The sequence below is a fragment of the Hordeum vulgare genome, chromosome 4H (genome assembly GCF_904849725.1).
Source record: "Hordeum vulgare subsp. vulgare chromosome 4H, MorexV3_pseudomolecules_assembly, whole genome shotgun sequence".
Taxonomy (NCBI): Eukaryota; Viridiplantae; Streptophyta; class Magnoliopsida; order Poales; family Poaceae; genus Hordeum; species Hordeum vulgare.
Genome location: NC_058521.1, coordinates 493,790,093 through 493,934,271, shown reverse-complemented (window position 1 = coordinate 493,934,271; position 144,179 = coordinate 493,790,093).

Below are 144,179 nucleotides of genomic sequence, written 5' to 3'. Positions count from 1 at the left end.
CTTCCTCCATTCCTAATTATAAATCTTTTTAAATTTTCGAATATAAATAACATATGGATCAAAATGTCTATATGCATCCGTACATAGTGCATAAAAGACATATATTTAGTGATCAAAATGTCCATATGAGCAGGGAATTTTTGGTGTACGATTATTCGTGCGTTGCACGTGCATGCTTACTAGTAACCTTAAAAAAACTAATACTCTTTTGATCACAGAAATATGACCACCGTTAATTTTCCTAATTTTATGGCTAACTTTCTTTGTAACCTAATTGAGGAAATTTGGTATGTACTAGTACTATCTAGTTCGGATATTTGATGGTTGTCACTAAATTTTCATGAATTGTGGTTGTGCCACTAACGCCTGCGAAGATATTTGCCAAATGCTTTTGCATGCCATCTCCGCAAGTTGCCATTAGGTCAACCCCTTGTTGGCGTCCCCTTAGACTTGTTTCCTTCTCTATGAGACCCGCCACTTTGTCATGTCATTAGTAAGGAAGAGAATGCTTGTTTGACCCTCCGGGACCCGACCCATCACTTTGTTATGTCATCAGCAAACAACGATTATAGTAGATTTAATGGTTGGTGGGCCATAGAGAAAAGGCTAGAAAAAAATGTTGCCCTCGTCACCATCCGGTCCATTCCATTCCATCACGATACTCAAGGTGACGCTAGGGTTTTCACCGTGAGATCTTCCCTACCACCATAAGTGACAACGACAAGTGCCTTCAATGTACGCCGCCATCCAGCAAAAACAAGGGTTTTCACCCTAAGCTCTTCCCTGCCACCGACCTAACTCAAATGACCATACAACATGAGGCATCACGATACTCCAAGACGATGCAATCAAGAAGGAAATCATGTGCATGTATTATCGTTGTGGGATCCAGCAATGAATGTTGGATCGGGGATTTCTTCTTGGAGCTAAAAACTCTACCATAATTCCACTTAACCAATGTAGGACAAAATATGTACGGGCAAGCTTGCCAATTTCCACAAAATAGCATTGGAATGTTGGAACTATGCCCTAGAGGCAATAATAATTAGTTATTATTATATTTCCTTGTTCATGATAATCGTTTATTATCCATGCTATAATTGTATTGATTGGAAACACAATACTTGTGTGGATACATAGACAAAACACTGTCCCTAGTAAGCCTCTAGTTGACTAGCTCGTTGATCAAAGATGGTCAAGGTTTCCTGGCCATAGGCAAGTGTTGTTACTTGATAACGGGATCACATCATTAGGAGAATCATGTGATGGACTAGACCCAAACTAATAGATGTAGCATGTTGATTGTGTCATTTTGTTGCTACTGTTTTCTACGTGTCAAGTATTTGTTCCTATGACCATGATATCATATAACTCACTGACACCGGAGGAATGCTTTGTGTGTATCAAACGTCGCAACGTAACTAGGTGACTATAAAGATGCTCTACACGTATCTCCGAAGGTTTTCGTTGAGTTAGTATGGATCAAGACTGGGATTTGTCACTCTGTATGACGGAGAGGTATCTCGGGGCCCACTAGGTAATACAACATCACACACAAGCCTTGCAAGCAATGTGACTTAGTGTAAGTTGCGGGATCTTGTATTACAGAACGAGTAAAGAGACTTGCCGGTAAACGACCACGGCAGCCCGACCACATACCTCCACGGTTTTTCCTCTAGATCGCGTTTCTGCGGAGCTCGGGCGGAGCCCTACTGAGATTAGACCACCACCAACCTCTGGAGCGCCGCCATGCTGCCGGAGAACTCATCTACCTCTCCGTCTCTCTTGCTGGATCAAGAAGGCCGAGATCATCGTCGAGCTGTACGTGTGCTGAACGAGGAGGTGCCGTTCGTTCGGCGCTAGATCGGAGCGGATCGTGGGACGGATCGCGGGACGGTTCGCGGGGTGGATCGAGGGACGTGAGGGCGTTCCACTACATCAACCGCGTTCACTAACGCTTCTGCTGTGTGATCTACAAGGGTACGTAGATCGGAAATCCCCTCTCGTAGATGGACATCACCATGATAGGTCTTCGTGCGCGTAGGAAATTTTTTGTTTCCCATGCGACGTTCCTCAACATGGAATGGTGGTGGTTCAAGAAGACACATGTGGTATAGCCTTCGTTATGATAATGAGTTTATGTATGAGATGGTTATATGTTGTAATGTTAAGTTGCATGCGTGTCATGACATGATGGTTGGCGCCAAAAGATTGCCACGTTAATGTAAAATTCGTAGAGATAGCCTACATGTTACAGGTCATGGTGGCATTTGTACACGGAGGACCCTGACATGGAGAAAGGTGTACTAGGCGCGCGATGAGGAGCTATAATTTCATGCCACGATGGGTTTTTTGAATTTGGTGCAACGGGAACATTTTTCGAAACGGTCGCCATGTCAACGTTTTCTGAAATTGCCGCCGCGACATGGTTTTTGAAACGGCTATCATGGCAACGAAATATTTGTCGTCGCGACAACGCTTCAACTGAAGATTGAACATGATCATGAAGACTTCCCGAGCGTCCAGGGCTATATCATATCATGCTTTTATGAATTGCCTAAGCTGGTTTTCCCTTTATTGCTTGCACCCTTTGATTGTGCAGTAGTCAATTATAGGGTGATCTATCACAGTAAATATCAAATTAAATGATGCTCTTCCTAGTTTTGCAATCGGCTATAGCGTGTGGCCTTTTGGAGAACTACATGCTACCATGAGTACACACGAGAAGTGAAGTATAAGGCGGTTGAGGTAGCACCTCAGAGGAAACACTCGGTTGTCTTGAAGTTCTAGCAGAAAAGTTCTAAGCTCAAAGCACAAAGCACCGAAAGATGAACAAGAGTCATATGGTGATATATATGGTCGGCAATAGATTGCCTGCCAGTTGAAATTCACATCATATGAAATGCTACCATCCATGGGTGTGAATAAGATAGGGATCACGAATCACTTAAAATCAATTATGAGAGATATTCGTTTGAGTGGGAGCATAGACATGAATTAAATTAGTTTAATCACTAGTGCAACTTGATTATGAACAATATTTGAATAGTTTGCATTATGGTTGTAGAATAAAGGCTCACGGTTGCACTTTTGCTATTGGAATTGATTCACTGTTATTTATGTGGTTCAATCTTTATGACTGGTAAACATAATGAGAGGATTGTCCTCTAAAGAGATGACGAGACTTACATCTTTCGATCCAAAAGGCTAGAATTGCACTACGATTTTCTTGCTTCCGATGAGAAAACACGAACTTATATTTGGGATAGTAATGTGATATTCTTGGAACTGGAAATAGTTTTCAGAAACAAACAAAGGTTGAAAGATATGTGATATCTAAAGAAGTGTTTTGTTTACAAGATCTAGTGAAGCGCTCAGCTACGTTTAAGACTGAAATGTGTAAGATCCGGAAGAACGCCGGTCTTAAGTTGACGGTGAGAACTTAAAGAGAAAGACGAAACCCGAAGGGTGTAATAAGACTTACATGCCTAGGGAAGTTTAGGGCTCACAACACTCTTAAATTTAGACGCTTCTGTTGTGAGTAGGAGAAATATTAGAAGTAAAACTATAAGAAGTACAAGGCACAAAGAAAAGAAGACTAGGATGCCTAGCTCAAATATGAGTGTCACAGAAGTTATAATATGAAGTTATTCAAGTGTAGTTCTTGAGAATTACGATCAAGTTGTTGATCATAAATTCTTCTATGTTGTGGTTAAAAGTTGATCACAAGTATATTGACTAGCTTGCATATTTTTGCAAAATCGTTCCAAGAAACTACAACGGCCTAAATGACTATCATATAATGAGGTTAAAATATCTGATGGAAACTTTGTAAAAGCTAAAGGACTTCCCATCCTCTTATTATCTCTTTGTTTATTGTTATAACTCATTTTAGAGTTGTGTACACTCTAGCTCATTGCATAGAAGTTGCAAGGTAGTTGTTCATGAGAGAACAATATGTGTTCGATGTTATGAACAAATGACATACTCTTATTGTGAATAGGATGTATGTTATGAATATTGATGATAAAATCGAACATCCATAACACTGACTCTAAATGTTGTAAGACTAAAACAATACCATATATGCGTGGCACTACATTTAGTCACATAAGAAAAACTAGCATGGAGGAATTCCATAGTGATGGATTTCGAAGTCATCTGATTATGAATCATCTGACACTTGCAACTATTGTCCAAATGGTGAAATAAACTAAAATACCGCTCACGAGCCATAAAGAGTGAGCAACAAAATAATTAGAACATGCATATTGATGTGTGTAGTCCAATGAGTGTTGTTGCAACGAGTGGATTTATCTACTCCAAAGTTGACTGAAGTAGATATTTATATTTACTTAGACATAAATCTGGATCTTTTGAAATGTTTCGAAAGGTTTTTCCAGAATGAAATAAAACTGATTGTACCAAAAATTATCTTTCTATAATTGGATTGCACAAAGAAATATTTGAGTTACAAGTTTAGCGAATGTCTGATAAGTTATGAAAAGAATTTTATAGCTTGAACTTTGGAGAACATCACTAATAGTAGAATATTTTGTGTAAATGTAATCAAACTATGTGTGACATGGTGAGATCAAAGTTGACATTAATCAATTATCAAATATACTTTTTAATGTGATGCTTTACAGACTATGGCTTTTACACTGAAAAGGAGCGACATCAAATATGTTGGAACAACACCATATAAGATATGGAATGGCATGAGTACTAGTGTGTTAGTTGTCCCAAATTGTTGGGTATTACTCTAGAACTATGCCGAAGATATTTTTTTGCCACAGAGTGCAGTAAGTTTTGAAGAAAAAAATCTGCAAAATAGTGAGTGGGAGGACAATGCAATTCGAGGAATATTGAAAGCACAATTGCTCCCTAATGTGATTTTGGTAATTAATAACAACATATGTAGCATTGAACTAATGATCTTATCCAAGTATATTTTAGAAAAGTTCAAAGATGCATTGGCCAAAGGATTGTGAGGAGAAACCCCTTGATGCAAGGAAAGGAAAAGGATTGGCTCAAGCTTCAAGCAAGATGACTCTACATTTTGCATTTGTGAGAAATCACTTTTGAGTCCATAGGAAAGCTAATACTATTAAAAGGGTTGAAGTATTATGATGAATTGGTTGCTCAAGTGCTTAGAGATAGCCACAAAAAATACTCGACATTTCTCCAGAAAATATCTCTGTCCAAAGCTTTCATAACAAAATCGGTGCCACCAAGTTTTCCCACTCAGCCCTATCGATTTTCCACGGGACAGATCCTTTGGAAAACCCTAATCTCTCGGTAACACCAACTTTCATATCGGTGCCACCGAAAGCATGTGACCAATTTTTGTTGAGCAGATTTCAAGAATCGGAGTTTTCAAGTTTGAAATCGGTCTCATCGAGATTTGGAAACTACCCTAGGTCATCGTATCGGTACCATCGAGATTTATATATCGATCTCACCGAGAATTCAAAAGTTGCCACATTTAGTGCAACTCGGTACCACCGAGATTCATTTCGGTGTCATCGAGTTAGGCAATAATGTTGTAACGGTTGGATTTTGGGGGATGGCTATATATACCCCTCCACCTCCTCTCATTTACAGAGGAAGCACTCAGAACACACACACACACACACACTTGCGAGATCCATTTTTCTAAGAGAGAGCCACCTACTCATGTGTTAAGATCAAGAGATTCCAACCCAACCATTTGAAACTTGATCTCTAGCCTCGCCAAGTTGCTTTCCACAAAATCAATCTCTCCTACCCATGCCAAACCTATGAGAGAGTTATTGAGTGTTGAGGAGACTATCTTTTGAAGCACAAGAGCAAGGAGTTCATCGTTCTACCACATCTATTACCTTTTGGAGGGTGGTGCCTCCTAGATTGGTTAGGTGTCGCTTGGGAACCTCGTACTTCATGTTGTGGAGTTGAACCAAGAAGTTTGTAAGGGCAAGGAGATCGCCTACTTCGTGAAGATCTATTGTGAGTGAGGCTAGTCCTCTGTGTACGTAAGCCATGGTGGAATAGACAAGGCCGCTTCTTCATGGACCCCTTGTGGGTGGAACCCTCCATGGACTCTCGTAGCCGTTACCCTCAGTGGGTTGAAGTCTCCACTAACATGGACGTACGATAACATCACCTATCGGAACCACGCCAAAAATCGCCGTGTGAATCTTTGCGTTTGACTTCCTTCCCTACCCTCTACATTACATTTGCATGTCTTTACTTTCCGCTGCTATACTCTTAGATATGCGTGTGCAGGGTGAACTTGACTAGTCATAATTGCTAAAACTGGCCCATAATTAAAATTGGGAAAAGGCTAAGTTTTTATTTGGTCAAGTAGTCTAATCACCCCCCTCTAGACATACTTCAGATCCTACAACTGGTATCAAAGCTTTGGTCTCTATTGCATTGGTTTCACAACCTTGGAGAGTATGGCGTCTATTGAGGGAAATTACCACTGTAGATGTCCATATTTTGATGGTATAAACTTTGTTAGTTGGAAGCATAAGATAAAAATGCATATTCTTGGTCATAATCCTGCCGTTTGGGCTGTTGTTCGTGTTGGTGTGGAAGGTGTTTCCTTTGGAGAAGGAAGAGAACCGGATCACGATGCGGCAACAGAAGAATTAAAGATGTTGCAATACAATGCACAAGCCCGCGACATTCTATTCGACTGCCCGTGCCCCGAAGAATTCAACAGAATCAGCCACCTTGAGAATGCAAAAGAAATATGGGATACTTTGGTTGATATGCATGAAGGTATTGAATGTGTCAGGGAATCTAAGTTGAATGTGCTACAACATCAGCTTGATAAGTTCAAGATGAAGGACGGTGAAGGAGTCGCTGAGATGTACTCTAGGCTATCTCTCATGACAAATGAGACTGTGTAAGAGCATCTAGTGCCCCTTAGTGATTTTGGTTGATTGAAGATTTATAGGTTAAGAGATTGATATGTTTGTGAGTTTACACATGCTCTATATCGACCCCTAAAAATGTATGTCTTCGGGTGAAGACTTTGATCATTCCTTGAAGACTTTGATAGCGAAGAAATTGCTATTCCGCATGAAGACAATGAAGATAAGGAATTTGGTGTATCCCGAAGAAAATGCTCTGAAGACTTTGAAGCTTGAAGATTTACTCTTTCGGTTTCGTTTTCTTCTTTCTTGAGTCATAGGAACACCTTACTGTTAAAGGGGGTCGAGGTAACACTAAGGAAAGATTTCCTCATGATGCTCAATTCAAACCTACACATACCAAATCCTTCAAGTGAGAAACATGAGAGACATGAGGACTTTCACAGTTGAAAGTTCCGACCGTTGCCACGCCGCGCGCCACATGTCCCCAATCCTATCCACCCAACGATCATATCATTGGGGGGCAATAATGTCATATCATGTCGGGATGCTTCGAGGCTATAAATAGCCGCCCCCACAACCACTAGCTGGTTGGCTGCTCTGAGAGAAACTCACACTTGTCATTTAGAGCAACCCAATCCTCGAGGACCTTGAGCGAAAATCATCAAGTGAGGAAAAACTCCAAACACCCAAAACAAAACCGAAAACCCCAAAGTGATTGAGCATGAGTGAAGAGATTGTTCCTCTGTGGAACCGATGCTTGTTACCTTTGAGGACTGTGCATCCTCCAGACGGTTAGGCATCATGGTCTAGAGCATCCAGCAGTGAATTGTGGATCCCGGGTGACCGAGTTTGTGAGGGTTTTGAAGTCTGCCTTGAAGACTTACCACGAGTGTTGGGTGAGGACTGTGTGTCCTTAGCTCAAGGAGACTACGGTAGGGACTGTGTGTCCTCAGACTGCGTGTCCTTTGGTTTGAATACCAAGCCGCTCCAAACTAGACGTACAACTATCATAATAGTTGGAACTGTGTCATCAAACCTTTATCTTCATTGAGCCATGGGTTATATTTCTTCAACTCCTTCATTTCCTCAATTACATGTTGATGACTTTGTTCTGTACTATTTGAAGAATTTGACTGAAGACTTTCTCTGAATTACTCACATCAAATTCTTCACCTGATTTATTCATCACCTACTTATCATCTTTATGTGACGTGTGCAAACCGAATACTTCAACTCACACTGAGGACTTAGCTATAGTCACTTTTGCATATCTATTTAAGTATTATCTCCGATGCACTCAGTTCATGACTGAAGACTTTCCCCACTAGGAATTTCCTCAGTGATGAATTTGTAAAAATCGCCTTTTCACCCCCCTCTAGTCGATATAACGCACTTTGAATTGGTATCAGAGCAAGGTACTCCCTTGTTCTGTTTGATTTTGGTTTAAGTGCGTGGAGTTTTAGTTATGTTGACCGCAGGTATGATCAAGGTTACTGCGGGTTTACCAACCTTTGAAGGAAATGATTTACCCTACAAGAAAAACAAGATGCGCATGCACGTTGAAGCAATTGACAATGATCTATGGTATATTGTGGAAAATGGTGTTCCCTCTGTCACTTCAACTATCACTACCGCTGATGTGAAGAGATTCAAGCAACTCGACTCTCAAGCGAAGAATACATTGTGTAGCCATATGAGGAAAGGTCAGTATGGCACAGTGAGTGATTTGCCTCTGCGAAGCTTATCTCGGAAAGGTTGTCCAAGGTCAAGAGGGAGTCTCCACACAGCGTGACTCTCGAGTTGATGTTCTTCGCAATCTCTTCAACTGCTTCAAGAGACTTGATAATGAAAGCTGCCAAGATACCTTTGATCGCCTCACTGACATCTCCAATGAGCTTCAGGCTCTTAGAGCCAGAGACATCAGTGATCATGAAGTTGTGAAGAAACTGCTACGATCTCTTGATCCATCATTTGACACACTGGTACTGATGCTTCAAGAACGAAGAGACTACAAGATGCTTGATCTTGCTAATATACTTGAGATTCTCAATACTCATGAATTCCAACAAGAAGAGAAGAGAGATATTTATGGACCAAGCTATTCAAGACCTCATGCGTTGAAGGCAAAGGCTATTTTCCCATCTAAAGAAGAAGACTCTGAGTGTAGTCTTGGTGATCCTGAAGAAGTTGGTCAGGAACTTGCTATGCTTGTGAGTAAATTCCAGAAGTTCTCAAGGTGTGGCCAGTTCGGAATGTCTCCAAGAAGAGATATGAGGAAATCAAAATCTTCACCTGAGGACTACAAGAAAAGAACCTGCCATAAATGCTAGAAATTTGGACACTACATTGCTGATTGTCCTTGTTGGGTGAAGGAATCAAGGAAGAAGAATTACAAGGCTGACAGTTCGGATGACTCGAAGAAAAAGAAGAAATCTTCAAAGTCCTCATCCTCAAAGTCCTCATCGCAAAAGAAGACCAGCTTCATAAAGGCTCGGGCACTCATTGGCAAGGAAACTGATTCCAAAGAAGAATATGAGGAATGTGATGAACAAGAAGGTTCTGAACTGGAGTCAGAGTTTGGTGTGGCAAGTCTAGCTCTTGCTACCACATTCATCAACAAGTCCATCTTTAATCTTGAAGAAAATGACAACATCAACAACACTGATGACTATGATGATGACTTTGCTCCCACCTATTGCTTCATGGCAAATGGTTCAAAGGTACCAAGCCACAGATCCTCTTATGATTCTACTGAATGTGAACCTGATGATTATCAAAAACCCAATTACTATAAACTTGGTAACATTGCCACTAAGAAACAAACTACTATTGAAAAGGTTTAGAAACTGCTAAACAAAAGCGATGACTTGTTGAGCGATGAAATGAATCGTACTGAAATCCTCACTGAAGATGTTGAAAGTCTTCAGTCTAGATTTGATAGTCTTCAAGAACGTTATGGTACACTCTTGGATGATCATGAGAAGCTTTCCTATGAATTTCTTCAAAGGAAGCTAGATCTTGATAAGATGAAAATGTCCCATGATGATCTTCGAATGAAAAATGATTCATTGCTTGCTCAACAGATCAATAGCGCTCAGGAAGAATTCATTCCACCATGTCTAAAATGCATCGAACGTGAAACTGCTAATTCTTCACCTGAAATCTCAAATGCTTCTATCGCTACAAATTCTTCAACTGTTTCTGTGGTAACAAATTCCTCACCCGAGTAAACCACAAATGTCACCGACAAAAATGCAAGGCTGAAGGAATTGTATGTGGCAGGCATATACAAAAGCCTCAAAGGGCATTAAACCCTTTACGATGTGCTAAAAAAGCAGATTCTGAACACGAACCCGAGGAAAGAGGGTATTGCCTTTGAAAGGAAACTGAATGTTGATGGGTCATACTGGAAACCTGAGCAGTATCCCAAAACCTCATGGGTTGCTGGAAAAGGACCTCTTCTTGATCGATCTACTCTAACAGGCTTTGCATGTGAAATGTCTTATTCCTCTGATGAGTCATTTGACTCTAACTGAAAACTTTTCAAAAATCAAGCTGGTGAAGTATTTGATAGATATGTTGGAACTAACTGCAGAAATGGACCACCCGTGAAGAAAATCTGGGTCCCCAAAAGCAGCTTGGAAAGTTTTCACGTGAATGTCCTCATGACACCACCAGTGAAGAATACGAACCTCAGATCAAATTCCTCAGATGGACCAAAGTCTTCACAAGGATCAAATTCCTCGAATGAACTATGCTCGTACTCGCACTAATACTTCTGATATGCAGGGAAATTACAAGGGACATGAATATGTCCATTATTCCTCAAATTAGTATGTACACAAGTCCTCAAATCATTTATGTCACTACTGAAATTCATAAATTTGTTGTCTGCCAAAGCACACGGCAAAGGGTGCAACCACGAACGGCAAAGGCTTTGCCGTCGGTCAGCAGACGGCAAAGTAGACGGTAAAAAAAATCCGGTGAAGAGGTTCTTTGCCGTCAGCTTTCCCAAAGCGGACGACAAAGAATCTTTGCCATGAGTAGGCTGACGGCAAATTAGCTGGGACGGCAAAGGGTGCAACGTCCCCGTTAAGTGTTAACGGCAGGCCGTCTGCCTTTGTCGTCTGCCTCCCCTCCTTTGCCGTGCATGGGCAGACGACAAAGAGGGGAGAGAGAGGGGGCAGATTCCCCCCTCTGCCGTCTGCCTCCCCCTTTGCCATGTGGGGGCAGACGGCAAAGAGGGGAGAGAGAGGGGCAGATTCCCCCCCTTTGTCGTCTTCCTCCCCCCTTTGCCATGCGGGGGCAGACGGCAAAGAGAGGAGAGAGGGGGGGGGGGCAGATTCCCCCCTTTGCCGTCTGCCTCCCCCCTTTCCCATGTGGGGGCAGACGGCAAAGAGGGGAACCAGCCCCTTATTTATTTATTTTTTGTTATATCCAGCATTTTTAACAATAATCAGGATATATATATATATATATATATATATATATTTGACATAAATAAATTTTTTTCCGTACTCATAACCATATTAAAATAACCTCTTATATCCAGCTATCAAGTTGCATCCACGTGCATACAAAGTTTCATATATTACACCAGTTTCATCCACGTGCATACAAAGTTTCATATATTCATATACTACAATAGTTTCAATACAACCCATGTTACAAGAAATCACCTTCAAGCATTCCATCAATATTTGCCAAGCTTCCCGTGAAGTGAAGGTAATCTGCAAAATGACAAATAAGAAAGTTAGAAGAATAATAGTAGATGAAGTAGTGTATATATAGGTTATTTCGGAGAGAAATTAGCTAAGTATAGACCATTTAGGAGCTAACTAAGCTAATTATGTCATTTAGGTGGAACCCTAGCTAACTATAGGTCGTTTCAGAGCTAACTTGGGTAAAATAGGTCATTCCGGAGCAAACTATGCTTATTAAGCCATTTTTGATCTAGCTAGGCTAATTATAGGTCATTTAATACCTAAGTTAGGGGGAATAGGTCATGTTGCATCTACGTAAGCCTTATTATGTCATTTGGAGGATAATTAGCTAAGTATAGGTCATTTTTTATTAAATAGACCGAGGCTCGTGAACCGGAGACCGTGTAGCCTCCACCTCAGACGAATCCACCCTAGAAGTCCTGTGCTCAGGTGAATCAGCTTGGGGTGGTGGCGGAGACCGTGTAGCCCTACCTCTCCTACGGCCACGTGTACCTTTAGTACAACATAAGTACCAACATGAGTAATAAAATGTATATAACATGAGTAATAAAATGCATACAACATGAGTAATAAAATGCATACAACATGAGTACAACATAAATACCAACATGAATACAACGTGTACCTTTAGTGCCTCTCGGCTTCGCGGGGGGTCGACCTCCTCTCACGGGGGCCGCTCCTTGGAAAGTAGAGAGCAACACTCTCCGAAGAGGCGAGGCAGGAACGGAAGTACCCATCCCATCACCCGCCGACGAAGAAGCAGCCGCGGAGTGCTTTCGACCCTTTCCCACCATCTTTCAACACCTGTCATGACAAAGAGTAAATGAAATTAGTACAACATAAATACAAACAGGAGTAATAAAATGTATATAATTTAAGTGTATCATCATCATAAATACTAACATGACTAATAAAAATTGAATACCTAACATGAACTCAAAATTTATATATAGTATAATGGTTGAATACCTGACATGAGCTAATAACAATCGTCCTCGTCTATATATGCTTCGGGGTCAATAAATGCATCATGATCATCACTATCATCAATAAATGCATCATCATCATCACTATCACGAAGAACATGTGGAAGGCCACCATTATGTAATCGGTCAAGAAGTGACAGGTCATCCGCAGCAGTAACCTCTTCTTCTTCCAGCTCTTCCTGTTCGGGCTCAGGGGTTAAGACGGATTCACTGTCGCTGTCTACTTCAACATTCTGGGGTGAAGTAGAGCGGTTCTTGAAATGTTTCTTGGACAAACGTGTTTCTTGGAAGAATTCTCCTTCATATGTGTCTGGGTTAATGTGAGGTTCGTAATCCTCTTCATTGAGGGTCGGTGGTCTAAAATGTGGTGGCACTTCATAAACGACATCCCAACCTTTGAGATTTGGATCAGTTTGGCAGGCCCACGGTAGATAGAAAACTTGTGTCGCCTGTTGAGCCGTAATATAGACATAGGGAACATCTAAGTGGGTGTTTTGGTTGATTTCGACTAGTCCTATATGTTCATGAGTCCTTCTAGTCTCCCTCGGCTCAAACCAATAACATTTGAAGACTACGACGGTCGGTGGGTTTTCACCATAGAATAGAAGTTCATAAATTGCTTCAACTCTTCCATAATACTCGGTGTCTCCTTCGCCGATAGCAGAGACAGAACAATTTGTAGTCTTTAGGTCGGGCATAGATAGCTCTTTGCCAAAGGTACGAAAGTGATACCCGTTGATGTTGTATTTGTCAAATGAACGAACCTTATAGTCAAAACCATTAGCGACTTGTCTCAACTCGGCATCCATAGACTCTGCATCAGCCTACAAGTTTAATACGAAAGAATGGATGCATTAACATTAAATCAGACCAATAAATCAAATGGCCCCTTAATGGTAATAAATTACCCTTTGTTTGAACCAAGAGATGAAACCGGGATAGTCGCCTCCATGCTTTGCGAGAAGCTCATACTCTTCGACGGAATCCTTTTCGATGACCGCTCCATCCGAGAATTCGGCGACGTATCGACTATATCAAATATCCGGGAATAAGAGTAGTTCAAAGCAATTAGAAGTTGCGGAACAATAAATTACCGAGAACTTACTCGATGTAGGGCCGCACTTCTGTTAGGTTGGTGAAGATATACAATGAAATGGTCCGCCATTCTTCGACATCCAACGATTTCCCTTTCGAAGCACCGGATGGTGCGAGCTTACCTTTGAATAGGCTGAGGTTGGATCGAACTTTTTCTCGAGCGCCATCACTGTACCGAGGCTTCGGGTTATGCAAATGATGATTTTTGGCTTCGTAGTGTGCTGTCACGAAGTTTGCCGCCTCCTCAGTAATGAATGCCTCGGCCATCGATGCTTCAATTCTACGTTTATTTTTACACTTAGCTCGAAGCGTCTTCTGCATCCTCTCAGTTGAGTAGCACCATCGATTTTGAACGGGCCCCCCATTCTTGCCTCGGTCGAGAGATGCAAAATCAAATGTTGCATTGGATTAAAGAAGCCCGGTGGAAAGATATTTTCTAATTTGCAGATCAACTCCGGCGCCAACTCTTCCATTTCATCTAGCACGCCAGGCGATAGTTCTTTCGCACAAAGAGAACGGAAGAAATAGCTCAGCTCTGCGAGTACTAGCCATTCATCCTCAGGGATAAAGCCATGCAACATCACCGGCATTACCCGCTCAATCCATATGTGCCAATCATGACTCTTGAGCCCAAATATTTTCAATTTCTCAAGACTCGCTCCCCTCTTTAGATTCGCAGCATACCCATCGGGGAACATCAACCGTATTTTCACCCACAATAGCATTTCCCTCATAGCTGGCCTTTCAAGATTGAACCATGCCTTTGGCTTCGCTATGCTTTGCTTTCCTTTCCGTTGTCGCAAGTTTTGCAACGGTCTATCACATAGAGCCTCCAGGTCGATTCTAGCCTTAGGATTATCTTTTGAATTCCCCTCTATGCCGAACAATGTACCAAAAATGGCCTGCGCAATATACTTTTCAGTGTGCATCACGTCAATGTTGTGTGGGCAAAGGAGGTCTTTGAAGTAAGGGAGATCCCATAAGCATGACTTGTGAGTCCAGGCGTGTTCCGTATTATACCCTTTGAAGTATCCTGGACGCAAAGGATCAGGCTCGAGAGCGTTTAACTGATCAAGGGTTTGTTGGCCTGTCAACGCAGCTGGTGCAGTGTTTTTGACAACTCTACCTTTGATGAAATTCTTCTTGTCTTTTCTGAACTTATGGTCAGGATCCAGGAATTGTCTATGCATGTCGAAGCAAGAATACTTGCGACCAGCTTGCAACCAACGGAACTGAAGAGCTGCCTTGCATGTGGTGCACGAGAACCTTCCATGCACACACCGGCCAGCGAATAGCGCAAACGCCGGATAATCATGCGTCGAGTACATGTACCACACATGCATTTTGAATTTTTTTTTCGTAGCCGCGTCGTAGGTCTTGATCCCATTATCCCAGGCTTCTTGCAACTCATCCTTAAGCGGCTGCATGTACACATTCATATTCTTCCCCGGATAGTTGGGCCCTGGAATTATCAACGTCAGGAATATGTTCTTTCTTTTCATAATCTCTCCGGGTGGCAAATTTAGTGGAATGACAAATACAGGCCAACAACTGTATTGTGCTGCCGTCATACCATACACATTGAACCCATCCGTGCTGATGGCAACTCTAGGTTGCCTTGGATCTTCCGATTTATCCTTATGTAATGCATCGAAGTGCCTCCACGCAAAACCATCTGAAGTGTGTACCAGCATCTTGTTCCCATCCGCATCTAGTTCGGTTCTTTTGCCCAATTTGTGCCATGTCATCTGTCTGGCCGTCTCTTCGTCCATGAAAAGACGTTGAAGTCTTGGTACGATTGGCAGATATCGAAGAACACTAATGGGGATTTTGGTCTGATTCTTCTCACCCATGCCGTTGTCTACCACAATATACGTGGAAGAATTGCAAATGGGGCAATAGTTCAAGGCCGCATACTCAAGCCTAAATAAGGCACATCCATTCTCACAGGTATGTATCTTCTCATAGGGCATCTTAAGTACACAGAGGATTTTCTCTGACTGGTACAGGTTTGCAGGCAGTACATGTCCTTTGGGTAGAAAGCGTCCAAATATCATCATCATCACGTCGTAGCATTCTCTGCCTAGGTTGAATTGAGCCTTCAGAGCCATTACTTGTGCGATGGCATCGAGCTGAAAAAGCTCAGTCTGCTCGTGGAGAGGACGTTTTGAAGACTCCAGCATTTCATAGAAGGCCTTTGCAGATTCCTCCATCTCATCGTCCGAATCACGAGCATCATCAAAGTCTTGCACCATGTCTTCAATCCCGGTACCATGCTCGTCGGTGCGACGACGAATCACCTCAGCTCTGGCACGTTGGTCAGACTCACCATGAAAAGTCCACACCATATAATTAGGCGTAAAACCCCACTTCTGCAGGTGTTTACCCATTTCAAACTCTGTCTGCTTTTTCCAGTTGTCGCAGTTGGGACAGGGGCACCATGTTTTATGCTGGCGATTTGCAAATGCGGCTCTCACAAACCCCCTGCTTTTTGTTAACCATTCACGGGTCATGTCTTTCTGACTAGGGTGACCAGTGTACATCCAAGCATGATCACTCATGTTGCCTAGCTTCCTATGGGGGCACAAGAAATAAATATATAATTCATCATCTATATTCATGTGCTAATCAAGTTTGTCAGTTTTATTACGTCCATGCAACCTACGCGCTAATAGGTAAAGATAGGTCCTAATCCCACCCGAGTATGTGTAGACTGGGTTCGTTTTCCCATGCTCTTCTCCAGATGCGATGCAGAATTTTGGCAGCACCTCCCCGCTGTTCTCCTGATACACGTCTCGGCAATAAGCAGAGAGGATGTGTACCCGGAGAACAACAGGGGAGGCACTGACGAAATTCCGCATCGGATCCGGAGCACAGCATACGGGAAAACAAACCCAATCTACACATACTCGGGCTGTCCATGGATAATGTTGGACAATTCGAAAGGATGGCGGTTATAAATATGCAAAGAAATGCATATTTATAGATGTCGCCCTTTCGAACGGGAGACGCATACTGGTCACGCATACTAATGATTGAAGAAACCTATAGCTAGCAAGTTTCATCGGCACGAAGACCGGGACAGAGCAAATTAAGGGGGTAGGAGGAGAAGTCATTTGTGCTCACCAACAAACGCAAGGGCGGAGCTCGTCCAACGCACGTGGAGGTCGTCGAACAACTGCACATTGAAATTCACCCGATCAACACAAATATGATGTTTTTATAATTAACATACTCGGAAAATATGTGACCTAACTCATAATTTACAAAATTATGACCCCGTCGGCGTAGTGGCGGCGATGGTCGGTGGTGTCGGGTGTCGGTGGCGTCGATGGTCGGTGGTGTCGGGTGTCGGTGGCGTCGGCGGTCGGGGGTTAGTTGTGTCCGTGGTCGGGGGTTAGTGTTGTCGGGGGTCGAGGATCACTGGCGTCGGGGGTTGGGGTCTCTTTGGTCAACAAGAGGCCGAAGAGGTGTCGGGGGTCGGGGGTTGGGGTTCAATGGTGTCGGGGGTCGGGTGCAGGGGGCCGGGGGTCGAGGGTAAGGGGCGTCGGGGGTCGGGGGTCGAGGGTCAGTGGCGTCGGGAGTCGAGGGTCAGTGGCGTCGGGCGTCGGGGGTAGAGGGTCGAGGTTCAGTGGCTTCTGTAGTCGAGGGTCAATGGCCTCGGGCATCGGGGGTCGGGGGTTAGTGGAGTCGGGGGTCGGGAGTCGGGGGTCGAGGGTCAGTGGCGTCGGGCGTCGGGGGTCGGGAGTCGGGTCTCAATGGCGTCGGAGGTCGGGGGTCGAGGGTCGGGGGTTGGTGGTGTCGGGCGTCGGGGGTCGTGGGCCGGGGGTCGGGGGTCGGGGTCCTTTTCTTTCTTCTTCTCCTCTCTCTTCTTCTTCTTCTTCTTCTTCTTCTTCTTGATCATCATATTATTATTATTCTTCTTCTTCTTTCTCCTCCTCCTCCTCCTCTTCTTCTTCTTTCTTTTATCTTTCTCCTCCTCTCCTCTTTCTTCTTCTTCTTCTTCTTCTTCCTCTTCTTCTTCTTCTCCTTTCTTTTATCTTTCTCTTCCTCTCCTCTTTCTTCTTCTTCTTCTTCTTCTTCTTCTTCTTCTTCTTTCTTCTTCTAGTTTATTATTCTCTTATTTTCTTCTAAGTTTGACTAGATAAAGCATGTAGAGTAGGAGCATACCCTTCAAATGCAAATCTATAATTTCTTTTTGGGGCCCATATCCTTCTTCATCTATCATTTCTTTTTCTATCTATTTTTTTTCTATCTATTTTTTTCTTTTCTATCTACTTTTTCTACTTAATAAACTAACTATCTAATTTAACATAAACAAAGAAGAAGAAAAAACTAACTATCCAATTTAACAGAAAAAACACAAAATAAACTAACTATGTAAATTAACTATCTTATTTGAAAGAAAAAACAAGAAATAAAGCGAAAAAGAAAAAAAACCTTACCTGCGTAGGGGCAGTGGGAGGCCGGGGCGGAGGACAGTGGGAGGAGGGGAGGGCGAGCTCCGGCCCTGGGCGGCGGGGAGGAGGTGCGGGGGGAGGAGGGGAGGGCGACCTCCGGCCGCACGACGGTGGTGGGCCGGAGCGGCTCCGGTGGTGGCGGCGGCGACACTTGGGTGGGCGAGTTCCGGCGAGGGGAGGAGTTGCGTGGGGAGGAGGGGAGGGCGAGCTCCGGCGAGGGGAGGAGGGGAGGGCGAGCTCCGGCGAGGGGAGGAGTTGCGCGGGGAGGAGGGGCGGGCGGCGGCGCTGGAGTGGGCAGTGCGCGGGGAGGGGGTTGTGCGCTGGAGTGGGCCGTTAGGGGAGCGGGGGGTGGGGGCTGGGTGCCGTTAGGGGGAGCTCCTTTGCCGTGTGCTAAGGCCAGGAGGCAGACGACAAAGGGGTGGGTGGGGTGCGGCGGGAGTTGGCCGCCCCTTTGCCGTCCGCGTGATCTTTGCTGTCAGCCTTTATGGCCTTTGCCATGCGTCAGCAGACGGCAAAGGCAAGGCAGACGGCAAAATAAGACCTTTGCCATCGGCAACCTCTTTGTCGTCCGCTTTGTACCAACTGACGTCAAAGAGCATCTTTGCCATGAGTCAGCAGACGGCAAAGGCAAGGTAGACGGCAAATTTATCAATTCCAGTAGTGTGTGCCTATTCATTTGAGTACTCTAACCCCCCTCTTGTTAAACGAAGTACATTAGCTCCAATGCCTCAACTCTCATATGGTGCTTGCAGGATGATTAACTCTTTACCACCCCTTCAGATGTGGGTGATGAAGAAATCGAACTAATCACTTCTGCAGGCCAGGTCTCCAAATGAAAGTCAACATCTCAAGAATTTGATGGAGACCTGAGGAACTTGCTTGATAGGATGCATCAAACCCTTTGCGATGTTCTCAAAAAGCAGATTCTGAACAGAAACCCTAGGAAAGAGGGTATTGCCTTTGATAGGAAATTGAATGTTGATGGGTCATACTGGAAACCTGAGCAATATCCCAAAACCTCATGGGTTGCTAAAAAAGGACCTCTTGTTGATCCATCTACTCTATCACGCTTTGCATGTGAAACTTCATACTCCTCTGATGAGTCACTTGACTCAAACTATAAACCGTTCAAAAACCAGAATGGTGAAGTATTTGCTAGATACTTTCGAACTAACTGCAGGAATGGACCACCCTTGAGGAAAATATGGGTTCCCAAAAGCAGCTTCGAAAGTCTTCACGTGAATGTCCTCATGACACCACGAGTGAAGAACAAGAACCCCACATCAAATTCCTCAAGTGGACCAAAGTCTTCACGAGGATCAAATTCCTCATATGGTCAAAACTATGCTCCTACTCACACTAATGCTTCTGATATGCAAGGAGACTACAAAGGACATGAATATGTGAACTACTGATACGTCCCAAATGTATCTATAATTTTTGTTTGTTCCATGCTATTTTGGGTGACATTGTTATATGTTTTGCCACACTTTTATAGCTTTTTACACATATTTGGACTAACCTACTAACTCAGTGCACCCAGTGCCAGTTTCTGTCTACTGATGTCTTTTAATTGCAGGGACTTTATGTTGGGGAACGTCGCATGGGAAACAAAAAATTTCCTACGCGCACGAAGACCTATCATGGTCATGTCCATCTACGAGAGGGGATTTCCGATCTACGTACCCTTGTAGATCGCACAGCAGAAGCGTTAGTGAACGCGGTTGATGTAGTGGAACGTCCTCACGTCCCTCGATCCGCCCCGCGAACCGTCCCACGAACCGTCCCGCGATCCGTCCCATGATCTAGTGCCGAACGGACGGCACCTCCGCGTTCAGCACACGTACAGCTCGACGATGATCTCGGCCTTCTTGATCCAGCAAGAGAGACGGAGAGGTAGATGAGTTCTCCGACAGCGTGATGGCGCTCCGGAGGTTGGTGATGATCTAATATCGGCAGGGCTCCACCCGAGCTCCGCAAAGACGCGATCTAGAGGTAAAACCGTGGAGGTATGTGGTCGGGCTGCCTTGAAAAAGTTGTCTCAAATCAGCCCTAATTGCTCCATATATATAGGAGGAGGGAGGGGAGGCTTGCCTTGAGGCTCAAGGAGCCCCAAGGGCTGCGCCACCAAGGGGAGGAGGAGTCCTCCTCCAATCCTAGTCCAACTAGGATTGGAAGGTGGAGTCCTTCTCTCTTTTCCCACCTTTCCTTTTTTTTCTTTCTCTTCTTTTGGTTTTTCTTTCTCTTGCGCAAGACAGCCTTGGCTGACCCCACCTACTTGGTGCGCCACCCCAAGGTCCTTGGGCCCTCCAGGGTGGGTGGTCCCCCCTCCTGGTGAAGATCCGGAACCCATTCGTCATTACTGGTAATGCCCGAAAACCTTCCAGTAACCAAATGAAGTCATCCTATATATCAATCTTCGTTCCCGGACCATTCCGGAAACCCTCGTGACGTCCGTGATCTCATCCGGGACTCCGAACAACATTCGGTAACCAACCATATAACTCAAATACGCATAAAACAACGTCGAACCTTAAGTGTGCAGACCCTGCGGGTTCGAGAACTATGTAGACATGACCCGAGCGACTCCTCGGTCAATATCCAATAGCGGGACCTGGATGCCCATATTGGATCCTACATATTCTACGAAGATCTTATCGTTTGAACCTCAGTGCCAAGGATTCATATAATCCCGTATGTCATTCCCTTTGTCCTTCGGTATATTACTTGCCCGAGATTCGATCGTCAGTATCCGCATACCTATTTCAATCTCGTTTACCGGCAAGTCTCTTTACTCGTTCCGTAATACAAGATCCCGCAACTTACACTAAGTCACATTGCTTGCAAGGCTTGTGTGTGATGTTGTATTACCGAGTGGGCCCCGAGATACCTCTCCATCACACGGAGTGACCAATCCCAGTCTCGATCCATACTAACTCAACGAACACCTTCGGAGATACCTGTAGAGCATCTTTATAGTCACCCAGTTACGTTGCGATGTTTGATACACACAAAGCATTCCTCCGGTGTCAGTGAGTTATATGATCTCATGGTCATAGGAACAAATACTTGACACACAGAAAACAGTAGCAACAAAATGACACGATCAACATGCTACGTCTTATTAGTTTAGGTCCAGTCCATCACATGATTCTCCTAATGATGTGATCCCGTTATCAAGTGACAACACTTTCCTATGGTCAGGAAACCTTGACCATCTTTGATCAACGAGCTAGTCAACTAGAGGCTTACTAGGGACAGTGTTTTGTCTATGTATCCACACATGCACTGTGCTTCCAATCAATACAATTATAGCATGGATAATAAACGATTATCATGAACAAAGAAATATAATAATAACTAATTTATTATTGCCTCTAGGGCATATTTCCAACACTTTACCCCAGTTTACAGAGCCCCAAAAATTCCAAGAAAAATATATAAAAATCAGCGTGACAGAAGCTTCACGAAGCACCAAGGTGGGACAGAGGGGAGCCATGCCTCACCCAGGCGGCCATCTGGCGTGGGCCCCCTCCTGGCCCTCCTTTGGCCTATATTAACCCCTCGGGCGGAAAACCCTAAGGATATATCCAGAATCGCGAATTTCACCACCGTTCCGCCGTCGTAGCACTTCCGAGATCGGGAGCGCCAGAAGACCTCTTCCCGACACCCTACCAGAGGGAGGATTGACCCTCGGGAGCTTCTCCACCACCATGGACGCTTGCCGGACGTGCCGTGAGTAGTCCTCCTTGGACCATGAGTCCATGACCAGTAGCTATGTGATGTGTTCTCTCCAATCTTGTGCTTCAATGCTTAGCCCTTGTGAGCTGCCCTTCATGATCAAGGCATCTATGTAATTTACCTGCTCTTGCTATGCTTAGTTTGCTGGGATCCGATGGATTATGAGTTACGTTCAGATTGTGATGAGTTATATATTTGGTTCTCCTTTTATATTATGTTCTTGAGACATTCATGCATGTTCTCCGTTGCTTTTTATTGCTTTGGCCAAGTAGTAGATTGTAACTCCAGGAGGGCGCGTTATGCATGATTGTGGGTTCATGCCCCCTGATGTCTACCTTGAGTGACAGAAACATGAGACTAGGGGATGTGATGTTGCCACCAGGGAGAAAACAACGGTGCTTGTGACCACGGTTGCAAGGATTGTTTACCTTACACAAAGTTCGTTAATGTAGTTGTCCGTTGCTTTGGGTTTACACTTTGGATGGGGCTAGCAACTTAATACCAGCTAGATGTTCTGGATAGATATCTCAAGGTGGATGATTAGAGAGTAGATGCTGATGGATAAACGATCTACTTGTCTTGGCGTACTGCCCATTACTTTTGGGCCTCTAACTTTCTTGTAGCATGATTAGCATTGCGGTGCGTTTATAATTCTGTCAATTGCCCAACTGTAATTTGTTTACCCATTATAGTTGTTTATCGTCTTTTGGGAGAGAGACATCACTAGTGAACATCATGTGACTCTGGTCCATATTTCCACCATTGTTTACACCTCCACAATTTACTGTTTTTATTACCTTTTCCGTTGCAATCACTATCGCTATTCCCATTTGTGTTTGGATCCTTTGCGAACTACAAGGCCGGAGAGATTGACAACCTCTATGAACTCGTTGGGAGAAAAGTTATTCGTTGTGTGCGCAGGTCCATGTCTTGTGCTAGCGCCAGAGCAGCGGACACCTACTTGTTGTTCCTGAGAGTCCTCCTGGTTCGATAAACCTTATAGTCCTCGTGTAAGGGAAATCAGCTGCTGACTGATAACTCCATTTTGCATCATGCTTTCATGTTGATATTTATTGCTTTTTGGGCTGTTATTTCACTTCACGGTACAATAGTTATGCCTTTTCTCTCTTATTTTGCAAGGTTTACATGAAGAGGGACAATACCGACAGCTGGAATTCTGGCCTGAAAAAGAAGCAAGTTTGAGATGCCTATTCTGCGCAACTCCAAAGGCCAAGAAAATCAACATGGAATTTTTTGGGAATATATAAAAAATACTGGGCGGAAGAAGTACCAGAGGGGCGCCACCTGGAGGCCACAAGCCTGCCAGGCCCGGCCTACCCCCCTGGCCGGGGCAGGAGGGCTTCTGGGCCCCCTGTTGCCCCTCCGGCGCTCATCTTTGGCTATATGAAGGGTTTCATCCGGAAAAAAATCAGGAGGGAGCTTTTTCGTGGATTTCCGCCGCCACGAGGCGGAACTTGAGCAGAACCAATCTAGAGCTCCGATAGGACGATCATGTCGGGGAAACTTCCCTCCCGGAGGGGGAAATCGTCGCCATCGTCATCACCAACACTCCTATCATCGGAGGGGATTTGTCACCATCAACATCTTCATTAGCACCATATCATCTCCAAACCCTAGTTCATCACTTGTAACCAATCTCCGTCTCACGACTCCGATTGGTACTTGTAAGGTTGCTAGTAGTGTTAATTACTCCTTGTAGCTGATATTAGTTGGATTATTTGGTGGAAGAGTTTATTTTCAGATCCTTGATGATACTCATTACCTCTCTGGTCATGAATATGATTATGCTTTGTGAGTAGTTACTTTTGTTCCTGAGGACATGGGATAAGTCATGCTAATAGTAGTCATGTGAATTTGGTACTCATTCTTTATTTTGATGTGTTGTATGTTGTTTTTCCTCTAGTGGTGTTATGTGAACGTCGACTACATAACACTTCACCATTATTTGGGCCTAGAGGAAGGCATTGGGAAGTAGTAAGTAGATGATGGGTTGCTAGAGTGACAAAAGCTTAAACCCTAGTTTATGCGTTGCTTCGTAAGGGGCTGATTTTGATCCACTAGTTTAATGCTATGGTTAGACTTTGTCTTAATTCTTCTTTCGTAGTTGCGGATGCTTTACCAAGTAAGGGCTGTACCCAAGCGCCGGTCCACCCACATATCAATCTATCAAAGTAACGAACGCGAATCATATGAACATGATGAAAACTAGCATGACAGAAATTCCCTTGTGTCCTCGGGAGCGTTTTTCCTCTTATAAGACTTTGTCCAGGCTTGTCCCTTGCTACAAAAGGGATTGGGCCACTTTTCTGCACCGTTTCTACTTTTTTTACTTGTTTCTTGCTATGAATCATCTCACCATACAATCACTTGTTACCGATAATTTCAGTGCTTGCAGATATTACCTTGATGAAAACCACTTGTCAGATCCTTCTGCTCCTCGTTGGGTTCAACACTCTTACTTACCGAAAGGACTACGATTGATCCCCTATACTTGTGGGTCATCAAGACTCTTTTCTGGCGCCATTGCCGGGGAGTGAAGCGCCTTTGGTAAGTGGAACTTGGTAAGGAAACATTCATATAGTGTGCTGAAATTTATTGTCACTTGTCACTATGGATACTAATCCTTTGAGGGGCTTGTTCGGGGTATCTTCACCTCGAATGGAAGCACGAAGAGTTGCTCCTCAACCTGCTGCACCTACTGAAAATATTTTCTTTGAATTTCCTTCGGGTATGCTTGAGAAGCTGCTGGCTAATCCTTTTACATGAGATGGAACATCACATCCACACTTGCATCTAATCTATGTAGATGAAGTTTGTGGTTTATTTAAGCTTGCAGGTTTGCCCGAGGATGAGGTCAAGAAGAAGGTCTTTCCTTTATCTTTGAAGGATAAGGTGTTGACATGGTATAGGCTATGTGATGATACTGGATCATGGGACTACAATCGGTTGAAATTGGAATTTCATCAAAAGTTTTATCCTATGCATTTAGTACATTGTGATCGGAATTATATTTATAATTTTTGGCCTCGTGACAGAGAAAGCATCGATCAAGCTTGGGGGAGGCTTAAATCAATATTATACTCTTGCCCCAACCATGAGCTCTTGAGAGAAATTATCATTCAGAACTTCTATGCTCGGCTTTCTCATGATGATCGCACCATGCTTGACACTTCTTGTGTCGGTTCTTTTATGAAGAGAGATATTGACTTCAAATGGAATTTATTGTCGAGAATTAAACGCAACTCTGAAGACTGGGAGCTTGAAGAAGCTAAGGAGTCAGGTATGAATTTCCAGTTTGATTGCGTTAAATCCTTTGCTGAAACAAATACTTTTTGTGACTTTAGCGCTAAGTATGGACTTGACTCTGAGATAGTAGCTTCATTGTGTGAATCATTTGCTGCTCATGTTGATCTCCCCAAAGAGAAGTGGTTTAAATATCATCCCCCTTTAGAAGTCAATGTAGTTAAACCCAATCCAGTTGAAGAGAGAGCCATTGCCTATAGTGATCCTATTGTTCCCAGTGCTTACATTGAGAAACCACCTTTCCCTGTTAGGATAAAGGATCATTATAAAGCTTCAATTGTGATACGTAGAGGCTACATTAGAACACCTACACCCCCTGAGCAAATTAGAGTTGAACCTAGCATTGCTATAATCAAAGATCTTCTGTCCGACGATGTTGAGGGACATAATATTCACTTCTGTGGAGATGCTGCTAGAATTGCTAAACCTCACGCTAGAGACAAACATAGGCATGTTTTCGGCACGCCTGTTGTTTCTGTTAAGATAGGAGATCATTGTTATCATGGTTTATGTGACATGGGTGCTAGTGTTAGTGCAATACCTCAATCCTTATATGATGAAATTAAAGACGAGATTGCACCTGTTGAGATAGAACCTATTGTTGTCACTATTCAGCTTGCCAATAGAGATACTATCAGCCGTGTGGGAATTGTTAGGGATATTGAAGTCTTGTGTGGTAAAACAAAGTATCCTGCTGATTTCCTCATTGTTGCGACCACCCAAGATAGCTTTTGTCCCATCATATTTGGCAGACCTTTTCTCAATACCGTCAATGCTCACATTGATTGTGAGAAGCAAACCGTCATTGTTGGCTTTGAAGGTGTGTGACATGAGTTCAATTTCTCCAAGTTTGATAGACAACCTCATGAAAAACAGTTGCCTAGTAAGGATGAAACTATTGCCTTAGCTTCTATTGCCGTGCCTCCTACTGATCCCTTAGAGCAATACTTGCTTGAGGATGAAAATGATATGCATATGGATGAAATGAATGAGATAGATAGAGCTGTCTTAGAACAATATCCTATCCTTAAGAATAACTTGCCTGTTGAACTACTTGGGGATCCACCCCCACCAAAGGGTGATCCTATGTTCGAGCTTAAACAGTTGCCTGATACTCTTAAGTATGCTTATCTTGATGAAAAAGAGATATATCATGTTATTATTAGTGCTAGGCTCTCAGAGCATGAAGAAAAGAAGTTACTAAAAACTCTCAGGAAGCACCGTGCTGCTATTGGATATACTCTTGATGATCTTAAGGGCATTAGTCCCACTCTATGCCAGCACAAAATCAAAACCGATCCAGATTCCAAACTAGTTGCTGATCATCAAAGGAGATTAAATCCTAAGATGAAAGAAGTAGTGAGAAAAGAAATACTAAAGCTTCTAGAAGCAGGTATTATCTATCCTGTTGCTCACAGCGATTGGGTGAGTCCGGTGCATTGCGTTCCTAAGAAGGGAGGCATTACCGTTGTCCCTAATGATAAGGATGAATTGATCCCGCAGAGGATTATTACTGGTTTTAGGATGGTGATCGATTTTAGGAAATTGAATAAAGCCACTAGGAAAGATCATTACCCTTTGCCTTTTATCGACCAAATGCTAGAAAGACTATCTAAACACACACACTTCTGCTTTCTAGACGGTTATTCTGGTTTCTCCCAAATACCAGTTGCACAATTTGATCAGGAGAAAACCACTTTCACCTGCCCTTTTGGTACCTTTGCTTATGGACGTATGCCTTTTGGCTTATGTAATGCACCTGCCACCTTTCAAAGATGTATGATGGCTATATTCTCTGACTTTTGTGAAAAGATTGTTGAGGTTTTCATGGATGACTTTTTCATTTATGGGTCTTCTTTTGATGATTGCCTCAACAACCTTGATCGAGTCTTGCAGAGATGTAAAGACACCAACCTTGTCTTGAATTGGGAGAAGTGCCACTTTATGGTTAATGAAGGCATCATCTTAGGACATAAAATTTCCGAAAGAGGTATTGAAGTCGATAAGGCTTAGGATGATGCAATCGAGAAAATGCCATACCCCCCAGATATCAAAGGTATAAGAAGTTTCCTTGGTCATGCTGGTTTCTATAGAAGGTTCATTAAAGAGTTCTCTAAGATTTCTAGGCTCTTACCAATCTCCTGGAAAAGTATATTCCTTTTGTTTTTGACGATGATTGTGAGGAAGCCTTCAAAATACTTAAGAGGGCTTTGATAATGCACCTATTGTTCAACCACCTGATTGTAACTTACCCTTTGAAATCATGTGTGACGCTAGTGATTACGCTGTTGGTGCTGTTCTAGGGAAAAGAGTTGATAAGAAGTTGAATGTTATTCACTACACTAGTAAAACTCTAGACAGTGCCCAAAGAAACTATGCTACTACGGAAAAGGAATTTTTAGCAGTCGTGTTTGCATGTGAAAAGTTCAGGTCTTACATAGTTGATTCCAAAGTCACTATTCACACTGATCATGCTGCTATTAAGTACCTCATGGAGAAGAAGGACGCTAAACCTAGACTTATCAGATGGGTTCTCTTGCTACAAGAATTTGATTTGCACGTTGTCGACAGGAAGGGTGCTGATAACCCCGTAGCAGATAACTTGTCTAGGTTGGAGAACGTTCTTGATAACCCACAACCTATTGATGATAGCTTTCCTGATGAGCAATTGAATGTCGTCAATGCTTCACGTAGTGCACCGTGGTATGCTGATTATGCAAACTATATCGTTGCCAAATATATACCACCTAGTTTCACATATCAGCAAAAGAAGAAATTCTTCTTTGACTCGAGACATTACTTTTGGGATGATCCTCACCTTTATAAGGAAGGAGTAGATGGTGTTATTAGACGTTGTGTACCTGAACATGAACAGGGACAGATCCTACAGAAGTGTCACTCCGAGGCCTACGGAGGACACCATGCAGGAGATAGAACTGCACACAAGGTATTTCAATCAGGTTTCTATTGGCCCACTCTCTTCAAGGATGCCCGTAAGTCTGTCTTGTATTGTGAAGAATGTCAAAGAATAGGTAATATTAGCAAACATCAGGAAATGCCTATGAACTATTCACTGGTCATTGAACCATTTGATGTGTGGGGCTCTGATTATATGGGACCTTTTCCAAAATCCAACGGGTATACTCATATCCTAGTTGCTGTTGATTATGTCACTCAGTGGGTAGAAGCTATCCCCAATAGTAGTGCTGATCACAACACCTCTATCAGGATGCTTAAGGAAGTTATGTTCCCTAGATTTGGAGTCCCTAGATATCTAATGACCAATGGTGGTTCACATTTCATTCATGGTGCTTTCCGTAAAACACTTGCTAAGTATGATGTCAAGCATAGAATTGCGTCTCCCCATCACCCTCAGTCCGGTGGTCAAGTAGAGCTAAGCAATAGAGAGATTAAACTGATTCTGCAAAAGACTGTCAACATGTCTAGAAAGAATTGGTCTAAGAAGGTCGATGATGCACTGTGGGCTTATAGAACTTCCTATAAGAATTCCATGGGCATGTCTCCGTACAAAATGGTGTACGGTAAAGCATGTCATTTACCTCTTTAGCTAGAGCATAAAGCTTATTGGGCAATCAAAGAGCTAAACTTTGATTTCAAACGTGCCGGTGAGAAGAGGTTATTTGACATTAGCTCGCTTGATGAATGGAAAACTCAGGCATATGAAAATGCCAAGTTGTTCAAAGAAAAGGTTAAGAGGTGGCATGACAAGAGGATACAAAAGCATGAGTTCAATGTAGGTGATTATGTCTTCCTATACAATTCTCGTTTAAGATTTTTTGCAGGCAAGCTTCTCTCTAAATGGGAAGGTCCCTATATTGTTGAGGAAGTATATCGTTCTGGTACTATCAAGATCAACAACACGAAAGGTAATTGTCCGAGAGTGGTAAACGAGCAGAGAATCAAGCATTATATCTCAGGTACTTCCATAAACGTTGAGAGCAACATTATCAATACCATAACTTCGGAGGAGTATAGAAGGGATATTTATCAGCGTGTTTCAGACTCCTAAAACGAGGAGGTATGTGATTCGGTAAGTAAACAGACTCCAAAACTTTTCCCGTAGCAATTTTCCTCCGTTTTGGGATATTTGAAAAAATAGAAAAATTTAAAGCAGTTCGGAAAGTGCCCGAGGAGGCGACAAGCCTCCTAGGCCCGGCCTACCCCCCTGGCCGGGGCTGGGGGGCTTGTGGCCACCTCGTGCCCCTCCCGGACTCCGTTTTCGTGCGGAGTACTCCTTCTGGTCTAGAAAAAATCAATATATATTCTCCCGAAAGGTCTGACCCTCGTATCACGCAAATTCCCTGTGTTTTCGTTTCGAGCTTTTTTCTGCCGCAGATCTAGGCCAAGATGTCTTCTCAGGATTCAGAGGGCGAGAGTTATGTGGCTGATTACCTCGCTAACTCCAAGGTCTATGGGGACTTGGATCCTTATGGCTGGACCACTGATGAGGAAGAAGATTATGATCCCAAGGGAAAGGAACAAACAAGTTCCGATGAAGAGGAGGCTCCTCTACCTCAACCTGGACACACGCATGTGGACTTCAAGAAGTCGAGCCTCCCTGATTCAAGGAAGAAACCTAAGACTTTTCTTATCCCTTCTCGTTTCTTGCAGGAGAGTAACCAGGAATTATGCCAAAGGGTGTTGAAGCTTTAAGAGGAAAATGACAATCTGAGGGAGCAGAATTTTATGCTCAAGTGGAAATTAAACAAGCTCAAGACCTCTTCGACAACTCCACCACCATCACCTCCAAAGGAAGACAACTGAGCATGGGTATGGGCAATCCCCTTGGCTTGTGCCAAGCTTGGGGGAGTTGCCCCGGTATCGTATCACCATCATATCTTTTGCTTTTACCTTTGTTTGAGTTAGTTCCTTTTCAGTTTTCTCTTTATCTAGTAGAATAAAAGTCTTAGTGTTTTAGTCTTGATTTTTTTCTTTCTGTCACCCCCCCGGATGTATTCGAGCTCGTGAGCCAGATAATAAAGAGTGTCTTAGTTGAAGGGCTTTGCCTCTTGCGATGATCAAAAGATCGAGAAAGAACAAAAACATGAAAGATCATATAGTGATCTTATGCGAAGTTATGGCTTCACATATAAAAAGGATGATGATTGAAACTTGTTGAGGGTATACATAGGTAGACTTGGTCATTGTTGCAATTAATAGGAAGTGATAAAGAAGGAGAGGTTCACATATAAATATATCATCCTTGACAACATCTATGATTGTGAACACTCGCTAAACTATTACATACCTAGAAGTAGATGTTGGACAAGGAAGACAACATAATGAATTGTATTTGTTGATTTCGAACAATGTTATATGATTAGAGATCCCTTAGCATGTGACGATTGCTTCCACCTCATATCAGCCAAAACTCCCGCACCAAGTAGAGATACTACTTGTGCATCCATAAACCTTCAACCTAGTTTTGCCATGAGAGTCCACCATACCTACCTATGGATTGAATAAGATCCCTCAAGTAAGTTGTCATCGGTGCAAGCAATAAAACTTGCTCTCTAATATGTATGATTTATTAGTGTGTGGAAAATAAGCTTTGTACGAACCTGTGATGAGGAAGAAGTAAAAGCAACAGACTGCATAATAAAGTTCTTTATCACAGGAGGCAATATAAAGTGACGTTCCTCCGCACTAAGAGGACACGCATCCAAACCTCAAAAGAGCATGCCAACCTCTTCTTCCCTCTGCGAAGGGCCTATCTTGTACCTTTACTTTTTTCCTTTGAAAGAGTCATGGTGATCTTCACCAATTCCTTGTTTCGCCTTTATCTTGGCTAACGTCACATGCTAGGGAAAGATCTATATTCATATGTCAACTTGGAGGTAAGTATTCATGAATTATTATTATTGACATTACTCTTGAGGTAAGCATTTGGGAGGCAAAACTATAAGCCCCTATCTTTCTCTGTGTCCAGCTAAAACTTTGATCTCATGAGTACCACATGAGTAGTAGCAATTGTAGAGAATAAAAAGATGATTGAGTATGTGGATTTGCTTTACAAGCTCTTATTTGACTCTTTTTGATGTTGTGATAAATTGCAATTGCTTCCATGACTAAAGGCTATCGGTTGTTACTTCTCGGTAAGGTTCTTAATTCATGCTTTACTTTGTGAAGAATTTAACACTTTAGGATGAGAGATTATATGTTGGTATTGCTGTTCTAATCTTGGTCATGATGACTGCATGTTCGTATCTTGTTTTGTCGACACCTCTCTCCCTAAACATGTGGTCATGTTTATTGAGCTAGGCTTTCGCTTGAGGACAAGCGAGGTCTAAGATTGGGGGAGTTGATACTTCCATTTTGCATCATGCTTTCATGTTGATATGTATTGCTTTTTGGGCTGTTATTTCACTTCACGGTACAATACTTATGCCTTTTGCCTCTTATTTTACAAGGTTTATATGAAGAGGGAGAATACCGACAACTAGAATTCTGGCGTGAAAAAGGAGCAAGTTTAAGATGCCTATTCTGCGCAACTCCAAAAGCTGTGAAAATCAACGTGGAATTTTTTGGGAATATATAAAAAATACTGGGCGGAAGAAGTACTAGAGGGGCGCCACCTGGAGGCCACAAGCCTGCCAGGCCCGGCCTACCCCCTGGCCGGGGCTGGAGGGCTTGTGGGCCCCCTGTTGCCCCTCCGGCCCTCATCTTTGGCTATATGAAGGGTTTCGTCCAGAAAAAAATCAGGAGGGAGCTTTTTCGTGGATTCGCCACCGCCACGAGGCGGAACTTGAGCAGAACCAATCTAGAGCTCCGACAGGACGATCCTGCCAGGGAAACTTCCCTCCCGGCGGGGGAGATCGTCGCCATCGTCATCACCAACACTCCTCTCATCAGAGGGGACTCGTCACCATCAAAATCTTCATCAGCACCATCTCATCTCCAAACCCTAGTTCATCACTTGTAACCAATCTGCGTCTCATGACTCCGATTGGTACTTGTAAGGTTGCTAGTAGTGTTAATTACTCCTTGTAGTTGATGCTAGTTGGATTATTTGGTGGAAGAGTTTATGTTCATATCCTTGATGCTACTCATTACCTCTCTGGTCATGAATATGATTATGCTTTGTGAGTAGTTACTTTTGTTCCTGAGGACATGGGATAAGTCATGCTAATAGTAGTCATGTGAATTTGGTATTCGTTCGATATTTTGATGTGTTGCATGTTGTTTTTCCTCTAGTGGTGTTATGTGAACGTCGACTACATAACACTTCACCATTATTTGGGCCTAGAGTAAGGCATTGGGAAGTAGTAAGTAGATGATGGGTTGCTAGAGTGACAGAAGCTTAAACCCTAGTTTATGCGTTGCTTTGTAAGGGGCTGATTTGGATCCACTAGTTTAATGCTATGGTTAGACTTTGTCTTAATTCTTCTTTCGTAGTTGCGGATGCTTGCGAGAGGGGTTAATCATAAGTGGGATGTTTGTCCAAGTAAGGGCAGTACCCAAGCGTCGGTCCACCCACATATCAAACTATCAAAGTAACGAACGCGAATCATATGAACGTGATGAAAACTAGCATGACAGGAATTCCCGTGTGTCCTCGGGAGCATTTTTCCTCTTATAAGACTTTGTCCAGGCTTGTCCCTTGCTACAAAAGGGATTATGCCACTTTGCTGCACCGTTGCTACTTTTGTTACTTGTTGCTTGCTACGAATCATCTCACCATGCAATCACTTGTTACCGATAATTTCAGTGCTTGCAGATATTACCTTGCTGAAAACCACTTGTCAGATCCTTCTGCTCCTCGTTGGGTTCGACACACTTACTTATCGAAAGGACTACGATTGATCCCCTATACTTGTGGGTCATCACTCACTACATCTCAACCTTCCACTTGGGGTAACCAACGAGGGGTGAGAAGTATATCCATCAACTCGTCATCAAGAAAATTTCTGGCGCCGTTGCCTGGGACTCGAGTCTTCATGATAGGGTTGTTGCGCACTATCTTTTACCTTTGCTTTTTAGTCTTGTTTGTTTGCTTTCTAGGTTTTGCTTTAGAGTCTTATACCGAAAACTAAAAAAATAGTAGTTACTTTGCTTTGTTTAGTCAGTATGTCAAAGTCCTTTTCCTTTCGTGTTGCACCCGAAGGAGAGATTCTTACCTTCAAACAAAAGGGTTGGAGAAAGTTTGAAAGATGCTTGGTATAGAATTAAAGATTCTCAAGATAGAGCCACCAAGAAGCAATCCACCACTATTTTGCTTAGATTTTCGTATGTTGGTATTACTTCTTGGAATAGGTTTGTTCTAGACACATCAATAGGTGGGAATTTCTTGGAAGCTCCCGTTTGGGAGGCTCTTAACATTATGGAAAATCTTATCGGAATGCCACATTTTGTTGACATAAAGGATGATATCACTTTAGCTCACATTATTAGTAAACTTGAGAATATAGAGCTAGAGATGCCAAGCATGAGTAAAATAAATGAAGTAGATCGTAGGATTCAAGGGAACTTAAATGGACTTGATAGCTCCATGCACAAAATTTACAAAACTTTGGAGACCCTTAAATCCCATGACATGGATCCTTCTAGGATTGACAAGATCGAGGATATTACTGAAACTTTAGGAACTACTCTATCCTCCATCAAGACTAAAAAGGTAGAAACCCCCGCAAGGAAGGGACCTGAGTTCGTTCACGTACCCAAGGTTCGTCAACCCAAAACGAGTATACCTATTGCTAAGGGTGTTGAAATTGTGAAGACCTTGGAATAGATACCTCTCTTAAATAGAATAGAAATGAAATTCCAATTTATCTTACTACCTTTGCTTGTGTTTCTAGAAGTGTTGCCACTAGGCCTCTCTTTGAGAGTCCTCTTAAGATTAGTTGTACCATTGAAGAGCTTTTTGATGATCTTTGTGATGATTCAATTGATACAACTTGTTCTTTTTGCATCATGTCTAGCTCAAAGGCATAAAAGAAAACGCTTGTTGGGAGGTAACCCAATTTATTTTCACTTTTGGTTTTAGTGGTCTTGATGCTTGTTACTACTGCAGAAACATCATTGTATATTTATTTTCAAAGCTTTGTGCCATGTTTTAGCCTCCGATTGCAAGAATGTTCAAAAGTTGTGACATGTTGTCCAGAAACAGATTCTGTCTGCTTGATGGAAAAATTCTCCAAAAATCATGAGATCATGTTTTTGATCTGTACGTTTTTTACAGTATTCTCTATATAATTGTCCTTCTGGCGTATGTTCTGAGTTTTTTGATTTGAGTTGCAGAAGTGCCCCGAAAAGGTTATTTACTACATGCTCGTCTGTTTTTCCCAGATTCAGCCCTGTTTTGCGTTTTCATTGTTTTGCAAATCTTAAGCTTGATTTTTCTTTAAAAAACCTTTTGGAAATCTTGAGAAATAGTAGATCTTCCTGAAAATATTTATTTCCAGTAGAGAAAAAATATTTTATTATGGGCACTAACCACTCTAATCAGCTTATGACGAGTTTCGTATGAAGGGAGTTTTCAAGTATGCGATGGAAGATGATGAAAGAAGATCTAGGAGTGTCGAGCGCTCAAGGTCGGGGATGCCCTCATGCACCCCAAGAAATACTCAAGGAGACTCAAGCGTCTAAGCTTGGGGCTTCCCCCGTGCATCCCCTTCTCCATCAACAATCATCAGTTCGCCCTTCTCCATGCTATATTTTTATCACTTCATATGTTATGTGCTATGCTTGGAGCGTCTCGCTCTTTACTTTTTAGTTTGTTTTAGTTTTACTTGGTGTTCATAACAAGTTGGATCCTATACTTCTTTGTTTGGGAGAGAAACACGCTCCACTCCACCCTAGAACACAACATAGGTTTTCATACTTATCTTTTTGCGTGTTCCTTGTCTTTTCATAGCTGATGTCATGCTTAGCTCTTAGTTTTCATGCTTTATCTTTCAAGAGCTATTATTTAGGTTGCTTTTGTAACTCTCTTAAGTTATCATGCTTATCTTGTTTAGAGAGTTGGCTTGTTGCACTGAGTTGTGTGTCTTGCATTAGTAGGTAACTGAGGTTGCTATTTAAGTGTAGTAGTAACTTGCAATAGTTTTGAGGTATTGATTTGAGTAATGTTTGGACTATTGGTGTCAAGAGGTTGAGCCTATTAGTGATAGGTGTCGCATTTTGGGAAATCCATGTGTATTTTCAAAAATTAAAAAAATAGTTGAGAACTCTAGCTACTAGATGGATCGCTAACCTCTGGAGGGGTTGGAGTATATAGAGTACCCTCACGTTATCATGGGTCGAGGATGCACAAGGATAACCAAACCCCCAAACACTCCTCCTAGGGGTACTTGTCTCTTTGTGAATATCCTGACTAGATAGAGAGTTAATGATAATAAGTGCATGCGTTCTTCGGACTAATGCGAGTATACGATTGTTGGCACTTCCACCATCCATATTTTCCTAGCCTCTTCGGTAGCATGCATTTCCCTTTCTCATCTTGAGAGTTGGTGCATACTTCTCCGGCGCATCCAAACCCTTGGCATGATACGCTCTGTCATCATAAGCCTCATTATATCATTCCTCAAAACAGCCACCATACCTAGATACATTTCGGTAGCCTTTCCGAGATACATTGCCATGCAACATCCACCATCTCATGACTTGGTCTTCATGTCATACATGCTTTTGCTTGATCGAGGAGCCGCATTCTAGTTGGGCCTTGCCCTTATTATTGCTACATGATGCGCTAGTTTCATTGCATATCCCGCTACACTGGCACATGCATACATTTGCATAAATCATGATAGTTTTCATTTGTCTTCATGTTGAGTACTTCTTATAAAGTCTGAAGATCTTTTTATTTTTGTAAAAGATAGAGTGTTGCCCTTAAGTGAGGAAAAGATCCCAAAGAGGACAAATTAAAAGATCCCAAAAGAAGACACATGAAAATATCCCAAAGAGGACAAATCAGAGATAAATAGAAAGAGCCAAAGAGGCCACAAAAAATAAAATAAAAAAATAAAAAAAAGAAAAGAAAGAAGGGGTAACACTACTATTCCTTTTGAAAGATCCACACTCGTACTCCATTGTTATATTTGTACTCCATAGAGATTATTATTCATGCATAACTATGTGGGGACCCTTACACTATAGAACTTGCCTTGTATATTCCAATGATGAGCCTCCTCAAATGAGCACTAGGTCTTCATGAGCAAGCAAGTTGGATGCACCCCCACTAGTTACATTGGAGAGCTTACCTTAGCTCATATGTGCATATGTTGCATGGCAATCCCTACTCCTCACATCATATCTATCATTTGGCTTTCTCTCACCTATGGTTGTCCTCATTGATGTGAGACTATCACACCTTTTTTGTCTTCCTCCCCCAACATTATTTTCTTTGCCACCCTATGTGCCAATATATCTTGCTTGTGCTCATCCATTGCATGAGTGCTCAAAGTCGAAAGGGAGAGGATCATTTTGACTTGTGCCTGACTAGTGGTCTGGGGATGAGTCAAAATAAGATTCCGAAGGAGACCAAGTGTGAAGTTTTACTAGATTAAGTTCTCAATTAAACTATATAATATTTTTATGCTCTAAACCCATCTCCCACTTCTTGCACGCAAACACCATTTGGAGACATTCGAGTCATGGACAGCGAGAGCTCCTACACCTTTCTGTTCTTACTTTGCTATTTTCAATACTAAATATAGACTCTTGCTTGTTATTGTCTTGACTTGAATTGCATATCTTACTTGCTTTACTTTGAAGTTCTGATATGTGTGTTAGCATGTCACCACAGAAATTATTTGTGTTATCATTTACCCACTCGAGGACGAGCAGGAATTAAGTTTGGGGATGTTGATACGTCCCAAACGTATCTATATTTATGTTTGTTCCATGCTCTTTTGGGTGACATTGTTATATGTTTTGCTACACTTTTATACCTTTTACACATATTTGGACTAACCTACTAACTCAGTGCACCCAGTGCCAGTTTCTGTATGCTGATGTCTATTAATTGCACGGACTTTACCCCAATTTATAGAGCCCCAAAAATTCTGAGAAAAATATATAAAACTTAGCGTGACGGAAGCTTCACGAAGCACCAAGGTGGGCCACAGGGGAGCCATGCCTCACCCAGGCGGCCACCTGGTGCGGGCCCCCTCCTTGTTGCGCCACCAGGTCGCCTGGGTGGAGGGTCCACCCCGTGGCGCCCTCCTTTGGCCTATATTTACCCCTCGGACGGAAAACCCTAAGGATATATCCAGAATCGCGAATTTCTCCACCGTTCCACCGACGCAGCGCTTCCGAGATCGGGAGCGCCGGAAGACCTCTTCCCGGCACCCTGCCAGAAGGAGGATTGACCTCCGGGAGCTTCTCCACCACCATGGACGCTTCCCAGACGTGCCGTGAGTAGTCCTCCTTGGACCATGAGTCCATGACAAGTAGCTATGTGATGTATTTTCTCCAATCTTGTGCTTCAATGCTTAGCCCTTGTGAGCTGCCCTACATGATCAAGGCATCTATGTACTTTACCTGTTGTTGCTATGCTTAGTTTGTTGGGATCCGATGGATTATGAGATTATGTTCAGATTGTGATGAGTTATATATTTGGTTCTCCTTTTATATTATGTCCTTGAGTAATTCATGCATGTTCTCCGTTGATTTTCATTGCTTTGGCCAAGTAGTAGGTTGTAACTCCAAGTGGGAGCGTTATGCATGATTGTGGGTTCATGCCCCCTAATATCTAGCTTGAGTGACAGAAACATGAGACTAGTTGATGTGCTCTTGCCACCAGGGAGAAAAAAACGGTGCTTGTGACCACGGTTGCAAGGATTGTTTACCTTACACAAAGTTCCTTAATGCAGTTGTCCGTAGCTTTGAGTTTACACTTTGGGTGGGGCTCACAACTTAATACCAGCGAGATGTTCTGGATAGATATCTCAAGGTGGATGATTAGAGAGTAGATGCTGATGGATAAACGGTCTACTTGTCTTGGCGTACTGCCCATTACTTTTGAGCCTCTAACTTTCTTTTAGCATGATTACCATGCCGGTGTGTTTATAATTCTGTCAATTGCCCAGCTGTAATTTGTTTACCCAACATAGTTGCTTATCGTATTTTGGGAGGGAGACATCACTAGTGAACATCATGTGACTCTGGTCCATATTTCCAACATTGTTTACACCTCCACGATTTACTGTTTTTATTTCCTTTTCTGTTGCAATCACTATCGCTATTCCTACTTGTGTTTTGATCCTTTGCAAACTACAAGGCCGGAGAGATTGACAACCTCTCTGAACTCGTTGGGAGCAAAGTTATTTGTTGTTTGTGCATGTCCACGTCTTCTGCTAGTGCCAGAGAAGCGGAAACCTACTTGTTGATCCTCGGAGTCCTCCCGGTTCGATAAACCTTACAGTCCCCGTGTAAGGGAAATCTGTTGCTGACTACATCTCAACCTTCCACTTGGGGTAACCAACGAGGGGCAAGAAGTATATCCATCAACTCGTCATCAACTACTACTCCAATCACCATATTCATAAGTGCTTGGAGAGTTTCTCTCCTTATTCATTTGAGTACTCTAACCCCCTCCGGTGAAACAAAGTAGATTAGCTTCAATGTATCAATTCTTTTATGGTGCACGCACGATGATGAAGTCTTTGCCATCCCTCCAGATGTGGGTGGTGAAGAAATTGAACTAATCACTTTTCCAAGTCAGGTCTCCAGATGAAAGTCATCATGTGAAGAATTTGCCGGAGACCTAAGGAAATTGCTTGATAGGATGCAAGCTAAAGCATGATGAAATGATCTATCATTTCACACGTCCCCATTATGTCTTAAAAATTGTTTTATGATGAAATTCAAGTCTGATGAAAATGACATCATATTCTTCAATCTGAAGAATATCCGATGGTAAGCAGTACTAGTACATTTGCAGGATGACCAACCCAAGACCACAGAGTGGGTTCTTGACAGTGGATGTACAAATCACATGACGGGTGATAAAAGCTTATTGATGAATATCCCACTGACTCCATCACCACTGAAGCATATCACCTACGCTGACAAAGGTAAAACCAAGGTATTGGGACTTGGTAAAGTGGCTATCTCTAAGGACCGACACATGGACAAAGTCATGCTTACCGAATCCCTTGGGTTTAACCTCATGTCAATCTCAATGCTTTGTGACCTTGATATGATTGTCATCTTTGGAAAGTATAGATGTGTAGTCATCATGGAATCTGAAAAATCCAAAGTCTTCGAAGGCTTTAGGAGAGGAGACTTGTATATTGTTGATTTGTGTGTAGGACCTCAGCCACTCACGTGTCTACTAGACAAAAGCTCACAGGGTTGGCTAAGGCATCGATGACTTGGTCATGGAGGCATGAGGAATTTGCACACACTGGGGAAGAAGAAGCATGTCATTGACATCGAAACCGTCAAATTCCTCAAGGACCATCTCTACGGGGCTTGTGAGTCTGAAAAGATGACCAGATCCAAACACCCATCAAAGACTATCATACTACTACTCGTCCTTTTGAATTGCTTCACATGGATCTCTTTGGACCTACTCATTATGCTACTCTAACCAATGCAGAATCTCTATATGGTTTTGTCATCGTTGATGACTATTCTCGTTATACTTGGGTGCATATCATTCTGTACAAAACTGAAGTGCATGAAGTATTCAAACGATTTTCCTCAAGGGCCTCAACGAACTTCGGCGTCAAGATCAAACACATCAGGAGTGACAATGGTACGGAATTCACGAATACATGCCTTGATGAATATCTTGATGAACTTGGTATTACTCACGAATTATCTACTCCTTATACTCCTCAATAGAATGGCGTTGTTGAGCGCAAGAACATGACTTTGGTTGAAATGCCATGAACTACGCTTGAAGAATATCAGACTCCTCGTCACTTCTGGCATGAGGCAATCAACACAACTTGCCACATCATCAACATGGTATATCTTCACAAATTCCTCAAGAAGACTTCATACGAACTCCTCACTGACAAGAAACCCAATGTAAGTTATTTCAAAGTCTTTGGTGCAAGATGCTGGATTAGAGATCCTCACCATAGGTCCAAATTTGCACCAAAAGCACATGAGGGTTTTATGCTCGGTTACGGGAAGGACTCGGACACCTACAAAGTCTTCAACACCTATGACAACAAGGTTGTTGAAACTGTAGATGTGCGGTTTGATGAAACTAATGGCTCACAAAGAGAGCAACTACCTCCTGTGCCAGATAATTTGAATCCCGAGGAAGCTATTAAGCACAAGGCTACTGAAGATATCATTGCCACTAAGGAACAACGTCCTATTGAATAGGTCGTCCCCAACAATGATGAAATTCAAATGGGTGCACCTGAGGAAATATCTCCGGATCAAATTCGTCAGCGAACCAAAGTCTTCAACCAACGCATCCGGGGATTGCAAATGAAGTGGAAATTGACAAAATCCTTGATGACATCAATGCACGAGGTCCGCTCACTCGCTCAAAAGCTTCACCTTTGATTAAATTTTGTGGGCATTTCTCCTTTGTGTCTATCACAGAACCCTCAAAAGTTGATGAAGCCTTCATGGAACCTGAGTGGATTCAAGCCATGCAAGATGAACTTCTTTAATTCAAGCTGAATGACGTCTGGGAACTCCTAAAAAGTATGATCCTTGCAAGCACAATGTCATCGGCACCAAGTGGATCTACCGAAACAAGCAAGATGAGGCTGGTGAGGTTGTGAGGAACAAGGCGCGATTTGTAGCCCAAGGCTACACACAGGTTGAAGGAATTGACTTTGATGAAACTTTTGCACCTATTGCTAGGCTGGAAGCTATTCGTATAGTGCTTGCTTATGCTAATCATCACAATATTAAACTGTATCAAATGGATGTGCATTCCTCAATGGTAAGCTTGAGGAAGAAGTATATGTTGCTCAGCCCCTAGGTTTTGAAGACCCGAAGCAGCCATACAAATTCTTCAGACTCAAAAAGGCACTCTATGGCCTCAAGCATGCCCCTTGGGCGTATTATGATACATTGAAGGATTTTCTAGTGAAGAAAGGCTTCAAACCCGGTTCACTCGATCCCACTCTTTTCACAAAATCGTATGATAATGAACTGTTTGTATGCCAAATTTATGTGGACGATATCATCTTTGGTTGTACTAACAAACATTAAAGTGATGAATTTGCCTACATGATGGGTGAAGAATATCAAATGTCCATGATTGGGGAGCTGAAATTGTTCCTAGGGCTTCAAATTCGTCAACAACGCAATGAAATCCTCATCTCTCAAGAGAAATACCTCAAGGATGTCTTGAAGAAATTCGGCATGAATGAATGCAAAGGCGTCAAAATTCCAATGCCTACCAACGGTCACCTCTCCACTAACGAAAATGGTACAAATTTCGATCAACAGGTATATCGCTCTATGGTTGGCTCTTTATTGTACCTATGTGCATCTAGGCCAGACATTATGCTTAGTGTTTGCATGTGTGCATGTTTCCAAGCAAAACCGAAGGAATCACACCATAAGGATGTGAAACATATTCTTCGATATCTAGCTCACGCACCAACACTTGGATTATGGTACCCCAAGGGCTCAAATCTTCACCTCGTTGGATATTATGATTCTAGTTATGCTGGTGACCGTGTGGATCGCAAGTCAACATGAGGCACATGTCATTTCCTCGGACGATCCTTAGTCTGTTGGTCCTCAAAGAAGCAGAACTGTGTATCACTCTCAACTGCTGAAGCTGAATACATTGGTGTTGTTTCTTGGTGTCCTCAACTGATCTGGATGAAGGAAACCCTCAAGGACTACGACGTCAACATTAAGAATGTGCCCCTCTACTGCGACAATGAGAGTGCAGTAAAGATTGCTTACAACCCAGTACAACACTCGAAGACCAAGCACATCCAGATTCGTCATCATTTTCTTCTTGATCATGTACTCGAGGAAAACTTCGTCATCGACCATGTGTAGACTGAAAGCCAGCTAGCAGATACCTTCACTAAGCCCTTGGATGAGAAAAGGTTTTGCAAGTTGCGGTGTGAGGTAAATATCCTAGAATCTTCGAACGTTCTATGAAAAGGCACACATCCTAACACTTACGCAAAATTGATGACTTAAATGTGCAACACACGAAGTAATGTTTTTCTTCCATCAATGAAGAATAACACTCTAAGTGTGAAGAAATTAATGAAGAATTTGATTCTTAGGGCCCTACGATAATTGTACGCGGCGCCTGAAATCATCATTCTTATACGATGGGTCATGCCACCACCAAAATTTGAAATTGTTCAAATATAAAATTCTTTAAAACTGAGATTTTTTGCAAAATCCTCAAATTTACAAAGTCTTAAAAAGATCTCAAAATCTTCAAAATTTTCTATGATGATCTGCATTGACTATATATATATATGCGCTTTCAATGCCCTCAACAACATTCACTTATTGCTAAGTCTTCAAGTTGGTTTTTCATCTTAGTGAATGTGATCAGACCTGTCTCTCCTCTATGCTAAGCGCAATCCAAACTATTCTCAATTCTTCATATGCGTTCTTATTGACACTTGTTCAAAGTCCTCACTAAGTCCTTGCAGGTGAAGACTTTGCAAAAAAATCCTCAAATTTTTCAAACTTAAAATTTTCAGCTATTTCCGCCCTAACTACACCCACTACCCACGATAGGACAACCACGATCTCCAGTATCTTCACTGCTTCGTACGTGGGTAATGCATGTCAAGTGGAGAGGAAAGGCCAGGGGCAATTCGGCCCGAAAGTTTCGCTTCACACCATTTTCACCTGATCTATAAATAGTCCCCTAGAACCTTGAGTAAAAACTCCACCTCTCGCTTTCATCCTCCCTTGCTCGAGCTCTACCCTAGCGCCACCGCTGGAAATCTTTGTAGCCAATGAGGAACAACTTCGCTGCCTTGACCTCGCCATCGCCGGACTCACGCCGACTGCGGATCATCTTGCTCCGTCGCTGCCGTAGTTGTCTTCAGTCGCCAAGTTAGGGAGCTAGAGATCTGACCTTACGAGCTTCCATTTTTTACTTCCTTAGTTCGTCGAGTTTGTCATGTTCTTCACACATGGTAATTAAAATCTTATTTTACTGCCCTTGTTGACCCATATATTTTCATTAGATCTGTGAAAACTGTCATTCCTTAGCAAATTCTTTGGATGAACACATCCATGTCTACAACACTTGATGAATTTCTCTAAGTTACAAAATTCTTCACGAGATTCCTCAATTGTGTAAATTTTCGAATCTGCACAACTCTGGAACACAAGACCAGAATGCTTAGCGAAATTGCTCAACACAGTATTTGTCAAATTCCTCAACTTGAGTCATTTTGAAAATTCCTCAATTCTGAGAACACATATGACCTCTCCAAATTCTTCGCACCTATACTCTGTTCACAGGTACGAAATTTCAGCTGATGAATCACTAGGCTCTCATCATCTTAACTCATTTGCATCATTTCTTGAAGAAAATATGCCTGTGTCATCAGATTCGTTGAGGATTCAAATTCCTCAGTGAAGTCCTCAACTGAAGAAAATAGAGGATGCCAAGAAACAGAAGGGTGGCAAGAAGCCACAACACAGCACTGCCTTTGAGATTCCCGACGACATCTATGTTTATTGTTCCACACCTGATGGAAAAACGATCTTTGGGAAGGAAACCACTGCGAAGCGCAAGATCGGGCTTCAGAAGATTGAAAGGAGATGGGCTAAGGAGTGGAAGGAATACATGTATGTCACTCCCAAGTATGTCAAGAAGTTTTCCCTCAAGCCTCCTTGCAATAGACCGCCTCTGGGAGATCAACAAAGTGCCCATCCCTCCAGCATGGTCGCTATTGAAGACTATCCTGAGGAAAAACCATGTATTTGGCAAAAGTGAAGAAAGTCGCCAAAAAAGCTATGACAACCTTCAATGAGGAATCTGCTACTGCAGCAGCTGCTGCCTCCTCGTGTGCTGCTGAGGCTTCTGCCACTGAGCCACCTCCCAAGAAGGCACAGATGAAGAAATCAGGTGTCAAGCCAAAGTCCTCAACAACACTATCCAAACAAAAAATTCCTCACGCAACTCCAAGTGTTGCTGCAAAGTCCTCAAGTCCAGCAAAGTATTCACTTCCTGTGGAAACCCAGTCTAGTAAGCATCCAACAGTTACCCCAATTCCCTCAAAACCATCTGCCTCTGGCATGGCACACAAATCCTCAAGTGGCATAGTGAAGACAAAGATGACTGTTGGGCGAGGAACAAGGCCTAGTCCGAACAGAGTTGTCCTCAATGTTCCCTCTGCATCAAAGGAAGATGATGAATATGATGATGAGACCCTTCAAGCCATCATCAGAAACAAACAAGAAAGGGTCGTCCAAGCAAAAGGTACCACCATTCCCCTCGCACTAGATCCAAAGGTGATACTGGACTTCATCGATCTTTGGTACAAAAATCCCAACACACTCATTGATGATTTGAAGCTTCCACCTGGACCCCGTCACATGGTTGCCATATTTATCAATGAAGAAAAATGGAAGGCCCAGCAAGCCAAACAGGCTCAAAACGGAAAGGTTCAAAAGGAGAAGTACTTGGAGCAAAATCTTCTGACCTTGATGCTAGAGCAAGTTGTCTCCACTCAAGCTAAGATCAAAACCCTGAGTGAGAAATTCACAAGCCATCATGCAGAAAGGAAAGGAACCAAAGTGAGATTCGTCACGACTGCTACCAAAGTCATAGCACAGTAAAACAAGAGGGTTGCTGCCCCAACGCGGCCATCTATTCCTCAGGCTAGCTAGACTGTCGACCTGCCTGATGAAAATGATGAAGCTACAGCTGATGAACCTGTCAGGCCTGCAAATGAATATTCAATGCCTGAAAAAAATGTTCCTTCACCAAAGTCTTCAATGGTGAAGAAAATCACACTTCCTTCTGCATAAGAAGTGAAAAAAACAAAAGCATCTGAAAAAGAGGCCAAGAAGATAAAGGCATCAACAACCTCAGAGTCTTAAGAGGCAAAACACCTCAGGACTTTGACAACTTCTTCATCTACTCCAATTGATGCAACTCCTCTCAGTGTTGCACCTTCCTATATGGTTGTACCATTTGGTGAGGAGGATGTCATTCAAGAAAGGGATAAGGAAATGGAAGAAAATCGCTCTGCTGCTTTCACACCCATTGATGAGGAAATTGAAGCTCATCAAATTCCTCAAGCCACAACTCCTCCTCCTCAGAACCCTGAGATGACTGCTGAATAAAAGGAGGACAATGTGAACATTGGCTCCAACACATGTGTGATACATGATGACTTTTGGGAAAAGACTCATCCAAACTTGCAGATGGTCCCTCCATTTCCTAAAGTACATGAGTCCCCTACAGCCAGTGAAGTTCTGACTGACTCTCAAGAAAAGAGCTCTCCTATGAAGTCTATTCCGGAGCAAGAATCAACTGCATCAGCTGATGAAAATGCAAATGTTGAAGAAACTGTTGTGCCCGCAACTGATACATTGGCTCAGCATATTCCTCAGACCGAAGAACATGTGCCTGAAGACACACCTCCAGCACAAAATGAAGAATTTGCTGGTGAACCACATGTTGTAAATCCTCAGATAGCAGTTGTGGTGGATAAAATTCCTCAAGCTAGAAATACCCGAAGATTTGGAAGCCGCTTCAAGCCAAATCTTAAACCGAAGGGCATTCAGCCCTAGAAAGGAAAAAAGCCAAAGTTTGACATGGACCAATTCTTTGATGAACATCACTACTTCACTGGCCCCAGTCCATATGAATCTCCTCAGTTCAAGCGCACCAGATTTTGGACTCACAGCCAGATGAAGTATTATAGTGATGTGCTCTTCGACAAAGAAAAGGTCTTTCCTCACATGCACATTCCTCATGCAGATATGGAGGAAATTCCTTCCTATGAACCAATTCTTAGAGTTCTTCGCTTTTCTGGACTACTGCCATTTTGCTCTTATATCTGTGACTGGAATGAAGAAATCATTCTTCAGTTCAATGCTACACCGCACCTTTCAGGAGATGTCACATATGTCAACACTTGGTTTCTAGACTCGGTGACACAAGATACACACTTCAAAGCCCCTCCAACTGAATTACTTAGATCTCTTCTGGAGCAAATCCCCTCAGAAGGAGCCAGATGCATATATGACATTCTGAACCACCAGACTTACCTGCCTCCAATTTAAGTCATCGAGAGCTCCTTTGATGACATTGAAAACAAAGGCAAATATGTGATTGTTGAAGGCACTCAACCCCTTGATGGCCAATTTCGCAAAGCAGCATCATACTCCACCAATGATGATACTATATTACAAGAACCACCAAGCTCTACTGCCCCCGTGTGATAACTGACCGTGAGCTCCTACTAAGTCTTAATCAGAAGGTTGATCGCAATCAGAAATGGGTCAAGCATCAGGTTGGTGAAATGGTGAAAGACCTCAACACAACTAGGAATGCAATGAAGAAAAATCACTATTATCTTCATGAAATTTTTGATCGCACATGGGTCATTCTGGCTCACCTGAAGAGCTCTGAGGAACTCACTGACATGGAGTTCCAGCAAGACTTTGACTAGTCCTGGCCTCCAAAGAAGAAGTTCAAGAAGATCCCTGTTCCTCAACTGGTGGCCAGCTCATTTTCCTAACCGCGCACCACCAATGAAGTTGAAGACCTTGTCGACACTGCTGCCATGGACGACCCCAACGCTCCTCGTCCACCACAGAAGTGAAGTTCTTCAAGGGCGTTAGTCCTTAGTTTTTGTCCCTTTTCGTCACTTGATGATGGAGGGGGACAAATCTGAGTTAGTCTTAAAGCGGGTCTACTTTATGGGCTATTATAAACTTTATTAAGTTACAAACTCTTGTTCTTCTGAAGTTTTTGCTGTCATGAGTTGTAACTTAAGGCCGGTGGTGGTGTGACACTTTTGAACATTTTCCTTGCATGCTTATTCCTCAAGTTGATTAAATGCATGCATGCTGAAATTCGTGAGCCACGATTTTTCATCATGCATTTCAAATTCCTCATACTATAAGTTCAATGCATGCATGAACTACAAGATATCGGGGGAGATCCCCATGATATAAATCATCAATGTGCATTTTCATTCCACAACAAATTCCTCAAACATGCGCATCTTCAGGGGGAGTTTCTCTATATCCTGTAATCAATTTCTTCAAACTTTGTACTTACACTTCATATTGTTTATTCCCGTTGAAAACTCAACTTATTTGTCATCAACCACCAAAAAGGGGGACGTTCTAAGTGCATCTAGTGCCCCTTAGTGATTTTGGTGGATTGAAGACTTATAGGTTAAGAGACTGATATGTTTGTGAGTATACATAGGCTCTATAAGTCGCTGAGGAGTTTGAGTTATTCGAAGAATATGGACCCCTAAAAATGTATGTCTTCAGGTGAAGACTTTGATCATTCCTTGAAGACTTTTATAGCAAATAAACTGCTATTCCTCATGAAGGCATTGAAGATAAGAATTCGGTGTATCCCGAAGAAAATGCTCTGAAGACTTTGAAGCTTAAAGATTTACTCTTTTGGTTTCGTTTTCTTCTTTCTTGAGTCATAGGAACACCGTACTGTTAAAGGGGGTCTAGGTAATATTAAGGAAAGATTTCCTCATAATGCTCAACTCAAACCTACACATACCAAATCCTTCAAGTGAGGAACATGAGAGACATGAGGACTTTCACAGTTGAAAGTTCGGACCGTTGCGGCACCGCACGCCACCTATCCCCAGTCCTATCCACACAACAGTCATATCATTGGGGGCAATAATGTCATATCATGATGGGATGCTCCCAGGCTATAAATAGCCGCTGCCCACAACCACTAGCTGGTTGGCTGCTCCAAGAGAAACTGACACTCATCATTTAGAGCAACCCAATCCTTGAGGACCTTGAGCAAAAATTATCAAGTGAGAAAAAAAACCCAAACACCCAAGCCAAAACCCAAGAACCCAAAGTGATTGAGCATCACTGAAGAGATTGTTCCTCTTTGGAACCGATGCTTGTTACCATTGAGGAATGTGCATCCTCCAAACGGTTAAGCGTCATGTCTAGAGCATCTAGCAGTGAATTGTGGATTGCCGGGTGACCGAATTTGTGAGTGTCTAGAAGTCTGCCCTCAAGACTTACCATGAGTGTTGCACAAGGACCGTGTGTCCTTAACTCAAGGAGATTATGGTAGGGACTGTGTGTCCTTTGGTTTGAATACCAAGCCTCTTCAAACCAGACGTACTAATGTCACAATAGTTGGAACTCGGTCATCAAACCATTGTCTTCATCAAGCTACGAGTTCTATTTCTTCAACTCTTTCATTTCCTCAATTACATGTTTGTGAATTTGATCTGTACTGTTTGAATAATTTGACTGAAGACTTTCTCTGAATTCGTCACCTCAAATTCTTCACCGGATTTATTCATCACCTGCTTATCATGTCTATGTGACCTGTGGAAACTGAACACTTCAACTAACTCTGAGGACTTATCTGTAGTCTCTTTTGCATATCTATTTAAGTACTATCTCCGCTACACTCAGTTTATGATTGAGGACTTTCCCCACTAGGAATTTCCTCAGTGATGAATTTGTAAAAATCGCCTATTCACCCCCCTCTAGTCGATATAATGCACTATCAGATTGCCATCTTAGGAAGAGAAGAGATGACCGACAAATTCATCATCAAGAAGATACTTAGAGCCTTAGATGGAAGATACAACACCGTGTGCACATTGATCCAAATGATGCCAAACTACAAGGATCTCAAGCTAACGGAAGTCATTGGAAGGATTGTTGCGCATGAACTTTCACTCAAGGAAAAGATGAGTTGCACAACAAGTCAAGTGGTGCTTACAAAGTTTCAAGTGATGCTCCCGCTACTTCAAATGACAACCTTGTTACAAATGAAGAGATAAGCCCCATGGTCAGGAAATTCAACAGGTTCTACGAGAGTAGATGCAAAGAGAGAAGCTCAAGCTCAAGATATGAAGAGAAGCGTCCATCTAGTCGTGACCAAAACTGCTACAGTTGTGGAAAGCTTGGACACAATTCCAATGAGTGCTCGACTCCCCATAAACGATGAGAAGAGTCACCTAGAAGACAAAGCTCAAGAGGTAAGTCACCCGATGGAGAGAGAAGGAGTAGAGAAGATCGTTATGAACGAAGACACTCCCGGAGAAGCAAGGAATCAGAGAAGAAGAACAAGTGCACCAAGAGTAGCTCAATAAGAAGACATCAAGCTAATGTTGGTGAATGGGTATCCAGCTCCGAGTCCGACAACCAATTCAAGAGAAGCTACCACTCCAACTCCGACTATAGTCACGACAAAGGTGTTGCCGGTCTTGCACTCATTTCCTCCAACTCCTATGACTTATTTGATTCACCAAATGAAGGGATTGGAGACTGCTTCATGGCAAAAGGCCCCAAGGTATCACACCCCGAGTACTTTGAGTATGATAGTGATGAGGATGACTTGTCAGGACAAGATGACTTTCTCTTTGACAAGACTAGTGATAACATTGAAAACAAACTTGATGATAATAATGATAGTCAAGAGAAGTCCAATGATGATGATAAGAAAGAGATTGAATGACTAACTAAAGAATTAAATACTCTTAAGTTAGCTCATGAAACTACTCTAGAAGATCATAGAGAGCTTGCAAGAACTCATGAGAAGTTATGCTTCAAGAAGCTAAATTTAGAGCAAGAGCGTGAGTTTCTAAAAACAATCAATGATGATATTTTAAAGAAGAGTTCTTCTTATCTAGCCAAACGATAACTCTTGTCTACTTTTGTTCCACAAGTTAAACCTAAGAACACTAGTAAAAAAGGCAAGAAAGTTTCTTCATCTAGTAACAACAATGCTAAAATTAAATCAAATGATGTTGTTGCTGGTAGCTCTATTGATTCCACTAATGATGCTCTTAGGCATGTTACACTTGAGCAAGAAAACAATTTATTGAAAGGAATTATAGAGAGAGGTGTCTTCAAGAGTCTTGCCGGAAAGCAATTCGAGGAAATTGTTCGCAAACAAGGAGGATATCGAAATAAGCAAGGTGTTGGCTACTTCAATGCCAACAGAGTTGAATGGGAAGAAGGTCAATATCTCATCCCAAAGTTTGTTCCCTAAAAGGAGAAGTATGACCCTACCCTTCGCAAGGGAACAATCTCTCAAGATGACCTTCTACCACAAGACTGAAAGGGCAAGGACAAGCTTCAATAGGAGATTTACTCATTTAAAGAAGAACCCGAAGCTAAGGTCAAGTGGGTTCCCAAGGACACTACTAGCTCTACTTCATCTAGTGCTACCACAACTCCAAGGATCCCCATCAGGTTGATGTGGGTCCCCAAGAATAAGAACTAGAGAAGTTCTTGAGGGGTGACTCCACCAATGAAATTCACTCTTATTCATTTTAGCAAGAACTATATGCAATCAACACCAACCATATGCATTAGTTAAAGGAGTGACACATTCCCTCAAAGGTAAGCAAGGGATAAGGTAATTAATGTATCTTTGGACATCATATCACATCCATTTCATTCCATGTCCATAGATATTCTTGCATATGTTCCTTGTGCTTTGGGACTAACCCATGTAGGTGAGAAGAGTAAGAAATAACAAGGATTGCTCCCAACTCAAGATGATCTTAATCAACAATGAGCATCCACCACTACTACACCTACATGAAGTGTTCCACGACAAAACCCAAGGTTAGTTTATCCCTCTTAGGGGGGATGTCACATCAAGGGGGATCTTTACTCTAAGACTTGAGTATAAGCATCTTTTAAAGATGTGAACACATTGAAAGCTTTATGTAAAAGTGAAAACCCCACTTATTCTTAAACGATGAGTATGACCTATGATCACGTATTCTTGCTTGTCTCCTATGTCAATATAGTCATATATAGATGACTTTGTCATCGCCAAAGTGCTTGATAGATACTAGAGTGTTTGTGCATGTTCACCATGTTTTATTTGACATCTTGTTGTGTGCGCATGTTGCTATGCATATTTTGCTCATTCGAGAATATCCAATTGTTGTTATTTGGCTTTGCATTTTATTTATCCAATTGGATATACAAGAATGCCTAAGTACCCCTATCTAGCTATCTATGCTTTCTCGTCTCAAATTCTATTCATGCTACATCACAAAAATATGAGCAAGCACTTTAGGGACACTCTGTGTGAGGAGCACTCAGAGATCAGTCTCGACTATGACTGACTTCCAAAACCTCCCAAGGTGCATCTCGATGTGACCAACCTCAAAAAATCGGTCCCACCAAAGCCTAGGGTTGATCTGGTTTTACACTCTCGGTACCACCGATTGGTTTTTTTCGGCCTCACCAAGTTTCACTGTCCACTAACAGTTATGGAACTCGGTAGCACCGAAAATTCCATTTCAGTGAGCCAGGGGGTATATATACTTCGCGGCCCGGACATTTGAAATAATCCTTCAAACCTCGCCTCCCCGCACGTCCTCACTATCGGGCCCTCATCCCTAGGACTTCATCGATTTTCTCCCGTGCACCCTGCCACTGGAGTCCTCGCCATCGACGGGAATCACCTCCATTATCGTCGCTGTAGCGAGATCTTGTCGGGACCCCGATCCTGAATCATAAGAACCCAGACTGTAACACATCACATCACTTTGCGGCCTCACGCACGGTAAACTCCACGGCTGCCACCTTACCTTGGCCGGGACCATTTGCGTCTTTTGGTTCACGTATATGAATGTGTCGCTAGCATTCAAACGACAAGAACCCGGGTAGATATGACTAGTTATAAACCCAAGTGGTACATCCGTATAGGGACATGCATACATAACCCAACAAAGCAGGTGTCGGTCATCAGCGTGTGTAGACGAGTCGTAGCAAGCCACAAGGACTCCATTACACCGCGTGACATTTCCCCGAAGGGACAGATACAACAGCAAAGAAGGATACATGCTGGTCAATCAATGTGTCCTGAGCAGTAGCAAGCTACCAAAGCTCGATGGAAGCACAAAGAGGCATTTCCCCGTAAAGAGTACTACTAAAGGCACACAACTAGGTGTCGAATCCCACACATATAATGCATTTCATAACATACACACAATATGCACGATGTGTGTAGATACAACATGGCATCACAACATAACTCTACGATTCAAGCTTTTATTAAAGACTCATAAGAGTCAACATAGTATGATATTACAAACAGGGGTCTCATGACCCGTCACTCAAGTCATACAAACATCAAGCGGAAGCATAACATGTCTGGGTACATACATCTACTAAAAGTGGCTGGAAGAGCGTGAAAAGAAACAACGACCCTACCAAAGGAACCAGATCTCTGTCTGGGATTCCCAAGCTATTCTGGTCAACATCGAACACATCGCGTAGAAACCTTTAATGAGACTAAAATCTTCTCTGCAAAAACATAAATAAAGCAACCGTGAGTACAAAGGTACTCAACAAGACTTACATCAGAACTATCTACATATGCATTAGTATGAATGAAGGGATTGTGGGGTTTGACTGCAGCAAGCCAGCTTTGACTCTTGGCTAACCTGTGCTACGACTACAAGTTCTTTCTTTAACATGGGATAGCGCACACGAGTCCACATATTCACCAATTCAATACACCACTATGGATTCACTCTCGTCTCCCTATGAGAAGGCCATTCATATCACTCACACTTATCTTGCATATTTTAGAGTATCCATTCCAAGTTGTCTATGACCATATAAGTTTCCAAGTAGTCCATATCCGCGGACGCGGCTATTCGAATAGATTAGATTACCCTGCAGGGGTGTACTTCTTCACACACGCTCCCATCACTTATCACCATATGCATGTCATGCATCTCGGCAACCTTCAAGCGGAAGCACTGGCGTGGGTTTCGGCCATGACCTAACTAACCACACAAGACTCTAGTCCAGGTTTATCGCCTATATGAGACTGAACCCGCAAGGAAGTCCGGCCAAAGTTTCCTCTACGGTCCCAAACGATGTGTACAGGGTTCCTAAGCCCACCTCGATGGATGGTACTACGCTTGGTACACCGGGCCATGATGCCTAGTCTGTCCCAAGCCCACCTATACTGGATGCCACTCAGTAGACTACTAGCATGTCTTACAAACACCAGAAACTAGTTGCAACTCCTCGACAGAGACCTAGGTGATTAATAAGTCGAGAGAGTCAATTAAGGATCCCAATGTGCGGTAGTAGCTAGTCTTGGATAACATACACGGGACTCAGTTCTTAAGGACGGTCCAATGAGACAACCCGCCATGTACTCCTACACAACCTCTCATCGGTACCTTAACCAAATCGGATTCACACCTTTACTCCCACACTGTAGAACATGAACACCACCATTTCGATTCATCGTCCACATGGATCAGACCCGACACGACTCTAAGCATAACAGGCACATTAAGCAAGCATGGATGAGCACGCACAACAAGGCTCAAGCAGTTGCTACTCATTCTAAGTGGATTCAACTATTTACTATGGCAAAAACAGGTCATGCAGAGGGATGGGTTCAACTACCGAAATATGTAACAATTGAATCCTGATTGTCCTAATGCAATAAAAGGGAGTAGAGGCGAGAGATTAGGATTGTATCGGAATGCTCAAGGGGGGTTGCTTGCGTGACAGTTCGGAAGATAGCCATGAGTCTTCATCAGTGTCAAAGATCACATCGTCGGAACCATCGTCTACCGAGGGGGAACAACACCGGCAAACAAGAAAGAACAATATTTTATTCATGAAAATGAAACACTATGATGCATGATCATGACATGAAAATGAAATGTGGCATGGCTAATGTAGCTACCACTTCTTAGGTTGAAGTTCATTTGAATGAAAATTCAAATATCACTTCAAATAAGGTATTTTTCAAATACCCTTTTAATTAATTTGACATGATGCTCACATATAACTAGTTTTATCATGCATGAAAATAGCACCATTGGATTCCTTGAATTTTTCTGATCATTTTTCATACATAAATTATTTTCATTGGAGTTACGGCTGAATTACTATGATTTTTAGAAGTTTTTAGTATTTTCTGAAATTTCCTGAATTGTTTTAATCCAGAAAATCAAATACTGTGTCATGCTGACGTCATCCAGTCAACGGCGACTGGTCCAGGTCAAACCTGACTGTGGGACCCATGTGTCATTGACTCAACCTCTAAACAACGTTAATTAAATAATCTCTGGTTATTAAGGGCTCTAGGCCCACCTATCATGGACCCCACAGGGTGGTTAGGCTAATCAGGAGGGGTGTTGGCCGGCGGCTCATCACCGGCGACCACGCGAGGCAGCGGAGACTCGCTGGAATGGCCCTCCGGCATCGGCTTGAGGTGCTGAAAACACGAGAGCAAAGCCCACGCTCAGCCGCATCCATTTTGGCCATCGGTAGCGGTTGAAGCGGCCTGTAGCGATGACGGCGAGAAACCGGGCGGCGGCCGGACCTCGGCCAGGATGGGCTCGTCGCTAGGGGCCGCGGGAGGAGGAGCTGGGGGCCGAGGGAGCACCTACATGCCCCCACGAGCACACCGATGTGCCCGACCGGGCGAGGGAGAGGCCCTGGCCGCGGCGATCATTGCCGGTGGCAGGGAGCTCATGCTCTGCGCTAGCACAGGTTAGAGCTAGGGGAGCTTGATGGGGAAGGGGGAATCGGATGAGGTCCTCACCGCGGTGCTTCAGGCGCCCACGGCAGGGTCGGGGGCGCACCGGAGGCGGCGAATCGACGGTGGCTTCGTTCCTGGGAGAGGGAGAACAGAGGGGAAAAGATAGGGAGACAGGGGGAAGGAGAGGAGGTAGAGGGGGGCGTCGAGGGCGGCTTAGCGTCGTGGGGATAAGGGAGAGGGGCGACGAGGCAGGCAGGCAGCTGCCGGCGTGGCGCCCAGCGTGCCTACCGTGGCCTCCTTCTCCTCTGCTAGTAGGCAGAGGAAGAAGCCGACAGGGTGGGAATCGGTGGTGGGCTGGGCCACCACTGGACCAGGTAAGATTCTTTCCTTTTTTATTTATGTTTTCTATTTTTCTGACATTTTTTTGGATTTTAAAAATACAACAAACCATTTTATAAAATTCTGATAATTTGCACATAAGTCTAAGGGATTTATTCAAGGCACTACAAAAAGCTTCAGAATTAATGGACTTCTATTTTATATATCATAAGTATAAATCCATGGAAAATAGTTGTTAGATTAACTCAAAAGCCCAAGATAAAATGTTTTTGTTATTTCAAAAATAGTTATTTGAATTTTACCTCATGCCAATATTTTCTTAAAACAACAGGAACATTTTCTTGGAACTCTTTGAGGCAATTGTTTATATTCCCTTTTTAACATAAATTCCATTTTGAGGCTTCATCATTCCTCATTTGAATTTCAAAAGGATTTAAATGCATGCATGAATGCAATTTCAAATAGGTCTAAATCTAGGGCTGTGATAGATCTCCATTGAGGTAGGGTAAGATCTTGGCCCCTCTTTGCGCTCCCATCTCCAAATCTTGTGCTAATAGGCTTAGATTAAATCTATCCACGATTGCAATAACTCCATCGAGAAGAATTTTCCCGTAGATTATATAATGAATAATAACTTAGGGTTATCAGTCCGCAAATCCAAATCTCGGTGTCACCGAGTCAGAAAAATTGGTCCTACCGATTTTGGTTTTGGGTTACTAAGAACATTCTCAGTGAATCCGAGTTTCCCTTTTGGTGAAACTGAAAAGGGTTGCCAAGTTTCTATTAAAGAGAATGTGAGTCTCGGTGGCTCCGAAATTTTTGTCTCGATGGAAACGATATCCCTTTTTGCAGAAAGTTAAACCTGATTTTTTAGTTCAAAACTTGCAAAATCTTCTGATTTTTGTGATGCTCATCCATTCCAGCTCTTCTAATTCTTTTCACAGGGTCTACTTGTCTGCTTGGTTGTGTGTGAGTATGTCAGGATGAGAGGATAGTCAGAACAACTCCAATGAGCCTAGTGCTGGGATGGATTCATGCAGTAGTCCTAAGAGGACAACTTCTGACCCACGTGCACCTAGTATCCATGGTTTGCGCAAGGCAGCTACGAGGTCTAGGAAGAAGCTTAATTCATATGAGGAAGATGATGGTTTTATCCTAGAGGAGATTATTCCTCACAAGAAGAAGGAGAAAGTCATTGTCCAAAAGACTTTGAGAAAAGAGTATGCCAGACCTGATTCAGTGAGAGTTCGAGAGGCTACTGAAAGAAGATTGAATCTCACCTTTGGAGCCCCTTATTCTAGGCAGGCTAAGAAGCTAGGTCGGAAAAGAGCTAGCCAGAGAGTAGTGCATGTTGTTGGAAGGCCAACTTCTATGTATGAAGATCCACCAAAAGCTGCTGATGAAGAGGAGGAAGAGATTCCAGGTGATTCCCCTCTTGCTAAGAAGAAGAATCTCATGGCTGATGTTATGCCAAAGAAGTCTACACCCAAGCCTAAGAAGCCAGTAGCTCCCAAAAGGATTACTAAGGATATACCTGCAACAGAGAAGAACAAAGGCTCTGCATCCAGAGAGTTTGTTGTAGAGGAGGAAGGAGATGCATTTGTGCAGATGAAACTAGGAGCTCACTTGCCATTGCACAATGTTGGACATCCTATTGCTGAAGACATGAAGAAGAGAAGGGATCAAGGTTTGAGGCACTGGAGGACTGCAGAGCCATATGCCATCAGGAGGAGAACTGCTGTTGATCCTCGATTCCACACTAAGGAGAAGCAAGATTTCTATGAGACAGTGTTGCTAGACAAGAGTCCTACAGTCAGTGACATGAGATATGTTGATTGGGATTATATCAAGGCCAATAAGTACTACTTTTCTCATGTGAGAGAAAATTTCAGGCTAGTTGACATTGAAGATTTTGTTGGCACAAAGATGACAACCTAGAACTATGAGATGATCATGTAATTTTATTCAATTGCTCATTTTTATCCCGATGGAAGGATAGTATGGATGAAGGCAGGTCATCGATATGAGTCTACCGTAGATGAGTGGGCCACTGTCATTGTTGCCCCAATGGCACAAGGAGGAGATTTGGATGTGTACTCAGAATCCAAGATGAATCACAACACAATGGCAAACATGAACAATCCACTGCCCCATCAGTATTGTCAGAACAGGGTAAATCATTGGTTCATATGCTGCCACATACAAAGGTTTTCTGAAGAAGTAGCACACAAAATCCTCTGGAAACCTTTTTGCCTTGTTAATTGCAGAGATTGCATGGTATGCCAGTAATGTCCCACTTTCTACAACTACATGTGTGAAGCTCCAAATTAACAACATGTGTCTATTGTCCACTACTCACTTGCCACAAATTGACACCAGCTTGAATGGGTTTGCAGAATCTGGCCCTTTCCTTTTATGCCTCTAGCATTTCACTATAATGAGGTGTGATTCCCAATCTAGCTGCCTTCCCACTCTCTCTATTCCTATGCCACCTCACCATCATCTTATCTTTAATACCATCACACATTGTCCTAATTGGTTTTTTCCTAACATCAAGGATGTACTTGTTAAACACCTCAGACAGATTGTTAACAACCAAATATGTCTTGCAGTTTGTGTCAAATGCATGCCTAGCCCAGTTTTTTTAGGTATCTCACTAAGCCACTTCCAAGCCTTTTCACTCTCTTTTTTCATATCATCCATTGCAAGTTCAAACTTGTGTTCATTATAAGCATAACTGGCATTATCCATGTACTTCTTAAGATCTTCCCCCCTAAACCCAGCATTTTGGAAATTTGCATACAACTGTCTAAGGCAAAATCTTTGGTGGGAGTTAGGAAAAACTTGATTCACTGCATTCGGTAGCCCCTATTCACACATGACACAACTATAAGCTACAATTCTAAGGTACAATTCGAAGATACAGTTCTAAAATACATAGCTACAATTCATAACTACAATTGTAAGCTAGAATTCAGTATTACCTTTTGTCTATGAGACATGATTGTGTATGGGCCAAACTGTCCAGTTTCTCCTCCTAGGTAGATCTTCAGTTGGTGGAGAAACCAAAACCAACTTTGTGTATCCTCTTGTCCAACAATAGCAAATGCGAGGGGATATATATTATTATTCCCATCTCTACCAGTGGCAGCATGGATTTGGGCACCGGTCATAGCTTTACAAAACATGCATCAACACCTAATATATTGCAACACAAAATTGTAACTATAATATCAAATTCACAACTAAAATAACATAATAATTATATAAATTAGAACTAACCAATGAAGGGTCTGCATCCCTGAAGAAAACCCTCCCTTGTTCCATTGAGGTAGAAGAACATTGCATGAAACCTTGGCCTAGGATGTGGAATTTTTGCAGTAGGTGTTGGAGTTACTGTTGTAACTATAACCCTACTACCAGGGTTTGTATCCATCACAGTCTGAGCATAGTCTCTAAGACTGGTATATTGCTTCTTGTGCTCTCCTAGAATATTCTCAACAGCTTGATTTTTTGCCCTATATGCCATTGCCTTTGGAACTTCTACACCATACTTCTCTTGGCAGTTGTCAATCATTGTCTGAATGCTAGTATTGAGATTAGATCTAAACAATGGATCATATGTCTTTGCAAGCCACTTTGCAGTGACCCTACTCTTATCTGTAGTAGTAGGGCAAGTGTGTTGCAATCTCATTTTCTTTATTGCAAATGTTTTATCTCCTTTTATAACTACTGCCACCATAAAGAATTTGCATATCTTCTTTGTTATGCATTCCACAATTATTCTTTTATCTGAATTCCTGTGATACTGAAAAGACCTACTCTGACTGATGTGCAAGCTCAACAAAGCATCTCTAACTTGATGTTGATCTCTGAAACACATTTGCAGACATAGTTGATTATGTGGCTCTTCCCTATTTTCATCATACCATTTCCTAGGTGTCTGTTTCTTTGCCCTGCTCTTTCTTCCTTTAGGTGGTACAAAACTAGCTGGCTCAAACCCATCATTATCACTTTCCTCAAGGAAACCTTTCTCCTCTTCATCAGATGAGGGTTTAAAATCTGGTTCATATATTTGTATGGCACTGGAATGTGACCTGCTTGTGGGTCCTCTACCCAATGGTAGTTTCCTCCTCTTTATTGCAGGTTCACTAATGTGTTCTCCTTCTTGAACAACTTGATCCTCCTCGTCCAACTCAAATAAATCTTCCACATCTGTTTCACCATCATAATGATGTAAGACCTCTAGTAGCACTTCATCATCAAGTCCACTGTTGTCTGTTTCATCATCATTTTATTTCTTCCTGTTCAAATTCTTCTAATGTAAGCCCTCTTCCCTCATTTGCTTTTGGCCTATACTCCCCCATGAAGTAAGGATCATGTTCAATATCTATTGGACCCTCGGAATCAAATGAAGATGCATCATTACTATCTTCTTCCACTACTTGTTTAAGCTTCAGCTTGCCCTTATGCTCTCTCTCCTCATTTCTGCTCTCTTGTCTTCCAACCACAATTTGGCTCTCTTGTGTCACAAGCACACCTTCAAAGACAGGTGCACTCCCCCTATACACAGACAAATTCAGCAACTTGGCATCCTTGTGCTGTCTCTTTAGTTGTTGCAACTTAGCATTGCTATCTATTTTCTCCAAACCATCAACTCCTATGCCTTTATCAAAATACACTGAGTCAATGCTTCCATAGCCTTGTGTCTCCATGAGTGCTACCACACTAGGAAGAACAACATCATCACTGCACAGTTTCAACTCTAAACTATCCAGATCTTGAAAATGAATGGCAACATCCCAAATTTCTGGATATAAACTGCAATTTCAGAAAAATGGCACTTGTCAGTGATAAATTCACATCATATGACAATGTAACACTAAATTTCACAAACTAGAGAACTGGAACTAATTAAATCTAACACCCTAACTATCTCTCTGAAAACGAAAACTAGGAGACAACAGCAGGAGACAGCAGCAGGACGTCCCCAATACTATAAATTGATGAAGAAAACTTACTCAACGCCGCCGACCCTAGACGTCCAATGATGGCTTGTGCTTGGATTCGCCACCCAAATCTGTGCTAGCCTCAACATCCCCACCTTGGACACAGCAGGCTCGGAGAAATCGCAGGAGCTCTCGCCATCGGACGAATAAGAGTCGCTGTCGTCGTCGCCATAAACGTAGTCGTCGCCGCCAGCACGAACTATGCTTCCAGGGGCCGCCGCCGCCATGGCTGGGATAAAGGAGAGGGAGTAGGGTTGGGAACAGATGTGGGAGGAAGGAGAGATGGATAGAGCCGGTTTTCCCCCAGCCGATCCGAGAGGAGGAGAGATGGATAGAGCCGGTTTTCCCCCAGCTGCAGCGGTCCGGGCGGTTTTTTCTTTAAGAGGCTGACAGGTGGGCCATGTATGTCAGAAAGAGCATCTATACGTATAAATACACGATCTGCAAAATACGGCCTATATCTTGGTACGTATTTGCAAAAAAATTGAAAGATGGCACCAACTTGTGAATATGGCCCCAATTGTGGCACTCTCTTGCAATTAACTCCATCAACCAACTCGTCTACTCCTTCCTAGATCCAATGCACCACGAATTATGAACAATGAAAAGCGTCCTTAAAGAACTTGGTCTTCTTGGAAGGAGAGTTCAATGCGCTCACCTTAGTGGATGGGCAACCCGAGGTGCTTTTGACCAGTCACTAGACGTCTTGGCACAAGGTTTACATGTGAGTCTTTTACCCAAGTTTGTGTATGTATTTAGCTGCTTGAAGGCAAAAAGGACTAGTAGGTATGGAAGTAGCCCCTGAGGCTTGATATGGGCGACTTGACAGACGTAGAAGGCTTAAATATATAATATGACATGTTGTCCCTGCCAGGAAGCTAGGACAAAGAATGTCCAAATAACCGAGGTGCTATTTCAAAAGAAGGCGAAGCTAGATGCTGCCTTGGCCAAGGTGGAGCAGATATAAAAGTTCACCAGGGAGGCACACGATAAATGCTTTTGCCTTGCATATATTATCAGTGCCCACTGGGATTTTAGAATATGTCGATGTGACATAACTCTATGTAGCAGCGGAAGCCCTTGGTCATTTGATAGAGACATAAAACAGGCACGTGAGGACTTGTTTTACATAGAGTCACAATACCAAGCAAACCAACATGTTGTAACCCAAGGGGCAGAAGGCGTTCATGCATTACGGGCCGAAAACACCTGCCAAGCCCGGGAGTTTGAGAGATTAAAAGCTTGGTTGGGTGCTGCCGAGTTGAAGAATCATCGAACACATGAAATGATCTTAAGTAAGTTGTGATTACCAAAATTTATTTATGAGTTTTTTATCTAAAGTATGCTCACTTTTCTCTTATGGTAGTGTAGTATCGTAAGTATGCCTAGAGGGGGGAGATTAGACTACTTGACCAAATAAAAACTTAGCCTTTTCCCAATTTTCGTTGTGGGTAAGTTTTAGCAGTTGATGTACGTCAAGCACATCCTACACATGCAAATCTAAGAGTATACCAGAGGAAAGTAATGTCATGCATATGTAAGTAGAGGGTAGGTATAGGAATATCAAACGCAAAGGTTCACACGACAACTTTTGTCATGGTTCTGATAGGTGGTGCTATTGTACGTCCACGTTCATGGAGACTTCAACCCATGGAGGGTAACGACCGCCTGAGTCCACGGAGGGCTCAATCCACGGAGGGTCTACGGATAAGCAACCTCGTCTATTCCATCATAACTTACATCCACGATGGACTAGCCTCACTCGGGGTCGACCTTCACGAAGTAGGCAATTTTCTTGCCCTTACAAACGTCTTGGTTCAACTCCACAACATGAAGTAGGAGGCTCCCAAGCGACACCTAACCAATCTAGGAGGCACCACCCTTCGAAAGGTAATAGATGCGGTATAACAATGAACTCCTTGCTCTTGTACTTCAAAATATAGTCTCCTCAACACTCAATCACTCTCTCACAGATTTGACATGGGTAGAAGATATTGATTGGGTGGAAAGCAACTTGGGGAGGCTAGAGATCAAGTTTCAAATGGATGGATTCTAATATCTTGATCTCAACACATGAGTAGGTGGCTCTCTCTCAGAAAAATGAATATGGCAACTGTATGTGTGTTTTGAGTGCTTCCTCTGCGAATGAGGTGGTGGATGGGTATATATAGGCATCTCCCAAAATCCAATCATTACAAAATTATTCCCAACTCGGTGAAACAAAAGTGAACCTAAGTGGCACCGATTGCACAAAATGTAGCAACTTTTGAATTCTCAGTGAGATTGATATAGGAATCTCGGAGGTACCAATATGGTGACCTAGGGCAGTTTCCAAATCTCGGTGAGACCGATTACAAGACTCGGAGTTTCCGATTCTTGAAAATGACCTACCGGAAACTTTGTCACTAGTTTTCGGTGGCACCGAATGGAATGTTGGTGCTACCGAGATTCTAGGGTTTGGCAAATGTTCTGTTTGGTGGTAAATCAGCACGGTCGAATGGAAAATTTTGGTGGCACCAATTTTGATGTTTAGGCTTTGGACAGAGAACTTTTGTGGGAGAATGGCTGAGTATATTTTGTGGCTATCTCTAAGCACTTGAGGAACCAATTCATCATAGATACCTTACCCCTTTTAATAGTATTGGCTTTCCTACGGACTCAAATGTGATTTTTGACAAATATAAAATGCAGAGCCTTGTAGCTTGAAGCTTGGCCAATCCCATTCCTTTCCTTGCATCAAGGGGTTCTCCTCACAATCCTTCGCCAATGCATCTTTCAACTTTTCAGAACTATACTTGGATAAGATCATTAGTTCAATGACACATATGTTGTGATTAATTACCAAAAACACCTTAGGGAGAAGTTGTGCTTTCACGTAGCTTCTCTGTCCGGTCTATCCCCGATACCCGAGGTTCGATGCCCGAAGACATCCAGGATCATTTTTTTGTGGTGAGCGAGAGTCCACGGAAAGCGATGAAGGACGTTTTCCAAGTTTGTGGCCCGAAGTAGTACGAGTACTTGAAGACATGGATGTCTTGACCAAGCAGCTTAAAAAAGCTTGGCACGTGATACATGCTTGGAAGGCGTCGGTCTGCCGGGAGGAAGCGTGGGAGGCTGGGCCATGGCGAAGACCCATTATACAGGTCTTGAAACGACAGAGCTAGCAGAAGTGGGACCCAAAGGGCCAGATGGTCAAGAGATACCTACGAGCCTTGTGTACACAACTGTCATGATAGTTGCCCGGGTTTTGCAGAAAGACTATGCTCTAGAAACCTTAATAGATGGACTAGACCGAGTGTAATAATTAGTGTGACCTTGATGTACCGAAGTACTTATGTCAATATTCAGACCACGCGTTCGAACTCTATAAGCCAGCCATCAGATTCTACCTCCTCTGACAGTGACCGAGGAGTGTCCCATACAACATGGTCGGAGTTATTAGACCAAGTGCTTCAAATGACAAGTAAATCCAGCTATATGGCTCGAAAGACGACAGGGACGCGAAAAGTTATGTTATATCACTTTTGAACGTGAGAAACATCATCCAAGGAAAATAGTTCTTCCAACAAATCTTTTCCTTGGGCGATTGTGTCGAGCACAAATGTCCGAAGACTCGTGACCTCGGGCGAAGCCTCTGGTCGGTGTTTAAAATACCCATTCGACCCTAACTCTATGTCATTTCCGATCGATTTGTATGTTAAGAGTGCTAGCTTTTGGCTTTCTCCGACTAAGGTGCTACACCGGCTGACCCGGGAGTAAAAATTGGAGTGGTGCTCCCATTGCCCCTTGGCCGAATCATCAGGAATGTAAGGGGCGAGTACAGGAGCCGGACAATCCAACTTGGCCAAATCATAAATCAAGTCGATGCATATTATGGCTTTACAAACAGTAGTTTATAAGAGGTGGAAACAACACATTTTTTGAAAAGAACAAGCTATATTATCACATTTTTTGAAAACAACACATTTTTTGGAAACAACACATTTTAAAAGTATTTTCCAATGTATGGTAAATATAAAATGAATAAGAAAAGGAAAATAGAGGTGGTTGGCCTACATAAGCATCGGTGGACGTGTTGGTCATCCTTAGCAGTGCCGCGTTCCAGGGAATGGGCTCTACACGCCCCTCTGGATCTCGGATTTGATATGCTCCTCCTATCGGCACTTGGTCAATAATGAATGAACCATCCCATTGAGGGGAAAGTTTGTGCTTATGTTTCTCGGGATGAAGCCTCATGAAGAGGTCTCCGACGTTGAAGTTCTTGGCATGGACATCCCTGCTCTTCCGCCGGTCTTGCAATTAGCATATAGCTGATCGTGCCCAAGACACATCACACTCTTCTTTGAGGGCATCCAGGGAGTCTTGTAGATTGAGCTCGGCTTGCCGTTATTCATACATGCGTGCCTGAGGTGCATCATGTATGATGTCGCAAGGGAGTACTACTTCGGCGCCATGTACCATAAAATGGTGTATATCCGGTTGTTCATTGGGCGTGGTACGCAGACCCCATAAGACAGAATCAAGTTCCTCGACCCATTTGCAGTTTTCTTTTTTGAGGGAGCATACCAAACTCGGCTTGATGCCGCTTAGGATTAGTCCATTCGCCCGCTCCACCTACCCATTAGACATTGGGTGATATATGGATGCTTAATTGAGCTTGATGCCCATTTTTCACACCAATACTTGACCGATTTGGCCGTGAAGTTTGCCATGTTGTCTGTAATCAGTCTATGAGGTATATGTAATGCCCAAGATGCGATCCTATCCTTATTTTGGCATGAGGACCTCGATAAGGATAGAAACTCATCTCATCGTTTTGCAGGAATGGATATTGTTACAAATACATGTACGGAAGAGATGAGTATATGGAATTGGCTTACACTCGCCACAAGCTACATCAATGATCACATCAACACATCAACATATTCAAACCCCATGTAGAAGAGCAGGGTCCTACTACGGACAAAAACAAACGATAAAAGAAGACGTCCATCCTTGCTATCCCAAGCTGTCGGCCTGGAATCCATCCTAGATCGATGATGAAGAAGAAGAAACTCCAAATAGAACAATCATCGTGCTCACGTCAAAGTAACTCTTTACCTCTACCTGCAACTGTTGTTGTAGTAATCTGTGAGGCACAGGGACTGAACAATCTCATTTCCAAAGGTATCGAGACTAGCAAAGCTTAATCGGTGAGGTATGGTTAAGTGGTGAGGGTGCCGCAAGCAACTAAGCATGTATTTGAGGTGGCTAACTTACAAGTACAAGAATAAAATAGGGGGTCAATCTACGCATAAGGGGACATGAACTAATGGTGATCAAATGAATGATCCTGAACACCTACTTATGTCAGTCATAACCCCACCATGTCTTCATCCAGATGCAAAATTCACAAGAAGAGACAGTCATGGTTACGCAAATAGTTGGCAAGTTTTAATTACGTTTACTTCAAGTTTTCTATGACCGAGTGTTAAACAAAGTTTCCAAGTTGCCACATAACCGCGAGCATGGATTTCCGAAAGATTTAACCCTGCAGAGGTGCTCCAACTTGTCCATCACAAACTACCACACGTTGTGCCAGAATAATCCTCAACCGCGGAAAACCCGTGATCTCCTCGGGTTTCTATTGGAAACCTCAACCTCGAGATAGCCCAAAGTATCCTCGGAATCCCTCGCACAAGATGCTCGAGAAAGGTAAAACAAGTCCAGCAAAGGTGCCCGACGTGCCGACGATCCCGATAGGGTCCGCGTATCAAGTTTTCAGGGCACAATCGGATGAGCGCAGCGTATAATGGCGTGATAGAAATCACCCGAGTTGCCCCGGATTGGCCCCACACACGACTCTGTTTAGGACCAGCACCATCAACATTGGCCCTCTCTGTATTATGTCGTATTACTCCTCGGGTAGCACTAACTCCATATGCGACAATTAATTATGAGTATTATTATGTTGGGAAAATATTATACCAATGTTGGGCCTTGTGAGACAAGTTTTATCCCAAAACAAAACTCAAGGGGGTCCCCATAACAACCCCAAGCATGTTAGGAGCGCTCATTTATGGAACATGACACCGGTAGCCGAAACTAAGGCAAAAAAGATGGAACAAAACACCAAGCTAGAGGGTCAAGCCTTCCTCCTTTTACCAAGTATATAGGTGCATTAAATTAAATGGAAATTATATGGTGTGTTGGGGAACGTTGCATGGGAAACAAAAAATTTCCTACGCACACAAAGACCTATCATGGTGATGTTCATCTACGGGAGGAGATTAGATCCACATACCCTTGTAGATCGTTAAGCAGGAAGAAACGATGTTGATGTAGTGGTACAACTTCGTGATTCAAATCACCGCCGTCCCACGATCCATTCCGATCTAGCGCCGAACGGACGGCACCTCCGCGCTCAACACACGTACAACTCGATGACGATCTCGGCCTTCTTGATCCAGCAAGAGAGAAGGAGAAGTAGATGAGTTCTCCAGCAGCGTGACAGTGCGCCGGTGTTGGTGATGATCTATTCCTGCAGGGCTCCGCCCGAGCTCCGCATAAATCCAATCTAGAGGAAGAACTATGAGGTGTAGGTTTGAGTTGCACGTGGCAAAGTTGTGTCTCAAACAGCCCTAAACCTCAAGTATATATAGGAGGAGACAAGGGGTGGGGCAAGCCCTTAGGGCGCCAGACAAGAAGGCCTCTTTGGGTTGGCCGACTTGGGGAAGGGAGGAGCCTTCTCCAATCCCACTTGGATTAGGACTCCTTCCTTATTTTCCCACCTATTTTGGATTTTCCACTTTTTCCTCATGGGCTTTCCTCGGATGGCTTCGTCACCCCATTATACCTTATTGTGCATCCAATAAACCCACGTGGACCCCTTGGGCGTGGTGGGCCCACCTAGTGGGCCCCCAAAACCCATTTGTCATTCCCGTTACAGTGCGGCAATGCCCGAAAACATTCCGGAATCCAAACACCAACTTCCTATATATCAATCTTTGTTTCTGGACCATTATGAAAACCCTCATGACGTTCGTGATCTCATCCGGTACTCCGAACAACCTTCGGTCACCAACACATATAACTCAACTAAACTAAAACGTCAACGAACCTTAAGTGTGCAGACCCTGTGGGTTCGAGAACTATGTAGACATGACCCGAGACACTCCACGGTCAATATTCAATAGCGGAACCTGGATGTCCATATTGGATCCTACATATTCTTTGAAGATTTTATCGGTTGAACCTCCATGCCAAGGATTCATATAATCTCGTATAACATTCCCTTTGTCCTTCGATATGTTACTTGCCCGAGATTTGATCGTCGGTATCCCTATACCTATTTTAATGTCGTTACCGGCAAGTCCCTTTACTCGTTCCGTAACACAAGATCCTATGACTTACACTTGAGTCACATTGCTTGCAAGGCTTGTATGTGATGTTGTATTACCGAGTGGGCCCCGAGATGCCTCTCTATCACACGGAGTGACAAATCCTGGTCCTGATCCATGCTAGCTCAACAGACACCTTCAGAGATACCTGTAGAGCACCTTAAAATTCACCCAGTAACGTTGTGACGTTTGATACACACAAGGTATTCCTCCGGTGTCAGTGAGTTACATGATCTCATGGTCATAGGAATGAATACTTGACACGCAGAAAATAATAGCAAAAAAATGACACGATCACATGCTACGTTCATAGTTTGGGTCTAGTCCATCACATGATTCTCCTAATGATGTGACCCTGTTATCAAGCGACAACACTTGTCTATGGTCAGGAAACCTTGACCATCTTTGATCAACGAGCTAGTCAACTACAGGCTTACTAGGGACAGTGTTTTGTCTATGTATCCACACATGTTTTGAGTTTCCAATCAATACAATTATAGCATGGATAATAAACGATTATCACGAACAAAGAAATATAATAATAACTAATTTATTATTGCCTCTAGGGTATATTTCCAACAGTCTCCCACTTGCACTAGAGTCAATAATCTAGTTCACATCACTATGTGATTTGAACGAATCCAACACCCATATAGTTCTGAGGTTTGATCATGTCTTGCTTGTGAGAGAGGTTTTAGTCAACGAGTCTGAACCTTTCAGATCTGTGTGTGCTTTACAAATCTCTATGTTATCGTGTAGATGCTGCTACTACATGCTATTTGGAAATATTCCAAATGACTACTCTATTATTCGAATCCAGTTTACTACTCAAAGTTATTCGGATTAGTGTCAAAGCTTGCATCGACGGAACCCTTTACGACGAACTCTTTAATTAGCTCTATAATCGAGAAAAATTCCTTAGTCCGCTAGTTATTAAGGATAACTTTGACCGTTGTTTAGTCATTCAATCCTGGATCACTTTTTGTACCCCTTGACAGACTCATGGCAGGGCACACAGCAGGTGCCGTACATAGCTTGGCATACTTTAAAGCCTACGACTAAGGCATAAGGAATGACCTTCGTCCTTTCTCTTTCTTCTGTCGTGGTCGGGCTTTCAGTATTACTCAAATTCACACCTTACAACACACCCAACAACTCCTTCTTTCCCAATCTATTTTGAACTCCATCAAAAACTTGTCAGGGCATGCATTTCGTTGAAAGTTCTTAATAAGCGTCTTGATCTATTGCCATAGATCTTGACGCACAATGTTCAAGTAGCTTAATCCAGGTTTTCCTTTGAAAAACACCTTTCAAACAACCCTTTATGCTTACAGAAATTCTAAATTATTTCCGATCAACAATATGTCAACCACATATACTTATCAGAAATTCTATAGTGCTCCCACTCACTTCTTTGGAAATACAAGTTTCTCATAAACCTTGTATAAACCCAAAAGCTTTCATCATCTCATCAAGGCGTATATTCCAACTCCGAGATGCTTGCACCAGTCCATAGAAGGATCGCTGGAGCTTGGATACTTGTTAGCATCATTAGGATCGACAAAACCTTCTGGTTGTATCACATACAACCTTCCCTCAAGGAAACCGTCGAGGAAACAATGTTTTGACATCGTATGTGCAATATTTCATAAATAATGCAACAACTGCTAACATAATTCCAACAGACTTTTAGCATTGCTATGAGTGAGAAAGTCTCATTATAGTCAACTATTTGAACTTGTCGGAAACATCTTTGTGATAAATCGATCTTTTCTTAATGGTGACTTTTCACCATCATCGTGTGACTTCCTTTTAAAGATCCATCTTTACTTAATAGTCTTACGACCATCAAGTAGTTCTTCTAAAGTCTACACTTTGTTCTCATGCATGGATCCTCTCTCGGATTTCATGGCCTCTAGCCATTTGCCAGAATCCGGGCCCACCATCGCTTCTCCATAGCTCGTAGGTTCATTGTTGTTCAACAACATGACCTGCAAGACAGGGTTACCGTACCATTCTATAGTAGTACGCGACCTTGTCGACCTAAGAGGTTTGTAGCAACTTGATCTGAAGCTTAATGATCACCATCATCAGTTTCCACTTCAATTGGTGTAGGCGTCACAGGAACAACTTCCTGCGCCCTGCTACACACTGGTTGAAGTGGTTGTTCAACAACCTCATCAAGTTCCACCACCCTTCCACTCAATTCTTTTGAGAGAAACATTTCCTCGAGAAAGGACCCGTTTCTAGAAAAAAACACTTTGCTTCCGGATCTAAGATAGGAGATGTACCCAACTGTTTTGGATATCCTATGAAGATGCATTTATCCGCTTTGGATTCGAGCTTATCAAACTGAAACTTTTACACATAAGCGTTGTAGCCCCAAATTTTTAAGAAACGAAAGCTCAGGTTTCTCCAAACCATATTTCATACTGTGACATCTCAACGGAAATACGCGGTGCCCTATTTAAAGTGAATGCGGTTGTCTCTAATGCATAACCCATAAACGATAGTGGTAATTCGATAAGAGACATCATAGTATGCGCTATATCCAATAGGGCGCGGCTATGACGTTTGGACACACCATCACACTATGGTGTTCTAGGTGGCATGAATTGCGAAAGTATTTCCACATTGTCTTAACTGTGTGCCAAACCTCGTCACTCAGTTATACATCTCTATGATCATATCGTAGACAGTTTGTCCTCTTGTCACGACGATCTTCACTCTGAAATAATTTGAACTTTTCAACATTTCAGACTTGTGAGTCATCAAGTAAATACTCCTGTATCTACTTAAATTTTCAGTGAAGTAAGAACGTAACGATATCCACTCCGTGCCTCAGTACTCATTGGACTACATACATCGAAAATGCATTACTTCCAACAAGTTAATTTCTTCTTCCATGTGGTATGATTTGCATGTCTCAAGTGATTCAAAATCAAAAGAGTCCAAACAATCCATCTGCATGGAGTTTCTTCACGCGTTTGTTAGAGCATATATCTCCTATGGACTAATGGTTGCCTTAAGTTATATTTATAGGATTTGTCCATAGGCACTTCTTGAAGTCCATCTGTTGGGTTCAAGGAGTTTATATGATGACCAAGGTAGTATTCAAGGTATTATCCAAAGAATGGTCATAGAGACACCAGGTTGATCAAGATCGTCAGACAAAGTGTAAATCAAGATGATCAACACACAAAGCGTACAAGATGTACCGAGAGGGATCAAGTGATCCCATGGTATGGTAAGCATTGTCCAGTACATATTTGTGTACTAACCCAAGGTCTTCTTGAGAGTTCTATGTGGGGTTAGGTGTGTTTCCATGGGCTTGCGTCAAGAGGAATATCTCATACAACCCATGGAGGATGACGTCAAGTGATGAAGGATGGTGGCAATGGACTTGTGAAGATATGATGAAGAACGGCTCACCCATAGTGTGTATGTGGGTGCAATCAACTAGTCTTCATCAAGACAACGCAACCAAGAGGAATATCTCATACAACCCATGGAGGATGACATCAAGTGATGGAGGATGGTGGCAATGGACTTGTGAAGATATGCTGAAGAGCGGCTCACCCATAGTGTGTATGGGGGAGCAATCAACTAGTGTTCATCAAGCCAAAGCAAGCAAGAAAGGTGGTCCATCTTGAGGAAGCCAAGATCATCGTCATCTAGCTCTAGAGGACGAGATGCAAGGTATAGGTTTGCCCTTGTTAGGTTTCCTGTTTTAGGATAGATTGTCATACTGTCAAGGGGGGCTCTCAAGTGAGTAGCTTGATCGTATCGTTTGTTGAGAGCTTAAACCATTTGCATCCTTGCATCATACTTCTTGGTTCTTTTTTGGTATTTCTCCTTGTGAGTTTTATAGCTTATGGTCAACTTCATGACACGCTCGAGTTCATCGAAAACGGAGTCCATATGCATCTTCTATGATGTTTTCGATGTTCGGAGTTTTTACCGTTCTTATTCGAAGAAGGGTTCTCACCATTCTATTATGGGACTTTTCTCACTTGCTTCTTATTGATATTTCTATCAAGATTGTGTTATCCCATGTCGTTAGCTTTCCAAAAAACTTGGTTTCGTTGAATTCGGAGTCCGTATGCGAAAGTTACATCAGTTTCACTATCCAGCGGTAGTACCGCTCCTCGTGCCAGCGGTAGTACCGCTCTTGTAGCGGTAGTACCGCCCCCGGAGCGGTAGTAATTTTTTACTACCGCTCCGTTGGACTATTTTGTGCATCCTTTTTGGCCTCAGCATGGTTGGTGAACCTACCAAGCGGTAGTACCGCTCTGTGCGGGCTGTGAGGCTTAGCGGTTGGATTTTTCCCCACCTATAAAAGGGGGTCTTCTTCCCCATTGAACCTTATCTCTTTAGCTCGTGTTCTTCCCCCATTGTTGATCTTCTTCGAGCTTGCTAACTCTCAATCCCTCCAATGATTCTTGCTAGTTCTTGGGGGAAAAGAGAGAGGAGATCTAGATCCACATTTCCACCAATCACTTTCTCCTCTAAGTGAGGGGAACCCCTTGGGTCTAGATCTTGGAGTTCTTCGTGTTCTTCTTCGTTCTTCCTCTCATTTTTCTCCCTAGCATTAGTTGCTTTGGTGGGATTTGGGAGAGAAGGACTTGGGCACTCCGTGTGCCCTTGCCGTTGCATTAGTTGCATCGGTTTGAGTTCTCCACGGTGATACATGGAAGTGAAGTTTGAGAAGCTTATTACCTTTGGTACTTACTGTAGCGACCGGACTCAAAACGAGTCAAGCCTCTGTGTACCTGTGCCATCCCTGGATCAGTATGCTGGCACACACAGTACATCAGTGTATATATCAAAGTGCAATCACATGTAAATAACATAAAACTGATATATACCTTAAAATCTCAGCGGAAGCAATCAAGGGAGTGGAGTCCCAAATAACACCAACGGCAGATTGAGTGCGGACCGTAACCCTGAATCGTACACTTACTCGTCGAAGAAAGTATCTGCAACATAAGGCGTTGTAGCCGTGTAGGTCAGCATATTGAATATGCTGGCAAGTCATCAAAGAGAGGGGGTGAAATAATAATCATCTATTCTACATGCATATATGGCAGATGGGGTTATAAATTTTTAGCGAAAAGCAAGTTTTCTCCTACATCAAGAGAGGGTTAAAAGCAAAAATATTACTACGTTGTTGGTTGTTAATGAGATGGTTCCGCCAACCAGTTCTCATACCCAAGTTATCAATATTACCCACATCAAATATATATAATGGTGTTGAGAATTCCAGATAACTTCAGGTCCTTTGGCTCAAGTTGTCCTTGACCGTGGACACGGCTAATCGATTAGGTTTGAGTACTCTGCAGAGTTTTGCACACGTTCCCCACAAGATTTGATCGCCTTCGGTATGTCCTCGCACTTCAGGGTGTTTGAAGACCGGATGATCAAAACATGGTGTTTCAACGGGTCCCTGTGAATCCCTGTCGGTGCCCATCCAATCATACCGTTCTTCTACATCTGCTAGCACCGCCTGTCCAGAGTCGCCACGTTGTCCAACCAAGCCAGAGCCCATAATGACTTGTGGCTGTGCAGGTAGGCCTTGGGTCTTGAAAATATCCGTCCGTCTCTTTTTGCCTGGGTGAAGCTTTCCGCAAGATGTCATCGCACGTCTCCAGCATCTCGGGTCATCCAGTGGTTTCTCCAGGGAGCCAATCAACCGTCCTTCACCCAGAGTTGCATTGCATCACGAGGTCTTGAAAAGTCTTGACTTAACCGGTCTTGGTTATTAAATTATTCTCCATCACTCATGATAAACTCTCAACCAGAATCCCGTCTACTCAAGCATAACAATATGAAATTTGTCGTCCCGAGCCAAGTAACGGGGTTGTTGGGTGCCTACCACATGATACTACAATATGTAACCATAATTTCCATGTACCTTGTCAGCATGCAAATTGGGCATAGGATGGTATAACTATGATGCATAAAACATAGGTGATACATGATCAAATGACTTGCCGGGTATTACTTGATGAAGATAGTCGCTCTCATAATCCTGATAATTCTACTCGCCACACTCCGAGCAATCTATCGTAAACAAATAGCATTCAATAAACATTCATGCCAAAAAGGAAGAACCAAGAGAACATAAGAACAAAGCATGTCTTGGTGCAAAATAACAACGTACTAAGGTTTAATAAAAAAAGATAGGGCCTTATGGTGTTGTAAAAGGAACGGTGAAAGCGGTCAACTCAAAAGAGTCAAAGGATGATCAACTATCGCTATATAAGCTCGACTTGCATACATTATGGGAGATGATCAAAAATATTGGGAGAACAACATCAATGTTGTTTGACAAATAGTATAAGACATAAGAATTTTATTTGTAGAAAGAATTTCTTGAAATGGAGCACTACAACGCAAGTCATAGCGAATTGAAGTATGAATTGAATTTGCATTAAAAAGGTCAAGAGAAGTTGAACTGAAGTACGATGGTTACGTACAAAAATATATGACATGAGTGTTTAGGGATAAAAGGAATCAACTGAAAAGGTGGTACGATTTGCAAGATAAGATCAAATGAATGTTCAAATACAAATTTGAATCGCTCAAATTTGTAAGGTTCAAAGGTATAAAATAATGATGCTACTGGATATAGGAGATCAATATGAGCGTGTAGAAAAAAGAATTACTAGATTTGAAATAGCGGATCAAAAGATACAAATACTTCAATATAACATTGAATCGGCTTAGAACGATGTGAACACTTTTGGGCATTAATAGATAAATCTGATTTGATCAAAATTATAAGTTGAAAAGTTAAAACTAATGATACAAATGGGAAGATTACTTTGATACGAATCCGACGCAATTGGATTCATCTAAAACGGAGCTACGGATAAAAAGATATGTTCAAAAAAAGTTTGAATATGAGTGTGAACAAATTTCGAAATTTGAAAATTTGAAAAAGCTGATATGATAGGTTCACCGCATAGGTGGGATCAAAACAAAACTCTAGGCGTTGGTTTCATCTAATTCGGATAAACAAGTAAAAAGTTATGGCTATTTGAAAAATCAGGGCCAAGCTGTTTTGCGGAAGAAAAGTGCTATGTCTAAAAGAATTCTAGGAGTAATGTGTAAATACAGAGACTAATTGATAAATCTAATTACTCTACCGTATACTAGTGTAGGAATACTAGTCTAGAAATAATAAACTATGGGAGTATAAAAAAATACGATGAGAAATACCTTTAGAATGCAGAGAAGAGATAATTCCAAAAAGGAGACGACTTCAAGAAATCCTGCCAAAGAGAAAAGAATATTTTTATTTAATAAACCTAGTCAAACCAAAAGATTGATTTAACCCGAAATAGATGATGCTCCTATGGGTCTATATTTATAGGTGGAAAGAAGGTCTAATGGTCCATAGGTAGGAGAAAAAGAGTCTGCATGGGCCATTTTTCGGCCGGCCACCCGCGCACGGCGCGCACACATTGCTGGTTGGCCGGTTGGCCTCGTTAGCCTTTTTTTCAAATTTGTTTTTTTTTTTGAAAAAAAAACAGGAAACAATAAAATATTTTATATAGACATATTATATACCAAAATTTTCAGAATAAAATTTCCTACAACATGAACATTTTATTTTTCACAAAATAAAACCTTTATAAAAATTTATTTATTTTAAATTCAATAAAATCCAAATTTTCTCTTTAAAATTTTTGGCACTATTTTTCTTCTGACTTTTATTTTTTGGGGGGTGTCATGTTACCTCCTCTCTTTCTTGCTTGGCAAGTATATTGTCAGGAAAAAAAATTATGGTTGAAATCTTGTGCCAAAAATAAAATTCAAATCAAAAACCAAAGGAAAAGATATCAAATGCCACATTCATTCAAATTCTTTATAGTTGAAGAAGTCATGTTATCTTCTCTCACTGATTTTAAATGATGAATTTGAATTCCAAAGAAAATGAGAAAGTCATTTTATTCCCTCTCATTCAAAAGTTCTAAAAAAAGTTTCAAATTCCACTCAAGTTTCAATCACTCAAACAAACAAACAATGAATCTAACAATTATATTAACATTCGAAAATTTATAATTTTGGGATGTTACACTTACTACCCTAGATATTATTCTTCGTGGATGCTTTGGCGTCCTAGAAGCTTGTTGGTGTCTCGGAGCTCAATCATTGTGGTGCAAAGCTCCCGGCAAGCGTCGGGGTCTCCAATTAGGTTGTGGAGATTGCCCCGAGCAATTTGTACGGGTATCGGTGACCGCCCCCAAGGTTTTCCATTTGTGCGGGTTCGGTGACCGCCCTCAAGGGTCCCTTAGTGGAATCACAGCATATTGCATTGTGCGAGAGCGTGAGGAGATTACGGTGGCCTTAGTGGCATCTTGGGGAGCATTGTGCCTCCATACCGCTCCAACGGAGATTAGCATCCGCAAGGGTGTGAACTTTGGGATACATCATCGTCTCCGCGTGCCTCGGTTATCTCTTACCCGAACCCTTTACTTATGCACTTTACTTTGTGATAGCCATATTGTTTATTGTGATATATCTTGCTATCACTTAGTTGTTTATCTTGCTTAGCATAAGTTGTTGGTGCACATAGGTGAGCCTAGTTGTTGCAGGTTTTGTGCTTGACAAATTAAACGTTAGTTTTATTCCGCATTTGTTCAAGCCTAAACCGTAATTATTTTAAAGTGCCTATTCACCCCCCTCTAGGCGACATCCACGTCCTTTCAATTGGTATCAGAGCTAGGTCTCTCTTTATTAGGTTTAACCACCTAGAGAGTAAGGATGTCGACTAGGGGTTTAGGATTCACTTACACTCTTAGTTTCGATAGCACAAATTTTGATGTTTGGGTAATTCGCATGCTTAATCACTTTCGGGTCTTGGACCCAAATTTAGAGCGAATTGTAGATATGGGTTTTTCTCCTCCAAAGGATTCTCAAAATATATCTTTAGAGGATGAGAAAAACTCTTGTCTCAATGCTCAAGCTTCTAATGTGCTTTTTGATGCTTTGAGCAATGTAGTTATATTTCAACTCATGCCATTCCGGGATGCTCATGAGTTGTGGACAAAGCTTCAAGATAAATATGGTATGTCCAAGATTTGTGGGAATGATTGTTCTCCCTCCACCTCCGTCCTTGTGGTCTTCTCAACTTCATCTACTTCACCTACATGTGGATTGACACAAGGTAATGATATGGTGAGTAGTGGTGATCATTGCAACGATGGTAGTGGGTTTATTGTTGATGATCCTTCATCACTATATTATTGCAATGCTTCATCTTTGGGCATTAACACTTCGAGCACTCTAAATGTTTTACATGCTTGTGTTGATAGTCCTTACATATCATGTAAAAACTGCTTGACTAAATCTCATGATGATATGCTTCCTATATCTTGTTGCCATGATAAAAATGTATATATTTCCTCGAGTTGTTGTGCTAACAATGTAGGGGAAATTCATCACTCCATGCAACAAGATGTGGCCTTGAATGATGCTTCAAGGGATCCTACATTATCATCTATTGTGACTCACTTTTGCCTTATGGCTAAGGCTTCAAAGGTATCTCCTACTTTGAATCCCAATATATCTCATGATGATAATGGGGATGAGAATAATGATGAAGGGATTGATAATATTGCATTCTTAAAAATTAAGGGTGAAATGATTTTTAAATCTCTTTATAAGAATAAACTTGCTTGTTCCAACTTCTTGGAAATCATGTCTATTGCCACTGAGGGCAAGAAATACATTGAGGAGTTGGAAGCTCATCTCGAGGAGCATGAGGCCACCATTGAGACAATGGAAGGTCATGAGCGTGAATACGCTAACGAGATCGCAGAGCTATCTCAAGCTCTTGAAAATGAACAAACCACCAAGGAATCTCTTGAGGAAACCTTTGCTATGGAATTATCTAGATTAAAGGAATCCCATGATAGAGCTCTCGAGGTGGCTAATGATTTTAGAACTAAAAACGATAAGCTTGAAGTTGCACATGCTAAACTCATTGAGGACTATGAGCACCTCGAAAATGGCTCAAAGGCTATTAAGAGTTCGCTCATCGAACTCACCGAGTCTCGTGCTCAACTTGAAGCTTCATATGCTAAAGAGCTTGCCAAGTTGCCTTCTCCTCTTATTGTTAATAATGATGCTTGTGCTACTAATTCTACTTCTTGTGAAGCATCCATTTTAAAGGAGAATGTTGAGCTAAGGGCTCAACTCGAGTTGCTATCTAGCAATTATGGGAAATTGGAAGAAAATCATGTAATGCTCACATGCTCTCATGATGATCTTCTAGTATCCCATAATGTGCTAAAATTAGCTCATGAGGCTATTACTACCAAGGTAACATCAAGTGAGCCTCATGTGGACATTAGCACTACTTCTTGTCAAAAAGCTATATTGCCATGTGCTAGTCCTCGTAATTCATCTACTCACAATGTTGCTACATCTTGTGATGAATTACTTTCCATGCCTTGTTGCTCTAACAATGAAGCTTATACTTCATCTAGTACTTGTGTTGATACTAACAATGTAGAGGAAATCAAAGAGCTCAAGGCCCAAGTCACTTCCTTCAAGAAAGACTTGGAAAAGAGTCATGAAGGAATGTCCACACTCAACAATATCTTGTGTGGGCAAAAATCCCCAAATTACAAATATGGACTTGGATTCAACTCCAACAAGAAGAATAAGTCCAAAAGCTTCAAGAAGAAGGGCCAAGAACAAGTTAAGAATTCGGCCAAGATTATTTGCTTCAAGTGCAAAATTGAAGGGCACCATGTTAGATCTTGCCCACTAAAGAAGAAGCCCCAAAGTCACAAGCAACAAGGTAAGAGGCCACAAGTGCACTCACATACTCAACTACAAGTTGAAGAAAGGCCCCTTCCCAAGAAGACCCAAGCCAACACTCCTCATGTTGAGAAATCAATAGGGAAGAAATTAAAGGGTAGATGTTGCTACTTATGTCGTGAGAAGGGTCACTGCGCTTCTTCTTGCACGAGTGGTAATTTATCCAACCCAATCATTATTGATGATATCTATTCATTTGGGAAGGATAAGGTTGGCAATGTTTTTGCCAAATTTGTTGGTACTCAAAGTGGTGTCGAAAAAGTACCATTTGGGTTGCCAAGCCTATTGTGACTAACCTCTTAGGACCCAACGTGGTTGGGGACCAACAAGCTCAAACTTGATCAATAGGTGTTTGTGGAGGACATTAGAGACTTGGATACATAATGAAGAATTAAGGGGTCTTCATCATTCATATTTTATCAAGCCAAGTCATTTGGATTATCGAGTTTCTATCTTATATCCAATGTGCCTCCTTACGGTAACTTGTACTTAAACTGTTTACATTGTTAGTTGCTTGCCCCTTTGCATGTTGTGGTTTTGTACCTTGCATTTGTTTGTAAATGTTATGCTTCCAACTTGCTTATGTTGAGTAATCGAGTATGTGTATGTTGGCTTGCATATCATGTACATGTGAGTCTTGTATTGAGCCTTTTTGCATCTTGTTTGTGTCTTTGTTGGCTCTTGTGAGACATTAATGGATTATCCCATTGTGGGGGAGTGATGTGCTTTGCACACCTCACAATCCTATAAATGAGTATACATGGGGAATACCACTTAGGATTGATATTTCAAGATTATCTAGTTTTTATGTGGTATGTCTTACTCATGAGAAATTCAAATTCTATATGGTCCATTAATTATCTCTTGTTCGTTTCAATTTTCCACTTGTTAATATTGTTGGGTTATCACATTATGGGGGATTAATATGCTATGTGCATATTACAAGCCTAGAGAATGTGTACATTTGAGGTATTGCCACTTAGTGTTGATATTGTAAATTATCTTGTTCCTAGGTGGCATGTTTGCTCTACAAGTGTCATTTGCTTGTGTTTTATGGGTAAAGATGATCTTGGATATATTTGCGATCTACCAATGAGTATCATTTCCAAAATACTTGTTGTCCTTGACAATTGGTATTCCCATCATGTGGTAGGAATTGCTAATCGTCTTTACATTGGATTTTGTGTTTCGTTTGTCTTCCTTGCCTCTTGTGGATCTATTTTAACATGTCTAGTGTTTTTATAGATATATAGAAAGTGATGATCCCATCTTGTGCATTTTGTATTTAAATGCAAATTCTATATAATGCACATCCCTTGGGGGAGCTATCCTATTTTCTTTAGAACACTCTCTTTATTCGCCCATCATAAAATCTTTTGATCCCCATCAAGTGTGTGTTGATGGGAGGCAAGTCTTGCTCTTTATGATGCTTTGTGCCATCATGAAAATTTGTCGAGGGTTTAGTTTGTGGGAACCTAGCTCACTTTTGGAAACTATATACCTCGTGTTTGTTTTCCTTCAATTGGTATCTTGTTTCCTTTTATTTGGCATTGTAAATGGATATCTCATTCCTTGAGGTATCTCTTAATTGATATCCTTCAAGTGATAGTTTTTCGTTTGGTATCTTATTATCACTTGATACCTTATCTTTTGGTGTATTATCAACTTTGTGTTGAGTTGATTTTTGAAAGCCTTGAGCATGCATATTTACTATATATATCTTCTTTTGCTTTCTTTCTTTCTTTGACCCAATATATAGGGGAAACTCCACCTTGTCATAAATTGGCTAAAGTGTGCATGAAATTCAAATTCATATCCTTGTGCACATATGTATGTGGAGTTTGTCCTCTGTATTGTTGGTTTTCTAACTCTTTGGTCCCAATGAGCTTGGGCTCCATTTTGTTTGTTTTGTTGTTCCAGGAACAATTGAAGATGTGTTGGATGCTCGGCTCACCTACAAGGAAGGTGTTGAGACCATGTGATTATTGGAGCCAAGTTAGGATGATCAATGAACAACTATCTACTACATCAATCCATTGTTGTCTCGGTAACAAATATCTACTTCATGCATTCATTTTTGCAAAGGCCCAAACCTGTCTTTTCTTTTCCAGGTTGCATCATGGCATGAATCTCTTGATTCGTTCTTGTAGTACTTGTCTCCTTTCTCAAAGCATCCAAACGGTGATGTCTTATTTCTAGTTGGGATCTCTTTGATGTTCGTATGTTGGAATTTCATATTGTACAATAAGAAAATATTAGGCCATGTGCTATGCTTCCAAGCAAAGATATTATTGATATATTTATGACTTCCTTTTGGATATCTTGTTTGTTCGTTCTTGTAACCATTGCGTGTGTACATCCTTCTTTGTGGATATATATCATCATGATTGTCTTCTACTTAGAATCTTTTACACATGAGAGAAGTTACATCTCTAATTGATATCCTCTTTTCTTTCACGCCCACCGTTGTATTTCCTTTTTTAGTTTTGGTGGCTTCGTGAAAGGATTTGTCTTGAGTGCGTATGTTATTTTCCTACATCTTGATGCACTCTTTGGCCGTGAAGATTATTTTTCCTCATGCTTGTCTTGATGAGGGTTTTTCCATTTCGATTGGTATTCCTCCTCTTGACAAGGTTCTTATTTCCTATCTTCACCATGGGTTGTCACAAGCATTGGTTCTTATTTTGTTTATTAGTAAGCTTGTGAACCCATTTTCTAGTATGTGTGTGTGGGAATGATATGTCTTGCACTTTGTTTCCCATTTCATTAAGACTATGTTGATGAGTAATGCTCATCCTTATCTTAGTCTCTCAAGTGCTTTGCCTTGACTCACACACATTGTTTTGGTTGAGCCTATTCTTAAGTTGCTTCTTTGACATGTTGCTCAACCATTTGTTTTGTGCAAGTGATATGCTTATTGTCTCATCTATCTTATTGCACTCGTTGTGTGTTTTTATTAATTTTGGGGGAGCAACGATCCTATTTTGTGCACTTGTATCAATTACAAAAATCTCTTATTAGTGCACAAATCATGGGGAGCTTCTCTAGTTTTGATAAAACACTCCTTTGCCTTTATCATAGTATCTTTTATTCATGTGGTTTGAAGGACCGTGTGATTGTTTGTTCCATATGGTTTCTTTTGATTGCTTGCTTTTATTTTGTATGCCTTTGTGCCATACGATCCTTTTTTTTGCAATCTTTGGGTCCTCAATATAGTTTGTTTTCCTCCAACTACTTATCATTGTATTTGTGTATTTCTTTGCACTCATTTGCTGAGAAGTACACACTTTTTGGAGGACCACCTACTATATTGGCTTTCTACACTTTTCGTCCATTTTGGCAATCGATGCCAATGGGGGAGAAGTTTAGAGAGTTTATTTTGGATATGTTTAGAGGGTTTTGATTTTATTGCGTAAGCATTTACATCTTGCACACATGCATTATTGCTTTGTATGTGTGCGCTTGGTTATGCTTATTTCCTTATATAAACTCTCTTGAAGTGGTTGTCATCAATTACCAAAATGGGGGAGATTGTTAGAGCATATATCTCCATATGTGGTTTTGGTAAATGAAGACAATTCCTATGGACTAATGGTTGCCTTAAGTTATATTTATAGGATTTGTCCATAGACACTTCTTGAAGTCCATCTGTTGGGTTCAAGGAGTTTATATGATGACCAAGGTGGTATTCAAGGTATTATCCAAAGAATGGTCATAGAGACAGAAGGTTGATCAAGATCGTCAGACAAAGAGTAAATCAAGATGATCAACACACAAAGCGTACAAGTTGTACCGAGAGGGATCAAGTGATCCCATGGTATGGTAAGCATTGTCCAGTACGTATTTGTGTACTAACCCATGGTCTTCTTGAGAGTTCTATGTGGGGTTAGGTGTGTTTCCATGGGCTTGCGTCAAGAGGAATATCTCATACAACTCATGGAGGATGACGTCAAGTGATGGAGGATGGTGGCAATGCCTTCCGCTCAAGTTGTCCATGACCGTGGACACGGCTAATCGATTAGGTTTGGGTACTCTGCAGAGTTTTGCGCACGTTCCCCACAAGATTTGATCGCCTCCTGGTATGTCCTCGCACTTCAGGGTGTTTGAAGACCGGATGATCAAAACATGGTCTTTCAACGGGTCCCTCTGATCCCCTGTCGGTGCCCATCCAATCCTACCGTTCTTCTACATCTGCTAGCACCGCCTGTCCAGAGTCGCCGCGTTGTCCAACCAAGCCAGAGCCCATAATGACTTGTGGCTGTGCAGGTAACCCTTGGGTATTGAAGCCTCCGTCCGTCTTTTCGAGCCTGGGTGAAGCTTTCCACAAGATGACATGGCACGTCACCAAGCATCCCGGGGTCGTACACTGGTTTCTCCAGGGAGCCCGTCAAACTATCCTTCACCCAGAGTTCCATTGCTTCACGAGGTCTTGAAAATCTTGACTTAACCAGTCTTGGTTATTTATTTATCCTCGCATCACTCGTGTTATGCACTCAACCAGAATCCCGTCTACTCAAGCATAGCAATATGAAATTTGTCGTCCCGGGCCAAGTATCGGAGTTGTTGTGTGCCTACCACATGATACTACGACCTATAACTATAATTTCCAAGTACCTACTCAGCATGCAATTGGGCAAAGAAGGGTGAAACTACCATGCATAGAAAACATAGGCGAATGTTATGATCAAAATGACTTGCCTTGATGATAGTTGTCTTGATCGAGCGCTTCTAAGTAGCAAGCTTCGCACTCGGGTTGATATATACCGATACAAACAAATACACACCATAAGCACTACAATCATCAACAAGTAAAATAACATCACAAGCACAAAGTAGCTATGGCATAAAGTGAAGGAATTCACTTCACCTAACTAAGGCAGAAATTGTTTCTGTTAAAACCCCAAGTAAAAAAATATTTACAAAAATTTGAAACTTATACTTCTGAAAGATATAATCACTAGGAAGCAGTAGAAAAACGAATCAAATAAAAATATATTTCTAAACTCCTGGAATAAGCAAAACAAGGTTTAAGCTAAATCTGATCTAATTCAAATTTGCAAATTTCAAACATAAACAAATTATATGTTTTTGAAAACTACAGAAAAATTGTGATTTACTGGAACAAGTTTCAACTCCATTGGAAATCTGGATCAAAAGTTATGATCAAAACAAGATTGAAACTTTCTCTATTTTGTAATTAATACAGAAAAGAAAATCTGAATTCTATCGGTTAGGGGTACATGTGGCTATCTCTGGTTTGTTGTGGGGGTGTTTGCTGCGAGAGTTACTAGCACACGGCCTCAATATAACAAAAACTCTTCGGCTAATAGTAAGTGGGGTAAAAACCGGCGCGGTCTTTTAACTAAAACCGAAGGGGTACCGGGGTTCTAATCTGCACCGTAGATTAAGGATCCAATGGCTAGACAAGAGATGAGGGGTGCTCACCGTGGGATGCTGCTGGGGCTCCTTCTCCGGCGAGGCAGAGAAGATGGCGGTCGATAGGGAGGGTCTTTCGGCGGTCTCTGGCGGCGACTGAGGGGTCAGGAGCGTTGCGGGGAAACTCCTCCGTCGATTGGTGGGGGCGGAGGGGCAGTTCGGTGATGCGGCAGGGTGGCGGGGGTGGCTCCAGTAGCTTTGGCCGGCTCCAACTCCGGCGAGGTGGCGTGGGGTGGTGATGAGGCGGCGAGGGTTCGGGCTAGGGGCAAAAATGGAACATGGGGGACGAGGGGGATCTCGTGGCGGCGTCGGTTGGGGCGGGGAGGCGAGTGGTGGCGTGGGGGGTGGTGGCGTGGTTCTCTCTGGAGCCTGGCCTCCAGCGAGGTAGCGAGGGCAGGGGCGAAGTCTGGCGGCATGGGAGGAGGGGCCGAGGGGGGGGCTGGGGCGGCGGCTTAAATAGGGGGGAGGGGCTCGAGGGAAGGAAGGGGAAGATCGGGGATCCGAGCGGATCCCGGCGATGCAGGAGCTCGCGCCATGGAGGGGCTCATCGCTGGGAAGGAAAGGGGGCACGGGAGAAGAATGGAAGGACGAAGAAAGAAAGAAGAAAAAAAAAGGGGAGCGCTGCGGTGGGGATCTCGATCCCGGTGGGTGGGGATCTGGCCGAGGTAAAAAAACGCCCTAGGGCGGTTTCCTTTAAAAGAAAATTTCCTTCCCAATTGTTTTTTTTTTCAAAAACACGAAGGAATAAAATAAAAAGGAAACAAAATAAAATAATTAATATACGGTATTATATACCAAATTGATCACAAAAATATTCTCTACTCGATTAACATTTTTCCAACACAAAAATAAAAACTAAAAAAATGTTTTTTCAGAAAAACCCCTAAAAGCTTTATTTCTTTTTGGCAAATAATTTCCCCATAAACTTGGGTTTTTTTTGGCTCAAATAATTTCAAAAACACCCCTGGCTTGGGAGGGTCATTTTCCTCCGCTCTTTCTTGCTTGCAAGAATTTTCTTTGGGGTATTTTCTCGGGGAGGAAAGTAGAATGATAAAAGCAAATATTCGAAAGATTCAAGTGCAAAACTTTATTGCAAACAAAATGCATAGATGCTTAGCTACATTTGTAGAACATTCCCAATTAGGAAAATTGGGATGTTACAAACCTACCCACCTTAAGATGAATATCGCCCTCGAGATTCGGGTTGGCTAGAAAATAGGTGCCGGTGGTCTCGACGAAGATCCTCTTCTCGTTCCCAGGTGGCTTCTTCCTCGGTGTGGTGGCTCCACAACACCTTGCAGAACTTGATGATCTTGCTGCGAGTAACTCTATTGGCAGTCTCGAGAATCCTGACGGGTTTCTCCTCATACGTCAGATCACTATCAAGCTGTATGGCCTCTAGGGGCACTGTATCTCTCAACGGAACATCAGCCATCTCAGCGTGGCATTTCTTCAACTCGGAAACATGGAAGACATCATGAACTCCGGACAATCCTTCCGGCAGTTCCAGTTTATATGCAACTTCACCTCTACGTTCAAGAATTTTGTAGGGGCCAATGAGTCGGGGTGCTAACTTTCCTTTCCCACCAAATCTCTTGATTCCTCGAAGTGGAGACACCCGAAGATATGCTCGGTCTCCCACTTCGTATGTTACTTCCTTGCGTTTGCTGTCAGCATAACTTTTCTGCCTGGACTGAGCTATCTTGAGTGGGTCACGAATCAGCTTGACCTTCTCTTCAGAATCTCGGATAAGGTCGGGAACAAAAAGTTGTCGGTCTCCAACTCCATCCCACATCAACGGTGTTCTGCACCTCCTTCCGTATAGAGCTTTGAAAGGGGCCATCTTCAGACTGGGCTGATAGCTGTTGTTGTATGAGAACTCGGCATAAGGCAAATTGTCATCCCAGCTAGACCCATAGTCTAGTGCGCAAGCTCTCAATATGTCCTCCAGAATCTGATTGACTCTCTCGGTCTGTCCATCTGTCTGTGGGTGAAAAGCTGTCTGAACTCCAATCTCGTTCCCAAGGTTTCATGTAGTAGGTGCCAAAATTTTGACGTGAACTGAGTCCCTCTATCTGACATAATACTCTTCGGTACTCCATGTAGACATACGATCCTGGTCATATATATCTTGGCCAGCTTGGCACTCGTGTAAGTAGTCTTCACGGGAATGAAGTGAGCTACCTTGGTCAAACGATCGACCACAACCCAGATAGAATCATAACCAGAACGGGTCCTGGGTAATCCTGTGATGAAATCCATACCAAGATTTTCCCATTTCCACTCGGGTATCAGCAGAGGTTGAAGCAAACCTGCTGGCTTCTGATGCTCGGCATTCACTCGCTGACAAACATCGCATATTGCTACAAACTCGGCAATGTCTTTCTTCATTCCTGTCCACCAGAAACTTTCTTTCAGATCCAGATACATCTTGGTGTTGCGTGGGTGTATCGAGTACGGGGAATCATGGGCCTCCTGAAGTATCAACTTCCTGAGTTAGGGGTCATTGGGCACATAAATGCAATCCTCAAACCATAAAGTTCCGTGTTCATCCTCACGAAAACCTTTAGCCTTCCCGTCTTTCATTTTCTGCTTAATCTCAGCTATCTCCGTGTCTGATTTCTGTGCTTCGCGGATCTTTTATGTCAAAGTGGACTGAATTTCTAGTGTGGCTGCAAATCCTCTTGGAACTATTTCCAATTTGAGCTCTCAGAGATCATCGGCTAACTCCTGGGGTAATCCTCCCGCTATGAGTGTGTTCACATAACTGTTACGGCTCAACGCATCGGCTACAACATTTGCCTTCTCGGGGTGATAATGCAATCTCATGTCAGAGTCCTTGATCAATTCTAGCCATCGCCTCTGTCTGAGGTTCAACTCCTTCTGCGTGAAGATATATTTCAGGCTCTTGTGATCAGTGTAAACATCACAACTATTTCCGATCAGGAAATGTCTCCAAGTCTTGAGAGCGTGCACTCCGGCTGCTAGCTCCAAGTCATACGTGGCATAATTCAACTCATGGGGTCTGAGCTATCTGGATGCATAGGCTACAACTTTACCTTCTTGCATGAGCACTCCTCCGGGTCCTTGACGAGAAGCGTCACAGTAAACCTGGAAATCCTTCCGAATGTTCGGCAATATCAGCACTGGGGCTGTAACCAGACGTTTCTTCAACTCTTGAAAACTGGCTTCACATTCCTCAGTCCAAACATACTTGGACTCCTTCTTCAACAACTCTGTCATGGGCTTGGCGATCTTTGTGAAATTCTCAATGAACCTCCGGCAATATCCGGCAAGTCCGAGGAAACTGTGGATCTCCTTAAATGAAGTGGGTGCTACCCATTCGGTGACTGCTGCGACCTTGGCAGGGTCCACTTCTATTCCTTCTCCTGAAATGACGTGTCCGAGGAATCCGACTTCCTTCAACCAAAATTCACATTTGCTGAACTTTGCATACAGCTGATGCTCTCAAAGTTTCTCCAGAACTAGACGCAGATGTTCCTTGTGTTCTTCCTCATTCTTGGAGAATATCAGTATGTCATCGATGAACACTACGACAAACTTGTCCAAGTATTCCATAAATACCTTGTTCATCAGATTCATAAAATATGTCGGAGCATTAGTCAGTCCAAATGACATGACCGTGTACTCATACAGACTATACCGAATGGTGAAAGCTGTCTTGGGTATATCTTGTTCACGAATTTTCAGCTGATGATACCCGGATCGAAGATCGATCTTGGAGAACACTCGGGCTCCAACTAACTGGTCAAACAGATCGTTGATCATCGGCAAGGGATACTTGCTCTTGATGGTCGCCTCGTTCAATGCACGATAATCGACAACCATTCTCAAGGACTTATCCTTCTTTTCAACCAAGAGCACTGGGGCTCCCCAAGGTGAAGAACTTGGGCGAATATACCCTTTGTCCAACAACTCCTTAATTTGCTTCTTGATTTCTACCAAGTCATTTGCGGGCATCCGATAGGATCTCTTGGATATCGGGGTTCTTCCGGGTAATAGCTCAATCAGAAATTCAATCTCTCTATCCGGTGGCATGCCCGGCAATTCTTTCGGGAATACATCTGGGTATTCTTGTACAATTGGTACTTCCTCCTGGACTACTCCCGTGAGAGAGTTTACTCGTTTACTCCATGTCGGGCGCTGAGACACATACTTAATCCGCTTTTGCTCGGGGGTGGTGAGCAGAATAGACTTAAGGGCAAAATCAATATTCCCTTCGTACTTGGCCAACCAATCCATGCCTAGGATAACATCCAATCCCTGAGACTCTAATACGATGAGGACGGTGGGAAACTTATGGTTCCCGATGTTGAGACTCAAAGCATGGCATCCTATCCCGGCTGTCATCATGCCTCCTGGGGAACTGACCTTAATAGGCTGGCTGAGGGTTCTAGTTGGCAAACTATACTTTTCCACAACTACCCTTGATATGAATGAATGCGTTGCACCAGAATCAAAAAGTACCAATACTGGACGTGAATTTAGCAAAAACTTACCAACCACAGCATCGGGGTGATCATAGACCTCTTCAACATCAATGTGATTCACCTGAGCTCGAGGAAAAGGATTGGGCTTCTTTGCTGCAGAGTTGTCGTTGCCGTTTCCATTTCCCTGCTTGTTCTGGGGACATTCAGTGGCATAGTGTCCCGTCTTCTGACACTTGAAGCAGGTGATATGAGTCAGGTCCTTCTGAGCTGGAGCTGAATGATGCTGAGTGCCGGTACCGCCATTCTTGAAGTTGTTGTTGTTGCGGTGGTTCCCATTTCCTCCATGGTTGTGGCCTCCATGGTTGTGCACTGGGTGGTTATGCTGGACGTGTCCTCCAAACTTACCGGATCCAGTCCCGGTATTCCCTGAATAGGGGGTGTAGTGAGGCTTCTGCTGAGTGCCAGAGTTGAACTTTCCATTGCCATACTTCTGGTTGCGGTTCTCCATCTGCTGATGTTTCCCCTCCGAGATGAGGGCCTTATCTACCAGCTCCTGGTAGTTGTTGAAGTTGGCTACACTCATTTGAATGCTCAACTCATCATTGAGTCCCTCCAAGAATTTTTCCTGCTTGGCCGCATCATCAGCCACATCTCCAGGTGCATAACGGGCGAGCATGCTGAATTCATCGACATACTGAGCCACAGAGCGATTTCCTTGGCGTAAGTTCGAAACTCACGCTTCTTCAGACTCATTGCACCAGCTGAGACATGTGCGGTGCGGAAGGCATGCTTGAACTACTCCCAAGTGACTCCAGCAATGGGGTACGTGGTGGTGTAGTTCTCCCACCATGCAGCTGCAGGGCCTTCAAGTTGATGCGCGGCAAAACACACCTTCTCAGCTTCAGTACATCCAGCAGTGGTTAGTTCCCACTCCATCTTGTGGAGCCAATCATCTGCCACAATGGGCTCAATGTTGCTGGAGAAAGTCGGAGGGTTCAACCTCAGGAAACAGGTAAGATTGTCGGCCTGGGGTGGATGATGGTTGTTGTTATTGTTCTGGTTCTGGATGATCAGCTGCATCAGGGTATTCTGTTGGTGAATCAACTGAGTGAGTTCCGGCGGGAAGTTGGAAGCAGGGGCACGTCTCAGAGGCATCTGGTGTTTGTAGAGGGGTGATATTAGCATAGAACAATGGTCTAAAGAGTAATTACACTACCCATATGAAATGCAACAAATAAGTATCACACCACACATTTTATTCAATACCATCACAAAAGGTTCACACACAGGGATACAAATTTTGATAACCTAAACATCAGCCTAAGCGTTTAACGATAAGATAAATTTTGGTGGACTAGTCTAAGTGTCCTCCTCAAAAAAGCATGGTGGTGGGTCCTTCGGTGGAGCTTTCTTCATAGTCCTCCTCATTGCTGATTAAGGGGGCTACGTCTCCTTCGGGATGAAGATTCTCGCCCATGTCCAATTCTTCCTCCACGTATGCGACACGAGTCTTCAGCTTCTCGATCTTCTCCAGGAAGTCCTTCACCTCCAATTCGTGCTCATAGTGGGCTTCCCGGGCTGCTTCTTCGAGTTCAAGTTCGCGGAGCGACAGATGCTTGATCTTCCTGGCGTCCTTGATCACACGATGCTCCAGAGTCCTGTTGTGCTTCTCCAAGGTCTGGGCATAGGACAGGAGAACGTCCTTGGTCTTGCTTGAGATGATTTCTCCATCTTCTCCTCTCCGGGATACCGTGAATAGGTCCGGTGAAATAGGGCAGCCTTTGTACACTTCCTTGATACGTCCGAGTGCATAATGGACCGCCATGTCCCTTCCTAGAATCCAGTTGGGTGCGATGAACTTGAAGTCCACACGCTCAGTGCGCGGCTCGAATGTCCTTCCGGGAACGTGCACCTCAATCCTGTAGCGTGAATCCTCCAGGTAAGACGAAGTACGCTTCCGTGTGATGGTCGGCAGAGCAATCCTCAAGTCCTTGGTGGTCTGTATCAGCTCCTTTCCGAAAGGCATAGTGGCGTCGGGCTGGCAAAACTCCGTGAACTTAACGGGGATGAAGGTGGCCATCTAAAACATTGGAAAAATCAGAGAGAAGTCAGAAATGATCAGAAGAGGAAATAGAGGATTTATAGACATAAGAAAATAGTTTTCTTCCTAAGGCTTTTCCATTCCTAGAGGTTACGTCCTACGGCCAGCGTGTGCTCTGAATACCATTTCTGTCGTGACCCGGCTCAATACGAGTCAAGCCTCTGGTGTTTCCGTACCATTCCAAGATCATGTTGGTACACACTCAGTACATCAATGTATATATCAAGAGTTCAATCACACAGCTTTATTAATCGAAATCTCATATCGAGTACTTTATTACAATAATGAATTACAATGAAGTGGCTGAAGGCCATCTCATGAGATATCTAAGAAGACTAGCAGAAGCATCAGGTAGACGAGTCCATCCGACTCCAGGGCATGTTGTTGAGGGGAGATCGTAGCCTCACTCCTGGTCGGAAAGTACTCTGCAACATGATACGTTGTCGCCGTGTAGGTCAGCATATGGAATATGCCAGCAAGTCATCAAAGAGAGGGAAAAATAATAGCCAACAATCTCTACATGCATATATGGCAGGTGGAGCTATACGTTTTAGCATAAAGCAAATTTTCTCCTACAACAATAGAGGGCTGAAAGCAAAATATTACTACATTGTTTGTTGTTAACGAGATGGTTCCGCCAACCAATTCTCGTACCCGAGTTGTTGATAATTCCCTCATCATTATTAAATTGTGTTGAGAGTTCAGGAAAATTTCAATGCCTTCGGCTCAAGTTGTCCATGACCGTGGACACGGCTAATCGATTAGGTTTGGGTACTCTGCAGAGTTTTGCACACGTTCCCCACAAGATTTGATCGCCTCCGGGTATGTCCTCGCGCTTCAGGGTGTTTGAAGACGGGATGATCAAAACATGGTCTTTCAATGAGTCCCTCTGATCCCCTATCGGTGCCCATCCAATCCTACCGTTCTTCTACATCTGCTAGCACCGCCTGTCCAGAGTCGCCGCGTTGTCCAACCAAGCCAGAGCCCATAATGACTTGTGGCTGTGCAGGTAAGCCTTGGGTATTGAAGCCTCCGTCCTTCTCTTCGAGCCTGGGTGAAGCTTTCCACAAGATGACATGGCACGTCTCCAAGCATCCCGGGGTTGTCCACTGGTTTCTCCAGGGAGCCCGTCAAACGATCCTTCACCCAGAGTTGCATTGCTTCACGAGGTCTTGAAAATCTTGACTTAACCGGTCTTGGTTATTTAATTATCCTCGCATCACTCGTGTTATGCACTCAACCAGAATCCCGTCTACTCAAGCATAGCAATATGAAATTTGTCGTCCCGGGCCAAGTATCGGAGTTGTTGTGTGCCTACCACATGATACTACAACCTATAACTATAATTTCCAAGTACCTACTCAGCATGCAATTGGGCAAAGAAGGGTGAAACTACCATGCATAGAAAACATAGGCGAATAGTATGATCAAAATGACTTGCCTTATGATAGTTGTCTTGATTGAGCGCTTCTAAGTAGCAAGCTTCGCACTCCGGGTGATCTACCGATACAAACAAATACACACCATAAGCACAACAATCATCAACAAGTAAAATAACATCACAAGCACAAAGTAGCTATGGCATAAAGTGAAGGAATTCACTTCACCTAACTAAGGCAGAAATTGTTTCTGTTAAAACCCCAAGTAAAAATATTAAAAAAAATTGAAGCTCATACTGCAGAAAGATATAATCACTAGGAAGCAGTAGAAAAAAAATCAAATAAAAATCTATTTTTAAACTCCTGGAATAAGCAAAACAAGGTTTAAACTAAATCTGATCTAATTCAAATTTGAAAATTTTAAACATAGACAGATTATATGTTTTTTTAAACTACAGAATAATTGTGATCTACTGGAACAAGTTTCAACTCCATTGGAAATCTGGATCAAAAGTTATGATCAAAACAAGATTGTAACTTTCTCTATTTTGTAATTAATACAGAAAAAGAAAATCTGAATTCTATCGGTTAGGGGTACATGTGGCTGTCTCTGGTTGGTTGTGGGGGTGTTTGCTGCGAGAGTTACTAGTACACGGCTGCAATATAACAAAAACGCTTCGGCTAATAGTAAGTGGGGTAAAAACCGGCGCAGACTTTTAACTAAAACCAAAGGGGTATCGGGGTTCTAATCTGCACCGTAGATTAAGGATCCAATGGCTAGAGAAGAGATGAGGGGTGCTCACCGTGGGATGCTGCCGTGGCTCCTTCTCCGGCGAGGCAGAGAAGATGGCGGTCGATTGGGAGGGTCTTCCGGCGGTCTCCGGCGGCGGCTGAGGGGTCGGGGGCGTTGCGGGGAAACTCCTCTGTCGATTGGTGGCGGCGGAGGGGCAGTTCGGTGATGCGGCAGGGTGGCGGGGGTGGCTCGAGTAGCTTTGGCCGGCTCCAACTCCGGCGAGGTGGCGTGGGGTGGTGATGAGGCGGCGAGGTCTCAGGCTAGGGGAAAAAATGGAACGCGGGGGACGAGGGGGATCTCGTGGCGGCGTCGGTTGGGGCGGGGAGGCGAGTGGTGGCGCGGGGGGTGGCGGCGTGGTTATCTCTGGATCTTGGGCTCCAGCGAGGTAGCGAGGGAAGGGGCGAAGTCTGATGGCGTGGGGAGGAGGGGTCGAGGGGGGGGCTGGGACGGTGGCTTAAATAGGGGGGAGGGGCTCGAGGTAAGGAAGGGGGAGATCGGGGATCCGAGCAGATCCCGGCGATGCAGGAGCTCGCGCCAAGGAGGGGCTCGTCGCTGGGAAGGAAAGGGGGCACGGGAGAAGAAAGGAAGGAGGAAGAAAGAAAGAAGAAAGAAAAAAAATAAGGGGAGCGCTGCGCTGGGGATTTGGATCCCGGTGGGTGGGGATCTGGCCCACGTAAAAAACGCCCCACGGCGGTTTCCTTTAGAAGAAAATTTCCTTCCCGATTGTTTTTTTTCAAAAACAGCAAGGAATAAAATAAAAAGCAAACAAAATAAAATAATTAATATACGGTATTATATACCAAATTGATAAGAAAAATATTCTCTACTCGATTAACATTTTTCCAACACAAAAATAAAAACCAAAAAAAAATGTTTTTACAGAAAAACCCCTAAAAGTTTTATTTCTTTTTGGCAAATAATTTCCCCATAAACTTGGGGTTTTTTTTGCTCAAATAATTTCAAAAACACCCCTGGCTTGGGAGGGTCATTTTCGTCCGCTCTTTCTTGCGTGCAAGAATTTTCTTTGAGGTATTTTCTCGGGGAGGAAAATAGAATGATAAAAGCAAATATTCGAAAGAATTCAAGTGCAAAACTTTATTGCAAACAAAATGCATAGATGCTTAGCTACATTTGTAGAACATTCCCAATTAGGAAAATTGGCATGTTACACATACCCTTGTAGATCGCTAAGCGGGAAGCGTTAATAAACGTTGTTGATGTAGTAGTAAAGCTTCTGATTCAAATCACCGTCGTCCCACGATCCGTCCCACGATCCATTCCGATCTAGCGCCGAACGAACGGCACCTCCGCGGTCAGCACACGTACAGCTCGATGACGATCTCGGCCTTCTTGATCCAGCAAGAGAGACGGAGAAGTAGATGAGTTCTCTGGCAGTGTGACAGCGCGCCGGTGTTGGTGATGATCTATTCCTGCAGGGCTCCGCCCGAGCTCCGTAGAAATCCAATCTAGAGGAAGAACTATGAGGTGTAGGTTTGAGTTGCACGTGGCAAAGTTGTGTCTCAAACTACCCTAAACCTCAAGTATATATAGGAGGAGCCAAGGGGTGGGGCAAGACCTTAGGGCGCCGGCCAAGAAGGCCTCCTTGGGTCGGCCGACTTGGGGAAGGGAGGAGTCCTTCTCCAATCCCACTTGGACTAGAACTCCTTCCTTATTTTCGCACCTCTTTCGGATTTTCCACTTTTTCCTCATGGGCTTTCCCTGGATGACTTTGTCACCCCATTATGCCTTATTGTGCATCCAATAAACCCACATGGACCCCTTGGGGCGTGGTGGGACCACCCAGTGGGCCCCCGAAACCCATTCATCACTCCCGGTACACTGTCGGCAATGCCCGAAAACTTTCCGGAATACAAAAACCAACTTCCTATATATTAATCTTCGTTTCCGGACCATTCCGGAAACCCTCGTGACGTCCGTGATCTCATACGGGACTCTGAACAACCTTCGGTCACCAACACATATAACTCAACTAAACTAAAACATCACTGAACCTTAAATGTGCAGACCCTGCGGGTTCAGAACTATGTAGACATGACCCGACACACTCCCCGGTCAATATCCAATAGCGGGACCTGGATGTCCATATTGGATCCTACATATTCTACGAAGATCTTATCGGTTGAACCTCTGTGCCTAGAATTCATATAATCTCGTATAGCATTCCCTTTGTCCTTCGGTATGTTACTTGCCCGAGATTTGATCGTCGGTATCCCTATACCTATTTTAATCTCGTTATCGGCAAGTCTCTTTACTAGTTCCATAACATAAGATCACATGACTTACGCTTGAGTCATATTTCTTGCAAGGCTTGTATGTGATGTTGTATTACCAAGTGGGCCCCGAGATACCTCTCCGTCACACGGAGTGACAAATCCCAGTCTTGATCCATGCTAACTCAACGGACACCTTCGGAGATACCTGTAGAGCACCTTTATAGTCACCCAGTAATGTTGTGACATTTGATACACACAAGGTATTCCTCCGGTGTCAGTGAGTTACATGATCTCATGGTCATAGGAATGAATTCTTGACACAGAGAAAACAATGGCAACAAAATGACACGATCACATGCTACGTTCATATTTTGGGTCTAGTCCATCACATGATTCTCCTAATGATGTGATCCCATTATCAAGCGACAACACATGTCTATGGTCAGGAAACCTTGACCATCTTTGAGACGAGCTAGTCAACTAGAGGCTTACTACGGACAATGTTTTGTCTATGTATCCACACATGTATTTGAGTTCCCATTCAATACAATTATAGCATGGATAATAAACGATTATCACGAACAAAGTAATATAATAATAACTAATTTATTATTGCCTCTAGGGCATATTTCCAACATGGTGATATAAGAAGGAACCCATGTTTGCAATTGGAAGCAGCTGCACCTGCAACTAGCAATGCTATAAGAAGGTTGGGCGAGCGGTAATATAGCCGAACAGTGGTTTACTGGGTTGTGAAAAGGTTAGAGGCTTTTCATGGTAATGTTGGGAGGCTGAGATTTAAGTGGTAGGCAGCGAGATATAGCAAAAGAAACGAGACAACTAGCATGGCAATGATAGTAATGGTATCTAGGAAGAAGAACGAATCCATGAAGCAGACGAACCAACATAGTCGAACAGATCCTCACACTCCGAAGCGGTTCGGAATTCTATTGGGAAGAAACAATCTGAAAAAACAATTAATACATGATAACCCCACAACATATGTGTCACAGCCCTGGAATAATTGTTTGTGATTAGCTGCATCATCATCATGCATCATGTTAAACCCAAAAGTTGTCAAACTTGGACTAGCAAAACTCTAGCAACTCATTTATCAAAACAAATTCAAATAGTAGTATTTTTCAAGGAACCAAAGTGACTTTCAAAAATGTTCATATTCTTCTGTAATTGGTTGAAAGAACATTTCTGAAATGCATTTTTGTTTTCAAACAATTATGACATATTAAACAATTAACAAAAGCCACTGATATTAAAACAAAATAACTATAAATCGCTCAAAAATGCTGAAATAATTATATGGGGTTGGAAATATTCCAAATATACCCCATATTTATTTTTAGGGTTTTACCAATTGGGTTGTTTTATTTTCTTTAACACAAATGTAGCAGATATAAAAGAAATAAAACAGAAAAATAAAAAGAGAGAGAAAAGTCTTACGTGTCGCCTACCTGGTCGACCGAGCCCACCAGGGGCACCCCTATCTTCTACCTCTTGCCAGAAGGCAGAGGAGAAGCAGGGGACGACGAGCTCGCGAGAGCGCCACCCTCCTCCCTGCCTGGCCTCCCCGCCGACTTGGTGAGTGGGATAGGCTTAGAAGAGCCGCCCCCCATCGAGCCAGCCTCCCCATTCCCTCCCTTGCTCTCCTCCTCGCCTCTGCTCGCCACGACCGAGCCGCCATGACCAAGCCGCCGTCCGTCGTAGCCATACCCTGCGGCCTCCCCTCGCCTCTCCGAGAAGCTCAGAAGGACCAACTCGACGCCCTGCTCCTCCTCGTCAACGGAATCAAGCCCGGAGGCCCCTGTCGTCACCATCTTCCCCATCTCCGACCGTCAGTCGCCGTCGTCGATCTGCTGCCACCAAGCCTCTCCGACCTCCCCGATGCCAAAAATGGAATTGCAGTGAGCCACTCCTTCTTTCCCCTCTCTTTCCCCTCGCTCTCCCGCACCGTAGCCCCGTTCCCCACCATGGCCGAGAGCTTCTCGTCGCCGGCCATGTCGTCGGTGTCGCTGTGGTACCCCACTTGCGTGTTCGAGCTCGGAACGAGCTCCTGGAGCTTCCAGGAACCTTCTGATCCCTTCAACCGGACTCCCTATGCCCCGCAACCCCATGCCCTACGAAGCCCGAGTCGCAACCGCCGTAGACCTCGTCGCCGGCGTGGATTCCGGTGACCATTTGATCCAGCTCCTTCCCCTTTGGATGCGGCCCTTCGCTAGCTACCCGTAGAACTAAACCACGCCCAAAACCGATGCCTGTAACGCGAGTTTGATCAACGCCGGCGAGAACTCGCCACTGTTTTGGTCGTCGTCGGCGAAATTCCGGCAAGGTCTCACGTGGCCAGCCTATTTAACCACTAACACCGCCCCTAGCCACTGAAGGTGGGCCCCAGGAGTGGGTCAAACCCACTTAGGGGCAGGTCAGCGCGGGATTAGCCCAGGTGACGCTGACCAGTGGCCCCAACCGGTCAGTTTGACTAGTCGAGGCACATTTGACTATGATCACGCAGTGCTGACGCCCTAAATACTAATTCTGTTTTAATATAATTCCAGAAAATGCCTAAAACTTCTAAAAATCATAGAAAATAATCTGTAAGTCCAATGAAAATAATTTATATATGAAAAATGATCAGAAAAATCCAAAGAATCTGATTACAGCATTTTCGTGCATGTTTGAAAAAGTTAACATCACCAAATAGGCCAAATGGTGAATAGGATAAATTTAATAATTAGTTTGGAGTTGGAATTTGATACCTATTTGAATTCCACTTCAATTGATATGACCAAACATTGATCAAGGAAAATAAATACCTCAAATACCATCCTCATGCATGTTAAAGCAAATTATGCATGAGCATTAGGTCGAATCAATTATAAGGGTATCCAGGAAAATACCCTGCTTGAAGTGATATTTAAATCGTGATTCAAATCAACTTCAACTTAAGAGATGATAGACACTTTATCCCTACCACCTTTCATTTTCATGTCATGAGCATGCATCATGGTGTTGCATTTCCGTGAAGTAAATATTATTCTTTCATGTTTGCCGCTGTTGTTCCCTCTCGGTAGACGATGTTTCCAACGAAGTGATCGTTGACATTGATGAAGACTCAATGCTATCTTCACACGTGTCAGGCAAGCAAACCCCCTTAAGCATATTGATATAAACCCACTCTCTCGCTCCTGCTCCCTTTTACTGCATTTGGACAAACACGATTCAACTGTACATGTTATCGGTAGTTGAACCCATTCCTCTGCATGACCTGATTTTGTCACAGTAAATAGTTGAAACCACTTAGCATGAGTAGCAACTTCTTGAGCCTTGTTTTGCTTACTCATCCATGATTTCTTACAATGTCTGCTATGCTTAGAGTCGTATCGGGTCCGATCCATCTGGATGATGAATCGGAATGGTTGTGTTCATGTCCTATAGTGTGAGAGTAAAAGTGTGAATTTGAATTGGTAAAGGTAGCGATGAGAGGCCATGTAGGAGTACATGGTGGGTTGTGTTATTGGGACCGTCCTTAAGAACCGAGTTCTGTGTATGTTATCCAAGACAAGATACTACCACACATTGGGATACTTAATTGACCCTCTTGGCTTATTAATCGCCTAGATCTCTGTGTAGGAGTTGCAACTAGTTTCTGGTGTTTGTAGGAAAAGTGTTGGCGGCCGTGTTTAGCTCTGCCCGATGGGGTAGGCTTCTCTGCGGTAGATACACAGTGGCACTGTGTACCAAGTGGCACCCGGATGGTGGGCTTGGGAACCCTGCGCACATCGTTTGGGGCCGTAGAGGAAACATCGCCCCGACTACCTTGCGGGTTCAGTATCAAATAGGCAATAAACCTGGACTAGGGTCTTGTGTAGTTAACGGTCGTGGCCGACACCCACGCCAGTGCTTCCGCTTGAAGGTTGCCGAGATGCATGACGTGCATATGGTGCTAAGTGGTGAGAGCATGTGTGAAGAAGTATACCCCTGCATGGTGATTTAATCTGTTCGAATAGCCGCGTCCTCGGATATGGACTACTTGGAAACATTATGTGGTACATAGACAACTTAAATGGATACTCTAAAACATGCAAGATAAGTGTGAGTGCTATGGAAGGCTTTCTCGTAGGGAGACGAGAGTGGATCCATAGTGGTGTATTGCCTGGTGAATATGCGGACTCGTTTGCGCTATCCCACCTCAAAGAAAGAACTTGTAGTCGTAGTACAGGTTAGCCAAGAGTCAAAGCTGGCTTGCTGCAATCAAACCCCACAATCCTTTCATTGAAACATGATGCATATGTAGATAGTTCTGATGTAAGTCTTGCTGAGTACCTTTGTACTCACGGTTGCTTTATTTATGTTTTTGCAGAGAAGAATTTAGTCTCATTAAAGGTTTCTACGCGATGTGTTCTATGTTGACCGGAATAGCTTGGGAATCCCAGACAGAGGTCTGGCTCCTTTGGTAGGGTCATAGTAGCTTTTCAGGCTCGTCCAGCCACTTTTAGTAGATGTCTGTACCCAGACATGTTGTGCTTCCGCTTGATGTTTGTATGACTTGAGTGTCGGGTCACGGGACCCCTGTTTGTAATATCATACTATGTTGATTCTTATGAGTCCTTAATAAAAGCTTGAGTCATAGAGTTATGTTGTGATGCCATGTTGTATCTACACATATTGTGTGTACGTTATGAAATGCATTATATGTGTGGGATTTGACACCTAGTTGTGTGCCTTTAGTAGTACTCTTTACAGGGAAATGCCTCTTTGTGTTTCTATCGAGCCTTGGTAGCTTGCTATTGCTCTAGACACATTGATTGACCGGCGTGTATCCTTCTTTGTTGTTGTGTCTGTCCCCTCGGGGAAATGTCACGCGGTGTAATTGAGTCCTTGTAGCTTGCTACGACTCGTCTACACACGCTGTTGATCGAGATCTGCTTTGCTGGGTTATGTATGCCTGTCCCTGTACGGATGTACCGCTTGGGTTTATAACTAGTCATGTCGACCCGGGTTCTTTGTCGTTTGAACGCTAGCAACATATTCATATACGTGAGCCAAAAGACGCAAACGGTCTCGGGCAAGGTAAGGTGGCAGCCGTGGAGTTTACCGTGTGTGAGGCCGCAAAGTGATGTGATGTGTTACAGGTTGGGTTCCTATGACTTAGGATCGGGGTCCCGACAATATGCAAGACATGATGCACAACAGATATGATGCATCTCTGGATTAATTATGGAGGGCATGACAAGCACAACAATTTATTACTACATGTTAAATGAAACTCAATATGCAACGAGTTGCATATTGACAAAACTCCACATTTGAATTACTTAGTTAACTCCCGTTTAGGTACATGACAATATTAAATGTTGCTAGACATGGCAAGAGGTGAAACATAAATAAACTACATTATCTAGGCATTTTAAATGAGGTGAGAAACAACATATATCATCTCGAGATGACCCAATGTGTTAATTTTGAAATTGGTCCAGATCTGTACTAAACACATTTTATATTTGTTAAACGGCAAAATCAAATGGTTCATGTGAGTTTACACATCATTCTAGTCGATTTACTTATACACATCATTTAAAACGGAGCTATGGTTTAAAAGATATGATTATCACAACATGATATGTCGTGAATGCAAAATGTATGCAAATGACAGCCACGAGCATGGTAAACATGGATGCAACAAAATATTTTGGAGCTACCTGAAAATCTAGGCTAGTTTAAATGAGGCTGGAACAACGAATAATAATTCCGGAAAGTCCCCATATGCAAATTATGATTTTGGTCATGTTCTGCGTGTAACACCATTTTAGTGTTGTTAAATGGCAAAATAAATGCTAACATTTCCATTTACACATTTTTATAGCCTAGTTACATATGCGGAACATTTTAATGGGTGCTACGATTATTTAACTATGATGAAAACCATTTTAACATGGCAATTAATGCAAATTAAATGAAACAACAAGTTAAACATTTTATGTTGGAAATATGACCTAGAGGCAATAATAAAATGGTTATTATCATATTTCCTTGTTCATGATAATTGTCTATTGTTCATGCTATAATTGTATTAACTAGAAACTATAATACATGTGCGAATGCATAGACCACACCGTGTCCGTAGTGAGCCTCTAGTTGACTAGCTCGTTGAACAATACATGGTCATGGTATCCTGACCATGGACATTGGATGTCTTGATGATGGGATCACATCATTAGGAGAATGATGTGATGGACAAGACCCAATCCTAAGCATAGCACAAGATCGTATAGTTCATCTGCTAGAGCTTTTCTAATGTCAAGTATCATTTCCTTAGACCATGAGATTGTGCAACTCCCGGATGCCGTAGGAATGCTTTGGGTGTATCAAACGTCACAACGTAACTGGGTGACCATAAAGGACTACGGATACCGACGATCGAATCTCGGGCAAGTATCATACCGGTAGACAAAGGGAATTGTATACGGGATTAAGTGAATCCCCGACATCGTGGTTCATTCGATGAGATCATTGTGGAACATGTGCGAGCCAATATGGGTTTGAAAATACCGCTATTGGTTATTGGCTGGAGAGGTGTCTCGGTTATGTCTGCATGGTTACCGAACCTGTAGGGTCTACACACTTAAGGTTTGGTGACGCTAGAGTTGTAATGGGAATTGTACGTGGTTACCGAAAGTTGTTCGGAGTCCCGGATGAGATTTTAGACATCACGAGGAGTTCCAGAATAATCCGGAGGTGAAGACTTACATATGGGAAGTCCAGTTTCGGTCACTGGAAAGGTTTTGGGGTTTATCGGTATTGTATCAGGACCACCGAAAGGGTTACGGGGTCCACCGGGAGGGGCCACCTGTCCCACAGGGCCACGTGGGCTGAAAAGGTGGACGGGAACCAGCTTTGTGGTGGGATAGTACGCACCACCCAAGGGGCCCAAGGCGCCTAGGGTTGGGAACCCTACGGTGGTGGGGGTGCCTCTCCACCAACTTGGGAGGCAAGCCACCCCCTTGGCCGCCGCCGTCCCCTCTAGAGGGATCTAGGGTGGCTGGCCCCCTCTTCCTTTCCCCCTATAAAAAGAGGAGGGGTGAGAGGGCTGCAACACACCTGAACCCTCTCCCCTGGCATAGCCCTACTCCCTTCCACCTCCACCTCCGTAGAGCTTGGCGAAGCCCTACCGGAGAACCACAAACTCTACCTCCACCACGCCGTCATGCTGCCGGAGCTCTCCCTCAACTTCTCCTCCCCCCTTGCTGGATCAAGAAGGAGGAGACGTCCCCGGGATGTACGTGTGTTGAACGCGGAGGCGCCATTCGTTCGGTGCTTGGATTGGATCTTCCGGAATTTGAATCGTCGCGAGTACGACTCCATCAACCGCGTTGTTTTCAACGCTTCCTCTTAGCAATCTTCAACGGTATGAAGTTCCACTCCCTCTCTCTTGTTACTAGCGTCTCCTAGATTGATCTTGGTGACACGTAGGACATTTTTTGAATTATTGCTACGTTCACCAACAGTGGCATCATGAGCTAGGTCTATGTGCATATTCTATGCACGAGTAGAACACAAGTAGTTGTGGGAAATGATTTGGTCAATTTTCTTACTATTACTAGTCCTATCTGGATTCAGCGGCATTGTGGAATGAAGCGACCCGGACCGACTTTACACGTACGCTTACGTGAGACTAGTTCCACCGCCTGGCATGCACTTGTTGCATAAGGTGGCTAGAGGATGTGTGTCTCTCCCACTTTAGTCGGGTTGGATTCGATGAAGTGGGTCCTTATGAAGGGCAAATAGAAATTGGCATATCACCGTTGTGGCTGTAACGTAGGTGAGAAACGTTCTTGATAGAAATACATAGCAGCCACGTAAAACTTGCAACAACAATTAGAGGACGTCTAACTTGTTTTTGCAGGGTATTCTATGTGATGTGATATGGCCAAAAGGATGTGATGAAATCTATGTGATGTATGAGATTGATCATGTTCTTGTAATAGGAATCACGACTTGCATGTCGATGAGTATAACAACCGGCAGGAGCCATAGGAGTTGTCTTAATTTATTGTATGACCTGCGTGTCAATCAAAAGTGCGATATGATTACTTTACTTTATTTCTCACCATTAGCCATAGTAGTAGAAGTAATAGTTGGCGAGACAAGTTCATGAATACATGATGATGGAGATCATGGTGTCATCTCGGTGACAATGGTGATCATGTCGCGCCCCGAAGATGGAGATCAAGGGTGCAAGATTATATTGGCCATGTCATGTCACTTTATGATTTGCATGTGATATTTATCATGTTTTTGCATCTTATTTGCTTAGAGCGACGGTAGCATATATAATATGATCCCTCGCTAAAATTTCAAGAAATGTGTTCCCCCTAAGCGTGCACTGATACGTCTCCGCCGTATCTACTTTTCCGAACTCTTTTGCCCTTGTTTTGGAGTCTAATTTGCATGATTTGAATGGAACTAACCCGAACTAGCTGTTTTCAGCAGAATTGCCATGGTGTTGTTTTTCTGCAGAAATAGAAGTTCTCGGAATGACCTAAAAATTTATGGAGAATTTTTCTGGAATTTATGAAAAATACTGGCGCAAGAATCAGCGGAGGATGTGCAGCGTGGAGCCCACAATCCCACCAGGCGTGGGCCCCCCTGGCCACGCCTGGCAGGCTTGTGGAGCCCACGACGCTCCACCACCTCCAAATCCAGCTCTATTTAGTCTCTGTCGCCTGGAAAAAAAATCAAGGAGAAGTGTTCATCGCGTTTTACGATACGGAGGCGCCGCCACCTCCTCTTCTTCATCTGGAGGGCAGATCTGGAGTCCGTTCTAGGTTCTGGAGAGGGGAGATCATCGCCATCGTCATCATCAACCTTCCTTCATCCCCAATTACATGATGCTCTTCACCGTTCGTGAGTAATCTCATCGTAGGCGTGCTGGACGGTGATGGGTTGGATGAGATCTATCATGTAATCGAGTTAGTTTTGACGGGGATTGATCCCTAGTATCCACTATGTTCTAAGATTGATGTTGCTACTACTTTGCCATGCTTAATGCTTGTCACTAGGGCCCGAGTTCCATGATTTTAGATCTGAACCTATTATGTTGTCGTCAATATATGTGTGTTTTAAATCCTATCTTGCAAGTTGTAGTCACCTACTATGTGTTATGACCCGGCAACCCCGGAGTGACAATAGCCGGAACTACTCCCGGAGATGACCATAGTATGAGGAGTTCATGTATTCACCAAGTGTTAATGCGTTGGTCTGGTTCTTTATTAAAAGGAGAACCTTAATATCCCGTAGTTTCCGTTAGGACCCCGCTGCCACGGGAGGGATGGACAATAGATGTCATGCAAGTTCTTTTCCTAAGCACGTATGACTACATACGGAATACATGCCTACATTAGATTGATGAACTGGAGCTAGTTACATATCTCTCCGTGTTATAACTATTGCATGATGAATAACATCCGGCATAATCATCCATCACCGATCCAATGCCTACGAGTCTTTTACTACTGGTCCTTGCTATGTTACTTTGCTGCTACTGCTGTCACTGATGCTGCTGTTACTCTGCTGCTACTGCTGTTACTTTGCTGCTACTGGTTACTGTTGTTGTTGTTGCTATCATACTACCTTGCTACTGATACTTTGTTGTAGATACTAAACCTTTCAGGTGTGGTTGAATTGACAACTCAACTGCTAATATTTGAGAATATCTTTGGCTTCCCCTTGAGTCGAGTCAATAAATTTGGGTTGAATACTCTACCCTCGAAAACTGTTGCGATCCCCTATACTTGTGGGCTATCATCTACCGTTGTGAAGGATCATTGTTTCGAAGCACAGCGTGATGATCGGGTGTGATACATTCTAACGTTCGCATACAACGGGTGTAAGCCAGATTTACACATGCAAAACACTTAGGTTGACTTGACGAGCCTAGCATGTACATACATGGCCTGAGAATACGAGAGACCGAAAGGTCAAACATGAGTCATATGGTAGATACGATCAACACGGAGATGTTCACCATTGATGACTAGTCTGTCTCACGTGATGATCGGACATGGCCTAGTCGATATGGATCATGTATCACTTAGATGACTAGACGAATGTCTATCTGAGTGGGAGTTCATTAAATAATTTTATTAGATGAACTTAATTATCATGAACTTAGTCTAAAATTGTCTTTAAAATCTATATTGTAGATCCAATGGCCCATGCTAATGTTGCCCTCAACTTCAACGCGTGCCTAGAGAAAACCAAGCTGAAAGACGATGGAAGCAACTATATGGACTTTACTTGAGGCTCATCCTCATAGCTTCCAAGAAAATATATGTCCTTGATGCACCGCTAGGTGACGCACCCATTTTCCTAGCAACTCAAGACGTTATGAACGCTTGGCATTCGCGTAGTGATGATTACTCCCTGTTTCAATGCGACATGCTTTACAGTTTAGAACTGGGGGGCTCCAAAAGCATTTTGAGCAACATGGAGCATATGAGATGTTCCAAGAGATGAGAATGGTTTTCCAAGATCATGCCCACGTCGAGAGATATGAAGTCTCCGACAAGTTCTTTAGTTGTAAAATGGAGGAAAATGGTTCTATCAGCGAGCACATACTCAAAATGTCTGAGTTGCACAACCGCTTGTCTCAGGTGGGAGTTAATCTTCCGGATGACTCGGTTATTGACAGAATCCTCGAGTCACTTCTGACTAGTTATAAGAGCTTTGTGATGAACTAAAATATGCAAGGGATGGAGAAGTCCATTTCTGAGTTATATTCGATGCTGAAATCAGCGGAGGTGGAAATCAAAAAGGAACATCAAGTGTTAATGGTGAATAAGATCACCAGTTTCAAGAAAGGCAAGGGTAAGAAGAACTTCAAGAAGGACATCAAAGCAGTTGTCGTGCCTCGTGCTACTGCAACAAAAGACCTTCCAATAGCGCGAGAAATAGGCACGTCGATGGGAGAATACTTGGCTTGATCTTTCTGCTGCGGCTACGCCTTAAGGGACTTCCTCGGCAAGTATGCAAAGGATTTCCCCCGTGGCCTTGGAGCCTTGCGTTGGTGTTCCCTCGAAGCGGAAAGAGTGATGTAACGTAGCGGTGGTAAGTATTTCCCTCAGTTTGAGAACCAAGGTATCAATCCAGTGGAGGAGTATCTCAAGATCCTACACAAATACAAAAGCTTGCTCCCAACACTATGAAGGGGTTGTCAATCCCTTATAGATTGTTTGCCAAGTGAGAACTAAAAGCAACAAAGTAACAAAGCAAAGTAAAAGCGGAGGTCTAAACGATGGATGCGAATAGACCCGGGGGCTGTAGTATTTTCTAGTGGCTTCTCTGATGAAAGCAAGTAGACGGTGGGTGAACAAATTACTGTCGAGCAATTGATAGAATCGTGCAAAGCCGTGACAATATCTATACAATGATTATATCTATAGGCAGCACGTCCAAAACAAGTAGACCGATACTTTCTGCATCTACTACTATTACTCCACACGTCGATCGCTATCCAGCATGCATCTAGTGTATTAAGTCCATAAGAACAGAGTAATGCCTTAAGCAAGATGACATGATGTAGAGGGATAATCTCAAACCAATGATAAAAACCCCATATTTTTACCCTTGATGTCAACTACTTCATGTGTGCCTTGTTGCCCCTACTATCACTGGGAAAGGTCACCACATGGTAGAACCGAAAACCAAGCACTTCTCCCATTGCAAGAATCATAGATCTAGTTGGCTAAACAAAACCCAAGACTCGGAGAGACTTACAAGGATATCAAATAATGCATATAAGAAATCAGCAAAGACTCAAATATATATCATAGATAATCTGATCACAAATCCAAAATTCATCGGATCTCGACAAACACACCACCAAAGAAGATTACATCGGATAGATCTCCATGAAGATCATGGAGAACTTTGTATTGAAGATCCAAGAGAGAGAAGAAGCCATCTAGCTACTAACTACGGACCCGTAGGTCTGAAGTGAACTACTCACGAGTCATTGGAGGGGCGATGATGATGAAGAAGAAGCCCTCCAACTCCAAAGTCCCCTCCGGCAGGGCGCCGGGAAGGGTCTCCAGATGAGATCTCACGAAAACGGAAGCTTGCGGCGGCGGAAAAGTATTTTCGAGGCTCCCCTGATTTTGTGCAGAATATTTGGGAATATATAGGCCAAGGATCTAGGTCAGGGGGCGGCCAGGGAGGCCACAAGCCCTGACCCCGCCGCCTCCCCCATGGTGGCGGGGTGGGAGCTTGTGGGCTCCCTGGAGCCCACCTGGCTTGGCCCAGAGGCCCCGTGATCTTCTTCCGTTCGGGAAAAAATCATTTCGGGGTTTTTATTCCGTTTGGACTCCGTTCCAACATCAGATCTGAAAAGAGTCAAAAACACAGAAAAACAGGAACTAGCACTTGGCACTGAATTAATAAGTTAGTCCCAAAAAAGATATAAAAGGTACATAAAACATCCAAAGAATACAAGATAACAGCGTGAAACCATCAAAAATTATAAATACGTTTGAGACGTATCAAGCATCCCGAAGCTTAACTCCTGCTCGTCCTCGAGTAGGGAAGTGATAAAGAATGAATTTTTGATGCTTTCATGCTACCTAGCATGTGTGTCCTTTGTAATTCCTCTTATGTGACGTGAATGTTCAGATCCATTAGATTCAAAACAATAGTTTTCTATTGTCGTGGAAACAATAATAATTCAAGCAAACTAGCAAGGTAATCATGAACTTTCAAAATAACAAGGCCAAAACAAAGTTATCCCTACAAAAGCATATAGTCTGGCTATGCTCTATCATCATTGCACAACGAATTTAATTCATGCACAACCCCGGTATTGGCCAAGTAATTGTTTCACACCTTTACTTTCTCAAACCTTTTCAACTCTCATGCAATACATGAGCGTGAGCCATGGTTATAGCACTATAGATCGTGTGGAATATGGTGGAGGTTGCAAGACAAAAAGGGAGAAGATAGTCACATTAACTAGGCATATCAATGAGCTGTGGAGATGCTCATCAATAGATATCAATGTGAATAAGTAGGGATTGCCATACAAATGATGCACTAGAGGTACGAGTATGTGAAAGCTCTTAAAGAAAACTAGTGGGTGTGCATCCAACTAGCTTGCTCACGAAGACCTAAGGAAATTTTGAGGAAGCCTATCATTGGAATATACAAGCCAAGTTATATAATGAAAATTTCCCACTAGCTATATGGTGGTGACAAAACGAGAGACTCTCAATCATGAAGATCATGGTGCTTAATATGCACAAGTGTGGAAAAAGTGGTAGCATTGTCCCTTCTCTCTTTTTCTCTCATTTTTATTTTTTATTTTTTTGGTGGGCTCTTTGGCCTCTTTTTTTGGTGGGCTTCTTTGGCCTCTTTTATTTCCTCACATGGCACAATGCTCCATTAATAATGATCATCACACTTTCAACTCAAAACTTAGAGCAACTATGGCTCTATATGGAATGCCTTCGGTAGTTTACCATGGCAAAGATCTAGCATGCCATAGACATCAATGGAAACATCATGCTAGCTATCTTACGATCATGCAATGGCAATGTAGACGTGGTGGCACATGTCACGGTGGTAGTTGCATGGCAATATATCTCGGAATGACTTTGAAAAAGCCATAGTAGGTAGGTATGGTGGCTGTTTTGAGGGAGGCTAATGGTGGGTTTCGTGCACCGGCGAAAGTTGCACGACACTAAGAAGATAGTGATGGTGGAAGGTGAAAGTGCATCTAAACCATGGACTCAACATGAGTCATGAAGAACTCATATACTTGTTGCAAAAGTTTTATTAGTAATCGAAACAAAGCATTCAACGCATACTCCTAGGGGAAGGGTTGGTAGGTATAAACCATCGCGCGATCCCGACCGCCACGCAAAGGATGACAATTAATATACTAATCATGCTCAGATTTCATCACATAGCGGTTCACCATACGTGCATGCTACGGGAATCACTAACTTCAACACAAGTATTTCTAGATCCACAACACCTTACTAGCATGACTTCAATATTACCATAACCACAACTCAAAACTAATTGAGATGAATCAAACTTCTCTAACTATTCAATGCACATGAAGGTGGAAGTTTTCGTATCCCTTTGGATAACTACCCCTTTTGAGACTACTTTCAAAGCATAGATCAACTACCAAGCTACGCACCGCTGTGTTCTAAAAGTTGTAAGTGAAGCACATAGAGCAAAAGTATCTAGCTCAAAAGATATAAGTGAAGCACATGTGAGTTGAATTGTCTACCAAAAGATATAAGTGAAGCTCGACAAAACCACGGTGTGTGCATGTCTATCTCTCTAGGTGTGCAGCAAGGATGATTGTGGCACAACAAAAATAATATACTCCTACGATACAAGACGCTCCAAGCAAAAACACATAACATGTGGTGAATAAAAATATAGCCCCAAGTAACGTTACCGATGGATTGAAGACGAGAGAAGGGATGCCTTCCCGGGGCATCCCCAAGCTTAGGCTTTTACGGCATCCTTGAATCTCTTGGGGTGCCTTGGGCATCCCCAAGATTGAGCTCTTGCCACTCTTTATCTTTTTTGTCCATAATAACTTCACCCAAAACTTCAAAACTTCACAACACAAAACATAAACAGAAACTCGTGATAACATTATATGAGAAAGCAAACCACTACTTCCTTAGGTAGTGTAGCAAACTTAAATTCTACTTGTGCTGATGTTGGGTTACCGTATTTTCAATCTTCCATGGCTAATACCCCCCAATACTATATATAGTTTCATCAAAATAAGCAACCAACACAACAAAAACAGAATCTTTTAACAGCAGAATAGTATGTAGCAATCTGTATATTTCGTATACCTCTGGTACTCCAAAATTCTGAAAAATTACGACAGTCTGAAGAATTTGTGTAGCAATCAGCAGCAAAAAGAATCAACTCAACAGCTCTTACAGAAAAAAAATGAAAATTATTTTCGTGAGCAGAAAGTTTCTGTCTTTTCCAGCATGACCAAACGATCATCCCCAAGACTAATCATAACGGTTTTGCTTGGCACAAACGCAATAAGAAACACAAAAAACACAATCATAACATAATTATGAAAGTGTGAACAACACAAAACAGAAATAAAAGGGATAGATTCGTTGGGTTGCCTCCCAACAAGTGCTTTTGTTTAACGCCCTTAGCTAGGCGAAAGGTGATGGAATCACGTATAGTCATCTTTGGTACTCAAACCATAAGCAGCGTGATCATTTATCATCTTAAGATTTTCATCTTTTTTGGATGACTCACCACTAGCTTTAGGAACAAAAGCAGGCTTGACGGTCTTTTTGAGAGTAAGATTTGGAGTATTTTGCACAGCGGCAAAACCGGAACCCAAGTTGGTTATGACATCTTCTAATTTGCCAATTCTAGAAGAATCATTAACTATAAGTTCCTTCTCCTTTAAATTTTTCAAAAAGTTTCCCACTTTGGATTCGTACTGAGTAATTTGATTGTGGATCTTTCTATCCAAACCCTCAATAAGTTCAACTGTGGCAATTTTGTTTTCATAGCGTCAAGCCTTTGCATCACGTGTTCCAAGGTCAAGATAGTTCCATTAACCATGAGCGGGGTTGAGCCTACCAAATTCATGATAGCTCTATAGGAGTCAACAGTATGGCTCCCCAAAAAGTTCCCGCCTACAATGGTATCAAGGATTTACCTATTCCAAGGAGAAATTCCAACATAGAAACTGCAAAGGAGGACGGTAGTGGATTGCTTATGAGTAGATCTACTTTGAGCATTGCAAATCCTGTACCAAGCGTCCTTCAAATTTTCTTCCTCATTTTGCCTGAAATTGAGAACTTCATTTTCAGGGGTGTCGTTTGGAGTGGTGGGTCTAGCCATTGATGGACTATCTCACACACAAATGAGCAGGAAAAGAAAGTGAAACGGGCAAAAGAAAACGGCAAAAGAGAAAGGCAAATGAAAACGGCAAATGTGAAGTGGGGGAGAGGAAAACGAGAGGCAACTGGCAACAAAAGTAAATGCAAGAGAAGAGTTTGTGAGACTTACTTGGATAGATCTTGATTTCTCCTCCCCGGCAACGGCGCCAGAAATACTTCTGCTAGTGCAACAGATGACCTTCCAATAGCGCCAGAAATAGGCACGTCGACGGGAGAATACTTGGCTTGATCTTTCTGCTGCGGCTACGCCATAAGGGACTTCCTGGGCAAGTATGCAAAGGATTTCCCCCGTGGCCTTGGAGCCTTGCGTTGGTGTTCCCTCGAAGCGGAAAGGGTGATGTAGCGTAGCGGTGGTAAGTATTTCCCTCAGTTTGAGAACCAAGGTATCAATCCAGTGGAGGAGTATCTCAAGATTCTGCACAAACACAAAAGCTTGCTCCCAATGCTATGAAGGGTTTGTCAAGTGAGAACTGAAAGCAACAAAGTAACAAAGCAAAGTAAAAGCGGAGGTGTAAACGATGGATGTGAATAGACCTGGGGGTCGTAGTGTTTACTAGTGGCTTCTCTCATGAAAGCAAGTAGACGGTGGGTGAACAAATTACTGTCGAGCAATTGATAGAACCATGCAAAGTCATGACGATATCTATGCAATGATTATATCTATAGGCATCACGTCCAAAACAAGTAGACCGATACTTTCTGCATCTACTACTATTACTCCACACGTCGACCGCTATCCAGCATGCATCTAGTGTATTAAGTCCATAAGAACAGAGTAACGCCTTAAGCAAGATGACATAATGTAGAGGGATAATCTCAAACCAATGATAAAAACCCCATCTTTTTACCCTTGATGGCAACTACTTGATGTGTGCCTTGCTGCCCCTACTGTCACTGGGAAAGGTCACCACATGGTAGAACCCAAAACCAAGCACTTCTCCCATTGCAAGAATCATATATCTAGTTGGACAAACAAAACCCAAGACTCAGAGAGACTTACAAGGATATCAAATCATGCATATAATAAATCAGCAAAGACTCAAATATATATCATAGATAATCTGATCACAAATCCACAATTCATCGGATCTCAACAAACACACCGCCAAAGAAGATTACATCGGATAGATCTCCATGAAGATCATGGAGAACTTTGTATTGAAGATCCAAGAGAGAGAAGAAGCCATCTAGCTACTAACTACGGACCCGTAGGTCTGAAGTGAACTACTCACGAGTCATTGGAGGGGCGATGATGATGATGATGAAGAAGCCCTCCAACTCCAAATTCCCCTCCGGCAGGGCGCCGGGAAGGGTCTCCAGATGAGATCTCGCGGAAACGGAAGCTTTCAGCGGCGCAAAAGTATTTTTGGGGCTCCCCGGATTTTTTGCGGAATATTTGGGAATATATGGGCCAAGGATCTAGGTCAGGGGGTGGTCAAGGAGGCCACAAGCCCTGACCCCGCCGCCTCCCCCCTGGTGGCAGGGTGGGAGCTTGTGGGCTCCCTCTAGCCCACCTGGCTTGGCCCAGAGGCCCCCTGATCTTCTTCCGTTCGGGAAAAAATCATTTTGGGGTTTTTATTTCGTTTGGAGTCCGTTCCAAAATCAGATCTGAAAAGAGTAAAAAACAAAGAAAAAAAGGAACTGGCACTTGGCACTGAATTAATAAGTTAGTCCCAAAAAAGATATAAAAGGTACATAAAACATCCAAAGAAGACAAGATAACAACGTTAAACCATCAAAAATTGTAGATACGTTTGAGACGTATCACCTGGTAAATCAGTTGCCGGGAAGAAGCCCAAGAATGGACCCAAGCGTGAGACTCAGTGCTATTATTGCAAGGGAACTGGTCACTCGAAATGGAAGTGCCCCCAAGTACTTAGCGGATAAGAAGGCCGGCAACGTCAAAGGTATATAGGATATACATGTTATTGATGTGTACCTTACCAGCACTCATAGTAGCTCTTGGGTATTTGATACTGGTGCAGTTGCTCACATTTGTAACTCAAAACAGGAGCTGCGGAATAAGTGGAGACTAGCAAAGGACGAGGTGACGATGCATGTCGGGAATGGTTCCAAGGTCGATGTGATCGTCGTCGGCACGCTACCTCTACATCTACCTTCGGGGTTAGTTTTAAACCCCAATAATTATTATTTAGTACCAACTTTGAGCATGAAAATTTTATCTGGATCTCATTTGATGTGAGATGGCTACTCAATTAAATCCGAGAATAATGGTTGTTCTATATATATGAGAGATATGTTCTATGGTCATGCCCCGCTGGTCAATGGTTTACTCTTATTGAATCTCGAACGTGATGTTACACATATTCATAGTGTGAGTACCAAAAGATGTAAGATTGATAATGATAGTCCCACATACTTGTGGCACTGCCGCCTTGGTCATATCGGTATCAAACGCATGAAAAACTCCATGCAGATTGACTTTTGGAGTCTCTTGATTTTGAATCATTTGACACGTGCGAACCATGCCTCATGGGAAGGATGACTAAGACTTTGTTCTCCAGAACAATAGAGCGAGCAACAAACTTTATGGAAATAATGCATACCGATGTATGCGGTCCAATGAGCGTTGAGGCTCGCGGTGGCTATCATTATGTTCTCACGCTCACTGATGACTTAGGCAGATATGGTTATGTCTACTTAACAAAACACAATTCTGAGACCTTTGAAAGGTTCAAGGAATTTCAGAGTGTGGTACACAATCAACGTGACAAGAAAATAAAGTTCTTACGATCTAATCATGATGAGTGGAGTAATAGTTGTAGATGCACGCAAGAATCGGTCTACATGCTTACAGACGTGATGACTATATGTGTGATTATTTCCATGAATAAATATTGCATAACTAAGCACTTTTCTATCAATTCCCCAACAGTAATTTGTTAACCCACCGTATGCTACTCTATGCTTTCTACGAGAGAGAAGCCTCTAGCAAAAACTATGGCCCCCGGTCTTCACATATCAAATTACAAAAACACTAAAAATATTTCTCCCATTTAGTTACCTTTAATTTATTTTGCATTTGTACTTATCAATTATCTATCTATCACTACTTATTGCTTGGAAGTAACGAGTTCAAGGGAATTAACAATCATGTTGCCCGTGTTGGCTGCAAGTGTGTGTTCTTTTGTGTTAAGGCGCTAAACACGAGCGTTTGCATGGTCCTCCTATTGGTTCGATAACCTTTTTCTCACTCAGGGAAATATTTATCCCTAATGTGTTGCATCTTCCCTCCTCTTCGGGGAAATCCTAATGCAGTTTACAAATTGCAGGACGAATTTCTGGCGCAGTTGCCGGGAAATATATCCAAATTCCTAACAAGTACCTTCATGCAAATTATCATTCACTTGTTCAAATCTCTAGTTGTGTAGCAATGTTATCTTTATCTTTGTCACAAAAAAATAAACTCAAACACAAAGTTTAAGACAAATGGATCCTCATCCACTTGCTAAACTTTTCAAAAGACGTGATTATGTTGAACCATTTGCTAGTGAGTTGAGTGCACTAGATTATCATTATGAGGTCTCACATGGAAATCGTGAATCAAGAAATTGTAATGAAGTGTTAAAATAAGATTATAAAGTGATTCATTATAGTTCCTTGAATGAAAACATGATTACTATGTTCTTAGTACAAATTCTATGAATATAAATTGTGCTAATGATCATGATTGGGGTGATAATCATGATATTTCTTGTGAACTTGATAATTCTAAGCTTCATGATGAATCTATTTTGAGTATGATGGTTTTAGTACTACTAAAAGTGGGTTTGGAACTGCGTCATCTATAGGTAATAATGGTCCCACTAGTTTGGAGAATGATAAATCTTATGAACTTTTTGATAAAGGTGGGTTTGAAGAGGTCGTGACTTTAGTTCATGCTAATCCCACTAGCTTGGAAGATTATAAGACTTGTATGCATATGGATCATAAAGAGAATGTTTTACATGATAGTTATATTGTTGAGTTTTACTATGATCCTACATGCAGTTATTATGGGAGAGGCAAATATGGTTATAGAAATTTGCTTGTTACTGAGTTACCTCTCTTGATATTCAAATTGTTAATGCTTCATTCTTCCTATTTGCATGTGCTAGATATTAATTTTATTGATAATTTGTTTTCCTTTAAAATGCCTATGCATAGGAAGTATGTTAGACTTAGATGTGTTTTCCACATGCTTTATGATACTCTCTTTGTGCTTGAATTCTTGTCTATTATGTGAGCATCATTCGAATCTCAAGCCTATCTTAATGGCTATAAAGAAAGAGCTTGTTGGGATACAACCCAATACTTTCTGGTATTTTGAGTTGACATGATTATTCATACTGTAATTTTTTTAATGTTTTAATTAGTGTTGTGCCAAGTAAAGCCATTGGTATGATTTGGATGATAAGTAGAATTGATACGATGCAAAAAACACAAACTTTTATGTCCAGTGTAGAATTTATGTGATTTTAGTGGAACATCTTTTTGATATGTACTGTTAACACAGTATTGGTATACAAATTCCTCATGTTTTCCTAATATTTCATAATTTTCGGAGTTGCGGAAGTATGGTTTAAGTGCTGATCACTATGGATTGTTCTGGTTTAGACAAATTATATTTTGCTTGCATAGTTTTTTTTTTGATGATGCTATGGATTGTCTCGGTGAGTATAGGCCATGGAGAAGTTATAATATAGTACCTTATGAAATAATTAAATATGGACAAATTTACAATAATACATAAAGTTTATGATTTGCCTATTGTACTAAGGCTGGCCATAGTGGGGAGTATCATATAGTAGTATCATGCATATGATACTATTGTGCGATACTACCTTCATAATGCATAGTATCATAAACTAGTATCATAGATGACCTTATGTATTGACATGCATGACACATACTACCATAGCATTTAACATGTTATAGTATCTACCTATGTTACTCTAACGCTCTCTCTCCTCTTTAATTGTCTGCCACATCAGCATGTTTACTAGTCCCAAGTATATGATACTACCTAAGTTACTCCCACTATGGCCACCCTAACGGATCTCACGAGGTTTCTATTGAGTTCTATGAGTTGAAGTTTTCATGTTTTGGGTGTGATCATGATGGATGAAGAAATAAGGAGTGGCAAGACTCTAAGCTTAGGGATGCCAAAGGCATCCCAAGGTAATATCCTAGGAAGACTCAAGCGTCTAAGCTTGGGTATGCCCCGGAAGGCATCCTCTCTTTCATCTCCATTCCGTCATTATGTCACTTGGAGCTATATTTTTATTCATCACATAATATGTGTTTTGCTTGGAGTGTCGTGTATTATAGTTTGCTTTGGTTTTAGTTTTCCACAATCATGGTTTACTGTACACACCTACTTGAGATAGACACATGTTCATCATGATTTGCTAGAATACTCTATGTGCTTCACTTATATCTTTTGAGCTAAGCAGTTGCTTTAGTGCTTCACTTATATCTTTTAGAGCATTGTGGTGTTCAGATTTTTTAGAAATAATATCACTCTTGTTCTTCACTTATACTCCCTCCGTTCCTAAATATAAAACCTTTTAGAGATTAGACTACGAACTACATACGAAGCAAAATGATTGAATCTACACTATAAAATATGTCTATGTACATCCGTATCTAGTTTATAGTGAAATGTCTAAAAGGTCATATATTTAGGAACGGGGGAGTATTTGTTTGAGAGTCTAATAGGGAGTAACGGTAATTTGCATGGATTATAAGATTAGTTAAAAATGATAGGTATTCTGTAACATCCCAACATTATAAATTTTGGAATGTTAATATAATTATTAGATTGATTGTTTGTTTGTTTGTTTGAGTGACTGAAACTTGAGTGGAATTTGAAACTTCTCAAAAAAATGACAGGGAATAAAATGACTTTCTCAAAAATTTCTATTTTGAATCCCTTTTCAATTTTGAGTTTGAATATTTTCAAAACCCTTTGATTAAAAAAAAATCAAACGAGAGGAGGAAAATGACCCTCCAAAATCACAAACAATGTCTTGATTCAAATTTTAAGTATTTGCAATTTATTTGAAATTCAAATTCCTTTTCATTTTAAAGTTATTGCAAAAAACTATTTTTTTCTAAAAGTATTTTTTTGGCTTTGAAAATATGTTCATGTTTTAGAAAATTTTATTCTGAAAATTTTGATATATAATATGTCTATATAAAATGTTCTCTCTTTTTCATTTATACGTTTTTCTTCTTTGTTTAAAAAAAATTTGTTCGTTCGCAAAAAAAAAACAAAGGCCACGGCCGGCCGTAACCTGCTCATGTAGCTCGCCGAAACTCTTTGGCCCATGCGGCACCCCTCTTCCTTTCTTTTTATTTTCTCTCCACGTTACGTATATGTTTAGTCCCACATTGCCTATCTATGGACCATTAGACCTCCCTTCCACCTATAAATATAGACCCATAGGAGCATCCAAAAAATCATCTATTTCGGGTTAAATCAATCTTTTGGTTTAACTAGATTTATTAAATAAAAATATTTTTTCTTCTCTTCGGCGGGATTTCTCGAAGTCGTCTCCTCATTGAATTAATTCTTACTCTGCATTCTAAAGGTATTTCTCTTCGTATTTTTTCATACTCCCGTAGTTTATTATTTCTAGACTAGTATTCCTACACTAATATACGGTAGAGTAATTAGATATATTATTTAGTCTTTGTATTTCCACATTAGTACTAGAATTCTTTTAGACGTAGCACTTTTATTCCGTAAAACAGCTTGGCCCTGATTTTTCAAATAGCCATAACTTTTTACTCGTATATCCGAATTAGATGAAACCAACGCCTAGAGTTTCGTCTTGATCCCACCTATCCTGTGAACCTATCATATCAACTTTTTGAAATTTTCAAATTTCGAAATTTGTTCATATTCATATTCAAACTTCTTTTGATCATATCTTTTTATCCGTAGCTCCGTTTTAGATGAATCCAATTACGTCGGATTCGTATCAAAGTAATCTTCTCGTTTGTATCATTAGTTTTAACTTTTCAACTTATAATTTTGATCAAATCAGATTTATCTATTAGTGCCCAAAAGTGTTCACATCGTTCTAAGCCGATTCAATGTTATATTGAAGTATTTGTATCTTTTGACCCGCTATTTCAAATCTAGTAATTCTTTTTCCTACACGCTCATATTGATCTACTATATCCAATAGCATCATTAGTTTCGACCTTTGAACCTTACAAATTTGAGCGATTCAAATTTGTATTCGAACATTCATTTGATCTTATCTTGCAAATAGTACCACCTTTTCAATTGATTCATTTCACCCCTAAACACTCATGTCATATATTTTTGTACATAACCATCGTACTTAAGTTCAACTTCTCTTGACCTTTTTAATGCAAATTTAATTCATACTTCAATTTGCTATAACTTGCGTTGTAGTGCTCCATTTCAAGAAATTCTTTCTACAAATAAATTCTTATGTCTTATACTATTTGTCAAACAACATTCATGTTGTTCTCCCAATATTTTTGATCATCTCTCATAGTGTATGCAAGTCGAGCTTATATAGCAATGGTTCCTCGTCCATTAACTCTTTTGATCTCATTCATTCACCTTCACTTTACAACACACTTAGGACCTTTTTATTAAACCTTAGTACGTTGTTATTTTGCACCAAGACATGCTTTGTTCTTATGTTCTCTTGGTTCTTCCTTTTTGGCATGAATATTTATTGAATGCTATTTGTTTACGATAGATTGCTCGGAGTGTGGCGAGTAGAATTATCAGGATTATGAGAGCGACTATCTTCATCAAGTAATACCAGGCAAGTCACTTTGATCATACTATCACCTATGTTTTATGCATCGTAGTTCTACCATCCTATGCCCGATTGCATGCTCCTTAGGTACGTGAAATTTTACTATAGTTTGTAGTATCATGTGGTAGGCACACAACAACCCCGATACTTAGCCTCGGGACGACAAATTTCATATTGCTATGCTTGAGTAGACGGGATTTCGGTTGAGTGCATAACACGAGTGATGCGAGGTTGATTAAATAATCAAGACCGGTTATGACAAGATTTTCAAGACCTCGGACGCAATGCAACTCTGGGTGAAGGACGGTTGATCGGCTCCCTGGAGAACCCAGTGGATGCCCGGGATGCTGGGGACGGCCATGACATCCTGCGGAAAGCTTCACCCAGGCTCAAAGAGACGGACGGATATTTTCAAGACCCAAGGCTTACCTGCACAACCACAAGTCATTATGGGCTCTGGCTTGGTTGGACAACGCGGCGACTCTGGACAGGCGGTGCTAGCAGATGTAGAAGAACGGTAGGAATGGATGGGCACCGACAGGGATTCAGAGGGACCTGTTGAAAGACCATGTTTTGATCATCCGGTCTTCAAACACCCTGAAGTGCGAGGACATACACGGAGGCGATCAAATCTTGTGGGGAACGTGTGCAAAACTCTGCAGAGTACTCAAACCTAATCGATTAGCCGTGTCCACGGTCATGGACAACTTGAGCCAAAGGAACTGAAGTTATCTGGATTTCTCAACACCATTTTATATATTTGATGAGGGTAATTATTGACAACTCGGGTACGAGAACTGGTTGGCGGAACCATCTCGTTAACAACCAACCTTTGTAGTAATATTTTGCTTTCAGCCCCTCTTGTTGTAGGAGAAAACTTGTTTTTCGCTAAAAACTTACAACCCCACCTGCCATATACGCATATAGTATAGATGATATTTTACCCCTCTTTTTGTGACTTGCCGGCATATTCAATATGCTGACCTACACGGCTGCAACGTCTTACGTTGCAGATATTTTCCTCGACGAGTAAGAGTACGATTCAGGGTTACGGTCTACACTGAACTTGCCGTTGGTGTTTATTGGGACTCCACTTCCCTGACTGCTTCCGCTGAGATATTTAAGGTATATATCAGTTTTACTCTATTTACATGTGATGGCACTTTGATATATACATTGATGTACTGTGTGTGCCAGCATACTGATCCAGGGATGGCACAGATACACAGAGGCTTGACTCATTTTGAGTCGGGTCGCTACATATTCAAGAAGGATATAATAAAAACTTTCACATAGCACATAAAAGAGAAATTGTGGGCTAATGATATTGATGTGGTAATATGAAAGGGCATGATTACATTCTAACGCCCAAGATGCGATCCTATCATTATTTTGGCGCGAGGGCCTCGAAAGGGATAGGAGCGCATATCGTCGTTTCACAAGAATGGATATCGTTGCAAGTACATGTACATAGGAGATGAGTATATGGAATTAGCTTACACTCGCCACAAGCTACATCAAGTTGACATCAATACAATAACATATTTAAACACCATGTAGAAGAGCAGGGTCCGACTACGGACAAAAATAAATGGTAAAAGAAAGACGTCCATCCTTGCTATCCATGGCTGCCAGCCTGGAACCGATCCTAGATCGATGAAGAAGAAGAAGAAGAAACTCCAAATACAACAGTCATCGCGCTCACGTCAAAATATTGCTTTACGTGTACCTGCAACTGGTGTTGTAGTAATTTGTGAGCCACACGGACTCAACAATCTCATTTCCAAAGGTATCAAGACTAGCAAAGCTTAATGGGTGAGGTATGGTTAAGTTGTGAGGCTGCAGCAAGCGACTAAGCATTGTTTGAGTGGCTAACTTGCGAGTACAAGAATAAAAGGGGGATGAGCTACGCATAGCGGACGTCGTCTAATGATGATCAAATGAATGATCCTGAAAACCTACTTACGTCATACATAACCCCACTGTGTCCTCTGTCAAAGAAGGAGCTCATGAAAGAGACAGTCACGGTTATGCACACAGTTGGCAATTTTTTAATTAAGTTTACTTCAGGTTATCTAGAACCGGGTGTTAAACAAAGTTTCCAAGTTTGCTACATAAATGCGGGCACGGCTTTCCGAAAGATTTAACCCTGCACACGTGCTCCAACTAGTCTATCACAAATTACCATTAGCAGCATAGAAATCCTCGATCACGAAACTCGTGATCTCCTCGGATTCCTTAGTGGAAAAACTGAACTCTAAGACAGCCCAAAGCATCACCGGAATCCCGATGCACAAGATATTTTGTAAAAGGTAAAACAAGTCCAGCAAGGCCAGCTGACATGTCGACAAACCCGATAGAAGCCGCACATCTCGTTCTCAGGACACAGCAAATGAGCTAAGCGTATGGTGGCCTGATAGACATCTCCCGAGTTGCCCAGGGTTGGCCCCGCACGGTGCTGTAGTTTGGACCAACACTCATGAGGAGCACTGGCTCGGGGGTTGATTAATTACTCCGAGGGTGCCGATGGGTCCCTATGCATTTTTATTAGTTATTAGACAAATGTAGTACCAAAGTTGGGCCTTGCCAGACGAGTTTTAAACTAGGACAAAATATGAAGGGGGTCCCCATAACAACCCCAAGCGTGTTCGCAGCGCTCAAATATGGAACATAACACCGGTAGCCAAAACTAGGGCGACAAAGATGGAACAAAACAGACAGCTGGAAGGCCAAGCCTTATGCCTTTTACTAGGTATATAGGTGCATTAAATTCAATAGCAATAATATGGTGATATAACAAAAAACCCATGTTTTCACATGGAAGCAACTGCACCTACAACTAGCAACGCTATCAACTGACTGAGCAAGCAGTAACATAGCCAAACAGTGGCTTGCTAGGTTGTGGAAATGTTAGAGGTTTTCATGGCAATGTTGATAGACCGACATTTAATTGGTAGGTTGTGAGACATAGTGAAAGAAACCACACAACTAGCATGGCAATGATATTAATGGTATCTAGGGAAATGATCATCTTGCCTATGATCCCGCTTGGAAGAAGAGCGAATCCATGAAGCATACGGACCAACGTAGTTGAACGGATCCTCACACTACGAAGCGGTTCGGAACTCTATTGAGAAGAAACAATCCAGAACAACAATCAACACACGATAACGCCACACAAAGGCACGATATGATGCACAACACATATGATGCATGTCTAGTTTAGTTATCAAGGTACGGCTTGGCAATTCACAACAATCAAACACTACACATTAAGTGAAGCTCAATATGCAACGAGTTGCATATTGACGAAACTCCACATTCGAATTATTTAGTCCACTCCCGTTTAAGTACTCATCAGTATTAAATGTTGTTAACATGGCCAGAGGTGAAGAGTGTGATTCTACACGTCATTCTAGTAGGTTTACACATATAGCTCATCTCTAATGGAGTTACGGTTAAAATATATGTGCAACACAAGATATTATGCCATGAATGCAACATACATGCAATTGATAGCCACAACAATGTTCCGGTTCCGATAACACGACGAGATACCCATGGCAATGAATTGTGAGCGTGTCATGCCAAAGAATGATTGGGTGATCCTGGTTACCGGGTTCCCATGTGCCGGAGGCATGAATATGGGGTACCTGCAACTAACATGGCATCTATGAAACGGACAACATCGCAACTCAAACAACAATGCATTCAGTCCACATGTGATTGTCTTGGTGGTTATACCTTCGAAGCATGCGATTTGCAGTGGATCGAGTCACTGCGGTGTAGATGTACGTCGGTTGTCATGGACGTCGTGGAAGTAGTGGTTCCCGTGATGGTAGTTGAAGTAGTGGTATGCGGGTCTTCGGCGACGGTAGTGGTACACGTGGTCTTGGTGGTCCCTGAGGAACTCGGTGTGGCAGTAACCAAAATAAAACAACACCAACAAGCTCTTGGTTCAACAACAAATTCCCGGGCGACATGATCAACTGGCTAAAAGGAATCGGCTTCATCTGATGGCAGCCAAGTCCATGTGCACGTGGCGTGCTCATCGAACCTAGCCAGAACTAAAGCTCGCGAGGTCAACGGCGGCAGCGGACATGGAAGGGATCCGTGAAGGGGCCACGACAGGAAGCGAGGAGGAGGCTGAGAGGGCTCGGGCAGCTCGTGCGTAGGAGGAAACGACGTGACATGGGGCGATGGCTCAGTGCGGCGCATAAGTAGGAGGTTGGGGCGAGGCACGGTGCTCGGGTTCTGCACACAGGCCAAGGCCATGGGAGGCAGGAGGCGGCCGAGTTCCATCGCTGGTGTCGTGGTTTTGTCACGGCAGATGTCCTCGTGAAAGGACTTAAAGATGGAGCCATCGCACCTTGGTGGCGACTCGAAGGGGGTGGGCGAAAGCGAGACTCAGATTTACCTAGGTTCGGCCCCTCGTGAGGAGGTAAAAGCCTACGTCCTGCTTTGTGTGGATTAATGGTGGTTTCGATTACAAGGAGGGCGTAACTCACCTGACCTAGCTCTTGATTCTCTCTAACCCGCCTGACCTTTCCATGGGACTCGCCTTTATATACAGGTCGAGGCCCTAGGGTTTACAAAGACCTGCCATGCTACTCTTTGTGGCTTTCCTTATCTCTAAGTCGCAATGTCCTCCACGATCAGGGGCTTTCTTGGAAATCCATCATCCACACGACCTCTTGAACCGCCATCCAGCTTCTGGGCCACGGGACGCGCGTTGAATGGTAAGTCGCCCCTTTGGTGACCTGGCCCACTAAGGGCGGGTTATCCGTAGGTAATATCCCCAACATTAGGCCCCAGATTGTCTTGAATTCATTCATGTCAATAAACCTCCACCAATTTGGGGCGACTCTTACCATTTCTATCCTTCAACGAACGATAAGTCGCCACCCGTTGTAATTTGATCTGAGTTGCCATGTAATCTTTGATGACATCACCTCATCCCCTTAATTCCGGGGCTTTTGGCACTGCAACCATCAACGGATCTTTTGTTCCATAATCACTTATCCCGAAAATCTAGGCGCCATCATCGCAGTCTCTGACTGGTCGCCTCGATCTCCGCCTTGATAGCCTCGATTTCCGTTCCTGCCCTTTAAATAACAAGAGGAGAAATGGGGGGAGGAAGCCCCGTCACCTACCTCCATCTCTTCCTCGTCTTCCTCGCGCTCTTCCTCTTTGAGCACCAGCGCCCCGGCGTCGTCACCGGCTCCTGGAGCTCCTCCATCGATCATGGTCTTCCAGGCGCCAAGAAGCATGAAGTACTGCGCTTTCGTCCCCCGCACCGATCTCCTTTTCCCAGGTACTCACATTCCCTTATTAGGGTTAAGCAGAGAACACCATGACCATCGCTTCCTGCGAGCTAGCTCCATGACGCGACAAACGTCCTTACCTGCCATAGATCCATTTCATATTTTTGCAATAGACTTTAGGCAGTAGCAAACTACGGCCACTTATCGCGTCTTTTTGTTAGCTTAAGCCTTCATGCCGTAGATCCAACACTGTCGCTGCCTTATGCTCATAACTTTTCACCATTATTTCGAGCAATATACCTTTACCTTGATCCACTCATAGATCCGTAGTTTACTGCCTGTTTTTAGAAACATGTTTGCTCGTTTCTCAAGAATATCCCTAAGGAAAAAAGCACCCATGAGAGTCGCCGTTTAGCTCCAGCTTGCATAGCGACTTAAATTTATCACCATAGCTATGACCCCTCTCTTTCCAATTTGAAGGACGAGTTACAATACTTCAAAGATACTTCCATGAATCTCCCGAATAGTGGGTTATGATGTATGTCACCCATTTGGCGAGTCACCAAATCCTTTTCGAACATACCGTACACCCATACCGGCGAGTTAGAATACTTCCTAGTTGTTACTGAATCGCCTCGTTCCCCTATCTTTTGTAGTCATGGCAATTTCGAAGTGCAACTGGTTACCGACAAAAATCAATGATGCCACTCTCGAGAAGTTTGTTAAGGCGGGTCTTCTCGACAATAAGGAAACCATCGGTTGGAGAACCGCCCCGGGCGAGTTGACTCCCAACCCCACTGCAAGAGAAGTAGTCATCTTTACCGATTACCTCGAACGAGGTTTTAAACCGCCTGGGTCAAAGTTTTTTCGAGAAGTCCTACTCGGACCCAACTCCATCAGCAACCTGTGTTAGTTCCAGGTTTTTTGTGAGGTATACTTGCAGAGAGAGCCCATTGTTCCTTTATTTTGGAACTTCTTCCATTTGAATCGCCAGACCGAGTTTCCCAACAGTCCTAACCACGAGCTCAGAGGAGTCAACATTCAAAGACACCGCGAACGTGGATTCCCATCAGTTCTTCTGCCCAGCCATCCTAAGGGTTTTGCCGAGTCATGGTTTTACTGCCGAGACACCTCTCCACCCGGCGAAAACCCACTTCCGAGTTTCAGAGCAGATCGCCTGCCCATAGACTTCAAACTGCCCGAGAAGCTCACAGAAGAAGAAGAGTCGGAGTTTATCCCCATTTTCTCCGAGTTAAAGTCTTTGACCAACAACGGGCTCATTGGGATTGATCTATTCCACTGCTGGATAGAGTGGAACATCCTTCCCTTGAGTCGCCGAGACGGGCTGATGTATGAATATGATGGTACGGTAGACCATCCACGGTGCTTCAATCGCAAAAGACTCTCGGAGAGTGAAATTGTCGGAATCATCAAGAAACTAATCGGTGAGACCTTGGAAGAATGTGCCAAGATTGGGCTCAAGGCCTTCTGCCGCTCCAACCCGGTGCCGCCAGTAAGAATCCAAGCTGCCTTTCGTTTCTCTATACTTATCAATGCTCTTGGCTTGAAATTCACTTCTATTCACCAGAAACATGATCCATTTTGGCGAAGGGGCCCCAAAGTGACTGCCCAAAAGACCACCAAGCCGCCACCACAGAAGAAAAAGAAAGCAAGCAAAGGTAAAGCCGCCGCCAGAGATTTATCTGTTGTCGGCGAGTCACGAGCTGACGATGAACGCTCAGAGGTAAGACTTCCCCTTCACTCATTACCTGTGTATTCCGACTTATGCTTATACCATGCGTCTTTATGTGTAGGGCGAGGACAACGAGAGCCAAGATGATGCGGTCGAGGTAATTTCTATTTCCGACTCACCTTCTCCTTCTCCTAGACCAGCCACGCAGATCTGTGGCAAAGTACCCATGTCTCACCCATATGCTTATATGGACCCTGATTTCCTTTTGAAGAAAGCAAGATATTGTTGGAAATTTGCCCTAGAGGCAATAATAAATTAGTTATTATTATATTTCTTTGTTCATGATAATCGTTTATTATCCATGCTATAATTGTATTGATTGGAAACACAATACTTGTGTGGATACATAGACAAAACACTGTCCCTAGTAAGCCTCTAGTTGACTAGCTCATTGATCAAAGATGGTCAAGGTTTCCTGACCATAGGCAAGTGTCGTTACTTGATAACGGGATCACATCATTAGGAGAATCATGTGATGGACAAGACCCAAACTATGAATGTAGCATATTGGTCGTGTCGTTTTATTGCTATAGTTTTCTGCGTGTCAAGTATTTGTTCCTATGACCATGAGATCATATAACTCACTGGCACCGGAGGAATACCTTGTGTGTATCAAACATCACAACGTAACTGGGTGACTATAAAGATGCTCTACAGGTATCTTCGAAGGTGTCCGTTGAGTTAGTATGGATCAAGACTCGGATTTGTCACTCCGGGTGACGGAGAGGTATCTCGGGGCCCACTCGGTAATACAACATCACACACAAGCCTTGCAAGCAATGTGACTTAGTGTATGTCACGGTATCTTGTATTACACAATGAGTAAAGAGACTTGCCGGTAAATGAGATTGAAATAGGTATGCGGATACCGACGATCGAATCTCGGGCAAGTAACATACCGAAGGACAAAGGTAATGACATACGGGATTATATGAATCCTTGACACTGAGGTTCAACCAATAAGATCTTCGGAGAATATGTAGGATCCAATATGGGCATCAGGTCCCGCTATTGGATATTGACCAAGGAGTCTCTCGGGTCATGTCTACATAGTTCTCGAACCCGCGGGGTCTGCACACTTAAGGTTCGGTGATGTTTTATGCGTGTTTGAATTATATGGTTGTTTACCCGCCAAGGTTAATTCAAATAACCCGCCAAGCCCTCTCAAGGCGGCTGAAGATCCAGACGATGTCGTGGTCACCGGTACTGGCTATTCCACTCCTCCGGTTGCAGTACTTTCCAAGCATACCTCCAAGGAATCTCGCCCTTCTCCTGATCAAGACACAAGTAAATTCAAGCTCCCCCAGTATGAGAAGCTGGAATTCGACCAACTTTGCTCTGGCTTCGCAAGTCATGTGGAGAGGGATTATGAGATGAATAAGAGCTTGATTCATCTTATGAGGGTTAGGCATGAGGTACGCCTATTTATGTATTTTCCTTCACCCATTATCCTTCCAAGGGCCGGCTCATCTTTTGAAAGATGAGTCGGGTCTTTGAATATAATAAAAATCTTCAACCTGTAGCCCCCAAGGGTCGGGTCATCTTTTGAAAGATGGGTCGGGTCTTGAAAAAATCTTCAACCTATAGCGCCCAAGGGTCGGGTCATCTTTTGAAAGATGAGTCGGGTCTTGAAAAAATCTTCAACCTGTAGCCCCAAGGGCCGGGTCATCTTTTGAAAGATGAGTCGGGTCTTGAAAAAATCTTCAACCTGTAGCCCCCCAAGGGTCCGGTTATCTTTTGAAAGATGGGTCGGGTCTTGAAAAAAAATCTTCAACCTGTAGCCCCCAAGGGCCGGGTCATCTTTTGAAAGATGAGTCGGGTCTTGAAAAAATCTTCAACCTGTAGCCCCCAAGGGCCGGGTCATCTTTTGAAAGATGAGTCGGGTCTTGAATATGGTATGATTTTGAAGAAAATCATACATTAGCCCCCAAGTATCAGGAGTATTGCTTGCAGTATTGCTGAAACTTGTCTCCCCAAATTTGATATGCACGAGTCTGTGACCCAGACTGAGTCATCTTTGGCCGACTTAAGGAAAAAATTGGCTGAACAACAAGATTCCCAATCCGAGTTGGAAAGGAAATACCGCTTAATTCAGGCTGAGCTGGAGAAGATGAAAGTTGATCAGCAAAAACTTGAGAAGAAAACCAAAGCTGACCAAGCTGCCATTCTTAAGCATGCTGAGGAAAAATTGGAAGCCGCCCAGCAAGAGCTTTCCATCTTAAAGAAACATATTTCCAATATGACTGTCGCTATGTTTGGTAAGCGTTAACCCTTGACTGTTGAATAATTAATCTGGTATAAAAATTATCAAATACTGATGTGCCCTTTGCAGGTGCAGGAGCCGCCAATCTTCCAGACGACTGCATGCTGAAGTTAAAAGCTATATATACCTTCGCTGAGCAGCTATACACTGGGGGCGTGCTAACGATTAAGGCGATGATGGGCAGCAAGGAGCCAGTCAGAACCATCAAGCACATGCTCGGCTATCTGTCTACATTGCCTCCTCTGATAGAGGAACTGAAAACAACAAAGTAACAAAGCAAAGTAAAAGCGGAGATGTAAACGATGGATGTGAATATACCTAGGGGCCGTAGTGTTTACTAGTGGCTTCTCTCATGAAAGCAAGTAGACGGTGGGTGAACAAATTACTGTCGAGCAATTGATAGAACTATGCAGAGTCGTGATGATATCTATGCAATGATTATTTCTATATGCATCACGTCCAAAACAAGTAGACCGATACTTTCTGCATCTACTACTATGACTCCACACGTTGACTGCTATCCAGCATGCATCTAGTGTATTAAGTCCATAAGAAGAGAGTAACGCCTTAAGCAAGATGACATGAGGTAGAGGGATAAACTCAAACCAATGATGAAAACCCCATCTTTTTACCCTTGATGGAAACAACACGATACATGCCTCGCTACCCCTTCTGTCGCTTGGTGAGGTCACCGCACGTTATGAACCCAAAATCAAGCACTTCTCCCCTTGCAAGAATCATAGATCAAGCTGGCCAAACAAAATCCACAACTCGGAGAGAATTACAAGGATATGAAATCATGCATAAGAGAGATCAGAAGAAACTCAAATAAGGTTCATAGATAATCTGATCATAAATCCACAATTCATCGGATCTCGACAAACACACCACAAAAGAAGATTACATCGGATAGATATCCATGAAGATCATGGAGAACTTCGTATTGAAGATCCATCAAAGAGAAGAAGCCATCTAGCTACTAGCTATGGACCCGTAGGTATGTGGTGAACTACTCACGCATCATCGAAGAGGTCATGGTGTTGATGAAGAAGCCCTCCGTATTCGAATCCGCCCTCCGTCAGGGCACCAGAACGTGACCCAGATGGGATCTTGCGGAGACAAAAGCTTGCGGCGGCAGAAAAGTACTTTCGATGATCTCCTGATTTTTTCTGGGATTTTAGGGAATATATAGGCGAAAGACCTAGGGCAGAGGTGGCCCAGGGAGCCCACAAGCCTCGGAGGCGCGGGCCCCCCTGGCCGCGGCTAGGGGGCTTGTGGGGTCCCTGGTGTCCCCCTGCCTTGGTTCTCAAGCTTCCTGGTCTTCTTCTTTTTCGGCAAAAATCTTTTTGGAGGTTTCGTTCCGTTTGGACTCCGTTTAAAGTCCTCCTTTGAAAGGGGTCAAAAACACAGAAAAAACAGGAACTGGGACTTGGCACTGAGTTAATAAGTTAGTCCCAAAAATATATAAAAGGCATACAAAACATCCAAAGTTTGACAAGATAATAGCATGAAACCATCAAAAATTATAGATACGTTGGAGACGTATCAAGCATCCCCAAGTTTAACTCCTGCTCGTCCTCGAGTAGGGAAGTGATAAAGACTGAATTTTTGATGTGGAATGCTACCTAGCATAGTTGTCCTTTGCAACTTCTTTCGTGTGACATGAATGTTCAGATCCACAAGATTCAAAACAATAGTTAGCTATTGACATGAAAACAATAATACTTCAAGAAAACTAGCAAGGTAATCATGAACTTTCGAAATAACAAGGCCAAAGAAAGTTATCCCTACAAAATCATATAGTCTGGCTATGCTCCATCATCCACACACAACTAATTTAAAACATGCATGATGACCCCCAAGTATAGGGGATCTATCATAGTCCTTTCGATAAGTAAGAGTGTCGAACCCAACGAGGAGCAGAAGGATCTGACAAGTGGTTTTCAGCAAGGTAAAATCTGCACGCACTGAAATTATCGGTAACAAGTGGTTGTGTGGTGAGATGATTCATAGCAAGCAACAAGTAACAAAAGTAGCAATGGTGCAGCAAAGTGTCCCAATCCCTTTTGTAGCAAGGGACAAGCCTGTACAAGGTGTTATTGGAGGAAAAACGCTCCCAAGGACACACGGGAATTTCTGTCATGCTAGTTTTCATCATGTTCATATGATTCGTTTTCGTTACTTTGATAGTTTGATATGTGGGTGGACCGGCGCTTGGGTACTGCCCTTACTTGGACAAGAATCCCACTTATGATTAACCCCTCTCGTAAGCATCCGCAACTACGAAAGAAGAATTAAGACAAAGTCTAACCATAGCATTAAACTAGTGGATCCAAATCAGCCCCTTACGAAGCAACGCATAAACTAGGGTTTAAGCTTCTGTCACTCTAGCAACCCATCATCTACTTACTACTTCCCAATGCCTTCCTCTAGGCCCAAATAATGGTGAAGTGTTATGTGGTCGACGTTCACATAACACCACTAGAGGAAAAACAACATACAACACATCAAAATATCAAACGAATACCAAATTCACATGACTACTATTAGCATGACTTATCTCATGTCCTCAGGAACAAAAGTAACTACTCACAAAGCATAATCATATTCATGACCAGAGAGGTAATGAGTAGAATCAAAGATCTGAACATAAACTCTTCCACCAAGTAATCCAACTAGCATCAACTACAAAGAGTAATTAACACTACTAGCAACCTTACAGGTACCAATCGGAGTCGCGAGACGGAGATTGGTTACAAGTGATGAACTAGGGTTTGGAGATGAGATGGTGCTGATGAACATTTTGATGGTGATGAGGCCTCCGATGAGAGGAGTGTTGGTGATGACGATGGCGATGATTTCCCCCTCCAGGAGGGAAGTTTCCCCGGCAGGATTGTCCTGCCGGAGCTCTAGATTGGTTCTCCTCAAGTTCCGCCTCGTCGCGGCGGCAAATCCTCCGAAAAGCCTCCTCCTCATTTTTTTATAGAACGAAACCCTTCATATAGCAAAAGATGAGCACCGGAGGGGCAACAGGGGGCCCACAAGCCACCCAGGCCCGGCCAGGGGGTAGGCCGGGCCTTGCAGGCTTGTGGCCTCCTGGTGGCGCCCCTCTGGTACTTCTTCCGCCCAGTATTTTTCATAAAATCCAAAATAATTCCCCGTTGATTTTCACGGCTTTTGGAGTTGCGCAGAATAGGTATCTCAAACTTGCTCCTTTTTGAAGCCAGAATTCCAGCTGCCGGCGTTCTCCCTCTTCATGTAAACCTTGCAAAATAAGAGAGAAAATGCATAAGTATTGTACCATGAAGTGAAATAACAGCCAAAAAAGCGATAAATGTCAACACGAAAACATGATGCAAAATGGACGTATCAACTCCCCCAAACTTAGACCTCGCTTGTCCTCTAGGGAAAGCCTACATCAATAAACATGACAACATGTTTAGGGAGAGAGGTGTCGACAAAACAAGATACGAACATGCAGGCATCATGATCATGATCAGAACAGCAAAACCAACATATAAACTCCATGCTAAAGTGAAAATTCCTTCACAAAGTAAAGTATGGATCAAGAACTTTACCGAGAAGTAACAACCAATAGCCTTTAGTCATTGAAGCAATTGCAATTTATCACAACATCAGAAAGAGTCAAATAAGATCTAGTAAAGCAAATCCACATACTCAATCATCCGTTCGTTCTCTACAATTTCTACAACTCACGTGGTACTCATGAGATCAAAATTTCAGCTGGACACAGAGAAAGATAGGGGCTTATATTTTTGCCTCCCGACCATTTACCTCAAGGGTAATGTCAACAATAATAATTCATGAATACTTACTTCCAAGTTGACATATGAATATAGATCTTTCCCTAGCATATGACGTTAGCCAAGATAAAGACGAAATAAGGAATTGTTGAAGATCACCATGACTCTTTCAAGGACAAAAATTAAAGGTACACAAAAGGCCCTTCGCAGAGGGAAGCAGAGGTTGTCATGCGCTTTTGAGGTTAGGATGTGTGTCCTCTTAGTGTGGAGGAACTTCACTTTATATTGCCTCATGTGATACAGAACTTTATTATGCAGTCTGTCGCCTTTATGTCTTCCTCATCACAGGTTCGTACAAAGCTTATTTTCCACACACTAATAGATCATACATATTAGGGAGAAATTTTTATTGCTTTCACCGATGACAACTTACTTGAGGGATCTTATTCAATCCATAGGTAGGTATGGTGGACTCTTATGGCAAAACTGGGTTGAAGGTTTATGGATGCACAAGTAGTATCTCTACTTGGTGCGGGAGTTTTGGCTAATATGAGGTGGAAGCAACCGTCACATGCTAAGGGATCTCTAATCATATAACATTGTTCGGAACCAAGCAAAAACAATTCATTATGTTGTCTTCCTTGTCCAACATCTACTTTTAAGCATGTAATAGTGTAGTGAGTGTTCACAATCATAGATGGTGTCAAAGATGATATATTTATATGTGAACCTCTCCTTCTTTATTACTTCCTATTAATTGCAACAATGACCAAGGTCTACGTTTGTCTACCCTCAACAAGTTTCAATCATCCTTCTTTTTATATGTGAAGCCATCACTTCCCATAAGATCATTACATGATCTTTCATGATTTTGTTCTTTTCTCACTCTTTTGATCATGGCATGAGGCAAAGCCCTTCAACTAAGACACTCTTTATTATATGGCTCACAAGATCGAATACATCGGGGGTGACACAAAGCAAAACTCAAGCCTAAAACACTAAGACTTTTATTCTACTAGAGAAAGAGAAAACTGAAAAGGAACAAACTAAAACAAAGGTAAAGGCAAAAGATGTGATGGTGATACGATACCGGGCAACTCCCCCAAGCTTGGCACAAGCCAAGGGGATTGCCCATACCCATGCTTAGTTGTCTTCCTTAGGAGGTGATGGTGGTGGAGTTGCTTTGTCCTTTGATTCCAATAGGGCCATCAATCTTTGATTTATACCTTGGAGATCTGTGATATGTTTCTCCAGCAAAACAACTTCACGAGTGAGATAAGTATTGTGAGCACGAGTTGTTTCACAAAACCTCAAGAGTTCGATCAAGGATGGAGACAGTAGGTGGAGGTAGGGTTGGAGGAAATCCACTTCTTCAACTTCTTCCTTGTTGAGCACAGATTGCACTTTGTCCCATGCCTGATTCTTCTCCTTAGTTTTGCCCTTGGCTTCTTTAGGTAACCTTTCCTGGCCTCCATGACCTCCATTCTTTTCAGATCAGCATTTACTTCTCCATAGACTTGAGGGAGATTGTTCTCCCCCACAGATTCCTAAGATGACATCTTGACCTAAATATGCGGCAGAAAACAGGCTCGGAACCAAAACAGAGGAAATCTGCGTGATATGAGGATCAGACCTTTCGGGAAAATATATAATGATTTTTTTTCAGACCAGAAGGAGTACTCCGCACGAAAACGGAGTCCGGGAGGCACACGAGGTGCCCACAAGTCACCCAGGCCCAGCCAGGGGGGTAGGCCGGGCCAAGCAGGCTTGTCGCCTCCTCGTGCACTTTCCGGACTACTTTAAATTTTTATATTTTTTCAAAAATTCCAAAACGGAGGAAAATTGCTACGGGAAAAGTTTTGAAGTTGGTTTTCTTACCGAATCACATACCTCTTCGCTTTCGGAGTCTGAAACAGTCTGATAAATATCCCTTATGTACTCCTCTGGAGTTATGGTATTGATAATATTGCTTTCAACATTTATGGGAGTACCTGAGATATAATGCTTGATTCTCTGCCCATTTACCACTCTCGGACAATTACCTTCCGTGTTGTTGATCTTGATAGCACCGGAATGATATACTTCCTCAACAATATAGGGACCTTCCATTTAGAGAGAAGCTTGCCTGCAAAGAATCTTAAATGAGAATTATATAGCAAGACATAATCACCTACATTGAACTCACGCTTTTGTATCCTCTTATCATGCCACCTCTTAACCTTTTCTTTGAACAACTTGGTATTCTCATACGCCTGAGTTCTCCATTCATCAAGCAAGCTAATATCAAATAACCTCTTCTCACCAGCAAGTTTGAAATCAAAGTTGAGCTCTTTGATTGCCCAATAAGCTTTATGCTCTAGCTCAAGAGGTAAATGACATGCTTTACCGTACACCATTTTGTATGGGGAAATGCCCATGGGATTCTTATAGGCAGTTCTATAAGTCCACAGTGCATCATCGAGCTTCTTAGACCAATTCTTTCTAGACATGTTGACAGTCTTTTGCCGAATTAGTTTAATCTCTCTATTGCTTAGCTCTACTTGACCACTGTACTGAGGGTGATAGGGAGACGCAATTCTATGGTTGACATCATACTTAGCAAGCGTTTTACGGAAAGCACCATGAATAAAATGTGAACCACCGTCGGTCATTAGATATCTAGGGACTCTAAATCTAGGGAAAATAACTTCTTTAAGCATCCTGATAGAGGTGTTGTGATCAGCACTACTAGTGGGGATAGCTTCTACCCACTTAGTGACATAATCAACAGCAACTAGGATATGAGTATACCCGTTCGATTTTGGAAAAGGTCCCATATAATCAAAACCCCACACATCAAATGGTTCAATGACAAGTGAATAGTTCATAGGCATTTCCTAACGTTTACTAATATTACCTATTCGTTGACATTCGTCACAAGACAAGAAAAACTTACGGGCATCCTTGAAGAGATTGGGCCAATAGAAACCTGATTGCAATACCTTGTGTGCAGTTCTATCTCCCGCATGGTGTCGTAGGCCTCGGAGTGACACTTCTGTAGGATCTGTCCTGTTCATGTTCAGGTACACAAGGTCTAATAACACCATCTACTCCTTCCTTATAAAGGTGAGGATCATCCCAAAAGTAATGTCTCAAGTCAAAGAAGAATTTCTTCTTTTGCTGGTATGAAACTAGGTGGTATATATTTGGCAACAATATAGTTTGCATAATCAGCATACCACAGTGCACTACGTGAAGAATTGATGACATTCAATTGCTCATCGGGAAAGCTATCATCAATAGGTTGTGGGTCATCAAGAACGGTCTCCAACCTAGACAAGTTATCTGCTACGGGGTTATCAGCACCCTTCCTGTCGACAACGTGCAAATCAAATTCTTGTAGCTAGAGAACCCATCTGATAAGTCTAGGTTTAGCGTCTTTCTTCTCCATGAGGTACTTAATAGCAGTATGATCAGTGTGAATAGTGACTTTGGAATCAAGTATGTAAGACCTGAACTTTTCACATGCAAACACGACTGCTAAAAATTCCTTTTCCGTAGTAGCATAGTTTCTTTGGGCACTGTCTAGAGTTTTACTAGCATAGTGAATAACATTCAACTTCTTATCAACTCTTTGCCCTAGGACAGCACCAACAGCATAATCACTAGCATCACACATGATTTCAAAAGGTAAATTCCAATCAGGTGGTTGAACAATAGGTGCAGTTATCAAAGCCTTCTTAAGTATTTCAAAGGCTTCCTCACAATCATCGTCAAAAACAAGGAAAATATCCTTTTGCAAGAGATTTGTAAGGGGCCTAGAAATCTTAGAGAAGTCTTTAATAAACCTTCTATAGAAACCAGGATGACCAAGGAAACTTCTTATACCTTTGATATCTATGGGGTATGGCATTTTCTCGATTGCATCAACCTTAGCCTTATCGACTTCAATACCTCTTTCAGAAATTTTATGTCCTAAGACGATGCCTTCATTAACCATAAAGTGACACTTTTCCCAATTCAAGACAAGACTGGTGTCTTTACATCTCTGCAAGACCCGATCAAGGTTGCTAAGGCAATCATCAAAAGAAGACCCGTAAACGGAGAAGTCATCCATGAAAACCTCGACAATCTTTTCACATAAGTCAGAGAATATAGCCATCATACATCTTTGAAAGGTAGTAGGTGCATTACATAAGCCAAAAGGCATACGTCTATAAGCAAAGGTACCGAAAGGGCAGGTGAAAGTGGTTTTCTCCTGATCAGATGTGCGACTGGTATTTGGAAGAAACCAGAATAACCGTCTAGAAAGCAGAAGTGTGTGTGTTTAGACAGTCTTTCTAGCATTTGGTCGATAAAAGGCAGAGGGTAATGATCTTTTCTAGTGGCTTTATTCAATTTCCTAAAATCGATCACCATCCTATAGCCAGTAATAATCCTCTGTGGGATCAATTCATCCTTATCATTAGGGACAACGGTAATACCTCCCTTCTTAGGGACGCAATGCACCGGACTCACCCAATCACTATGAGCAACATGATAGATAATACCTGCTTCCAGGAGCTTTAGTATTTCTTTTCTTACTACCTCTTTCATCTTAGGATTTAATCTCCTTTGATGATCAGCAACTGGTTTGGAATCAGGATCAGTTTTAATCTTGTGCTGGCATAGAGTGGGACTAATGCCCTTAAGATCATCTAGAGTATATCCAATAGCAGCACGGTGCTTCCTCGGAATTTTTAGTAATTTCTTTTCTTCATGCTCTGAGAGGCTAGCACTAATTATGACAGGGTATATCTATTTTTCATCAAGATAAGCATACTTAAGAATATCAGGCAACTGTTTAAGCTCGAACACAGGATCACCCTTTGGTGGGGGTGGATCCCCAAGCAGTTCAACAGGAAGATTATTCTTAAGAATAGGATATTGTTCTAAGACAACTCTATCTATCTCATCCCTTTCATCCATATGCATATCATTTTCATGCTCAAGCAAGTATTGCTCTAAGGGATCAGTAGGAGGCACGGCAATAGAGGCTAAGCCAATAGTTTCATCCTTACGAGGCAACTCCTTTTCATGAGGTTGTCTACCAAACTTGGAGAAATTGAACTCATGTGACACACCTTCAAAACCAACAGTGACAGTTTGCCTCTCACAGTCAATATGAGCATTGACGGTATTGAGGAAGGGTCTGCCAAATATGATAGGACAAAAGCTATCTTGGGTGGTAGCAAGAACGAGGAAATCAGCAGGACACTTCGTTTTACCACACAAGACTTCAACATCCCTAACAATTCACACACAGCACATAGTATCTCTATTGGCAAGCTGAATAGTGACATCAGTAGGCTCTATCTCAATAGGTGCAATCTCATCTTTGATTTCATCATATAAGGATTGATGTATTGCACTAACACTAGCACCCACGTCACACAAACCATGATAGCAATGATCTCCTATCTTAATAGAAACAACAGGCGTGCCAACACCAGGCCTATGTTTGTCTCTAGCGTGAGATTTAGCAATTCTAGTAGTATCTTCACAGAAGTGAATATTATGTCCCTCAACATCGTCGTACAGAAGATATTTGATAATAGCAATGCTAGGTTCAACTCTAATTTGCTCAGGGGGTGTAGGTGTTCTAATGTAGCCTCTATGTATCACAGTTGAAGCTTTAGAATGGTCCTTTATCCTAACAGGGAAAGGTGGTTTCTCAATGTAAGCACTGGGAACAACAGGATCATTATAGGCAATGATTCTCTCTTCAACTGGATTGGGTTTAACTACATTGACTTCTAAAGGAGGATGATATTTAAACCACTTCTCTTTGGGGAGATCAATATGAGCAGAAAATGATTCACACAATGAAGCTACTATCTCAGAGTCAAGTCCATACTTAGCGCTATAGTCACAAAAAGTATTTGTTTCAACAAAGGATTTAACGCAAGCAAACTTGAAATTCATACCTGACTCCTTACCTTCTTCAAGCTCCTAATCTTCAGAGTTGCGTTTAATTATCTCCAATAAATTCCATTTGAAGTCAATATCTCTCTTCATAAAAGAACCGGTACAAGAAGTATCAAGCATGGTGCGATCATCATGAGAAAGCCGAGCATAGAAGTTCTGAATGATAATTTCTCTCGAGAGCTCATGGTTGGGGCATGACTATAACATTGATTTAAGCCTCCCCCAAGCTTGAGCGATGCTTTCTCTGTCACGAGGCCAAAAATTATAAATATAATTCTGATCACGATGTACTAAATTCATAGGATAAAACTTTTGATGAAATTCCAATTTCAACCGATTGTAGTTCCATGATCTAGTATCATCACATAGCCTATACCATGTCAACGCCTTATCTTTCAAAGATAAAGGAAAGACCTTCTTCTTGACCTCATCCTCAGGCAAACCTGCAAGCTTAAATAAACCTCAAACTTCATCTACATAGATTAGATGCAAGTCTGGATGTGATGTTCCATCTCCTGTAAAAGGATTAGCCAGCAGTTTCTCAAACATACCCGAAGGAAATTCAAAGCAAATATTTTCAGTAGGTGCAGCAGGTTGAGGAGCAACTCTTTGTGCTTCCGTTCGAGGTGAAGATACCCCGAACAAGCCCCTCAAAGGATTAGTTTCCATGGTGACAAGTGACAATAAATTTCAGCACACTATATGAATGTTTCCTTACCAAGTTCCACTTACCAAAGGCGCTTCACTCCCCGGCAACGGCGCCAGAAAAGAGTCTTGATGACTGACAAGTATAGGGGATCTATCGTATTCCTTTCGATAAGTAAGAGTGTCGAACCCAACGAGGAGCAGAAGGATCTGACGAGTGGTTTTCAGCAAGGTAAAATCTGCAAGCACTGAAATTATCGGTAACAAGTGGTTGTGTGGTGAGATGATTCGTAGCAAGCAACAAGTAACAAAAGTAGAAACGGTGCAGCAAAGTGGCCCAATCCTTTTTGTAGCAAGGGACAAGCTTGGACAAAGTCTTATAGGAAGAAAAACGCTCCCGAGGACACACGGGAATTTCTGTCATGCTGGTTTTCATCATGTTGATATGATCCGCGTTCCTTACTTTGATAGTTTGATATGTGGGTGGACCGGCGCTTGGGTACTGCCCTTACTTGGAAAAGCATCCCACTTATGATTAACCCCTCTCGCAAGCATCCGCAACTACGAAAGAAGGATTAAGACAAAGTCTAACCATAGCATTAAACTAGTGGATCCAAATCAGCCCCTTACGAAGCAACGCATAAACTAGGGTTTAAGCTTCTGTCACTCTAGCAACCCATCATCTACTTAATACTTCCCAATGCCTTCCTCTAGGCCCAAATAATGGTGAAGTGTTATGTAGTCAACGTTCACATAACACCACTAGAGGAAAAACAACATACAACACATCAAAATATCGAACGAAAACCAAATTCACATGACTACTATTAGCATGACTTATCCCATGTCCTCAGGAACAAAAGTAACTACTCACAAAGCATAATCATACTCATGACCAGAGAGGTAATGAGTAGCATCAAAGATCTGAACATAAACTCTTCAACCAAGTAATCCAACTAGCATCAACTACAAAGAGTAATTAACACTACTAGCAACCTTACAGGTACAAATCGGAGTCGCGAGACGGAGATTGGTTACAAGTGATGAACTAGGGTTTGGAGATGAGATGGTGCTGATGAATATGTTGATGGTGATGAGTCCCCTCCGATGAGAAGAGTGTTGGTGATGACGATGGCGATGATTTCCCCCTCTCGAAGGGAAGTTTCCCCGGCAGGATCGTCCTGTCGGAGCTCTAGATTGGTTCTCCTCATTTTTTCTGGAACGAAACCCTTCATGTAGCAAAAGATGAGCGCCGGAGGGGCAACAGGGGGCCCACAAGCCACCCAGGCCCGACCAGGGGGGTAGGCCGGGCCTGGCAGGCTTGTGGCCTCCTAGTGGCGCCCCTCTGGTACTTCTTCGGCCCAGTATTTTTCATAAAATCCAAAATAATTCCCCGTTGATTTTCACGGCTTTTGCAGTTGCGCGGAATAGGTATCTCAAACTTGCTCCTTTTTCAGCCAGAATTCCAGCTGCCGGCGTTCTCCCTCTTCATGTAAACCTTGCAAAATAAGAGAGAAAAGGCATAAGTATTGTACCGTGAAGTGAAATAACAGCCCAAAAAGCGATAAATGTCAACATGAAAACATGATGCAAAATGGACGTATCAATGCACAACCCCGGTATTGGCCAAGTAATTGTTTTCGCACTCTTACTTTCTCAAACGTTTTATAACTATCACACAATACATGAGCGTGAGCCATGGATATAGCACTATAGGTGGAATAGTGTGTGGTGGTGGTTGTGAGAAAAAAGGAAGGAGATGGTCACATTGACTCGGCGTATCAAAGGGCTATGGAGATGCCCATTAATAGATATCAATGTGAATGAGTAGGGATTGCCATACAAAGGATGCACTGGAGCTATAAGTATGTGAAAGCTCAAAAGGAGAACTAGTGGGTGTGCATCCAACTTGCTTGCTCACGAAGACCTAGGGCAATTTTGAGGAAGTCCATCATTGGAATATACAAGCCAAGTTATATAATGAAGATTCCCACTAGCATATGGTGGTGACGAAACGAGAGGCTCTCAATCATGAAGAACATGGTGCTATAATGAAGCACAAGTGTGGAAAAAGATAGTAGCATTGTCCCTTCTCTCTTTTTCTCTTTTTTTATTTGGGCTCTTGTGCCTCTTTTTTTATTTTTGGGCTCTTTGGCCTCTTCTTCTTATTTTATTATTTCCTCACATGGGACAATGCTCTAATAATGATGATCATCACACTTTTATTTACTCACAGCTCAAAGCTTAGAACAATGATGACTCTATAGGAAATGCATCCGGTAGTGTACCGGGATGTGCAATGGTCTAGCTTGGCGTATGACGTTGAAACATCTCGCTAGCTATCTTAAGATCATGCAATGGCAATATGAGAGTGACGGCACAAGTCATGAGACGGTACTGTGGGAGTTGCATGGCAATAATATCTCGGAATGGCTATGAAAATGCCATAGTAGGTAGGTGTGGTGGCTGTTTTGAGGAAGGCATATGGTGGGTTTGTGCACCGGCGAGAATTGTGCGGCACTAGAGAGGCTAGCAATGGTGGAAGGTGAAAGTGCATCTATACCATGGACTCACATTAGTCATGAAGAACTCACATACTTGTTGCGAAAGTTTTTATTAGTAAACAAAACAAAGTGCTAAACGCATACTCCTAGGGGAAGGGTTGTTAGGTGTTAACCATCGCGCGATCCCGACCGCAACACAAAGGATGAAAATCAATAGATCAATTATGCTCCGACTTCCTAACATAGCGGTTCACCATATGTGCATTCTACGGGAATCACTAACTTCAACACAAGTATTCCTAGATTCACAACACCCTACTAACATAACTCTTAATATTACCATATCCACGTCTCAAAACTAACGGAGAGGAATCAAAACTTCTCTTTCTACTCAATACACATGAAGATGGAGGTTTTTGTATCCTCTTTGGGTACCTATCCCCTTTGGGGCTACTTTCCTAACACAAGCCAACTATCAAGTCACGCACCGCCGTGCTCTAAAAGATCTAAGTGAAGCACATAGAGCAAAATTATCTAGCTCAAAAGATATAAGTGAAGCACGATGAGCATTCTAGCAAAATCACGATGAGTGTGTGTCTGTATCAAAAGGTGTGCAACAAGGATGATTGTGACACAATAAAAAGAAAACACTCCTACGATACAAGACGCTCCAAGCAAAACACATATCATGTGGTGAATAAAAATATAGCTCCAAGTAATGTTACCGATGGATTGAAGACGAAAGAGGGGATGCCTTCCCGGGGCATCCCCAAGCTTAGGCTTTTTGTTGTCCTTGAATTTGTCTTGGGATGCCTTGGGAATCCCCAAGCTTGAGCTCTTTCCACTCCTTATCTCTTTGTCCATGAGAACATCACCCAAAACTTGAAAACTTCACAACACAAAACTTAAACAGAAACTTGTGATAACATTAGCACAAGAAAACAAACTACCACCTTCTTAGGTACTGTAGCAATCTTGATTTCTATTTATATTGGTGTTAGATTACTATATTCTCACTTTTCCATGGCTAGTACCCCCCCCCCCCCGATACTATCCATAGTTTCATCAAAACACTCAACCAACTCAACAAAACAGAATCTGTCAAAAACAGACCAGACTGTAGAAATTTGTATACTTCGTATACTTCTGGTACCTCAAAAATTCTGAAAAATTACGACTGCCAGGGGAAAAGGCATATCAACCAGCAGTAAAAAGAATCAAATCAACAGCTCTTTCTGAATAAAAATGAAAAATAATCTCGTGAGCAAAAAGTTTCTTTATTTTCCCAGCAGGATCAAACACCATCACCAAGACTAGTCATAAAGGTTTTTCTTGGCTCAAACACAAAAATAAACACAAAAGACACTATCATAACAGAATTATGATGGTGTGGACGCAACAAAAGAGAAAGAAGAAGATAAATTCATTGGGTTGCCTCCCAACAAGCGCTATTGTTTAACGCCCTTAGCTAGGCATTGATAATTCAATGATGCTCTCACAAAAGACAAGAATTGAAGCACAACGAGAGCATCAAAAAGCATGTGAAAATCACATCTAAGTCTAACATACTTCCTATGCATAGGCATTTTATAGGAAAATAGATTATCAAGACAACCAATAGTTACCATATGCAAGGAAGAACAAAGAGACAATATCAATCTCAACATAACGAGAGGTGATTTGGTAACATGAAAGTCTCTACCACAATATTTTCCTCTCTCATAGCAATTACATGTGGGATCATAATCAAATTCAACGGTATAGCTATCACAAAGGATATTCTTTTCATGATCCACATGCATGCAAAGTTGACACTCTTCAAAAATAGTGGGATTATCATCAACTAAAGTCATGACTTCTCCAATCCCACTTTCAATATTATTGCAAATATCATAATCAGCATGAGGCTTAAACAAATTTTCAAGATCATAAGAAAAATCATCACCCCAATCATGATTATTGCAACAAGTAGTGGACATAGCAAAACTAGCATCCCCAAGCTTAGGGTTTTGCATAATTTTAGCATGATTGACACTAATAGGATTTATAGTGAAACCATTGCAATCATGCTTTTCATTCAAGGAGCCCTCGTGAATCACTTCATAAATTTCTTCATCACGATTTTTAGATTCACGCATCTCAAGCAAAACTCCATAGAGAAAGTCAAGTGCACTCAAATCACTAGCAATTGGATCAACATAATTGGATCTCTTAAAGAGATTAGCAAGTGGATAAGGATACATATCAATAGATTTTCAGCAAGCGAAGATGCAAGCATATTGAAGGCACATGCCAACGCAAGCAAACAGAAAGCAAGCGAAAGAAAGGGCGAACGAAAGGGCAAACAAAAAAGGCAAATATTTTTGTAAATTTTTGTTTTTCAGAAGTGGGGGAGAGGAAAACGAGAGGCAAAAAATTAAATGCAAGAGATGAGTTTGCGAGACTTACTTGGATGAGTTCTTGACTTGATCCTCCCCACCAACAGCGTCATAAATTCTTCTGCTACGGCAACAAACAACAGCGTCAGAGATTGACACGTTGACGGAGACTGGGCTTGCGTTGGTTTTTTCCTTGAAGAGGAAAGGCTGATGCAGCACAGGAGCAGTAAGTATTTCCCTCAGTTTGAGAACCAAGGTATCAATCCAGTAGGAGAATCTCGTCAAGTCCAAAGTACCTACAAAAACACAAAAGAGCTTGCACCCAACGCTATAAAGGGGTTGTCAATCCCTTCAAGTTTGATTGCAAAGTGAGATCTGAAGGCGAAAAGTGCAACGAAGTAAAAGTGTAAGGCTGAAAATATGATGTGAAGTAGACCCGGGGACCATAGTGTTCACTAGAGGCTTCTCTCAAAATAGCAAATATTACGGTGGGTGAATACTACGGCAACAAAAGTCCTTCCCAAGCAATAGCGTTAGGAATCCTTCTTCTACTTCTCAAACAACAGCGCCAAAAATTGACACGTTGACAGAGACTTGCTTGCGTTGGTTTTTCCCTTGAAGAGGAAAGGGTGATGCAGCACAGGAGCAGTAAGTATTTCCCTCAGTTTGAGAACCAAGGTATCAATCCAGCAGGAGAATCTCGTCAAGTCCAAAGTACCTGCGCAAACACAAACGAGCTTGCACCCAACTCTATAAAGGGGTTGTCAATCCCTTCAAGATTGATTGCAAAGTGAGATCTGAAGGCAGAAAGTGCAACGAAGAAAAAGTGTACGGCTGAAAATATGGTGTGGATTAAACCCGGGGGCCATAGTGTTCACTAGACGCTTCTCTCAAAATAGCAAATATCACGATGGGTAAACAAATTACTGTCGAGCAATTGATAGAACCACGCAAAGTTATGACGATATCTAAGGCAATGATCATACATATAGGCATCACGTCCGAGACAAGTAGACCAATACTTTCTGCATCTACTACTATTACTCGACACATCGACCGCTATCCACCATGCATCTAGTGTATTGAGTTCCTGACGAACAGAGT